The sequence below is a fragment of the Artemia sp. Qi Xiang Cuo genome, chromosome 13 (genome assembly GCF_049724085.1).
Source record: "Artemia sp. Qi Xiang Cuo chromosome 13, ASM4972408v1, whole genome shotgun sequence".
NCBI classification, from domain to species: Eukaryota; Metazoa; Arthropoda; class Branchiopoda; order Anostraca; family Artemiidae; genus Artemia; species Artemia sp. Qi Xiang Cuo.
Window position 1 is genome coordinate 18152701 of NC_142806.1, and position 144179 is coordinate 18296879.

Consider the following 144179-nt stretch of genomic DNA (forward strand, 5'->3'; position numbering starts at 1 on the left):
GTGCCCTTTCTTGTAATCGAAAATGATTGGAGGGCAACTAGCCCCCTCCCCCCGCGCGCCCATCATTCCCCCAAAAACATCCAATCAAAATTTTGAGATAGCCATTTTGTTCAGCTTAGTTGATTTCCAGCTAGAAAATATTATTTTGAGGAGGACACTCCCCCAAAACCCTTAGGGCAAGGGTTTTAAGTTATGCCCTTGGGGCAAATAAGGTTTTTATAGAAGGCGTTGTTAGAGTTATAGTTTAAAGTAAAAGTAAACGTATAGTCTAAAGTAAACAGTAACTAACTAAAACGCTAAGCTACGACTCTAAGCTAATACTCTAAACTCTAAACTAAAACTCTTTACTAAAACTAAACTACAGGTCTAAACTAAAACTCTTAACTAAAACCAAACTAAACTCTAACTAAGACTCTAAGCTAACACTCTAAATTAAGACTCTAGATTCTAAACTAAAACTAAACTAAACTATAACTGTAACTAAAACTCTAAAATGTAAACTGAAACTAAATACAACTCTAAACTAAAATTCTTAACTAAAATTAAACTAAACTATAACTCTAACTAAAACTCTTGGCTAAGACTCGAAACTAAAACTCCAATATCTAAACTAAAACTATTAACTAAAACTAAACTAAATTTATAACTTTGACTAAAACTCTAAACTAAAACTCTAAACTAAAACTATAAACTCTAGACTAAAGCTCTTAATTAAAACTAAACTATAGATCTAAACTAAAGCTCCTAACTAAACTAGACTATAACTCTAACTAAAACTCTAAGCTAAGACTCTAAACTAAAACTCTAAATTCTCAACTAAAACTAAACTATAACTATAACTAAAACTCTAAGCTAAGACTCTAAACTCAAACTCTAAACTCTAAACTAAAACTCTTAACTAAAACTAAACTAAACTATAACTCTAACTAAAACTCTAAGCTAAGAATCTAAACTAAAACTCTAAGCTATTACTCTAAACTGAAACTCTAAGCTGTAAACTCTTAACTAAAACTCTAAACTAAAACTCTTAACTAAAACTCTAAAACTCTTAACTAAAACTAAACTACAACTCTAAAGTAAACTATAACTAAACTAAACTATAACTCTAACTAAAACTCTAAATTAAAACTAAACTAAAACTCTAAACTCTAAAGTAAAACTCTAAGCTAAGACACAAAACTAAAACTCTAAACTAAACTAAAAATATAACTCTAACTAAAACTCTAAGTTAAGACGCTAAACTAAAACTCTAAACTCTAAACTAAAGCTCTTAACTAAACTAAACTAAGAGTCTAAGCTATGACTCTAAGATAAAAATATAAACTAAAACTATTAACTAGACTAAAATATAACTCTAACTAAAACTCTAAGCTATGACTATAAACTAAAACTCTAAACTCTAAAACTCTTAATTATAAATAAACTACAACTTTAAACTAAAACTCTAACTAAAACTGTAAGCCAAGACTCAAAACTAAAAGACTAAACTCTAAACTCATAACTAAAACTAAACTGCAACTCTAAACTAAAACTCTTAAATAAAACTAAACTAAACTATAACTCTATTTAAAATTCTAAGCTAAGACTCTAAGCTAAAACTCGGATATCTAAAAATCTTAACTAAACTAAAACTTTAAACTAAAACTTTAGGTTAAAACACTTATCTAAAACTCTAAATTAAAATTAAACTAAAATATAACTCTAACTAAAACTCTAAACTAAAACTCTTAGCTAAAACTAAACCAAAGTATAATTCTAACTAAAACTCTAAGCTAAGACTCTAGACTAAAATTCTTAACCAAACTAAAACTATAACTCTAACTAAAACTGTAAACTAAAACTCTAAACTAAAACTATAAACTATAAACTAAAACTTTTAACTAAAACTAAACTACAGCTCTAAACTAAAACTCTTAACTAAAACTCTAAGCTAAAACCCTAAACTAAAACTCTTAACTAAAAGTAAGCTACAACTCTAACTCTAACTAAAACTCTAAGCAATGACTCTAAGCTAATACTTTAAACTCTAAACTAAAACTCTAAACTCTAAACTAAAACTCTTAACTAAAACTAAACTAAACTATAACTCTAACTAAAACTCTAAACTAAGAATCTAAACTAAAACTCTAAGCTATTACTCTCAACTGAAACTCTAAGCTCTAAACTAAAACTCTTAACTAAAACTATACTACAACTCTAAAGTAAACTATAACTAAACTAAACTATAACTCTAACTAAAACTCTGAATTAAAACTAAACTAAAACTCTAAACTCTAAAGTAAAACTCTAAGCTAAGACACAAAACTAAAAGTCTAAACTAAACTAAAAATATAACTCTAACTAAAATTCTAAGTTAAGACGCTAAACTAAAACTCTAAACTCTAAACTAAAGCTCTTAACTAAACTAAACTAAGAGTCTAAGCTATGACTCTAAGCTAAAACTCTAAACTAAACACATCAACTAGACTAAACTATAACTCTAACTACAACTCTAATCTATGACTCTAAACTACAACTCTATACTCTAAAACTCTTAATTATAAATAAACTACAACTTTAAACTAAAACTCTAACTAAAACTGTAAGCCAAGACTCAAAACTAAAAGACTAAACTCTAAACTCTTAACTAAAACTAAACTGCAACTCTAAACTAAAACTCTTAAATAAAACTAAACTAAACTATAATTCTAACTAAAATTCTAAGCTAAGACTCTAAGCTAAAACTCGGATATCTAAAAATTTTAACTAAACTAAAACTTTAAACCAAAACTTTAGTTTAAAAAACTAAACTAAAACTCTAAACTAAACTAAACTAAACTATAACTCTAACTAAAACTCTAAACTAAAGCTCTTAACTAAAACTAAACCAAACTATAACTCTAACTAAAACTCTAACCTAAGACTCGAAACTAAAACTCTTAACCATAACTAAACTGAAACTATAACTCTAACTAAAACTCTAAACTAAAATTATAAACTAAAACTATAAACTAAAACTTTTAACTAAAACTAAACTACAGCTCTAAACTAAAACTCTTAACTAAAACTCTAAGCTAAAACCCTATACTAAAACTCTTAACTAAAAGTAAGCTACAACTCTAACTCTAACTAAAACCCTAAGCAATGACTCTAAGCTATCACTTTAAACTCTAAACTAAAACTCAATCTAAAAATAAACAACAAATCTAAACTAAAACTCTTAACTAAAACTAAACTAAACTATAACTCTAACTAAACTCTTAACTAAAACTAAACTAATCTATAACCAACTAAAACTCTAAGCTAAGACTCTAAACCAAAACTCTAAACTCTAAACAACAACTCTTAACTAAAACTCTTATCTAAAACTAAACTATAACTCTAAGCTAAGACTCTAAACTAAACTAATCTGAAAACTAAAGCTCTAAGCTAAGAGTCTAAACTACAACTCTAAGCTAAAACTCCCAACCAAAACTAAACTACAACTCTAAGCTAAAACTCTAAACTAAGACTCTAACTAGATCTCTAAGCTAAGAATCTAAACTAAAGCTCTATACTCTAAACTAAAACTCTTAACTAAAACTAAACTACAACTCTAAACTAAAACTCTTAACTAAAACTAAACTAAACTATAACTCTGACTAAAACTCTAAACTCTAACATAAGCCAAGACTCTAAACTATAACTCTAAACTCTAAACTAAAACTCTTAACTACAGCTAAACAATAACTCTAAACTAAAATCAACTAAACTATAGCTCTAACTAAAACTCTAAGCTAAAACCCTAAACTAAAACTCTAAACTCTAAACCAAAACTCTTAACTAAAACTAAACTAAACTATAAATCTAACTAAAACTCTAAGATAAGACTAAGCTAAAACTGAAAAGTCTAAACTAAAACTCTGAACTATGACTAAACTACAACTCTAAACTAAAACTCTTAACAAATACTAAACTAAACTATAAATTTAACTAAAAACTCTAAGCTAAGACTCTAGGTTAAAACTCTAAAGTAAAACTCTTAAGAAAACTAAACTACAAGTCCAAAAAACTCTTAACTGAAACTAAAATAAAATGTAACTCTAACTAAAACTTTGAGAGCTGAGACTCTAACTTAAAACTCTAGACTCTAAACTACAACTAAACTAAACTATAACTCTAACTAAAACTGTAAGTTAATACCAAACTAAAACTCTAAACTAAAACTCTTATCTAAAACTAAACAACAACTCTAAACTAAACCTCTTAACTAAAACTAAACTAAACTATAACTCTAACTAAAACTCTAATCTAAGACTCTAAGCTAAAACTCTAAATTCTAGAACTCTTAACTATAACCAAAGTACAACTTTAAACTAAAACTTTATGTTGAAACCCTAAATTAAAACTTTAAACTAATACTCTGAACTAGCACTCTAACTAAAACTCTAAGCTAAGAATATGAACTAAATCTCTGAACTAAAACCAGAGTAAATTATAACTCTAACTAAAACTCTCAGCTAAGACTCGAAACTAAAACTCTAAACTAAAACTCTTAACTATAACTAAACTACAACTCTAAACTAAAACTCTAAGCTATGACTCTAAACCAAAACCCTTAGCTAAGACTCGAAACTAAAACTCTTAACTATAACTAAACTAAAACTATAACTCTAAATAAAACTCAAAAATAAAACTCTAAACTAGAACTATAAAATATAAACTAAAACTTTTAACTAAAACTAAACTACAGCTCTAAACTAAAACTCCTAACTAAAACTAAACTAAACTAGAACTCTAACTAAGACTCTAAAGTAAAACACTAAACTTTAAACTCTTAACTAAAACTAAACTACAACTCTAAACTAAGACTCTTTATTAAAACTAAACTAAACCATAACTCTAACTAAAACTCAAAGCTAACACTCTAAGCCAAAACTCTGAATTCTTAAAATCTTAACTAAACTAAAACTTTAGATTAAAACACTAAACTAAAACTCTAAACTAAAACTAAACTAATCTATAACTCTAACTAAGACTCTTAACTAAAACTACAAACTAAAACTAAAGTAAACTCTAAACTAAAACTCTAAGCTAGGACTCTTAACTAAAACTATACCTCTAGCTAAAACTCTAAGCTAAGACTCTAAACTAAACCTCTAAGCTAAAACCCTAAACTAAAACTCTTAACTAAAACTAAATTAAACTATACCTCTAACTAAAACTCTAAGACTCAAAACTAAACTCTAAACTCTTAACTAAAACTAAACTACATCTCTAAATTAAAACTCTTAATTAAAACTAAACTAAACCATTACTCTAACTAAAACTCTAAGCTAAGACTCTAAGCTAAAACTCTGAACTCTAAAAATCTTAACTAAACTAAAACTTTAAACCAAAACTTTAGGTTAAAACACTAAACTAAAACTATAAACCAAACTAAACTAAACCATAACTATAACTAAAACACTAAAATAAAACTCTGAAATAAAACTAAACCAAACTATAACTCTAACTAAAACTCTAAGCTAAGACTCGAAACTAAAACTCTTAAACATAACTAAATTATAGTTATGACTGTAACTAAAACTCTAAACTAAAACTCTAAACTAAAACTAGAAAATATAAACTAAAACTTTAAGCTAAAACTAGACCACAGCTCTAAACTAAAATTCCTAACTAAAACTCTAAGCTAAAACCCTAAACTAAAACTCTTAACTAAAAGTAAACTACAACTCTAAGTCTAACTACAACTCTAAGCATTGACTCTAAGCTAATACTTTAAACTCTAAACTAAAAGTCTAATCTAAAAATAAACAACAACTCTAAACTAAAACTATTAACTAAAACTAAACTAAACTATAACTCTAACTAAACTCTTAACTAAAACTAAACTAATCTATAACCAACTAAAACTCTAAGCTAAGACACTAAACTAAAACTCTAAACAACAACTCTTAACAAAAACTCTTATCTAAAACTAAACTAAACTATAACTCTAAGCTAAGACTCTAAACTAAACTAATCTGAAAACTAAAGCTCTAAGCTAAGAGTCTAAACTACAACTCTAAGCTAAAACTCCCAACAAAAACTAAACTACAACTCTAAGCTAAAACTCTAAACTAAGACTCTAACTAAAACTCTAAGCTAAGAATCTAAACTAAAACTAAACTCTAAACTAAAACTCTTAACTAAAACTAAACTACAACTCTAAGCTAAAACTCTTAACTAAAACTAAACTAAACTATAACTCTGACTAAAACTCTAAGCCAAGACTCTAAACTATAACTCTAAACTCTAAACTAAAACTCTTAACTAAAGCTAAACAATAACTCTAAACTAAAATCAACTAAACTATAGCTCTAACTAAAGCTCTAAGCTAAAACCCTAAACTAAAACTCTAAACTCTAAACCAAAACTCTTAACTAAAACTAAACTACAACTTTAAACTAAAACTAAACTAAAGTATAACTCTAACCAAAACTCTAAGATAAGACTCTAAGCTAAAACTGAAAAGTCTAAATTAAAACTTTTAACTATAACTAAACTACAACTCTAGACTAAGACTCTTAACAAATACTAAACTAAACTATAAATGTAACTAAAAACTCTAAGCTAAGACTCTAGGTTAAAACTCTAAAGTAAAACTCTTAAGAAAACTAAACTACACGTCTAAAAAACTCTTAACTGAAACTAAAATAAAATGTAACTCTAACTAAAACTCTGAGAGCTGAGACTCTAACTTAAAACTCTAGACTCTAAACTACAACTAAACTAAACTATAACTCTAACTAAAACTGTAAGTTAATACCAAACTAAAACTCTAAACTATAACTCTTATCTAAAACTAAACAACAACTCTAAACTAAACCTCTTAACTAAACTAAACTATAACCCTAACTAAAACTCTAAGCTAAGACTCTAAGCTAAAACTCTGAACTATAAAAATCTTAGCTAAACTAAAACTTTAGGTTAAAACACTAAACTAAAACTCTAAACCAAAATTAAACTAAACTATAACTCTAACTAAAACTCTAAACTAAAACTCTTAATTAAAACTAAACAAAACTATAACTCTAACTAAAAATCTAAGCTAAGACTCGAGACTAAAATTCTTAACCAAACTAAAACTATAACTCTAACTAAAACTGTAAACTAAAATTCTAAACTAAAACTATAAACTATAAACTAAAACTTTTAACTAAAACTAAACTACAGCTCTAAACTAAAACTCTTAACTAAAACTCTAAGCTAAAACCCTAAACTAAAACTCTTAACTAAAAGTAAACTACAACTCTAACTACAACTCTAAGCAATGACTCTAAGCTAATACTTTAAACTCTAAACTAAAACTCTAATCTAAAAATAAACAACAACTCTAAACTAAAACTCTTAACTAAACCTAAACTAAGCTATAACTCTAACTAAACTCTTAACTAAAACTAAACTAATCTATAACCAACTAAAACTCTAAGCTAAGACACTAAACTAAAACTCTAAACAACAACTCTTAACTAAAACTCTTATCTAAAACTAAACTAAACTATAACTCTAAGCTAAGACTCTAAACTAAACTAATCTGAAAACTAAAGCTCTAAGCTAAGAGTCTAAACTACAACTCTAAGCTAAAACTCCCAACAAAAACTAAACTACAACTCTAAGCTAAAACTCTAAACTAAGACTCTAACTAAAACTCTAAGCTAAGACTCTAAACTAAAACTAAACTCTAAACTAAAACTCTTAAATAAAACTAAACTACAACTCTAAGCTAAAACTTTTAACTAAAACTAAACTAAACTATATCTCTGACTAAAACTCTAAGCCAAGACTCTAAACTAAAACTCTAAACTCTAAGCTATAACTCTTAACTAAAACTAAACTATAACTCTAAACTAAAATTAACTAAACTATAGCTCTAACTTAAACTCTAAGCTAAAACCCTAAACTAAAACTCTAAACTCTAAACTAAAACTCTTAACTAAAACTAAACTACAACTTTAAACTAAACTAAACTATAACTCTAACTAAAACTCTAAGATAAGACTCTAAGCTAAAACTGAAAAGTCTAAACTAAAACTCTTAACTATAACTAAACTACAACTCTAGACTAAAACTCTTAACAAATACTAAACTAAACAATAAATGTAACTAAAAACTCTAAGCTAAGACTCTAGGTTAAAACTCTAAAGTAAAACTCTTAAGAAAACTAAACTACAAGTCTAAAAAACTCTTAACTGAAACTAAAATAAAATGTAACTCTAACTAAAACTCTGAGAGCTGAGACTCTAACTTAAAACTCTAGACTCTAAACTACAACTAAACTAAACTATAACTCTAACTAAAACTGTAAGTTAATACCAAACTAAAACTCTAAACTAAAACTCTTATCTAAAACTAAACAACAACTCTAAACTAAACCTCTTAACTAAAACTAAACTAAACTATAACTCTAACTAAAACTCTAAGCTAAGACTCTAAGGAAAAACTCTAAACGCTAAAACTCTTAACTATAACTAAACTACAACTCTAAGCTAAAACTCTTAAATAAAACTAAAGTAAACTGTAACTCTAACTAAAACTCTAAGCTAAGACTCTAACTATAACTAAACTATAACTATAACTCTAAATAAAACTCTAAACTAAAACTCTAAACTAAAACTATAAACTATAAACTAAAACTTTAAACTAAAACTAGACTACAGCTCTAAACTAAAACTCCTAACTAAAACTAAACTAAACTAGAACTCTAACTAAAACTCTAAACTAAAACGCTTAACTTATGATTTGATATTTTTACTTATGCTGGTTCATGATTTTACTTGTGTGAAAGTCTGTTGTTTCTTGCTTCCTTTGCTAGGTTTCTTCTCATGTCGTGTGTGTGTTGTTGGAAAAGTTTTAAACTTGTTCCCTGCTTTAGCTGAAAAACCTTTTCTGTTTGCTAATTGCTAGTTCTCAAGCACGCAAAAAGTATCAAAAAATATGGGAGGGGGCCAAAAAGTTGGGAGGAGCCCCTGCTGTGTCTCAAGCACGCAAAAAAAATATTAAAAAATTTGGGGAGGGGCCCAAAAAGTAGGGGGGAGTTGGGGGCCTTCTGTGTCTCAAGTGCGCAAAAAAAAGTATTAAAAAAGGGGGGCAAAAAATTGGGGGAGGAGCCTTAGGGGGCCCTTCTGTGTCTCAAGTGCGCAAAAAAGTGTAAAAAACGGGGGCAAAAAAGTTGGGGGGTCTCTGAGGGTTTGGGTAGGGATCTTGCAATACTGTTCAAATGGAACTTGTGTATTATAATGACCACAAAGTTTCACCCCACTGCATCCTCTAAAATGTCTCCAACTGTTTCGCCCAAATAATCCCTAAAATGTTGATTAATTTGTTTCGCCCAAATAATTCCTAAACGTAAATTCAGAATTTTCCTTTTGTTTTGGCATCTTTTTTCGATGTCACATTTAAAATTCCCAGGAAACCATTTTCCGCGTTAAATATATTCAATCTATCTTGATCTCGTTTTAATTTCTGAAAAAATCTAAGGTGTTCCTAGTTACACTATTAAGGTTTCTAAAGAATATTAATTTATCTCTGACACTAAAGACCAGAGAAGCCATATTTAAAAATGGAATCCCCTCATGATACATTAGAATTCCCCGTCAGATTATGCGAATCAATTTCCTAGAAATCTAGTCACCTCTGTCTGTATCCAGCAATTGTTGTTGAACTTCTGTCCCCCATAACCATGAATAAATTATGTTAGCCCAGTACCTTCTGACCCTTCCTACTAACATGAATGGCTACGACTTTTATCCATTACCACGGTAGAACCTTGTAAATCGGCAAATAGCAGCCATTTATAATTTAATTCTGACATGCAGCACCAGGATGAAAACTGGGCTCGGATCAGCCACATAGGCATGAATAAGTGCCAAGCCACTCGGAAAAGTTGAGGGCTCCGTTGGGAAGACTGAATCCAAGCAGGGACGTTATTTACTATAGAGCAGAAGACAACATATCCCAACGACCCTAGTTTGCCCCCCTCCTTCCAGCTGAAATTTAACGTCTTTAAAATGTTTTCAAATCCAAGACAGGCCAACGTAATTCAAAATTCTGTGTGGAAGACTGAACCCGAGCATAATTCTTATGCTCGGCAGGATAATTTGTTATAGTGCAGGCAAGGGAGAATGCTTCCCAAAGACCCGAGTTTGCCCCTCCCTTCAGCTTACATTTTCAGTTTTGAGCATTTCAACTTATATATTTTTGAATTTGCATAGCCTGTATCCATTCTCGTGGTGTTTCAAATCCTCCTGTAGAAATTTGTGTGTTTCAAAACGAAAAACACAAATATACACTTGCTCTTCATGTTTGCACCGGTACCTGTTTGCAACCTAGTAAAGGGCCGTATTATGCCGTTCACTCCATAAAGAGCATAAAACAAACTTAGAAATAAAAATAAACTAGATCGTAATTGTCATCATATTAGGATAAAAAAATAAAATGTTAAATATATACCAAGGATCCTTTGAGTCTCGAAACAAATTTTGCCGCAACATACAAATAACACTTATACTTATTGCGCCATGTCTGTGGCAAGGCTACTAGACGATCCTAAAGAGGTGAGAAGTAAATATTTTTCAAGGACCCTTTTTAAGTTGCGAAATACATTTTGTCCCATCTTTAAAATAAAGCCCTCTTGTGCTTGAAGTCATTGCTTCACCACGGTAATTAGTTGGCGTGTTGGCGGTATTCATGCCTGGATGGAAATTCCTTTTTTTTTGTCTTAAAATTTTACAATTGTGATTTTTTTTTTTTAGCACTTACATTGCATAATCCTGCAAGGATGGGCAAGTATCTCCAGTAAATTTATTTACGCTGTTCTTAAAAATATACCTACATGTTCCATTGGTGGAGAGACGATAATTTGCAGTCGTTTAAAACTTCAATATCGCTCTTCAAAATAGGTAAATTAAACAGAAAAATAACATCATAGAAAAACTATAACAACCAATTTTATAGAGCGGAAGAGCTACGTAAATTTATGGACACAACTTTTACACAACTGCACAAAAACTATCACCCATGAAACTACTTACAAGGATCCAGGGCCGCATCCAGGATTTTTTCGGGGGAAAGGTTGTTAACAAAGATAATATTTTTTTGGGGGGGGAGAGCGTACAAAAACAAACTTAAAAAAAACATAAAATAGTTTGTTTATATTCATTTTGTTAGGTTTTCACGACTCAAACAAAATTTCGGGGGGGGGGTCAACCCCCACCCCTGAACGTGGTCTTACAGGGATATCAGGGCAGTTATTTCCCGGGTAAAGCGCAAGAATTTTAAAATGCCCAAAAAACGGCAAATATTTTTACGAAATATTGCATGGTTTGCAGGCAAAAAAATGTGAAAAGTAGAACAAAATGAACCGAACTTGCAAAGAATGCAGGATTTTTTTAAATATCAGTAAATATTTCGGATCTATCCTGGTGTTACAAAATAAAGATAATATTAGAAGAGATAGAATATAAAGAGTAAATAAGTAGAAAAATCAACATTAATAAGGTAAATGAAGTAACTATTGAAAGAAAATAAAATATACATTTCAGGCAAATTTCTTTTAAATGTATTTTATAGAGATATATAATTTATGTAATATGTAATTTATATATAACTGACATAAAATATAAGCAAGAATGTACAAAGAACGGAGGAAAATAGGGGAAAACGTATAAAGTAAATAGATTCTCAACAATATCAGCGTTGCGCCCTTAAAGGTTGCATATGAGATTTTCCTGATTTTGAGATGCGTACCAGAAACCGTTTGCTAAGTTGTTCTCAAGGGAAAGTTCAGCAGAGTAGTGTATTTTCAATCACATTTTGGTATTCCCGACCCACATTAGCCTACTCATCCTTCCTTTGACAACTGTTTAGCAGACGGTCTTAGGCACTTATCTGAGAAATGTAAAAATGTCAGATACGACTTTTTAACATGAAAGGGACGACATAAATTATATTATGTAAATATATTAGGTAAGTATATATGTTTATACGACTATATTATGTAAACATAGTGAAGATTCTGGATTAAGTCACAGTCAATTCTGGATAAGAATACAGCTTAAAAGTTCATAAGCGAACAAATCTTTCTCTAATTAGTGATTTTGACGACAACCTGATTTTTATTAGGTCGAAATGCCAACCCTTTTTGAAGCATTATTATAGTTTGTATTAGATTTTGTATTCTATGGCATCAAACAGTGATAAAAATAGGCTTCTTTCAAAGAATTGCTTTGAATTTATTTTCAGTAGTTTATATCCGGTTTATATGTTAAAAGTGTAAACATTTAAATAACTTGTTGTTTATAATGTGAATATACCGATTATATTTGTTTTCGTTATGTCAAACAATTATGCTTATCAGTTTTGATTTTTTTTTCTTCTGATATTGGTTTTTTTTTAATATGTTGGATTTTTTTTTCTTCCGAGTACAGTTTTGCTGACACAACTGCTTTTTTCACTTTGTTTCAAAATTATATATTTTTTTTTTGTTTACGGTCGAGACTCGTTCTTTTGGGGAAGGGGTGGGAGAAAGAGGTCACTAGATCCTTTTCATTCATTCTTGTACCACCTGAGCTTTGTGGGAAGTAAGTTAGGCTCTTAATTGTGTATTTTTAGGGGTGCACCTGTTATCATCTCTGTTGGGAGGGGGGAGGGTCGTTTACTCTTGCGAAATTATCCTGAAAGCTGACGGAATTCAACCAAACCCGGCTAAATGGTACAATTATGGTTTCAGGTGTCCATGTTGCATTTGATTCCTATGAGTTAGGTTCAACTTTCTCGATAGCGGTAAACCAGCACAGTTTCTATGCTGCCCAAGGTTGAAATCTTGGTACCCTTAGTTCTGGTATAATTAGTTGTAGCACCAATAGCTACAGTAAAAGCAGTAGTAGTAGTAGCAGTAGAATTAATAGTAGTAGTCTTAGTTTTGGTAGCAGTAGTAGAAGTGGCAGTGATATTAATAGCGGCAGTATTTTTAGTTGTAGGAGTAGAAGCAGTAGTATTACTTACTTACTTGTACTTGTGGCAGAAATCATGCGTTTTCACCTCGCCCGGCATCGATGATCTTGGAGACCAGTAGAGAGGGGGGTGTTACTCCCACGCCCACACCAAATAAGGGCATAGACTCCCACGCCCACACCATATATGGGCATAGAGTCATTAGGGAGAACACGTGGTTAATGGGGTCAATGACCTAAATTTCCAATGTGTCAACAACAACAACATTGACCTTGACATTCGCTGAGAGCGTGCACTTACAACAACAACAACAACATCGACCTTGGAACACCTGTGCTGTCGACCTTAATTCACCTATCGTGAATCAATAATTCCCCTTAGAAACAACAAATTAATTTCCCCTTTCTTGACAGATCAATCAATCAATGACATCATCTGTCAGACTTTAAAAATTTTCACATAGAAACGATTCTCCAGGAATAGATCCAAGTCATTAATGTCGGTGTTATGGAAACAACTCTTTTGGTCGAACTCCAAAGGATCTTAATAGCCAATGGCCATGGAAACAATTCTCAAAAAAAAATCTTAGCGATGAATTGTTTTAGCGCGGGAATCAGGGTTCTTATTAATTTAAAATGCATTAGCGCAGAGATGCCAAAAACAAAAGGAACACGCTGAATTACGTTTAGGGATTATTTGGGCGAAACTGTTTTAGACAGGTTATGGAACTATTTCGGCGAAACAGTTAGAGATATTTAAAAGATGATTTTGAAGAGATTTTAGAAGAGAATTTAATGGTGAAACTCTGTGGTCGTTATAATACACAAGTTTCATTTGAACAGTGTTGTGAGGTCCTCTAACCCAACCCCGAAGGGTTCCAATCCTCCTACCCAACCCCGAAGGAAGCCCCCGGTCCCCAAAGGCCCCCGAATCCCCAAACGCCCTCCCTGGGCCCCAAAGGCCCTCCCCTGGTCCCCATACATGCAAACAAAAAATTACACACACACAAAAACTTACACACACACACGAAAACAAACACACACACATAAAAACTAACACACACACACGAAAACAAACACACACACCCAAAAACTAAAACACACAAAAAAAAAATAACACACACACACACACACAAAACTTACACATGCACACAAAAACTTACATGCAGACAAAAACTTACATGCACACAAAAACTTACACACACACACACGCAAAATTTACACACACACACCAATGAAAGCTCACACACACACCCCAAAACTTACACCCACACACAAAAACTTACACACACACACACACACACACAAAAACTTAAACATTAAAACAAAAAAAACAAACACAACAGCAAGCAAAAATACAAAAAAACAAAAACACACAAAAAAAAAATAAACGAACACAAACTAATAATTAAACACACACGCAATAAATTAAACCCCATGAATAATACACACACACACACACACACACACACAAACTAATACACACACACACACACAAAAAACATACACACACAACAAAAAACCCACACACACCCACAACAACACAAACTTACACACACACACAAAAAACATACCAAACCACAAAATAGAGTAGACACAAAAAAAATTACACACACACACACAAATAATAACACAAAAACTAAGAAAAAAAAATTCTAACGAAATAATACATTCAATCAAAAAATTACACAAACACAAAATATTACACACATACACAAAAACTTACACACACACACACAAACTTACACACACACGCAAAAACTTACATGCACACAAAAACTTACATGCACACAAAAACTTACACACACGCAAAAAATTAAAAACACCTACTAAAAAAAACACACACACAAAAAAACAAACAAACACAAACAAATGAAAACTTAAACACACACTAAAAAAATTACTCACACACAAAAAAACTTACACACACACACACAAAAATTAACACACACACACACACACACAAAAACTTACACATCCACACGAAAACTTACAAGCACACAAAAACTAACATGCACACAAAAACTTACACACACACACACACACCAGGGATGCGCCGCAAAAAAAAGTAAACTAAAAAGTAAAAATTTCGAAATGTTATCCCCCAGACGCCCTCCTCAGACCCCCAAAGGCCCTCCCCTGGTCCTCAAAGGTCCCCCGGGCTCCCAAAGGTCCAACCGGCCCCCAACGGTCCCCCGCAGCCCCCAAGGCCCTCCCAGTGCCCCCAAGGCCCACCGTGTGCCCCCAAAACCCACCCCCGGCACCCAAAGGTCCATTTTCAACTAGCTAAGGGTAAGTGTTTTAAATATGAGCCATTCTGTTGCGAAAACACACAAAAGTTAGAAAAAATACAAAATGTTCACAAACTTACACACACACACAAAAAACTTACATCCACAAACAAAAGCTTAGACATACAAAAACTTACACACACACACAAAAACTTAGACCCACACGCAAAAACTTACATGCACACAAAAACTTACATGCACACAAAAACTTACACACACACAAAAACTTACACACACGCACAAAAACTTATAGACACACACAAAAACATACACACACACACACAATAAAAAATACACAAAAACGAAAAAACTGACACACACACTCCAAAACATACACACACACACACACACAAACTTACACACACACACACACACAAAAACATACACATGCAAACTAAAACTGACATTCACACAAAAACTTATACACACACAAAAACTTACACAAACACACAAAACCTTACACAAACACACAAAAACTTACACACACACACACAATGAAAACTAACAAACACACGCAAAAACAAACAAACACACGAACAAACATACACACACACACAAAAACACTTACACACACACACACACACACAAAAACTTACACATGCACACGAAAACTTACATGCACACAAAAACTTACATGCACACAAAAACTTACACACACACACACACCAGGGATGCGCCGCAAAAAAAAAGTAAACTAAAAAGTAAAAATTTCGAAATGTTATCCCCCAAACACCCTCCTCAGACCCCCCACGGCCCTCCCCTGGGCCTCCAAGGGCCCCCGGGCTCCACAAGTTCCAACCGGCCCCCCAGGGTCCCCCCCCTCCCCCAACGCCCTCCCTGTGCCCCCAACGCCCACCCTGTGCCCCCAAGGCCCTCTCCCGGCACCCAAAGGTCCATTTTCAACTAGCTAAGGGTAAGTGTTTTAAATATGAGCCATTCTGTTGCTACAAAACACACCCGAGATAAATAATACGTCATAGTTCTTTATTACCTCTTCAAATCTGCTAAAAATGATGAATTCATACACATTTTCAACTAGCTAAGGGTAAGTGTTTTAAATATGAGACATTCTGTTGCAAAAACACACAAAAGTTAGAAAAAATACAAAATATTCCTTTATTACCTCTGCAAAACGGCTAAAAATGAAGAATTCATACACATTTTCAACTAGCTAAGGGTAAGTGTTTTAAATATGAGCCATTCTGTTGCGAAAACACACAAAAGTTAGAAAAAAATACAAAATATTCCTTTATTACCTCTGCAAAACGGCTAAAAATGAAGAATTCATACACATTTTCCACTAGCTAAGGGTAAATGTTCTAATTATGAGCATTTATATAGCGAAAACACACAACCCTTAGGAAAAATAACAAAAGTTCCCTGTTTACATATCCAATACGGCAAAAAATTTCTAATAACAAAAAAAATAAAACTAGCTAAAGGGTCAATGTATTATAATAGATACATAATATTGACTCCCCAAACAAAATTAAGAATAAAAGAACCATATGAAATTTTTACATATGAAAATTGGCTAAAAATGTAGAATTCATACACATTTTCAACTAGCTAAAGGGTAAATGTTTTAAATATGTACCATTCTGTTGCGAAAACACACAAAAGTTAGAAAAAATACAAAATATTCCTTTATTACCTCTACAAAACGGCTAAAAATTAAGAATTCATACACCTTGTCAACTAGCTAAGGGTAAATGTTTTAAATATGAGCCATTCTGTTGTGAAAACACACAAAAGTTAGAAAAAATACAAAATATTCCTTTATTACCTCTGCAATACGGGTAAAAATGAAGAATTCATACACATTTTCAACTAGCTAAGGGTAAGTGTTCTAAATATGAGCCATTCTGTTGCAAAAACACACAAAAGTTAGAAAAAATACAAAATATTCCTTTATTACCTCTGCAATACGAGTAAAAATGAATAATTCATACACATTTTCAACTAGCTAAGGTTGAGTGTTTTAAATATGAGCCATTCTGTTGCAAAAACACACAAAAGTTAGAAAAAATACAAAAAATTCCTTTATTACCTCTGCAATACGGGTAAAAATGAATAATTCATACACATTTTCAACTAGCTAAGGGTAAGTGTTTTAAATATGAGTCATTCTGTTGCGAAAACACACAAAAGTTAGAAAAAATACAAAATATTCCTTTATTACCTCTGCAATACGGGTAAAAATAAAGAATTCATACACATTTTCAACTAGCTAAGGATGAGTGTTTTAAATATGAGCCATTCTGTTGCGAAAACACATAAAAGTTAGAAAAAATACAAAATATTCCTTTATTACCTCTGCAAAACGGCTAAAAATGAAGAATTCATACTAATTTTCAACTAGCTAAGGGTAATTTTTTTAAATATGAGACATTCTGTTGCGAAAACACACAAAAGTTAGAAAAAATACAAAATATTTCTTTATTACCTCTGCAAAACGGCTAAAAATGAAGAATTCATACACATTTTCAACTAGCTAAGCGTGAGTGTTTTAAACGTGAGCCATTCTGTTGCGAAAACACACATAAGTTAGAAAAAAATGCAAAATGTTCCTTTATTACCTCTGCAATACGGCTAAAAATGAAGAATTCATACACATTTTAAACTAGCTAAAGGGTAAATGTTTTAAATATTAGCCATTATATTGCAAAAACACACAAAAGTTAGAAAAAATGTAAAATGTTCCTTTATTACCTCTGCAATACGGGTAAAAATGAAGAATTCATACACATTTTCATACACATTAGCTAAGGGTAAGTGTTTTAAATATGAACCATTCTGTTGTGAAAACACACAAAAGTTAGAAAAAATACAAAATATTCCTTTATTACCTCTGCAAAACGGCTAAAAATGAAGAATTCATACAAATTTTCAACTAGCTACGGGTAAGTCTTTTAAATATGAGCCATTCTATTGCGAAAACACACAAAAGTTAGAAAAAATTCAAAATGTTCCTTTATTACCTATGCAATACGGCTAAAAATGAAGAATTCATACAAATTTTCAACTAGCTAAAGGGTGAATGTTTTAAATATGAGCCATTCTATTGCGAAAACACACAAAAGTTAGAAAAAATACAACCTGACCCCCTAATTGAAGGATATGAATTAGAACCATGGGAAACGTAATTTCATTGTATTTTGCATTTCCTACAAGAGGTCACTTTTCGAGTGAAAGTAAAGAGCTACCAGAGTAAACCACAGATATATTGAAATATTAGCTAATAATTGTTCAAACTCAAATTTTCTGTATTACGGGGGAAGTTTATTTTCTAACCATTATATCTACCAAAGGTTCAATACAAAAGTTAAACTAGGAGGTTTCAGTTTTAGGAAAAAATTACATTTTAACAGCATTTTACAATTTACCAAATTTAAAGTTTTGTTTAGATTCAAAATGTTTTCTGTCACTCATCTTCTATTAACCATTCACAAAAAATACTAAAGAAAACCACTTCCCGCGGTTTATTGATTTTAAATTATTAAGAAGACTATTATTTCATTGAAATATACACTTTACATTTTAAATTTTCATGCTTTTGATATGTATCTTGTCCTTTTTTTGTAAATTTCAGATGAAGGTTTATCGCAAAATCAATGTTTCAAGTTTTTTCATAATTAAAGGATACGAATTAGAACCAGGGGAACATAATTTCATAATATTTTGCTTATTTTCATTGGAAAACACACTGAAAAAAATTATTATTGAACTCACATCAACCATTGTCGGGCTTGCATTTTAAGAACCTTCCATTATTTTCTATCTTGACCTCTACTTCAGCATATACTGACTTTTAAAGCTTTTCAAAGCTCTTAAATATACTAAACTAGCTGTTATTTATTTACGGAATCGTGCAAACTGTTGATTTTAGAACAATTAATACCTTTCTATATATCAATTAACAGTCACTAGAGTTGCCACTTTTCACACGCGGAGAATGATTTCAAAACAATACTTCTTACATTGCACAGACTAATTATGTCAAAAGAGACATCTTCAATGCAGATTAATTAATTGTTACGTTCGTTTTTGTTTTGGACATAGGAGAGCATCAATTGGAAGTGAGAATTTCTGTAAAACTATCAAACATTGATCAACTCAGGGTAGACTAGCTTAGCCTAAGTACGAGAAAGAAAAGTTCTTAGGTGTGAAGCTCCCCCACCGCCTCAACCATCGCTCTTGAAATCCCTTGAATTATGTTAGAGACAGACAAAAAGTTAGGTGTATGGTTAGGTTAGGTTAGATTATGCTAGTTTAGGTTAATTTAGGTTAGACTAGATTATCCTACTTAGCCCCCCCTCCCCCACCGCCTCAACCAACGCTCTTGAAATACAATGAATTTTGTTAGAGACATACACAAAGTTAGGTGTATTGTTTGGTTTGGTTAGATTATGGTAGCCTTGGTTAATGAACGGCAGCCTCTTTTGTTATGGTTTTTTATTTTGGGGGGGGGGGCGCCCCCCCCCCACCAACAAAAGTTATGGGTATGGTTAGGTTTGGTTGGATTATTTTAGGTTAGGTTAATTTATGTTAGACTAGCTTAGCCTACGTACGGCCCCCCCCACTCCCGGGGGCCACGGGGACTGAAAGCCTACCACGGTCCCCCCCCAACCCCAGGGCCACGGAGTCGAAAGCCTGACACGGGTAGGACCCTCACCACCAAGGTCAGGTTAGGTTAGATTAGGTTAGGTTACCAAACATTTCTAGGTTAACTTACATCAGGTTAAGTGGCGCGCGCACTTCACCTGATGTAAGTTAACCTAGAAATGTTAGGTAATGTAAGCCTTCAGCTGCAATTTACATCAAAAGAACAAGATACTTATAAAAAGCATGAAAATTAAAAATGTAAAATGTATATTTCAATGAAATAATAGCCTTCTTAATAATTTAAAATCAATAAACCGTGGGAAGTGGTTTCTTTAGTATTGTTTGTGAATGATTAAAAGATGATGAGTGACAGAAAACATTTTGAAACTAAACAAAACTTTAAATTTGGTAAATTGTCAAATGTTGTCAAAATGTAACTTTTTCCTAAGATTGAAACCTCCTAGTTTAATTTTGTTATTGGACATTTGGTAGATATAATGGTTCAAAAATAAACTACCCCCGTAATACAGAAAATTTGAGTTGGAACAATTATTAATTAATATTTCAATATATCTATGGTTTAGTCTGGTAGCTCTTTATTTTTACTCGAAAATTGTCCTCTGGTGGGACATACAAAATACACTGAAATTACGTTTCCCATGTATTTAATGCACATCCGACAATTAGGGGGTTTGGTTGTATTTTTTCTAACGTTTGTGTGTTTTTGCAGCAGAATTGCTCATATTTAAAACACTTACACTTATCTATTTGATTTTGTTTTTTTAGTAGTCAATTATTTGCGAAGTTTATATTTTATTCATGTATATTTTGTATTTTTTCTAACTTTTGTGTGTTTTTGCAACGGAATGGCACATATTTAAAACAGTTACTCATAGCTAGTTGATAATGTGTCTGAATTCTTCATTTTTCTACGTATTGCCGAGGAAATAAAGGAATATTTTGTATTTTTTCTAACATTTGTGTGTTTTTGCAATATAATGGTTCATACTTAAAAGACATACCGTTCACCAGTTGAAAATGTTTATAAATTCGTAATTTTTACCTGTATTCTGGAGATAATCATGGTACATTTTGCATTTTTTCTAACTGTTATGGGTTTTTACAGTAGACTGGTCCATACTTAAAATATATACCCTTTAGCTAGTAGAAGATCTTTATGAATCCTACATTTTTACCCGTTAAGTAGAGGTAAAAAAGGGACATTTTGCATTTTTTCAAACATGTTTATGTTGACGCAATAGTCTGTCTCAAAAATAAAACACACAACCTTTAGCTTGAAGATATATTGTATTTGTAATAAATTTTAACCATATTTGAAGAGGTATAAAAGGAACATTCTGTATTTTTTCTAACTTTTGTGTGTTTACTCGGTAGAATGGCCCATATTAAATACATTTTCCCTTTAGCTAGTTGACGATCTTTATGACGACTAAAGGGTGACCAGTTTTTCAGCGATCATCCAGGAACATTTTGCATTTTTTCTACCTTTTGTGTTTACTATATATGCGGTCTAATCATTGAATTATTCTACCTTTAGATTGATTAAAATCTTTATGAATTTTTCATTTTTAGCTATTATGCAGTGGTAATAAAGGAGCAGTTTGCATTTTTTCTAACTTTTGTGTGTTTTCGCAATAGAATGGCTCATATTTAAAACACTTACCCTTTAGCTCGTTGAAAATGTGTTTGAATTCTTCATTTTTAGCCATTATTGCAGAGGTAATAAAGGAATATTTTGTATTTTTTCTAACTTTTGTGTGTTTTCGCAACAGAATGGCTCATATTTAAAACACTTACCCTTAGCTAGTTGAAAATGTGTATGAATTCTTCATTTTTAGCCGTTTTGCAGAGGTAATAAAGGAATATTTTGTATTTTTTCTAACTTTTGTGTGTTTTCGCAACAGAATGGCTCATATTTAAAACACTTACCCTTAGCTAGTTGAAAATGTGTATGAATTCTTCATTTTTAGCCGTTTTGCAGAGGTAATAAAGGAACATTTTGCATTTTTTCTAACCTGGCTTGTTTTATGATATATCATGTCAAATATTTACAACTTTTAACCTTTATAGTTTATAAGTTGTGTAGTTACTCGAAATTTTTATCTGTATAGAATTGGTCAAACCTTTTCTAATGACATTTTTCTTACTTTTTTGTGTTTATAAAATAGAATTCTTCCTAAATTAAAAATTTAACCTTAGAACTTTTTAAATTTACCTTTGGGGGCGGGGGGAGGGTCTTTGGGGCACCCGGAGGGCCTTTGGGGGTGCGGGGGACCCTTGGGGGCCGGTTGGACCTTTGGGAGCCCGGGGGACCTTTGAGGACCAGGGGAGGGCCTTTGGGGGTCTGAGGAGGGCGTCTGGGGGATAATATTTCGAAATTTTTACTTTTTAGTTTACTTATTTTTGCAGCGCATCCCTGGTGTATGTGTGTGTGTAAGTTTTTGTGTGCATTTATGTTTGTGTTTGCAGGTATTTGTTATTGTTGATTTTCTTTGGTGTTGGTGGGTGTTGTTTTGTTAGTTTTTGTGTGTGTGGGCTTTTGTTTTTGCGTGTGTGTGTATGTTTTGGCGTGTGTGTGTATGTGTTCATGTGTGTGTGTGTGTAAGTTTTTGTGTGTGTGTGTAAGTTTTTGTGTGTGTGTGTAAGTTTTTGTGTGTGTGTAAGTTTTTGTGTGCATGTAAGTTTTTGTGTGTGTGTAAGTTTTTGTGTGTGTGTGTGTGTGTGTAAGTTTGTGTGTGTGTGTGTGTGTAAGTTTTTGTGTGTCTAAGCTTTTGTTTGTGGATGTAAGTTTTTTGTGTGTGTGTGTAAGTTTGTGAACATTTTGTATTTTTTCTAACTTTTGTGTGTTTTCGCAACAGAATGGCTCATATTTAAAACACTTACCCTTAGCTAGTTGAAAATGGACCTTTGGGTGCCGGGGGAGGGCCTTTGGGCACGGGAGGCTTTGGGGCACAGGGAGGGCCTTGGGGGGGGGGGGGGACCCTTGGGGGCCGGTTGGAAATTTGGGAGCCCGGGGGACCTTTGAGGACCAGGGGAGGGCCTTTGGGGGTCTGAGGAGGGCGTTTGGGGGATAACATTTCGAAATTTTTACTTTTTAGTTTACTTTTTTTTGGCGGTGCATCCCGTGTGTGTGTGTGTGTGTGTAAGTTTTTGTGTGCATGTAAGTTTTGGCGTGTGATGTAAGTTTTTGTGTGCATGTGTGTGTGTGTGTGTGTGTGTGTGTAAGTTTTTGTGTGTGTGTGTGTAAGTTTTGTGTGTGTGTGTGTAAGTTTGTGGCGTGTGTGTGTATGTTTTCTATGTGTGTGTGTGTGTAAGTGTTTGTGTGTGTGTGTAATGTTTTTGTGCGTGTGTGTAAGTGTCTTTGTGTGTGTGTGAGTGTTTTGTGTGCATGTGAGTGTTTTGTGTGCATGTGAGTGTTTGTGCGTGTGGGTGTGAGTTTTTGTGTGTGTGTGTGTGAGTCTTGTGTGTGTGTCTTTGAGCTTGTGTGTTTGTGGATGTGAGTGTTTTTGTGTGTGTGTGTATGTTTTTGTGTGTGTGTAATTGTTAGTTTGTCTAAGTTTTTGTGTGTGTGTTATTTTTTTTTTGTTTGTGTGTTTTTTTGTGTGTGTTTGTGTAAGTTTTTGTGTGTGTAATTTTTGATGTGTGTGTTTATGTTTTCGTGTCTGTGTGTGTGTGTAAGTTTTGTGTGTGTGTGTATGTGTGTGTGTAAGATTTTGTGTGTGTGTGTGTGAGTTTTTTTGTATTCATGTGTAAGTTTTTGTGTGTGTGTAATTGTTTGTGTGTGTGTAAGTTTTGGCGTGTGTGTGTATGTGTTCGTGTGTGTGTGTGTGTAAGTTTTCGTGTGTGTGTGTGTAAGTTTTTTTTTGCATTTTAGTTTTTGTGATATTTTATTTGGTCTTGTTCAGTTTTAAGTTTTTGTGTGTGTGTGTGTGTGTAAGTTTTTGTGTGTGTGTGTGTAAGTTGGTGCGCGTTTGTTTATTTTTTCGTGTGTGTGTGTATTTGTTCGTTTGTTTTTGTAAGTTTTTGTGTGTGTGTGTAAGTTTTTGTGCGTGTGTGTAAGTTTGTGTGTGCATGTATGGGGACCAGGGGAGGACCTTTGGGGCCAAGGGAGGGCGTTTGGGGATCCGGGGGCCTTTGAGGACCGGGGGCTTCTTTCGGGGTTGGGTAGGAGGATTGGAACCCTTCGGGGTTGGGTTAGAGGACCTCACAACACTGTTCAAATGAAACTTGTGTATTATAACGACCACAGAGTTTCACCATTAAATTCTCTTCTAAAATCTCTTCAAAATCATCTTTTAAATGTCTCTAACTGTTTCGCCGAAATAGTTCCATAACCTGTCTAAAACAGTTTCGCCCAAATAATCCCTAAACGTAATTCAGCGTGTTCCTTTTGTTTTTGGCATCTCTGCGCTAATGCATTTCAAATTAATAAGAAACCTGATTCCCGCGCTAAAACAATTCATCGCTAAGATGTTTCTTGGAGAATTGTTTCCATGGCCATGGGCTATTAATATCCTTTGGAGTTCGACCAAAAGAGTTGTTTCCGAGACAAAGACATTAATGACTTGGATCTATTCCTGGAGAATCGTTTCTAGGTGAAAATTTTTAAAGTCTGACAGATGATGTCATTGGTTGATTGATCTGTCAAGAAAGGCGAAATTAATTTGTTGTTTTCTAAGGGAAATTATTGATTCACGATAGGTGAATTGTGGTCGACAGCACAGGTGTTCCAAGGTCGATGTTGTTGTTGTTGTTGTAAGTGTACGCTCTCAGCGAATGTCAAGGTCGATGTTGTTGTTGTTTGGAAATTTAGGTCATTGACCCCATTAACCACGTGTTCTCCCTAATGACTCTATGCCCATATTTGGTGTGGGCGTGAGAGTCTATGCCCTTCTTTGGTGTGGACGTGGGAGTAGAACCCCCCTCTCTACTGAGACCTTCTTGAACCATCTTGAGCGATCTTCTGCCAGCTGCTCTGCAAAAGCGTGCCACTGTGATGACCATCTGTGTTCGAACTTTCTGAATCCCCCGATAGGTTCAAGGTCTGACTTGGCCAGGTTCCACCAGTTCTTCCTCTGTCCTCCTTGGCGTCTCTTCCAGGAGCTATTAGGCTCGACTAGAAGTATTTGGCGAGGCAGGTATTCTGGCGGCTTCCGTAATACATGGCCCAACCATTTCAAACGGTGTTCTTTAATAGTGAGCGCAACATCTCTCTGAATATTGCACATTCGACGTAGATCCGCGTTGGAGATACGGTCACGCAGCTGTATTCTGAGAATTCTTCGCAGACAGGTATGCTCAAACACCTTCAGTGTATTCTCATGCTGTAGTTTTACCGACAATTTTTCACATCCGTAAAAGAGAACGGTGCGGACTAGTGCCATGTAGATTCAAACTTTCATTTGGACACTGACTTCGCGGCGATTCCATAAGGGTTTCCGAAGGGAGGCAAAGACTGTCTGCGCTTTCTGTATTCTCTGTTGGATATCAGTATCGAAAGATCCGTCAATACATATCTGGGAGCCTAGGTATGTGAAACGGTTGACTTTTTCCAGCTGAACTTGATTGACAGTTAGTGTGAATGGTCCTGTGTCGTGGTTAATAGTCATGAATTTCGTTTTCTCTGTGCTGGCTTTCAAGTCGATCAGGTCTGCCCAGGCCACCACGTTATCAAGCATGTTTTGAGCTTCTACGGGGTCTGATAGGAGGCCAACATCATCCGCATAATCGAGGTCAGTCAGTGAAAGATTATGTCTGATCTGAACTCCTGGATAGGACGAAAGTGCATTTTCAAGCACCCAATCGACGGAATAATTGAACAAAGTCGGAGAGAGGACGCACCCTTGTTTTACTCCGAACTCAACCAGGAATTCTTCAGTTTCTTCGCCATAGACTTGAACTCGGCTCACTGACGCGTCATAGTGTGCCTTCATCAGTTCAACAAACTTCAGCGGCATTCCGTCATTCTCTAGGATCTTCCAAAGTTTCTGGCGAGTGACAGAGTCGAAGGCGGCAATGAAGTCCAGGAACATCAAGATCAGGGGTAGATTGTACCTTTCAAACTGCTGGATAATGAGGCGAAAAACGAAGATAGTATCAGTACAGCCTCTACCTGGCCGAAAGCCGGTTTGATTTCCTCGGGTTCTTTCCTCCCTTGCCCCTTTGAAGCGGTTCAAGAGTATGATCCCGAATATTTTGACCGCAATGTCTATAAGACTTAATCCGCGGTAATTTTTGCATTCGGTTTTATCTCCTTTCTTATAGAAAGGGAGAATGACTGATGTCTTCCAATTTTTTGGGAAAGAATTGGTCCTCCATTCTTCTTCGAGAATGCCATGGAGCTGTTCAGCAGTGACCTCAGGGCATTGTTTGTACACTTCCGGGGAAAGGCAGTCTTCACCTGGGGCTTTGTGTTTCTTCAGGGTCTTGATCGCTTTTAGTATTTTGGCTCTGGTCGGTGTATCCAGCTCGACATCGTAGGGTTCTTTAGAAACGGCAGGTGGGAAAGCATCAGGAGCAGATGATGGGGATGGGTTTAGGAAGATCTGAAAGTGATCCTTCCATCTTGATAAGCGCTCCTTCTGACAACGGATGATTTTTCCTGATCTGTCTTTGACTATATCTGAGACAGAAGCTTTCTTACCAACGGATTCTTTCAGGATCTGGTAAAGCCTGCGGGTATCATGTGAGCGTGCTGCTTTCTCTAACGACACGGCAGCATCTTTCCACATTTGGCGGCGGTCCAGACGAACAGAGCGTTTTACCTGTCTTCGCAGCTCTTTTGTTTCTTCTCTAGGGCCGCTCACCTTTTGTCTTCGCTCACCGACTATTGACAGGGTCCTAGTGGTAATCCAGTGCTGTCGTTTGTTTTTTTCTCGGCCTAGGATTTCATCGGCAGTCTCTGTCATCACTGTTTTAAAGGCTCCCATCTCTTATCGGGGGTTGGGTTTTCATCAGAACTGAGGGCGTCAAATTGGTTAGTCAGTTCCAAATTGAGGGCCTGCCGAACTTCTTTATCTTGGAGCTTACCAATGTTGAATCTGGCCTTGGGCTTGTTTTTTCTCCGAGTTGCAAGACGTAGCAAAATTTTTGCAGCAGCAAGCCTGGGGTCAGACCCAGACTGCGAGCCTGTGTCCGCACCGTTGTAAGAGCGAGAGTCCTGTACGGAGCTTCTTCTTCGCTGGCGTACGAGAATGAAGTCTATTTGAGCCTTAGTGACACCGTCATTTGAATGCAAATTGCAAATTTTCACCCTTTTTGATTTTATTTTTCATTTTGTTACTTTCTCTCTTCTCTGAGTTTCGTTTGTCATTTGAATGCCAAGTTAAAAGGTGGCTAGGTTTGTGCTGAAGTATGGTATTGGTGACAACAAGGTCGTTCATCAAGGCGTAGTTTACTAACCTTTGCCCATTCTCTCATCTGTGATCTTGTCCAAATTTTCCCAGGACTTGTCTTGTGGTTTGGTCAGATGGACCAACTCTTGCGTTGAAGTCTCCAGCAACAATCAAGTAGTCATGTGCGGCATCAGAAGAAGACAGCTGCTGCAGCTCGCCGTAGAAATCATCCTTGGTCATATCAGCAGCGTCACGGGTGGGGGTATAGGTAGAAATTATCGACACATTTACAGGGTTTCCTTTTAGTCTGATTCTGGCAAGTGTACAGGAGACTGGTTCCCATTCTAGGAGAGCATTTCTGGTTCTTTGCTTCATGATGAAACCAACTCCGTGGAGTCCCGAATTATCCTCTACTCCGGAGTAGAAAAAAGGAATTGATGCAGCGTTTCAGGAGCTGTAATAACTATGGAGCCAGAACCGAAAATTCTGGTCTCGGATATGCAAAGTATGTCTATGTTGTACTTCTCCAATTCATGGACAAGAAAAACTTGCGTGGTTTCTTGTTTGACGGATCTTATATTCCAGCATCCCAAATTTATTCTAGATTTTGCCTGTTTAATGACTGTAGTAGGTTTTCCTACATTTATGGCATGAAAAGAATTTTTCGACTTCGCCGCCATATTAGAAGTCGCTTTTCCTGCCGGGAACGCCATAGTATGGTTGGCTTGTTTACTTTTCGACATCCACGCCAATACGGGGGCCACGTCGCTTGCCGGGGACGCCGTAGCCGTTACAACTTTTCTTCTAGGTCTCAGATCCATCGATATTTCTTGGGAATAGAGTTGACCGCAAGGTCCCCGGTCTTGCGGGTCATCCGGAGTGCGTTGGCCACCAAATCGCTCGGTGTGGAGCTCAGTGGTGTTTCAACCCTTCTACCACTTTGAGGGGCGCTGACGGATTTACTCTGCTGCCCAGGGACGGAAGATCGAGCCTCATTGCCTGTAACTACCATTACTGCCATGGAGGTATACAAGCTTAGCTTGAACTTTAATTCCTACCCAACATTGTTTCGAAGATTTTGCTGATATGCCCTTTTAACAACCTGCATACGGATGGCATGTTGTAATTCAGTTTTCTAAACCCCCCCCCTGAAAATTCTCTGAAAATTTCAGCTTCATTATTTTGGACGCTAAGGTCTGACTTCTTGTCTCAATTCTTAAAAAAATACTGCTCCTTCCTAAGAACCGTTGATATGGAATCCAAAGTATTTTTAAACCAACTGTAGGGTAACCGATTATATAGTAAACCTCCGATTAAATAAATAGAATTCGTTTCCACTGGCAGGAAGGATAGGGTACATAGACAGGGAGAAGGGCTCATGGTGAATAAGGAAACTGCTAAGTCTTGTTTAGGCTAGGAAGGTTTTAAAAATAGAATACTAATCGGTCATTTTACGACTAAAAAGTATCAGGGTATATATACCGCTGTAGAACCGACTGACGGAGATACTAGTGACTCAGATGAATTTTACTTACAGTTACAGGACAAAAAGACAGGGTCCCTGGTAGAAATGAGCCCTAATCCCAGTCTATATACCCCATCGTTCCTGCCTGAGTAAATGAATTCTCTGTTACCTTATTTCATTCTTTCTACCCCTGAGATATGAGTTTATGAAACCAGTTCGAATTTATGAATCCAGTTCGAATCATCTGAATTCGTCAGTCAAAATGTCGATACTATAGTTAAATTTAAGGCAAAGACGACTAAAATTGATAATAGCTCCCCATTTTTTTTATTGAACTTTAAAAAGCCACATTAGTAGAGTGCTATATTCCATTTGGGGGCATTATGTTCCTTACCATGCTAATTGAGGGCATATTTTTCCTTGGTACCTTTCTAAGCAAAGCGATCAAACACGTTTTGGAACTAGGAGTGAGATTGCATAATGCAATCAGACTAGTTTAGAGGATATGTAGAGTGCTAGGATTGATACAACTTTAGCCAACTTGGTAACGATGATCATAGATAGGTATGATCAAGGGCTTTTGAAAGTTTGGCTTCCCATTCTTTGCCGAATCTCCTTTTGAAAATTTTGCATAAGTTACACCTTGTGTTTTGATGTAAATGCTCATTTTTGACTTTTGCCGGCAGCTTCATTTTCCATTGATGTTCTTATGGCTCAAATAGCCTTTTTTTAAGGCTCAAAAGGCCTATTTGAAATAGATTTGTTCAGGCTAAGTCAAATTTGGTGAGCAGAAAGCTCTTTTTATTTGGCTGACTTTCCTGAATAAGCCATAATGTTAACAGGGGCTTACTTGATAAAATAAAATAGAACTTAATTCGTTTTGTCCGTATCAACACTAGAAAGCTTAAAGCAGTTAACACACCTGAGCAAGAAATTTAGGCCTTGGCCTATCTCACAAGGCTAAAATGAATTTCTTTTCAATTAATGTATCTTGTAGTCGCTGGTGTAAATGCCCTGTCTTCCAGTGCTTTAAGAAAGGGTATCTGGGCGACATTGGGCTATATATGAAGACTTTACTGCATATTAGAAGCCTGAGAAACTGAGAATAGATAAGCACAAGCATCAAATCAATTGGTACCAAAATATATTTAAGTTGGACCTCTCTATTACATACATTTAGTCTGTGATCTTATATTTTGTTTAAAATGGATAGATTCGACATCTATCTTTATTGTTTTACATCCATATCCAGACAAAAATCTTTAATTAGAAGAAACAAAGGAAATATGCTATAAATAAACACTTGAGATTAAGACTTCTTCTTGATTAAGAACTGAGATTAAGAAGAAGAAAGAAGAAGATTAAGACACTTGTTTTGTTTAAAATAGGTGGGTTATTGTTTTTTGCTTATTAATGGGATATTAATTTGATGTATATTAACTTATACTTTTTATTTTTATCAATTTTTACATAGGATTTGCCTAGGGTAAAAACCCAGTAGCCTAGGCTATGGGATTGAGAAAATTATATAAAGCTAAAATCCTCACACCTTGTTACAAAAAGGGATTGAGAAGAATGGTATATATAAAAAATATCTAAAAATCTAAGCTATGTGTCAATAGGCCTATGGTTTTTATTAAAATTATTTAAGATCATAGCCTAGGCCTAGTATGTTTACTTTATTCATAAGTCAATAATATGAACTGCAAAAAATTTACCATAATTTCAAGTGTAGGCTACTGGATGCTTTTTTTATGCTCTCTCCAAATATAACAATCATAGGCCTATATGTACCAATTCAGGGTGAATATTTGCACATTAAAGGGGTGGGGGTAAAGTTTATGGTCAATATCTACCAAATCATATTAGGCTATTGAGTTAAGAATAAAGTGAATACACCATTCAATGCCTTTTTTATGCTGATTATGAATATAATAGCCTAAGAATTTCTATTGTAAATGAATTTCAGCCCCCCCCCCCGCCTATATAGGCTAAACTTAACCTAACCTAACCCTGAATTGGCATATATAGAGGGGGGGGAGCTGAAATTCATTTCCAATAGAAATGCTTATTATATTTGTAATCAGCATAAAAAAAGGCGTCAAATGGTGTATTCACTTTAATCCTAACTCAATAATATGATTTGGTAGATAATGACCAAATTTATTTCTGATGCAAATGAGAGGTAAGCTTAAACTTTAGGTAAAGTTCTACGAAATTATATTATTGAGTTAGGACAAAAGTGAATACACCATTCAATGCCTTTTTTTTATGCTGATTACAAATATAATAATCATTTCTATTGGAAATGAATTTCAGCCCCCCCCTATATAGGCCAATTCAGGGTTAGGTTAGGTATAGCCTATATAGGGGGGGGGCTGAAATTAATTTCCAATAGAAATGCTTATTATATTCATAATCAGCATAAAAAAAGCATCAAACAGTGTATTCACTTTATTCCTAACTCAATAATATGATTTCATAGAACTTTACCAAACTTTACCCCCCCCCAATGTGCAAATAGGCTATATACCCTGAATTTAGGCCTAGGGGGGTAAAATTCATTTCCAACAAAAATGATTATTATAGGCCTATTCATAAAGAGCATAAAAAAGGCATTGAGTTGTAGGCTATATTCACCTTATTTGTAAGTCAATAATATGAACTGCCAAAAATTTACCAAAATTATTAGTTTATTGACTTATAGCCTATATCCTTTCAGTGTTTCAGTTTTATTTACATATTGATAGAAAGCTGATTTTCTTCTTGTTCAAAAAATGTAACTTTTATTCCTTGATATTTATTCTATAAATCACTAGTATTAAATATATTTTTTTCTTTTCAATTGCTTGTCAAAACAGAGACCAGTAAATGTTTTGGTAAATATCTACCAAATCATATTATTGACTTATGCATAAAGTGAATATACCACTTGATGCCTTTTTTTATGCTGATTACAAATATAATAACCATTTCTATCAGAAATGAATTTCAGCCCCCTATATATGCCAATTCAGGGTATATATTTCTACATTATTGGGTGGGGGTGGGGGGTGGGAGTAAAGTTTAAACTTACCTTCCATTTACATTGGAAACAAAATAAAGTGAATACACCATTTGATGCCTTTTTTTATGCTGATTACAAATATAATAAGCATTTCTATCAGAAATTAATTTCAGCCCCCCCCCCTATATATACCTAACCTAACCCTGAATTGGCATATATAGGGGGGGGGGGCTGAAATTCATTTCCAATAAAAATGCTTATTATATTCATAATCAACATAAAAAAGGCATCAAATGGTGTATTCACTTTAGTCCTAACTCAATAATATGATTTGGTAGATATTTACCAATGTTTTACTAATAATAATCACTTGCTGCAAATGAATTGTACCCCACCCCTATGTATACCAATTCAGCATACATATATTTGCACATTAGAGGGGAAGGGGTAAAGTTTAAACTTACCTCTCATCAGCATCAGAAATTGGTGGGGATAAAATTAGTTTGCATCAAAAGTGATTATTATATTTAGAAAGAGCATAAAAAAAGGCATCAAGTACTATGTTTGCTTTATTTGTAAGTCAATAATATGAACAGTAAAATATTTACCCAGAGACTACATTTTTAATTTATGCTGGCAAATTATTGGTGAAAATTTCACCAAGAAGACATGGCTCTTGTATTTTCTAGTAAAATAGGTATGGTCCAAAAACCCATCTCTATTTTTATGGAACACCAAAGAAAAGTGGTCTCTCCAAAAAAGAGGTCTTTTACCATATGTAAAATTAAATATATTTTTCAGTTCACAGATTATTGAGTTAAATAAGAAATAAAATTACCCTTAGGATCAAATTCTATCCTGAATTTAAGTATAACATATAAAAGGAAGCTACTTTGCTTAAAAAGGGTATTAGTAGAAATACTGTCTTTTATTTAGAATAGATGGGCTATTGTTCTTTGCTTATTAATTGTATATTATTTGAATATACAATAATTTTTATGTTTGGTTTATATCAATTTTTAAAAAAAAGATTAGGCCTAGGACTAGCCTAGGAAATTAATAAAATTTTCAATTCACAGATTATTGAGATAAATAAGAAATAAAATTAGCCTACCCTTTCCAGGTAGGAAGGATTATTTTTACACAATAGCCTATACTTGGAATCAGGGTAAAATTTTTGATTCTAATGGTAGGTTACTAGCCTAAGCATGGAAATGCTGACTTTCATTTAGAATAGGTTGTCATATATTTTTTTTGCTTATTAGTCAAATATAGGTCTATTATGTTAGCTCCTATACTTGGTTCATATAAATTTTAACAATAGATTAAGTGAGAATAAGACCCAGGCCTATGAAAGATTAGATGAATGGTTTTATCCACAGACTATTGATATAGGCTATGCTAGTTAAGAAATAAATTGGTCAGATTTTCTTCTTGAATCCTAATGTAGCCTCATTTTTGTCACAAATATTTTGGGGGTTGTGGGATAGGTAGTCTAGACATCAAATCCCTTCAGCTTCCTCAGAACTAAACTGTAGTAAAATTCTAGACAAGCTACTTTATGCTATCTTGGAAGGGGGTGAATCTACAGACTGAATTATGTCCTGGGAAAGTATTTTGAAGTACCTACCTCTACTCCTTCTCTCTCTAGAGGTCACTGATCATTGGTGACCTTAAAAAATATTTCCATTACAAAAATGAAACCTTGCATAACAGATATTCTGGTTAAATGAAGACAAGAAAGGTATTTTTAGCTTCATAACTTTGCTCAATCCCAATTTATGAGGTTTCAAAGATCTGAAAGTAAATTTCTTAAATTAAGAAAAAAAACAACATTGGCTTAAAATTTTACTCAAATAAAAAGAATTGCATTTTCAGAACAAAAACCAGAAAAAAACTGAAACTGAAAACTAAGGTATAATGTTGTTTTGTCAAAATTCCCATTGGTATAATTCCATAGATCAAGTAGAAAATTTTCTAAGGCTTAAAAATCAGAAGAAGGTTAACATAGTTACTCAGTAATACCTTTTCAGAGTATGTTTTTGGGTGTAGATTCATTATTGAAAGTTTCGTTTTTCTAATCTAACCACTTTCCAAAATACCAAAAAGCATTTTGTCTAGAATTTTACCCAAAACAATCTTCTTTTTTTTGTATTTTGGGTCTACTATCTTTGCTCAATTCTTATTTATAAAGTTTTTAAAGATTTGTAAAACAATTCCTTAAATCTGTAAAAAGGCATTGATATAGCTTAAAATCCTGTTATGATTATAAGAGTTTTTTTTTATCAAACTAAATGCAAAGAGAAAGAGACTTAAGACCCAAAATCAAGGTTGAACATTTACTTTTTGTAAAGACTTAGAAAGGTAATAGACCTATTATGTAATCTTATGAGCCCTAAAAATAATCAACAGGTGTGTAAGGTTGTCTAATAACACTTTCTCTGGGTATATTTAATGACCTAGATTCACTCCTAAAAGTTCAATTTACCAAGCTTATACAGGACTTTGCTATCAGAATTTATCAAAATGCTCAAATAGGGTTATTTTTCAATTACTTTGTTTCTGCTAATAGTCTACCTTTTGCAGCTAAATTTTACAATCAAGGGAAAGGTTTATGGAGGAAGAAGATCAATAAGATAGTTGAGTCAATCATAGCCAGCTGAATTCTTTGAACTGTTGTATTTGTGTTTCAGTTTGTGAAGAAAGAGCTACTGCATTGATGGGAAATATGCAGAAGAAGCAACACTCCAAAGTTTGTCCTTGATAGACAGGGCTCCTAATAGTTTTCCCTTAAAAGTCTTGGTTTATTTGTCATTTTTAAGAAATTCTTAGGAAATTTGAATTAAAATTGAATTTTAATTACCTTGTAGGCCTATTCTGTTAAAGAAATTCTCTTTTTTTTTCTTTTGATGAATAACAATTCAAAGCATTAAATTATATTTACCTTAATAACCTTAATTCTCGCACTTTGGAGCAAAATAAGATACATCTTGATCTGTTAATTGCTCCATACTTGATGACACTGGCAGATCCAGGTGGGGGTACAGGGGGCGTGCGTTCCTCCCTAACAAAGTGGTGAATTTGGGGCTATTAAATATAATATTTTTTTTGTAGAGGGTGAACAGCTTTTTAATATTTTTATGGCAGGGTGTTCTTTTTTTACTTACTATTTTGTGTACTAATATTTTTAGATCATTTTAATTTCAATGGATTTAGTAGAACTTTAACCTTTACCTGATTTTAGATTAGATTTACAACTATTTCCACTGCCTACCTACAATGTATAATATTAGAGTTTTCTTTTAAATTGCTGGTGTTTTGTTTTGCAAGTTTATCAGAGCAACCTATTATGCACCCCCCCCCCCATTAAAAAAATCCTGGATCCACCCTTGCTTGATGATGTGAATGATCAAACATGAAATGAATCCCACAGGTACTTCTAGGGAACACCATTCCATTGGACATCCAATAACTTCTTGATAGCTTCATTTTTGGGTGCTGAGATTGTTGTATCCAAGAAACTATTCCAGTTGTTTACTGCACAGCAGGAGAAAAACTGTTGTCAGTGTTGAGTTTTGACAGATGGCTTGAACAGCTTCTTTGAATATCCACTCCTGTCAGTGCCATTATTTTGGGAAATTGACAAATGAATTGGGGGGAAGGGTGGGGGTCTTGTGAAGTAAGCTTATATGTCATAAGCATAACAGCTCTCTGATGTCAGTAAACTAGTGTTGGGCAATGATTTGATTTTAAAATATATTGATATTTTTACTTTTGATATTTGATAATTGATTTCAGTATTTCTGATCAGTTTCTTTGCTCAGATTAACTTAAGTTTTTAGCAAAATTCAATGACAAAATTTGCAAGTAAAGAGTATTTTGCTCAATTTTTTTCCAAATTTGGAATAGAATATAAAAACAATCTTCTATTGCTTTAACAAATATTAAAAAAAAACTGTGATTTGGAATTACTCAGACTCAGGGAAAATAAAAAAAAAAGCTACTGGCCTCTCCTGAGAATTGGTTCAGTCGTTCAATGATTAAATTAAAAAAAAAAAATTTTCATCTGAAAGTAAAGAGTAACACTAAAACTTAAACAAACAGAAATTATTCCATATAAGAGGTGGATAGCCCTTCCTCAATACCTTGCTCTTCATGCCAAAGCTTCTTTTTGTATTTTAACACTCTCCTTAGTCTAATTAGATAGCTCTTGTGTTTCAGGAGTTGTTCTTAAATAATTCAGACAAAAAGCTAAAATTAGCATAAAGAGTAAGGTATTGAGGAGAGAGATTTGCCCTCATATATGGATAATTTATGTTTGTTTTAAGTTTTAATATTGCTCCTTACTTTTAGTTGAAAAAACTAGTTTATCATTTAATGTCTGATTGTTTCTAAAACAATGCTAGAAAACTCGCCTTTTCACTCCATGGAAAATCCCCCCAAGAAAATTTCTCCTTTGGGAAGTTCCTTCCACCTAAGACATCCCATCCCCAGACAATTCCATCCCTGCTGAAAATTCCCCCCAAAAAACTTCTTGCAGACAATTCTGCCTGGAAAATTATTTTTAAGCATACTCTTGTTTGAAAAAGACTTGTTTTTCTTTCTTTTTTTAAAACAATTTCTAATTGTTTTTCAAATCATGCTGGAAATCCTTCCTCTATGGAAATTTTTCTCAAAATTCTCACCTTCCAATGTCTCAATGAAAATTTTCTCCCACATGAAATTTCTGACATGGAGAATATCTCCTTCAGGAAATCCCCCAGCAGAAAGATCTGCCAGACAATTTCAACTCCTTTGAAAGTTTTCCCAGAATTTCTCCACATGTAAAATTGAATTGAAGAAGAGAAAGTAACTCAAATAAAAAGAATTTTGTATAAGAATTCTGGTAAATTCCCCTGTCCCCGTGTATAGTTTCCCTTTTAAAGTTCTTCTCCAGAAACTTCTCTTGCCGTGCAAAATTCTTTTCTTGGAAAATCCCCCCCCACCCATAAAATTTACTCTCCCTTAAAAATGTCTGATTACTTCCCAATAAAAAATACTATATACAAACAATAGACAAATTCCATAACTTACAACTCCTTTCTCCATGGAAAAAGCTTTTCAAAAAAAGCTTTTTTTCAATAAAAATACCAAAAATTGTTTTTTTTTTTTTTTATGTAGAGAGGTGAGGACAGGTTAAAAAAATCTAAGGGTTGCCATTCGGCTTTATTTGTTGTTTCCAGATTGGCATGCATGATTTTATTAAATAAAAAATGTAACTTATTTTAAAATTAGAACATTCGTGTTCCTGCTTTTATAGCACACTCAAACAAAGACACACTGTTGCAGCTACCAAATTAATGCTATTTAAGCACCCTAGGGTATAGGTCCTGATGATTTGACATTTTTTGTAAAAAAAAAGACACTTTTTTTACTCCAGAATGCTTAATTTAAAGACTTTTGGTTTGAAATGGGTTTCAGTGTGTAGGGAAAATATCTACAAATCTAAGTTTTTGATTAAAAGTTTGAAGTTTTATCAGAAAAGGGTACAAAACTCTGATTTTCTTAAATTGGAGTGTTTTCTGCTACAAATTTGACAGAACAAAAAAGTAACCTGTTTTTGACGTAAGTCAGAACCCAATTCAACATGTGTCAAAATATTTGGGGGATACTTGTGGGCAGATCCTAGTGGATTCAACATGCCTATTCTTTTTACTCTTTTCTTTGTTTCTCATTAAATTCTGTTAATGTATAAGTGTATACAAATCATATGGAGCATAATTTGTGACCTAGGTCTCTATAATATAATGTATGATATAATAGTGTAATATAGATCTCTTTATAAACGCTATCTGGAATGGCTCACTTGCTCTCAGCTTTAATGGTCCAACAAAAATTTCTTTGTTGTTCACAGCTAAAGTGTTTATCTATATTTGGCCATTTCAAAGTTAATCTACCAGTTCAATCCACTTTAATAAATTTTAGTTTTGACTACCATTTGTGTGGAAAGTCTAGAGTTCTTGAAATATGCATGTCCTACTTAAGATTAATAATAGTTTGGGACACCAAGACGTTTAACATGTTTCATTAGCATTTTGGGTGAGATAGGAATTCCACGCTAATTAGGGAGGGGTTAACAGAGAATATTTGTATTTTACAGCTTGGGATCTATTTGAAAAAAAAAACATGTATAAAATTTAATAAGAGTGGGTGCATTTCAAATTTATTCAGTCATAAATGAATAAGGGTGTTGTGATCAACCAAGTCAAATTCTGAATAATATCAACATAGCATGAGGCCAAGAGACAGTTCCTATGATAATGGAAAAATCTAGCATCAAATCAGTAAAACTACGATAAATTTTTTTTTTTTATCTGAAATATTGATACAAATAATAATCATCAAAATCTCTTGTTGTTGAGAAAGTACCCATAAATTCGACAACAATGTTTTTGTCAGAGGACCCTTGAATTTTAACATCAATTGTTTCTTGTCTGTTGTACATGTTCAGTGAAGTTTCAACAGTCACCTATATTTTGACAGGGCCTGTTGCTGTCTGTCGAAAATTTTGACAAAGTTGTTACAAGATATTCTCAAAAGAAATGAATCTCATAATAGAAGCTAATATCTACATTTGGCTGAAGGGACAGTTTTAGTTGGCCTGGTTTTACACTACATCAGACAAGAGTTTTTGACACTTGGAACATAGTTTTGTCAGTATAATATTACCTGCGATTTTAAGCTTAACTTTATCAAGAAAAAGCCAATATGGCTACATTTTAGAGAAGATCAGATGTATCTTGATGCATTGGTGGTGATCACAACTTTTTTGCCCAAAAATAAAAAAGTAATGACAGTTTGAACATTACATAGCTAAAGAATTGTTGGGAACTCATTTTGTGTTGAAAACAGGAAACTGATTGAATTGAATATTCGTTTCTTACCTGGGTGTATTGGATATCGTGTCCACATTTTGCATTGTTAAAATAGAATGAAGGCTTCAAGAGATGGTGTTCCAAGTCACAACTAGGCAGCGTTATCCTGTTTGGGAGTAAAATTCTGACAGTGGTTCCAAAATTGCACTGTCAAATTATTGGCGCCTTTACCCTAGTTAACCCACTATGCTCATCATACTATTAGTTAAAATTTATTTTGAAAATACTAATAAATGAGCCGTAGCCTAAATGAAGGCTATAGGTAAACATGTTCAAAGATTCCTCATTTGTAACAAGTAAATGAAAATTAATGAAAGAGATAATAGACAAAATAAGTCTGAACTTGCTGGAACCAATTCTTCCATTATTTATTTACTTGTGGTAGTCACTTCTTTCCTCCAGCTCCTATTCAATGTTTCATCTTTATGATTAGGCTAGTTAATACACTATTAACTAGGCTAGTTATTTTGAAATGGATATTGTGCTGTTAATTCTAAGGAGAAAAACCAAGCTGTTGCTAACTCCAAGCCAGGTATATTGAATAATTTTTCATTTATTGACTGTGCTTTTCCATACTCATTGAGTATGGAAGCCTGCGGATATTTTGATATTGATTCTGCCTCAATGTTTCAATTCCACCATTTAAGTATTTCTTAAAACTCAAAAAGTATATTCCTTTTTGTGGATGCCCCCCATCCTGTATTAAGGTTATGTTTTGTATTATACAGCCAGCAATAAAGTTGGAATTTGTTTGTAGACAATGGAAAAAACTTTCAGTTTCTCCACCAGTTGCTCCTCCGCGGATTTCTTCGTTGCAATTTTGGCAATAATTAATATCGCCCGGGGCTGAATCTTCATGTTCTTTATGAAATATGTCGCAAACCCAGAAAAAGAAACATTTTGTGGACAACGGAGACAACGGCATCCCGAGGGAAATAAAACGTCATCTTAAATATGCCAGGAGAGAAAATGAGAACTATTCCTACTGAAAACCTGGAAAAATTTTCTGCTGCCGCTTTTCTGCGGCTTCCATACTCAGAAATCCGCAGAAATCCGCAGAAATCCTAATTCGCTTTTCATACTCATTGAGCCAAGGACATATCAGTTTAATAAGATTATCATTGGCACGTAATTTAGAGAGGATGAGCATATTGCTGCGGATGAGCATAAAAACAATATTTTCGTCTTGCGCAATTTTCTGCGGATTTCATCGGCAGTCTCTGTCATCACTGTTTTAAAGGCTCCCATCTCTTCTCGGGGGTTGGGTTTTCATCAGAACTGAGGGCGTCAAATTGGTTAGTCAGTTCCAAATTGAGGGCCTGCCGAACTTCTTTATCTTGGAGCTTACCAATGTTGAATCTGGCCTTGGGCTTGTTTTTTCTCCGAGTTGCAAGGCGTAGCAAAATTTTTGCAGCAGCAAGCCTGGGGTCAGACCCAGACTGCGAGCCTGTGTCCGCACCGTTGTAAGAGCGAGAGTCCTGTACGGAGCTTCTTCTTCGCTGGCGTACGAGAATGAAGTCTATTTGAGCCTTAGTGACACCGTCATTTGAATGCAAATTGCAAATTTTCACCCTTTTTGATTTTATTTTTCATTTTGTTACTTTCTCTCTTCTCTGAGTTTCGTTTGTCATTTGAATGCCAAGTTAAAAGGTGGCTAGGTTTGTGAGTTCAAGAGTATGATCCCGAATATTTTGACCGCAATGTCTATAAGACTTAATCCGCGGTAATTTTTGCATTCGGTTTTATCTCCTTTCTTATAGAAAGGGAGAATGACTGATGTCTTCCAATCTTTTGGGAAAGAATTGGTCCTCCATTCTTCTTCGAGAATGCCATAGGTGAATATTGTTGGTAATTGAAACTTCCTGAGTATTCTTTTTTCTTTCTTTCTTCCTCTTCTTCCATAGCTGTACCTATATATATGCCTTAGGTTTCAACTTAAAAGTTCACCGGGCCCTTTTAATATGACTTGTAAATATTATTTTTCGACAGGTTGGCATAAGATGCACTTAACTCGGCCTAAACAGTTTTTGAACTGCCTCTTCAAAAATTAAAATTCCTCCTCTAGCATTGCAGCCCACCCTGGTAATCAGAAGATTTCTGAAGGAATTTTTGGAAAATCTGTCTCACTCCTGTTATGACAAGCATTGCGTAATACCAGAACTTTTCGCTAAGGTTTCGTGATTGCACAGTCAAACTGAAATTTTCCGTACCCTAACAATCTCTTACTGGAGAGTAGAAGAATTCATGCTTTCAGTTAGCAATGTCTAATTAAATAACCGTAGTTTATTGATTTTAGTTGATTAATCAACTAAAACTAATGGTCTTAAAGAATCTAATAAATGAGAATATAGATGCTTTGAAGTCAACGTTTCGCTAATTTTGGGACCCTTAGGCATGAAAGGTATATCTCCATTTTATTAGTAAAGACAAAACTAAGAAAAAATCAAATGACGCAATTGTTGCATGGATTAATTTTCTTGTGAATATTGGTGCCGTCAATTTATTTTCCAAAAATAAATCAAGTTCACTTCTAAAAAAAAGTGCTTGGTACTCAATGAAAATTTATTATTTTTAAGTTATTAAGTTTCAATTTATAGAAATTTTCATGGGAACAGTGAAAAGTTTGGAATCAACTGATTAATTTGATGCTAAATTTAAGGAAAAAAATTTTTAAGTGAAATTCATTTAGATTGACAGTTATTATGTCTGCATAACTAGCTTTAAGTTAACTTTACATAGTTAAATATCGCATAATTATGTCTTTTAATGGTCTTCATCGTGATTTTTTTTTTTTTTTTGCATCATTATGATGCATAGTCCCAAAATTGTATTACATTTAGCCCAATTCTTGCAGTAACAGTAGAACAAGACAAAATTGCCAATTTGAATGAAGGCCTTATAAGTTTTTGTGTGCATGTAATTTTTTATGTGCATTTTAGTTTTGGTTTGGTTATTTTAGTTTTTGTGTGTGTGTGTGTGTAAGTTTTTGTGTGTGTGTGTGTAATTTTTTTCGTGTGTGTGTAAGTTATCGTGTGTGTGTGTAATTGTTCGTGTGTGTGTGTAAGTTTTTGTGTGTGTGTGTAAGTTTTTTTACGTGTATAAGTTTTTGTGTGAATGTATGTGGAGCGGGGGAGGACCTTTTGGTCCCAGGGAGGGCGTTTGGGGATCCGGGGGCCTTTGAGGACCGGGGGCTTCCTTCGGGGTTGGGGTAGGAGGATTAGAACCCTTTGGGGTTGGGTTAGAGGACCTCACAACACTGTTCAAATGAAACTTGTGTATTATAACGACCACAGAGTTTCACCATTAAATTCTCTTCTAAAATCTCTTCAAAATCATCTTTTAAATGTCTCTAACTGTTTCGCTGAAATAGTTCCATAACCTGTCTAAAACAGTTTCGCCCAAATAATCCCTAAACGTAATTCAGCGTGTTCCTTTTGTTTTTGGCATCTCTGCGCTAATGCATTTCAAATTAATAAAAAACATGATTCCCGCGCTAAAACAATTCATCGCTAAGATGTTTCTTGGAGAATTGTTTCCATGGCCATTGGCTATTAATATCCTTTGGAGTTCGACCAAAAGAGTTGTTTCCGAGACAAAGACATTAATGACTTGGATCTATTCCTGGAGAATCGTTTCTAGGTGAAAATTTTTAAAGTCTGACAGATGATGTCATTGGTTGATTGATCTGTCAAGAAAGGGGAAATTAATTTGTTGTTTCTAAGGGGAATTATTGATTCACGATAGGTGAATTGAGGTCGACAGCACAGGTGTTCCAAGGTCGATGTTGTTGTTGTTGTTGTAAGTGCACGCTCTCAGCGAATGTCAAGGTCGATGTTGTTGTTGTTTGGAAATTTAGGTCATTGACCCCATTAACCACGTGTTCTCCCTAATGACTCTATGCCCATATTTGGTGTGGGCGTGGGAGTCTATGCCCTTATTTGGTGTGGACGTGGGAGTAGCACCCCCCTCTCTACTGAGACCTTCTTGAACCATCTTGAGCGATCTTCTGCCAGCTGCTCTGCAAAAGCGTGCCACTGTGATGACCATCTGTGTTCGAACTTTCTGAATCCCCCGATAGGTTCAAGGTCTGACTTGGCCAGGTTCCACCAGTTCTTCCTCTGTCCTCCTTGGCGTCTCTTCCAGGAGCTATTAGGCTCGACTAGAAGTATTTGGCGAGGCATGTATTCTGGCGGCCTCCGTAATACATGTCCCAACCATTTCAAAGGGCGTTCTTTAATAGTGAGCGCAACATCTCTCTGAATACTGCACATTCGACGTAGATCCGCGTTGGAGATACGGTCACGCAGCTGTATTCTGAGAATTATTCGCAGACAGGTATGCTCAAACACCTTCAGTGTATTCTCATGCTGTAGTTTTACCGACAATTTTTCACATCCGTAAAAGAGAACGGTGCGGACTAGTGCCATGTAGATTCGAACTTTCGTTTGGACGCTGACTTCGCGGCGATTCCATAATGGTTTCCGAAGGGAGGCAAAGACTGTCTGCGCTTTCTGTATTTTCAGTTGGATATCAGCGTCGGAAGATCCGTCAATACATATCTGGGAGCCTAGGTATGTGAAACGGTTGACTTTTTCCAGCTGAACTTGATTGACAGTTAGTGTGAATGGTCCTGTGTCGTGGTTAATAGCCATGAATTTCGTTTTCTCTGTGCTGACTTTCAAGCCGATCAGGTCTCCCCAGGCCACCACGTTATCAAGCATGTTTTGAGCTTCTACGGGGTCTGATAGGAGGCCAACATCATCCGCATAATCGAGGTCAGTCAGTGAAAGATTATGTCTGATCTGAACTCCTGGATAGGACGAAAGTGCATTTTCAAGCACCCAATCGACGGAATAATTGAACAAAGTCGGAGAGAGGACGCACCCTTGTTTTACTCCGAACTCAACCAGGAATTCTTCAGTTTCTTCGCCATAGACTTGAACTCGGCTCACTGACGCGTCATAGTGTGCCTTCATCAGTTCAACAAACTTCAGCGGCATTCCGTCATTCTCTAGGATCTTCCAAAGTTTCTGGCGAGTGACAGAGTCGAAGGCGGCAATGAAGTCCAGGAACATCAAGATCAGGGGTAGATTGTACCTTTCAAACTGCTGGATAATGAGGCGAAAAACGAAGATAGTATCAGTACAGCCTCTACCTGGCCGAAAGCCGGTTTGATTTCCTCGGGTTCTTTCCTCCCTTGCCCCTTTGAAGCGGTTCAAGAGTATGATCCCGAATATTTTGACCGCAATGTCTATAAGACTTAATCCGCGGTAATTTTTGCATTCGGTTTTATCTCCTTTCTTATAGAAAGGGAGAATGACTGATGTCTTCCAATCTTTTGGGAAAGAATTGGTCCTCCATTCTTCTTCGAGAATGCCATGGAGCTGTTCAGCAGTGACCTCAGGGCATTGTTTGTACACTTCCGGGGAAAGGCAGTCTTCACCTGGGGCTTTGTGTTTCTTCAGGGTCTTGATCGCTTTTAGTATTTTGGCTCTGGTCGGTGTATCCAGCTCGACATCGTAGGGTTCTTTAGAAACGGCAGGTGGGAAAGCATCAGGAGCAGATGATGGGGATGGGTTTAGGAAGATCTGAAAGTGATCCTTCCATCTTGATAAGCGCTCCTTCTGACAACGGATGATTTTTCCTGATCTGTCTTTGACTATATCTGAGACAGAAGCTTTCTTACCAACGGATTCTTTCAGGATCTGGTAAAGCCTGCGGGTATCATGTGAGCGTGCTGCTTTCTCTAACGACACGGCAGCATCTTTCCACATTTGGCGGCGGTCCAGACGAACAGAGCGTTTTACCTGTCTTCGCAGCTCTTTTGTTTCTTCTCTAGGGCCGCTCACCTTTTGTCTTCGCTCACCGACTATTGACAGGGTCCTAGTGGTAATCCAGTGCTGTCGTTTGATTTTTGCTCGGCCTAGGATTTCATCGGCAGTCTCTGTCATCACTGTTTTAAAGGCTCCCATCTCTTCTCGGGGGTTGGGTTTTCATCAGAACTGAGGGCGTCAAATTGGTTAGTCAGTTCCAAATTGAGGGCCTGCCGAACTTCTTTATCTTGGAGCTTACCAATGTTGAATCTGGCCTTGGGCTTGTTTTTTCTCCGAGTTGCAAGACGTAGCAAAATTTTTGCAGCAGCAAGCCTGGGGTCAGACCCAGACTGCGAGCCTGTGTCCGCACCGTTGTAAGAGCGAGAGTCCTGTACGGAGCTTCTTCTTCGCTGGCGTACGAGAATGAAGTCTATTTGAGCCTTAGTGACACCGTCATTTGAATGCAAATTGCAAATTTTCACCCTTTTTGATTTTATTTTTCATTTTGTTACTTTCTCTCTTCTCTGAGTTTCGTTTGTCATTTGAATGCCAAGTTAAAAGGTGGCTAGGTTTGTGCTGAAGTATGGTATTGGTGACAACAAGGTCGTTCATCAAGGCGTAGTTTACTAACCTTTGCCCATTCTCTCATCTGTGATCTTGTCCAAATTTTCCCAGGACTTGTCTTGTGGTTTGGTCAGATGGACCAACTCTTGCGTTGAAGTCTCCAGCAACAATCAAGTAGTCATGTGCGGCATCAGAAGAAGACAGCTGCTGCAGCTCGCCGTAGAAATCATCCTTGGTCATATCAGCAGCGTCACGGGTGGGGGTATAGGTAGAAATTATCGACACATTTACAGGGTTTCCTTTTAGTCTGATTCTGGCAAGTGTACAGGAGACTGGTTCCCATTCTAGGAGAGCATTTCTGGTTCTTTGCTTCATGATGAAACCAACTCCGTGGAGTCCCGAATTATCCTCTACTCCGGAGTAGAAAAAAGGAATTGATGCAGCGTTTCAGGAGCTGTAATAACTATGGAGCCAGAACCGAAAATTCTGGTCTCGGATATGCAAAGTATGTCTATGTTGTACTTCTCCAATTCATGGACAAGAAAAACTTGCGTGGTTTCTTGTTTGACGGATCTTATATTCCAGCATCCCAAATTTATTCTAGATTTTGCCTGTTTAATGACTGTAGTAGGTTTTCCTACATTTATGGCATGAAAAGAATTTTTCGACTTCGCCGCCATATTAGAAGTCGCTTTTCCTGCCGGGAACGCCATAGTATGGTTGGCTTGTTTACTTTTCGACATCCACGCCAATACGGGGGCCACGTCGCTTGCCGGGGACGCCGTAGCCGTTACAACTTTTCTTCTAGGTCTCAGATCCATCGATGTTTCTTGGGAATAGAATTGACCGCAAGGTCCCCGGTCTTGCGGGTCATCCGGAGTGCGTTGGCCACCAAATCGCTCGGTGTGGAGCTCAGTGGTGTTTCAACCCTTCTACCACTTTGAGGGGCGCTGACGGATTTACTCTGCTGCCCAGGGACGGAAGATCGAGCCTCATTGCCTGTAACTACCATTACTGCCATGGAGGTATACAAGCTTAGCTTGAACTTTAATTCCTACCCAACAGTGTTTCGAAGATTTTGCTGATATGCCCTTTTAACAACCTGCATACGGATGGCATGTTGTAATTCAGTTTTCTAAACCCCCCCCTGAAAATTCTCTGAAAATTTCAGCTTCATTATTTTGGACGCTAAGGTCTGACTTCATGTCTCAATTCTTAAAAAAATACTGCTCCTTCCTAAGAACCGTTGATATGGAATCCAAAGTATTTTTAAACCAACTGTAGGGTAACCGATTATATAGTAAACCTCCGATTAAATAAATAGAATTCGTTTCCACTGGCAGGAAGGATAGGGTACATAGACAGGGAGAAGGGCTCATGGTGAATAAGGAAACTGCTAAGTCTTGTTTAGGCTAGGAAGGTTTTAAAAATAGAATACTAATCGGTCATTTTACGACTAAAAAGTATCAGGGTATATATACCGCTGTAGAACCGACTGACGGAGATACTAGTGACTCAGATGAATTTTACTTACAGTTACAGGACAAAAAGACAGGGTCCCTGGTAGAAATGAGCCCTAATCCCAGTCTATATACCCCATCGTTCCTGCCTGAGTAAATGAATTCTCTGTTACCTTATTTCATTCTTTCTACCCCTGAGATATGAGTTTATGAAACCAGTTCGAATTTATGAATCCAGTTCGAATCATCTGAATTCGTCAGTCAAAATGTCGATACTATAGTTAAATTTAAGGCAAAGACGACTAAAATTGATAATAGCTCCCCATTTTTTTTATTGAACTTTAAAAAGCCACATTAGTAGAGTGCTATATTCCATTTGGGGGCATTATGTTCCTTACCATGCTAATTGAGGGCATATTTTTCCTTGGTACCTTTCTAAGCAAAGCGATCAAACACGTTTTGGAACTAGGAGTGAGATTGCATAATGCAATCAGACTAGTTTAGAGGATATGTAGAGTGCTAGGATTGATACAACTTTAGCCAACTTGGTAACGATGATCATAGATAGGTATGATCAAGGGCTTTTGAAAGTTTGGCTTCCCATTCTTTGCCGAATCTCCTTTTGAAAATTTTGCATAAGTTACACCTTGTGTTTTGATGTAAATGCTCATTTTTGACTTTTGCCGGCAGCTTCATTTTCCATTGATGTTCTTATGGCTCAAATAGCCTTTTTTAAGGCTCAAAAGGCCTATTTGAAATAGATTTGTTCAGGCTAAGTCAAATTTGGTGAGCAGAAAGCTCTTTTTATTTGGCTGACTTTCCTGAATAAGCCATAATGTTAACAGGGGCTTACTTGATAAAATAAAATAGAACTTAATTCGTTTTGTCCGTATCAACACTAGAAAGCTTAAAGCAGTTAACACACCTGAGCAAGAAATTTAGGCCTTGGCCTATCTCACAAGGCTAAAATGAATTTCTTTTCAATTAATGTATCTTGTAGTCGCTGGTGTAAATGCCCTGTCTTCCAGTGCTTTAAGAAAGGGTATCTGGGCGACATTGGGCTATATATGAAGACTTTACTGCATATTAGAAGCCTGAGAAACTGAGAATAGATAAGCACAAGCATCAAATCAATTGGTACCAAAATATATTTAAGTTGGACCTCTCTATTACATACATTTAGTCTGTGATCTTATATTTTGTTTAAAATGGATAGATTCGACATCTATCTTTATTGTTTTACATCCATATCCAGACAAAAATCTTTAATTAGAAGAAACAAAGGAAATATGCTATAAATAAACACTTGAGATTAAGACACTTGTTTTGTTTAAAATAGGTGGGTTATTGTTTTTTGCTTATTAATGGGATATTAATTTGATGTATATTAACTTATACTTTTTATTTTTATCAATTTTTACATAGGATTTGCCTAGGGTAAAAACCCAGTAGCCTAGGCTATGGGATTGAGAAAATTATATAAAGCTAAAATCCTCACACCTTGTTACAAAAAGGGATTGAGAAGAATGGTATATATAAAAAATATCTAAAAATCTAAGCTATGTGTCAATAGGCCTATGGTTTTTATTAAAATTATTTAAGATCATAGCCTAGGCCTAGTATGTTTACTTTATTCATAAGTCAATAATATGAACTGCAAAAAATTTACCATAATTTCAAGTGTAGGCTACTGGATGCTTTTTTTATGCTCTTTCCAAATATAACAATCATAGGCCTATATGTACCAATTCAGGGTGAATATTTGCACATTAAAGGGGTGGGGGTAAAGTTTATGGTCAATATCTACCAAATCATATTAGGCTATTGAGTTAAGAATAAAGTGAATACACCATTCAATGCCTTTTTTATGCTGATTATGAATATAATAGCCTAAGCATTTCTATTGGAAATGAATTTCAGCCCCCCCCCGCCTATATAGGCTATACTTAACCTAACCTAACCCTGAATTGGCATATATAGAGGGGGGAGCTGAAATTCATTTCCAATAGAAATGCTTATTATATTTGTAATCAGCATAAAAAAAGGCGTCAAATGGTGTATTCACTTTAATCCTAACTCAATAATATGATTTGGTAGATAATGACCAAATTTATTTCTGATGCAAATGAGAGGTAAGCTTAAACTTTAGGTAAAGTTCTACGAAATTATATTATTGAGTTAGGACAAAAGTGAATACACCATCCAATGCCTTTTTTTTATGCTGATTACAAATATAATAAGCATTTCTATTGAAAATGAATTTCAGCCCCCCCCCCCCAAAATATCCCAATTCAGGGTTAGGTTAGGTATAGCATATATAGGGGGGGGGCTGCAATTTATTTCCAATAGAAATGCTCATTATATTCATAATCAGCATAAAAAAAAGCATAAAACAGTGTATTCACTTTATTCCTAACTCAATAATATGATTTCATAGAACTTTACCAAACTTTACCCCCCCCCCCCCCAATGTGCAAATAGGCTATATACCCTGAATTTAGGCCTAGGGGGGTAAAATTTATTTCCAACAAAAATGATTATTATAGGCCTATTCATAAAGAGCATAAAAAAGGCATTGAGTTGTAGGCTATATTCACCTTATTTGTAAGTCAATAATATGAACTGCCAAAAATTTACCAAAATTATTAGTTTATTGACTTATAGCCTATATCCTTTCAGTGTTTCAGTTTTATTTACATATTGATAGAAAGCTGATTTTCTTCTTGTTCAAAAAATGTAACTTTTATTCCTTGATATTTATTCTATAAATCACTAGTATTAAATATATTTTTTTCTTTTCAATTGCTTGTCAAAACAGAGACCAGTAAATGTTTTGGTAAATATCTACCAAATCATATTATTGACTTATGCATAAAGTGAATATACCACTTGATACCTTTTTTTTATGGTGATTGCAAATATAATAATCATTTGTATCAAAAATGAATTTCAGCCCCCTATATATGCCAATTCAGGATATATATTTTTACATTATTGGGTGGGGGTGGGGGGTGGGAGTAAAGTTTAAACTTACCTTCCATTTACATTGGAAACAAAATAAAGTGAATACACCATTTGATGCCTTTTTTTATGCTGATTACAAATATAATAAGCATTTCTATCCGAAATGAATTTCAGCCCCCCCCCCTATATATACCTAACCTAACCCTGAATTGGCATATATAGAGGGGGCTGAAATTTATTTCCAATAGAAATGCTTATTATATTCATAATCAACATAAAAAAGGCATCAAATGGTGTATTCACTTTAGTCCTAACTCAATAATATGATTTGGTAGATATTTACCAATGTTTTACTAATAATAATCACTTGCTGCAAATGAATTGTACCCCACCCCTATGTATACCAATTCAGCATACATATATTTGCACATTAGAGGGGAAGGGGTAAAGTTTAAACTTACCTCTCATCAGCATCAGAAATTGGTGGGGATAAAATTAGTTTGCATCAAAAGTGATTATTATATTTAGAAAGAGCATAAAAAAGGCATCAAGTACTATGTTTGCTTTATTTGTAAGTCAATAATATGAACAGTAAAATATTTACCCAGAGACTACATTTTTAATTTATGCTGGCAAATTATTGGTGAAAATTTCACCAAGAAGACATGGCTCTTGTATTTTCTAGTAAAATAAGTATGGTCCAAAAACCCATCTCTATTTTTATGGAACACCAAAGAAAAGTGGTCTCTCCAAAAAAGAGGTCTTTTACCATATGTAAAATTAAATATATTTTTCAGTTCACAGATTATTGAGTTAAATAAGAAATAAAATTACCCTTAGGATCAAATTCTATCCTGAATTTAAGTATAACATATAAAAGGAAGCTACTTTGCTTAAAAAGGGTATTAGTAGAAATACTGTCTTTTATTTAGAATAGATGGGCTATTGTTCTTTGCTTATTAATTGTATATTATTTGAATATACAATAATTTTTATGTTTGGTTTATATCAATTTTTAAAAAAAAGATTAGGCCTAGGACTAGCCTAGGAAATTAATAAAATTTTCAATTCACAGATTATTGAGATAAATAAGAAATAAAATTAGCCTACCCTTTCCAGGTAGGAAGGATTATTTTTACACAATAGCCTATACTTGGAATCAGGGTAAAATTTTTGATTCTAATGGTAGGTTACTAGCCTAAGCATGGAAATGCTGACTTTCATTTAGAATAGGTTGTCATATATTTTTTTTGCTTATTAGTCAAATATAGGTCTATTATGTTAGCTCCTATACTTGGTTCATATAAATTTTAACAATAGATTAAGTGAGAATAAGACCCAGGCCTATGAAAGATTAGATGAATGGTTTTATCCACAGACTATTGATATAGGCTATGCTAGTTAAGAAATAAATTGGTCAGATTTTCTTCTTGAATCCTAATGTAGCCTCATTTTTGTCACAAATATTTTGGGGGTTGTGGGATAGGTAGTCTAGACATCAAATCCCTTCAGCTTCCTCAGAACTAAACTGTAGTAAAATTCTAGACAAGCTACTTTATGCTATCTTGGAAGGGGGTGAATCTACAGACTGAATTATGTCCTGGGAAAGTATTTTGAAGTACCTACCTCTACTCCTTCTCTCTCTAGAGGTCACTGATCATTGGTGACCTTAAAAAATATTTCCATTACAAAAATGAAACCTTGCATAACAGATATTCTGGTTAAATGAAGACAAGAAAGGTATTTTTAGCTTCATAACTTTGCTCAATCCCAATTTATGAGGTTTCAAAGATCTGAAAGTAAATTTCTTAAATTAAGAAAAAAAACAACATTGGCTTAAAATTTTACTCAAATAAAAAGAATTGCATTTTCAGAACAAAAACCAGAAAAAAACTGAAACTGAAAACTAAGGTATAATGTTGTTTTGTCAAAATTCCCATTGGTATAATTCCATAGATCAAGTAGAAAATTTTCTAAGGCTTAAAAATCAGAAGAAGGTTAACATAGTTACTCAGTAATACCTTTTCAGAGTATGTTTTTGGGTGTAGATTCATTATTGAAAGTTTCGTTTTTCTAATCTAACCACTTTCCAAAATACCAAAAAGCATTTTGTCTAGAATTTTACCCAAAACAATCTTCTTTTTTTTGTATTTTGGGTCTACTATATTTGCTCAATTCTTATTTATAAAGTTTTTAAAGATTTGTAAAACAATTCCTTAAATCTGTAAAAAGGCATTGATATAGCTTAAAATCCTGTTATGATTATAAGAGTTTTTTTTTCTCAAACTAAATGCAAAGAGAAAGAGACTTAAGACCCAAAATCAAGGTTGAACATTTACTTTTTGTAAAGACTTAGAAAGGTAATAGACCTATTATGTAATCTTATGAGCCCTAAAAATAATCAACAGGTGTGTAAGGTTGTCTAATAACACTTTCTCTGGGTATATTTAATGACCTAGATTCACTCCTAAAAGTTCAATTTACCAAGCTTATACAGGACTTTGCTATCAGAATTTATCAAAATGCTCAAATAGGGTTATTTTTCAATTACTTTGTTTCTGCTAATAGTCTACCTTTTGCAGCTAAATTTTACAATCAAGGGAAAGGTTTATGGAGGAAGAAGATCAATAAGATAGTTGAGTCAATCATAGCCAGCTGAATTCTTTGAACTGTTGTATTTGTGTTTCAGTTTGTGAAGAAAGAGCTACTGCATTGATGGGAAATATGCAGAAGAAGCAACACTCCAAAGTTTGTCCTTGATAGACAGGGCTCCTAATAGTTTTCCCTTAAAAGTCTTGGTTTATTTGTCATTTTTAAGAAATTCTTAGGAAATTTGAATTAAAATTGAATTTTAATTACCTTGTAGGCCTATTCTGTTAAAGAAATTCTCTTTTTTTTTCTTTTGATGAATAACAATTCAAAGCATTAAATTATATTTACCTTAATAACCTTAATTCCCTTAATTCTCGCACTTTGGAGCAAAATAAGATACATCTTGATCTGTTAATTGCTCCATACTTGATGACACTGGCAGATCCAGGTGGGGGTACAGGGGGCGTGCGTTCCTCCCTAACAAAGTGGTGAATTTGGGGCTATTAAATATAATATTTTTTTTGTAGAGGGTGAACAGCTTTTTAATATTTTTATGGCAGGGTGTTCTTTTTTTACTTACTATTTTGTGTACTAATATTTTTAGATCATTTTAATTTCAATGGATTTAGTAGAACTTTAACCTTTACCTGATTTTAGATTAGATTTACAACTATTTCCACTGCCTACCTACAATGTATAATATTAGAGTTTTCTTTTAAATTGCTGGTGTTTTGTTTTGCAAGTTTATCAGAGCAACCTCTTATGCACCCCCCCCCCCCCATTAAAAAAATCCTGGATCCACCCTTGCTTGATGATGTGAATGATCAAACATGAAATACATCCCACTGGTACTTCTAGGGAACACCATTCCATTGGACATCCAATAACTTCTTGATAGCTTCATTTTTGGGTGCTGAGATTGTTGTATCCAAGAAACTATTCCAGTTGTTTACTGCACAGCAGGAGAAAAACTGTTGTCAGTGTTGAGTTTTGACAGATGGCTTGAACAGCTTCTTTGAATATCCACGCCTGTCAGTGCCAGTATTTTGGGAAATTGACAAATGAATTGGGGGGACGGGTGGGGGTCTTGTGAAGTAAGCTTATATGTCATAAGCATAACAGCTCTCTGATGTCAGTAAACTAGTGTTGGGCAATGATTTGATTTTAAAATATATTGATATTTTTACTTTTGATATTTGATAATTGATTTCAGTATTTCTGATCAGTTTCTTTGCTCAGATTAACTTAAGTTTTTAGCAAAATTCAATGACAAAATTTGCAAGTAAAGAGTATTTTGCTCAATTTTTTTCAAAATTTGGAATAGAATATAAAAACAATCTTCTATTGCTTGAACAAATATTAAAAAAAAACTGTGATTTGGAATTACTCAGACTCAGGGAAAAGAAAAAAAAAAGCTACTGGCCTCTCCTGAGAATTGGTTCAGTCGTTCAATGATTAAATTAAAAAAAAAAAATTTTCATCTGAAAGTAAAGAGTAACACTAAAACTTAAACAAACAGAAATTATTCCATATAAGAGGTGGATAGCCCTTCCTCAATACCTTGCTCTTCATGCCAAAGCTTCTTTTTGTATTTTAACACTCTCCTTAGTCTAATTAGATAGCTCTTGTGTTTCAGGAGTTGTTCTTAAATAATTCAGACAAAAAGCTAAAATTAGCATAAAGAGTAAGGTATTGAGGAGAGAGATTTGCCCTCATATATGGATAATTTATGTTTGTTTTAAGTTTTAATATTGCTCCTTACTTTTAGTTGAAAAAACTAGTTTATCATTTAATGTCTGATTGTTTCTAAAACAATGCTAGAAAACTCGCCTTTTCACTCCATGGAAAATCCCCCCAAGAAAATTTCTCCTTTGGGAAGTTCCTTCCACCTAAGACATCCCATCCCCAGACAATTCCATCCCTGCTGAAAATTCCCCCCAAAAAACTTCTTGCAGACAATTCTGCCTGGAAAATTATTTTTAAGCATACTCTTGTTTGAAAAAGACTTGTTTTTCTTTCTTTTTTTAAAACAATTTCTAATTGTTTTTCAAATCATGCTGGAAATCCTTCCTCTATGGAAATTTTTCTCAAAATTCTCACCTTCCAATGTCTCAATGAAAATTTTCTCCCACATGAAATTTCTGACATGGAGAATATCTCCTTCAGGAAATCCCCCAGCAGAAAGATCTGCCAGACAATTTCAACTCCTTTGAAAGTTTTCCCAGAATTTCTCCACATGTAAAATTGAATTGAAGAAGAGAAAGTAACTCAAATAAAAAGAATTTTGTATAAGAATTCTGGTAAATTCCCCTGTCCCCGTGTATAGTTTCCCTTTTAAAGTTCTTCTCCAGAAACTTCTCTTGCCGTGCAAAATTCTTTTCTTGGAAAATCCCCCCCACCCATAAAATTTACTCTCCCTTAAAAATGTCTGATTACTTCCCAATAAAAAATACTATATACAAACAATAGACAAATTCCATAACTTACAACTCCTTTCTCCATGGAAAAAGCTTTTCAAAAAAAGCTTTTTTTAAATAAAAATACCAAAAATTGTTTTTTTTTTTTTTTAATCTAGAGAGGAGAGGACAGGTTAAACAAATCTAAGGGTTGCCATTCGGCATTATTTGTTGTTTCCAGATTGGCATGCATGATTTTATTAAATAAAAAATGTAACTTATTTTAAAATTAGAACATTCGTGTTCCTGCTTTTATAGCACACTCAAACAAAGACACACTGTTGCAGCTACCAAATTAATGCTATTTAAGCACCCTAGGGTATAGGTCCTGATGATTTGACATTTTTTGTAAAAAAAAAGACACTTTTTTTACTCCAGAATGCTTAATTTAAAGACTTTTGGTTTGAAAAGGGTTTCAGTATGTAGAAAAATATCTACAAATCTAACTGTTTGATTACAAGTTTGAAGTTTTATTGGAAAAGGGTACAAAACTCTGATTTTCTTAAATTGGAGTGTTTTCTGCTACAAATTTGACAGAACAAAAAAGTAACCTGTTTTTGACGTAAGTCAGAACCCAATTCAAAACGTGTCAAAATACTTGGGGGATACTTGTGGGCAGATCCTGGTGGATTCAACATGCCTATTCTTTTTACTCTTTTCTTTGTTTCTCATTAAATTCTGTTAATGTATAAGTGTATACAAATCATATGGAGCATAATTTGTGACCTAGGTCTCTATAATATAATGTATGATATAATAGTGTAATATAGATCTCTTTATAAACGCTATCTGGAATGGCTCACTTGCTCTCAGCTTTAATGGTCCAACAAAAATTTCTTTGTTGTTCACAGCTAAAGTGTTTATCTATATTTGGCCATTTCAAAGTTAATCTACCAGTTCAATCCACTTTAATAAATTTTAGTTTTGACTACCATTTGTGTGGAAAGTCTAGAGTTCTTGAAATATGCATGTCCTACTTAAGATTAATAATAGTTTGGGACACCAAGACGTTTAACATGTTTCATTAGCATTTTGGGTGAGATAGGAATTCCACGCTAATTAGGGTGGGGTTAACAGAGAATATTTGTATTTTACAGCTTGGGATCTATTTGAAAAAAAAAACATGTATAAAATTTACTAAGAGTGGGTGCATTTCAAATTTATTCAGTCATAAATGAATAAGGGTGTTGTGATCAACCAAGTCAAATTCTGAATAATATCAACATAGCATGAGGCCAAGAGACAGTTCCTATGATAATGGAAAAATCTAGCATCAAATCAGTAAAACTACGATAAAATTTTTTTTTTTATGTGAAATATTGATACAAATAATAATCATCAAAATCTCTTGTTGTTGAGAAAGTACCCATAAATTCGACAACTATGTTTTTTGTCAGAGGGCCCTTGAATTTTGACACCAATTGTTTCTCGTCTGTTTTACTTGTTCAGTGAATCACCTATATTTTAACAGGGCCTGTTGCTGTCTGTCGAAAATTTTGACAAGGTTGCTACAAGATATTCTCAAAAGAAATGAATCTCATAATAGAAGCCAATATCTACATTTGGCTGAAGGGACAGTTTTAGTTGGCCTGGTTTTACACTACATCAGACAAGAGTTTTTGACACTTGGAACATAGTTTTGTCAGTATAATATTACCTGCGATTTTAAGCTTAACTTTATCAAGAAAAAGCCAATATGGCTACATTTTAGAGAAGGTCAGATGTATCTTGATGCATTGGTGGTGATCACAACTTTTTTGCCAAAAAATAAAAAAGTAATGACAGTTTGAACATTACATAGCTAAAGAATTGTTGGGAACTCATTTTGTGTTGAAAACAGGAAACTGATTGAATTGAATATTCGTTTCTTACCTGGGTGTATTGGATATCGTGTCCACATTTTGCATTGTTAAAATAGAATGAAGGCTTCAAGAGATGGTGTTCCAAGTCACAACTAGGCAGCGTTATCCTGTTTGGGAGTAAAATTCTGACAGTGGTTCCAAAATTGCACTGTCAAATTATTGGCGCCTTTACCCTAGTTAACCCACTATGCTCATCATACTATTAGTTAAAATTTATTTTGAAAATACTAATAAATGAGCCGTAGCCTAAATGAAGGCTATAGGTAAACATGTTCAAAGATTCCTCATTTGTAACAAGTAAATGAAAATTAATGAAAGAGATAATTGACAAAATAAGTCTGAACTTGCTGGAACCAATTCTTCCATTATTTATTTACTTGTGGTAGTCACTTCTTTCCTCCAGCTCCTATTCAATGTTTCATCTTTATGATTAGGCTAGTTAATACACTATTAACTAGGCTAGTTATTTTGAAATGGATATTGTGCTGTTAATTCTAAGGAGAAAAACCAAGCTGTTGCTAACTCCAAGCCAGGTATATTGAATAATTTTTCATTTATTGACTGTGCTTTTCCATACTCATTGAGCTTAGTGTGCTGTGTATTGGGAATGTTTTTAAATTTTTTACCCCACTATAAATGTGTTTTCATTAATGACATTTTTTATATCAATACATGAAGATTTTGTTCTGTAATTGGTAAGGAGTACCACTAGGAGCCCCCCCCCCCCATGGTCAGAACATTACATCCCTCCGCCTTTTTCATTACATAGCTCTTATAATACTGCACATCTAAGTTCTTGAATTGTCCTTTCAGACCCTCTAAAGGCATGGACAGTCCCAGTAAGTAACTCCAACCCTTGAATAAATTTCTTTGGCTTTAATACCTTTATTTCCTGTAGTTTAAGAAATGGCAGCTACATGTTATTGTCAGAATCACTGTCCAGATGGTCAGCTGAATGGAACATGTAATCTTCAACCTTTTAGTCAATGCTATGCAGCTGCTGAAGAAGTCTTAAACCCAGACACTGGCCAGCTAGAGCCAGAATGGTCATATGGATGTATGCCCCCTGGAGAACGGGGTTTCATGCAGGTAGGCCAACTGGGAACTATTTTGTTGGGATCATGCCCAAAGGTTGTATCTGACGTTTTTTTTTTACTAAGAAGATAATTTCTATTTTATTGATTTTAAACAAAAAAACAGAGTGAGCCATAAGCTTGTCTTGTTACAAATAGACAATAGGTAAGAATTGGACCCCTGGGAATTGACAGATACCACAATTTCAAATACATTCCTTAGACTAAACATATTATGAAAATAAGTAAAAAAATCAGAATGCACAAAGAGACAATTTCATGACACTCTTCTTGGGGACACTGAGTAAGACATATCATATATATGTCATATATATTATGGTTCTACATACTGCCCTTCATAAAACAGAATCCAACCAAAGCTGTTTGGAAAACTGTAATATTATTTCTTGAAACTACATGGTCAGGTAACATGTTCCATGATTTAATGGACTGATTTACAAAAGAACCCTGTCAAACCTCCTTTCTTAAAACCCTTTTCTGATACAATTTTAATAAGTTCTGCAATGTGGGTGAACAATGGCTGAAATGAAAGAAATCATTAAAAGATAAATTATAAACACCTTTAACATTTCGAAATGTGTTACCTTAAATTACCTTAAATTGCAGCTTGGAGCAATCTAAGGATTTCTCCTTGTAGAGCTCCGGAATGATGACTAGTTGTATGCAGGTTCACTGGTGACTGCTGTTGCATCTTCGGTAGCATCCTAATTGAGTTTACACTCTCTGGAGGACCACTCAACATCTATCCTTCGTTTGAAAACATCAACAGATTCAGCAGTAACTGTTTCATTAGATAATTTGTTCTAATTATTAACAATATGTGTTGAGAAGAATTGAGTACTGACTCTAGAAGTTGTAGACTACTTGACAAGTTTCAGGTGATGCCCTCTAGTTCTTGAATTGGTACCAACAGCAGCCTAGGAAATAATGCTGAGAGAACATTAGTCATCGATGACTTGAAAGTTAAAATGACATCCCCTCTATTTCTCCTGTTAAAAACTTTATGGAGTTTCAGCTTTGATACTCTTACAGGGTAGGAAAGCTCTTGCATGCCAGATATCACTTTAGTAGCACGTCTCTGTACATCTTCAAGAATTTTTATTTCTTTTTTAAAATATGGAGAGGCAAGAGACATTCCAACTTCAAACTTGGGACGCAGAAGTCCCTTATAGAAAAGACTGATGACTTTAGCGGAACGAGAGGAAAATGTACACTTAATCAATCCCAAGGTCGAACTAGCCCCAGCAGCAGACCTCTTAGCATGAGTGATGAATATTAGTTCATTGTTAACAGTGACACCAAGATCTTGCTCATTATTTACAAAGAAGAGTGGGTGGACTAAGAAAAAATAAGAGCGGCAAGGATTCAGTTTGCCAAAGGGAATGGTATGGAACTTGACAACATTGAATTCAAGGAGCCAGGCCTCAGCCCATTGACCCAGCAGTTGAAGATTATCTTGTAGCAGGGAATAATCTTCACAGGAAAAATCAAGTATAGTCTATCCCTCTTGAATTGAAGACATGGTAGGCTTAAACAGCTTAGCCTAAACTCATAGGGTAATTGCCAAAAATGTCTATAGTATTTCTCAAAGCTAGGATGAGCAGGGCAGTGTAAATTGAGAGTATCAAAGGGTGATTGAACAAACAAGCGGTTTCTGTTAATTATTTCTTAAGTATGAACATGTCAAATATGACCTACAGGTATGATAATAATAATTTGCTCATAGATGCGTACAGTTTAAACCTTTAGGCGGCATCTTTGTTATTTTTGAAGTCGTAGATTGAAGACCCAATATTTTCAGACGGTAGGTAGGGGGGCTTCACTAAATTTTAAATAAATATGTCAAGGAAAAAAACAGCCTTAAAGTCACAACAATTACTCATATTAGATCCATAAAAACCCACTAGAGCCACATTTATATCTGTAAAATTTTATTTTATATTTTAATAATTCTTATTTAAAATACAAAAAGCTCTTGGGAGGAGGCTAATGTGTCAGCCCCCTATAACCATCCATGGTTTCTGATTTTTAAGGTCACAACAATACACAGACTAGATCCAAGGAAAAAAAAGAAATCAGGTTCACAATTACTGTAGTATTTAGAAGACGTTTTTTAAAATAAGAAAGCTCTTGGGAGGGGCTTATGTCATCCCCCTAACCTCACCCAGGGTTTTTCCATACAGCAGTTATAAATTTATAATCCATTAAAAATACAAGTCAAAGTAAAGGAATATAACAAAAAAACAAATGAAAAAGAAATCAATGAGCCAGGCGAAAACATAAGAAATAGTTTGAACTGATTCAAACTTTGAACTAGCAGGCTCATGTAGCAAGGCTAACTTTGCTGTTATACCCAGAAAACCAGATTCTGTGCCTTTTTTGTACTATGGTAGTAAATCAATAAAAATCTCAAATGCCAAAAAACATAGTGCATAGAGTGCTTGAAAAATCATTTTGACAAAGATTGGAAATAAACACACAGTGGTCATAATAGGTTAAGCACACTTTTGGCAAAGTTTTTATAGTTAGATTTACACCTATTAACGACTATTTTTGAGTGCCTAACCTGGAGTTTAAGCTTAGCATCAGAGATTGTATCCAACAGAAATGACTGAATTGTTGGTAATTGTAATTCCCAGTTGCAGCCGTTCCTAGGGGGTGAAAGGGGCAATCAGGTCCGTTGTCCCAGTGCTTCAGCTTGAGGGTGGCGTGGCTGTGGGATTACCCACTTTGATAAAAATTTTCACTTTGATTTGGCCCTTTTTGCCTATATTTGAGTTGGGAGGGGGCGCTGTAATTAATTTTCCCTTGTTGGATGCCAACAACTATAGGAACAGCTCTGTTCCTAGCCACCTGATAGATAAAATGAAATCTATAGAAAATTTTCAGAACATATTGGTGACTTAGAAGAATCCTCAACATGAAAAGAAATTAGGTAAAAATAAGAGAGATCTTTATAGATATTATAGAGATCTTTATAGAGAGATCTTTTTATATATTATAGAGATCTTTATAGATATATTGGAGAGAATAGAGGGAATAAAATAAGTGAAACAGAAATCCCCCTTAGTGTGCAATCAGTTACAAATAATCATGGTAAATTCATTACATGAAAATTAGATTTGATTAATTTACATATTTAATTATTTTAAATAAACTAATTACATTGTGATTAATTACAAAGAACTTAAAGAAGTAATTATAAGAATACAATCTGTTTAAGCTAGATTTGAGGGATTACAACTCCTTATTAGACACACATTTTTTAAAATAGAAGGAGCTTTACCTCCCTCCTTTTATCACACCTTTCTTTATGTGAACTGGAGAACTTGAACAAAGATTATCACTAATTTTGAGATGCAGAAAAGTATTCCCACATTAATATTTTGGGAGAGGAATTAAGAAAAATAATGTAATTGTAACAAGGTTGTATCCAGGGGGAGGGGAATCTGTTTTAGTCTAGAGAACATAATAAGAATTAGATAATGAGATAATGAGATGCCCTAGCCATCTCAACCTTTCTTTCATTATAGCCCTAGAAAGCGGGATTGAACCATATTTTTCGTAGAGCCTACTGTTTGAAATACAGTCAGGCAGCCAGGTACCCAGAACAATCCGTAGGCAATTTCTCTGGAAAACATCTAGCAAATCTTCATCCGCTTTTTGGAGCACTCATTCTTCAGAGCCATATCCAACAACTATCATCAATGTAGCTTCCAAAATTCTAATCTTGGTTTGCAGACCTATTTTCCTATTCTTCCAAACTTTTTTTAACTGTGAAAAAACACCTTGGCTATTCTACTTTTAACATCTTCACTGCTCCCACCGTCTTTACTAATAATACTACCAAGGTAAGTGAAGCTGCTCACCTGATTAATCTTTTCGTTACCCAACGTCAATTTTCATCTTCACTTATTTCCTTATATCTTCACTTATGGCTGTCCATGCTACACAAGAAGCTAGTTAGGATTGCCAAGTAACCAAGTGACTTTTGAAAAAGAATCTCCAAATGGAAAAAACAACAGACTAAGATAAATGCTAAAGAATTATTTTTAATCTAATGGGGGTTAAATTATAAATTATAACCCCATTTAAATTAGTAGACAGACAAAAATGGCTACACACACAACTTAGAAAGAAATAGGCGTAACCTCGTTTATCTTGAATAGTTCTTTGGCGAGCAATATAAGCTTGTATAGGGTTTGAAATCAGGATCATGTGTTGGTACCCTCTATCCTGGCAATACGTTGAGATTTGTATCTAAACATTGCTGTATGTTAACAGGTTGACTTACCTTGGTAGTATTATTAGTAAAGACGGTGGGAGTAGTGAAGATGTTAAAAGTTGAATAGCAAAGACTCAGGGTATTTTTTCACAGTTAAAAAAAGTTTGGAAGAACAGGAAGATAAGTCTGCAAATCAAGAATAGAATATTGGAAGCTACAGTGATGACAGCAGTCAAATATGGCTCTGAAGCATGGGCGCTCCAAAGAGCAGATGAAGATTTGCTAGATGTTTTTCAGAGAAATTACCTATGGATTGTTCTGGGTACCCGGCTGACTGACTGTATTTCAAACAGTAGGCTGTATGGAAACTGTGGTTCATTTCTACTTTATAGGACTATAATGAGAGAAAGGTTGAGATGGCTATGGCACATTCTGCGGATGAAGGATGACAGATTGCCAAAGATTGTCCTTTTCAGCCAATAGTCTAGGGCTAAATGGAAAGCAGGTCGTCCGCAGTTGTGGTGGGAGGATCTCATAAAGAAAGATTTAGGAGAGTTGGGAACTTCCCGTGAGCGTGTAAAGAAGGAGGCTTTGAACATATTGGGATGGAGGAGGAGGGTGCATAGCTATGTTGGCCTCAGGCGGCTTGGTGGGTTGTTAGTAGTAGTGGTAGTATTGATATGCGTTACGATTGAAATTTAGGAGTCCTATACTCTTGGCTCGATTAAAAAAATGCTTTAAGAAATTGTTCTGGAATTTAGGCTAAATTTAGGTACGGTAAATAAATTTGTTACATATTTTTATACTTTTATATTTATTTTTTATTATATTTACATTTTATATTTATTTTTTTGCTGTAGTTAATGCCAGTTTTAGTGTCAATAGGCACATTTTTTTATGATTTAATATGTTTTTTTTTTTCATTGAACATTCTGGGGCTTGCTTTGATATTTATCTATTCTATTAAAATAATAATTTATTTTTTATTCACAATATTCATGAACTTATTGAACACTTACTCTAGCTCCAAAAGGATAAACCCTTAGATTGTTTCAAGGTGCAATTTAATGTAGTAAACAGCAAGAAAAGGGGGAGTAATAAAATAAAATAAGAAGAAACTAAAGTGAAAATATCAACTAGATGAAAAAATTAGACCATGAAATTGCTAAACTTAGAATTAACAGACTTTGACAGCCCTTCATGTAGCAAAGCCAGTTTCGCTGTAATATTTGAAATTTTTGCTGTTATATTGATATTCTTTATAATTTTTCTGTTCTTATACTATGGTAGTGAATAGTAATATTTTTAAATACTGATAAATAGTGGAACAGAGAGCTGTTGCACTTTTTGGGGGGAGTATTTGGAAAAAGCCAAATAAAAAAATAGATTGGTCCCAGTTGGTCGATTACAGTTTCCCTAGCACCTTTTGGTTATATCTACTCTTGTTTGCAACAATTTTTAAATACCCAATATGGAGCTCAAACTTAGCCTGGAAACTGTACAGTGTACACGAACGAAATTACTGTAAATCATTTGTAATCAACATCAACAGTCATCTGATAGATTCAACAAAAGGTATGGAAAAATTTTGACAACCTAGTGGTGACCTAGAAGAAACCTTATCAGTAAAAGAGAGGAAAAAGGAAGAGGCAGGGTTGCCATCCCCTTGTGATTTATCGCTGTTTCTAGTTATTTTTTTATATTAGGCCCGTTTTTTAGCACTAAGATCTTACATCTTTCTGCAAAGATTATCGTTTTTAACTCATCTTTGTTCTAAGATCTTACAGCTCACTGATGTTAGCAAAAAGTGTGAAGACCGCCACTGTTCTGCCATATAGAACAATGATGAGAGAACTTTGATGATATACTCATCATTGTTCTCAGACTGCTGATCAGAGCAGAATGATGAAAGACGTTTGCACAAAAATGACCAAAGATGTAATATCTTTGTTCAAAGATTTCACTGTTAAGCGTTTTCTGACAAAAGATGTAAGACCTTAGCACATTGATCAATGAAAAAACGCCCCTATTGCCTAGAAAAATCACTAAATCAGCACATAAATCGCTAGATTATTGAAGAAAATCCCTAAATCAACCAAACATCACTAAAATCTAGTGATTTTTTCACCTGGTGGCAAACCCAGGAAGAGGCAACAACAAGAACAAAATCAGAAAGACAGTTTTATGCACAACTAATTCAGGGAGTGTCGTTGTGGTATGCTAGTTAGGAGACATTATAATTTTCTACAAACCAGGTACTTTAAAGACTATTAAATATATTAGACTCACCCAGCTTAGAAATATAGGGGCCCTCCCTCCCCCTTGTCTTGCACCTTGTCGTACCTGAATTAAAGAATTTATATACAGATTATCACTAGTTTTGAGATGGAGAAAATGATTCCCACACCAACTCTTTGGAAGCTTGATAATTAATTTATTGATAAATTAAAAATTGATACCATTTGAAGCCAGGCAATGAATAGTTTGAGCATGTACAACAGAGTCAAAGCTTTCTTTCACACCAACTCTTTGGAAGCTTGATAATTAATTTATTGATAAATTAAAAATTGATACCATTTAAAGCCAGGCAATGAATAGTTTGAGCATGTACAACAGAGTCAAAGCTTTCTTTTTCGAGATTTTGGCCTTTGTTTTCGAAGCTTTAAAATCTTTTTTCTTCAATTCGCGTTTGCCATTTTAAATACTGTAATTTTTATTTGGTTTCAATTTGTTTATTAACACTGAATGGATTTCGAGATTTAAAATTAAAGAGACGTTGGAATTAACCATGATTAAGTTCGATTATTTTTATCGTAGCTTTGAAATACTCGTTCTATGTACAACCCTTTCCTTTTTTTCCAGAATTTAAATAATGCTTGATATTATATTTTTTTTAAAAGTGTATTATTTGGTTATGTTTTTAAGCCTATTGTAAATCGTTGCTTTATTTTAGTTGTTGAAGAGTTTTTGTGATTTCATTTATGCATTTTTATGGGTTAATCCTCGATTTTGAGGAAAAAAAGCTTTTGAAAAATCAAGAGCACATATATACAGGCAATCACCTCTTTTGAAAGCTTGTATCGAAAGAGAAGACAGAAACTATTGGCGTGCTGACAACCGTGACCCTGGTTGTCAAACAACCAAAAGCAGTAAAATCTGAATGATTTGTTTCAAAATTAATATCAGAAACTACCATAGACAGCAAAGGATATTTAGGAACTTTGCTGAGATTACAAGAAACGGTTACAGGACGATGTGCTGAACAAGGAAATGGGTCCTTGCTCTGCTTTAAAGTGCAACTGCCTTCAGCACACAGGAAGCTATCTGGGACTACCGAGCAACAAAGTGGGATTTGAAAAAGGAATTACAAATAGACCAACATCATACTACCGATAACGCGTAATGGCTTTTATTAATCTCATCTAATGCACTTGATTTCAAATGAAAAATGGCTTCACGCACAACATCAAGGGAAATATGTATAGCTCATTGCTGAGAAAGACTCTGTGAGATAGCATGTGATAACAACTTTTGAAAATGATAATGAGCATTCCTGTTTAGGCGCGTAAAAATAGAAGCAAAGTGAGACATCCACATAGACTCATTGATCCAATCTCTGAAATAATTACTAAAATATTAGCTAATTTAGAAGAATTCATGACATTTGGCTAATCATATTGACTGCAAGAAAAGGGTTTGTCACATGAAACTTTGTGGCAGCTTAGAAAGCGGGAAATTTTTGAGCCACAACGCTGTTTACAAATATACTCTCTGTTTCTCCATATTTTTATATTATGACATTTTTGAGCCTCTGTGCTAAATGACTAACATGTGACAATCTATAGATGTCAAATACTTGACAAAACACGGCGCTTTAGGCTAGAAGAGACCTGACGATTTACACAATTAGTAGATTAACAATAATGGAATTATCTAGTTGAAATGTGGAGCCCCACTCAAATCATGGATTTGGGAGTAAAGGTCAAACAAGCTGACTTCATATGACTGGGAGACCTGCAGCTAAAGCAGTAACGTGAGGTCTTTGTGAACTCAAAAACATGAATAAGTTCATAGCCCCATTTTAGCCTTTTTACTATACTTTTTACTAGTCTTCACTGAAGTAGAACTTCTTAGTTTACTTGCGTGGCATATATTGGGATCCGCGAGGAGCTCTAAAGTTAACAAAAATTTCTTGAGCAAGATTAAAAAACGAATCTTTGGATTCTGTACACATTTTTCGTGCAGTGAATAGTTTTGCCAAGCACTTTCTATCAGAGGCAACGCTGTAGCGTTGCCTATAGTAAAGGCCATATGGCTCCTATGTTTTATTATTTATTTTTTTTTTCCCAGAGGCACTTCATATGGAAGGGGTCGTCGTATAAACTTCAAAGGGGGCTCATTCGATTGTAAATCGAGAATTCTAGTGCCCTTTTTAATAGTCAAAAATGATTGGAGGGCAACTAGCCCCCCCCACGCCCATCCTTGCCTCAAACACATCCCAACAAAATTTTGGGATAGCCATTTTTGTCGGCGGAATTTATTTGCAGTTAGAAAAAAAATTTTTGAGGACACTCCCCGAAAACCCTCAGGGCAAGGGTTTTAAGTTATGCCCTTGGGGTATATAAGGTTTTTATAGAAGGTGTTGTCGTAGAAACTTCAAAAAAGGCTCATTCGATTGGAGATTCAAAAAGCTAGTGCCCCTATTCATAGTCGAAAGTGATTGGAGGGCAACTAGCCCCCCACGCCCATCATTTCCCCAAACACATCCAATCAAAATTTTGCGATAGCGATTTTGTTCAGCGTAGTTGATTTTCGGATAGAAAATATATTTTTGTGGAGGACACTCCCCCACAACCCTCAGGGCAAGGGTTTTAAGTTATGCCCTGGGGGCATATATGGTTTTTATAGAAGTCGTTGTTGTAGAAACTTCAAAAAAGGCTCATTCGATTGGAAATTCAAAAAGCTAGTTGATTTCCAGATAGAAAATATGTTTTTGAGGAGGATACTCCCCCACAACCTTCAGGGCAAGGGTTTTGAGATATGCCCTGGGGGCATATAAGGTTTTTATAGAAGGCGTTGTCGTAGAAACTTCAAAAAAGGCTCATTCCTTTGGAAATTCAAAGGGTTAGTGCTCTTTTTAATAGTCGAAAATGATTGGAGGGCAACTAGCCCCCCCCCACGCCCATCATTCCCCCAACACATCCGATCAAAATTATGCGATAGCCATTTTTTTCAGAGTATTTGATTTCCACATAGGATCCATGTTTTTTTGGAAGACAATCCCCCACAACCCTCGGGGAAAGTGTTTTAAGATTTGTCCTGGGGGCAGATGAGGTTTTTTATAGAGGGCGTTGTCGTAGAAACTTCAAGAAAGGCTCATTCGGTTGGAAATTAAAGGGTTAGTGCCCTTTTTAATAGTATAAAGTGATTGGAGGGCAACTAGCCCCCAACCCACGCCCATCATTCCCCGAAACAAACCCAATAAAAATTTTGAAATATCCATTTTGTTCAGCGTAGTTGATTTTAAGATAGAAATAATATTTTTGAGGGGGACACTCCCTCACAGCCTTCAGGGCAAGGGTTTTAAGTTATGCGCTGAGGGTATATAAGGTTTTTGTAGAAGGTGTTGTGGCAGAAACTTCAAAAAAGGCTCATTCGATTGGAAATTCAAAGGGCTAGTTCCCTTTTTAATAGTCTAAAGTGATTTGAGTTCAACTAACCCCCTCTCACGCCCACCTATTCCCCAAACACATTCAATCAAAATTTTGAGACAGTCGTTTTATTAAACGTAGTTTTAAGGTCTGGAAATTAGGTCTTTGAATGTGACAACTGTCCCACAGCCCTCAGGGCAAGGGTTGTAATTTAAGGATTCTCCGAATCCTTCATATTATTTTTATGGAAGGGATACTCGTATAAACTTTAGATAGGGCTCATTTGATTGGAAATAGAAAGTTCTTGTTCACTTTTTTAGAGTCAAAAGAGATTGGAGGGCAACTAGCCCCCTCCCCTCCTCCACGCCCTAAATGCATCCGATAAAAATTTTGTTAAAAATAGTGGAAAGGATAAGTAACAAAACTCTGGCGTCGATAAAACCCCCCAGGGCCCGGGGGCAGGAAGGGATTCTCGTATAAACTTCAGAGAGGGCTCATTTAATTGGAAATAGGAAGTTCTAGTCCAGCTCTTACGATTCAAAATCGATCTAAGGGCAAATACCCTCCCCACACGCCCTTCTCCCCACCCCTCCCTTTGAACTAATTCTGTCTATACTAGAAGGCCCAATGAGAGTCAGAATGTTTTGGTATTAACACACACCTATTAGGCATCAGCTCTCCTCCCTAACAAGGAAAGAAACAGAGAATCTAAGGCAACGGCAGATCCAGGGGAGAGGTGAGGGGGCGCCTCCCCCTAGCGTAGTCGAAAGTAATGTAATTTACTTAATTAACGCAAGATTGCGTTAATTAAACTTGCTCCTAACGCAATTTTATCGGATCAACCTATCCCCCCCCCCTAAAAATCCTGGATCTGCCCCTGGTGTAAGTGCACTATAAATTTTAATTTGTAATTCAATGAACCCCGTTCCAAAGTTTATGTGACCACCTCTTCCACATAAAGTGCCCCGGGAAAAATAAATAAGTATTAATTCATTGAACCCTTATGGCTCTTTACTTAGGTAACGGTATAGCATTGCTTCTGACCTAAAAAATTGATTAAAAATTTCAGCTTCCATTTTTATGAATATCCGACATTATCTGAGGGGAATATGTCTGGGGGAGCATATTCCATGCCTGGGAAATTTCTTATGGGTGGAATTTATCGCGGGGGATTTATCAGCAGGAAAAGAAAATGTTATTTGAGGGGGGGAAGAATTTCCCAGGGGTGTGTTTTCCAAGTGTGAATTATTCAGGGAGGGGATGACTAAACTCATTCGATAATATTCTAAATTTTACATCTGAAAATAACGGGAATAAAGAATCAATGGAAATGTAAGAGATAGCACTTCAGGTTCCTTTAGACGATTTTGTTCGTGTCTTTTGAAAAAAAGACATTTTCAAAAGACATATTAATTTTATTTGTATTACTTTCTCTGTGGCTCCTCAATTATGCGTTTGAGGGGGGAGACTTCCCCCTACCAATGACCCTGCTAAGGTTTCAGTTTTTATCTCAAGCCTTAAAAATGAACGCAATGCGATAAAAGAACAACTCAAAATAACACATATAGAATAATATACGCACATAACACAGAACAATTAATCAAAATTGCATATTATGAATTGAGGTTCACCCAAATGATGGGCCAGGGGGCTCACCATTCCACAATCTATTAAATCAATCCTGCAATAACTGAAACTATAAAGTGTTTTGGATAATTTTAACGTCTTCCACAGCTCAAGCGGTCCAACATTTTATAACCCAATGGGTCTGTCTGATCTCCAAAATTGGGAACGGAGGAGATAAGTGAAGTTCCGCCCTGAATTGGATGAGCCTCCAACCTCACCCTCCCCCTCTTCTGCTGTCTACGCTAAAGTTTTCTTCCTTCTGCCAACTACGCCGCCCCCAACCTAAAGACTTTAATAAGGTAAAGTTTTGTATGGGAATAACACATAGTAAATCTATTATAATTATCCAGTTATAAGGTTAAAATACATACTCTGTGATAGATGCAAAATTGCTTTTGCACACAAAATCCTATTAAGGTCAATTCCAAACAGTCATGATCCCTTTGTGTCAGCAAGTGAAATAGTCAAAACACCCTTATTGGAGCTATTTTTTCAATCCATTCATTGTTGCCAATCGCTGTCCACAAGTTATGCAAGCTGTCTATTGTTCATATATAGCTGTCTTTGGTTTTTATCAAAGAGGTAATCGTATAGACTTTGAAAAAAGCCTCAATCAATTTATAAATTGAAAGTTCTAGATCCGTTTTTTAAAGTCAAGAATAATCGTACAGTAAGCACCCCCCCCCATGCCATAAAAACTTGAAACTTTTTGCAATCAAAAACTAATAAAAATTAATTTAAAAAAACTCCGAAAAATAATTTTTTAAAATAAAAGTAAAGGCAATTTTAAACTTAAGCTCAGGATATGCTAATGCATTTTAAACTACCACATCAAAACCACCAGGAAATGTTGCTAAAGAAATAATGAGGAAAAAACTAAACATAAATGAATTAAATAATCATAGCAAAAAGCAACCCAAAAGTAATAATAAAATTGAATGAATTTATCTTAAATCGAGTAATAATTAGGTTGAATATCAAAGTCAAGCTTAAAACGAAAAAGAATAGTTTGTTATTAAAGTATAAATGAAACTTAAAACGAACAGAAATTAAATAAACAATCAATGCGAACAAACATACAATATATATTAATGTAAATGAGTAAATAAATCTTAAAACGAGTGAAACTTAAATTGAATATGCAAATCAAGTTTGAATCGAATAAAAATAACTACAAACAATGACGCAGTAGGTTTTAGGCTTCTGCAGTGAGGCGATACCCAAACTCTTTTTTGTAGTTTTTTTTATTCGATTCAAACTTGATTTGCATATTCAATTTAAGTTTCACTCGTTTTAATATTTATTTACTCATTTACATTAATATATATTGTATGTTTGTTCGCATTGTTTATTTAATTTCTGTTCGTTCTAAGTTTCATTTATACTTTAATAGAAAACTATTCTTTTTCGTTTTAAGCTTGATTTTCATATTCAATCTAATCCTTACTCGCTTTAATATATATTTATTCATTTATATTATTACTTTTTTTATGTTTTTGTTATGATTGTTTATTTAATTTCTGTTAGTTTTGTGATTCATTTATTCTTTAATAGTAATTTCTGGTCGTTTTTAGTTTGAAGTTTAACATGTATTCATATCTCCTGATCTTAATTTTAAAATAGCCATTAATTTTCTTTGAAAAACTTATTTTTCGGAAAGTTTTTTTTTAATTAATTCCTCTAAAAGGTCATACAGCAAGCTAGGGGCAATGGAAATAATGATTCCAGTACATTTATTTCGGGCACGTGACTTCGGCAACTGTATAAAACCTAAATAATAATTTTTTTTCTAAGTAAATTCAAGACATTTGCTTTTTTGAAATTGTTTTCAGAACTTAATTATTTGTGGCGAATGATGTACTAAAGCCCTAACAGGGACGAGTGGAACCTCAGATGGAGATTTTATCACAAATGTAGGCATAGTCAGTTGCGATTTTGGGTCTCATAATATGGGGCAAGCTGCCTTAGTAGGTGTGTAAAAATATAATATGAAAGGAATCTAATGTTCGATATAAGAAAAACTGGAAAGGGATAGCTGCCCCCTGCCCAGGCCTAGAACCACCATTGGACATTGTCTTATAAGTGTCGTCAAATATCTGTATTCGATTTATGGAATCTCGAACAAGGCTTTGAGCAGGACTGGCTCCCGAGTGTTTTGGGGACAGTTCAGAAGGCTGTCTTTACCTGTGACACAGATGCAGGGTCAAAAAATTCAACCCCCCTATTCAAATAAGTTCTGAACAATTAACTCTGTTCACAAGGCTAAATTGCAAAAATCCAAGCACGATGAATAAAAGAGCCCAATTAATTCACGTAATAATCCTTCTTCAAAGCACAGATATAAAGCGGTCATTGCGAGTGAAGAGACGAAAAGAGACTGTTATTTATATTTATTTTTTTCCGTCAATTCAAACTCAAAGTATGTTTTGCTTCTAAACATATTTTTTCTTTGTTTGGTGTAATTTAATTTATATATGTAATTTAATTATATATTATGTAAGATGTAATTTTATTTTTTTATATTCCAGTGCAAAGGTCATTTAGTTCCACATTTGATTCCCAAATCGATAGCATGTTGCCACAGCAGTGACCTCTGCAATAAGGAATTACGTCCTATGTTTAGGCCAACACCATCTACCTGGTCCCAGCTAATTACTGCAGAAAATGTACATTTGCTCGCTTTTCTTATCTGTGCATCATTATGCTTTGCTGTGATATTGGTCTTGCTTATTGTATGCCATAGAAGGTACTATTTTTATCATTATTTAATATTCTTAATTATTTATCATTTTCATAACAAGCAGAACCATTCCTAGGGTTGGTGGTGCCTGAAACTAAATTCATCGTCAGACTTTGTTAGTGTTGCCACGTTGCACCGTGGACACAAATAAGTAAAACTAGTTGGTTAAATTGGATAACTCTTTTTGTCTGCAGCATCCAAACATTAAAACTTGGTTGACTCCTAAAGACTGCCACACTTTCTTCAAAGGAAAGCTTTATCTTCCTAAGCCCGTTGGTGCCACATATTTTTAGCTCGTTTTGTGCCATTTCTTTTGACTTAGATCCCGCCACCACCGAAACCTAGATAATTACATATAGAGGCCTTTTTCACTAAAAACTGATTTCCCGATTTTAACTTATATATTTTCTGCAAGTTTCTACTTGACCAGTCTAAACAGTCAAATTTCGCTGTCACTGTCCTTGGTACAACAGTGTTTATGTTGTTTATGGTGGTACATCCAACAGAAGGATGTACCCGTGTTACAAGGACCTATAATAAAAATATTTGTTGAAGAACTCTCCTTGAAATCTTAAAAAGGATGCCTCTAAAATTAATTTTGATATTTCAGACCCCATCCCCTCCTGAAAAATATTTGAAGGATTTCGCTTTCCAGGATGATTATCACTCTCGACGTATGGTTATGCGACCATTAAACTTGAATGTAAGAAAAAAGGAGTTGAAAATAGGTTTAGTTACCTCCCTCACGTTTAGGAGAGTCAAGTATTAAACAGTTTTTGATAAAAAAAACTGTCAACAAAGAGTGGCCCTTGAAACCAAAAATCTTGAAACGGAATTTTGATCGTAATTTATTCAACAACAAAATCTTTCATTGAAGCTGCTTCTAAATATACAAAATTCTATTTTTGTAAAAAAAATTATATACTTTTAGAATGAAAGGGGCTATTTGAATGAAAATTTAAAGATTGAATGCCTTTTTCAACAAAAGAGATCATGCCACAGGGAAGTACCATATTCTTACATTTGAACCCGTAAGGCATTTATTGTGGACGAAATAGAGCCGAAATGCTAGCGAGAGAATATTTTGACTATTATTGAGATGGTATTTGTGAAGCTGTTTCTAAATTGACAAAATTCTATGTTTGTAGACATTTGTATAATTTTTGAATCGGAGGGGTATTCGAATGAAATTTTAAAGATCGAGTGGTGTTTTTTTTTTAATTTTTGTAACAAAAAAGATCATGCCACAGAGAAGTACCGAATTCTAACATTTATACCTGCAAAGCATGTATTCTAGACCAAACAGGGCCAAAATGCTACCGAAAGAAAATTTGGACAATTATTCGGTTGGAAATTGTGAAATTTACAAAATTTTATTTGGAAATAAAATGTTTTTATAATTTTAGAAAAAGGGAATAAACTCCCCCAAAAAAGGAGTATGTATTCCAAGTGTTTATATTATGCTGCATGTTCTTAGTATGTTTAGGGGGACATGCGAGAGACGACATGGTTTCTCAACTTTTTTTTATTTCAAATCATAATGATAAACTCAGCTGGCAAGGCCATATGCCAAACTAAAAATATTAATTTCATATTTAGTTGAGATACCTATTTGGGCAAGGGCAATAATCTTCTTTTTCTATCTTCAATGACAGGGGTCATGAAAAATCAAGTTAGCTTCAGCAAATATTTGACATTAATATTAAGTTAGAACTTACTTTTTAATTACTTAAACCTAAGATGAAAAAGTAGAGACTCACAGGGTCACTAATAGTCAGGAAGGAACAATGTTTATTTTTTCTTAACTTGCTCTGACTCACTTCAGTCAAATCCCGCCTTAAGGGATGGTCAGAAAGAGGTAATCAGACGTCCTCTATCTGACGAAATGTCTAACTGGGAATCTGAGAATAAAAAAAATATGACTTTTTTTTTAGATATTTGTTGCTTTTTCTTAGGTGGTTGCACATTGAATTCTTCAAATCAGTATAATTTTAAAAGCGAATCGTATTGAAAAATTGCATATTTGGGGCATTTTGGTAAAAAAAAAAAAACTGTGCTTTTGGCGCTGTTTTGCTTGTGTGGGTTCACTATCTTATTCTGAGGATCTGATAATACTACTGCTTCATCTATAAAAATCTCTAATTGATTTACAAGATCTTTACTTAATCTTTTGGAACAAAAAATGCTTAATAAAGTTAAATAATTTTACCAATAAACACAGAAATACTACTTGTACTAGCATTATCAAAAAAGACTACTTTGATCAGATAGCACAGAAAGTGGTCCTTTCATACTGTTCTTGCTTACAGTGTATGCGATTTTCGGCAGTAATTTTTGAACTTGGTGTTAAGTTTTATGGCGGAATTTTTTTTTATTTATTGTTCCTGCTCATTTTTTTGTGGAATTTGCCTCCGTTTCCAAAAAATTAGTGCTGCATACAGCAGTAGTTCTGTGCTAAAGTTGAATAGGAATAGCGCTTATTTGAAATCAATATGAGCTAGTGTAATGAAATCACAATATTTCACATTAAGAAGGCCCTAAGAGGCAGGGTTGAAAGGTTTTTTTTTTATTCATTGAATTTTCTTTGTCGTTAAAGTAGTTACAGCTTGGCTAAATAGGCGCATCGCATTGATTTACGTAAGGTCTGTTATAATATAAATCTGTTCCTGATTAGTGAATTGTTTTTGACTGACCTATTATAAACTGCTACAAACGTACTTTACAGAATGACTCTGTAAAACTTAGTCGCATTTTTTGTCATAATACCTGTTTGTCACTAATATCTTCGATCATGTCAAACCAGCATAATCTCAAAAATTAATTTCATTTTTATCTAGATGGCGTTGCAACCTTCTTTCCATTTTACTCTTTCAAGAAAGAAAGCTTTGTTGATAAGAACGCGTAGCCAGAAAGAAAGATTTGAAGGAAGATGACTATGCGTTCATGTCGACTAAGCTTTCTCATAAGCCCATAGGTCTTAAGTAGGCAGACTTCCTCCTAATCTTAGGAATATTTTGAACAAAAAAAAAAAGAAAGCTAGAATGCAGGAAAATCCTGCAGGAAAAATGCAAGAAATTTTTTTGGTGTTTTTGTTGAAACGTTGAAAAAGACTCATGGAGGGGGCTGGAGTTCGTGCTATGAACTCACTATATTTGTTATTGGAAGTGACTTTAATTCATGATTTTCCTGGCTCTTACACAACATAAAGTGAGGCCTTGGACTGAACCTATTCCCTTTGTTAGTACACATTGTTATAAAGCAAGAGTCAGACCCAAATAAATCCAAAACAAAGGAAATATACATTGGTGATGGTGGGGGGCAAATGAAAGGGGGAAGAAGATAGAAGAAGAAGAAGAACAGTGCTGGAATGGCAGCTAGTGGAAACTCCAAAAAAAAGGGAACATTGAAGTGGTTACAAGTTGACCAAATAGGCGCATTACGCAGATTTACATAAAGTCTGAGAGTGTATACTTGGTCCTGATAGGGAAATTATTTTCAACTAATCAGTCATTGACTATTTTACACATTTACGGTACAGCCAATGTAACACCAATATTTTTTTTAATAGTACTTGCTTATCACTAATATTCTCAATTATGTCAAATCACCATGATCTTAAAAGTTATTTTCGTTTTTATCTTGATGAGTTGTAACCTTTTTCCTCCCTTTTGTTCTTTCTTGAAGGTGTAAACAACTTACTACTTTGAATTTTCTTGTAACTACGACTTTCAACTTTCTGTAAACGGTCTTTCTTTCTGACTACGTGTCATATCAACTATGTTCGATAAAATTCTGTCATTTTTATCTGCACGGTTGAATGGCCTTAGCGGTAATTTTCTGAAGATGAACGGAAATTTAAAAATGTGGTCGATATTAATGCACAGGGGTAATTTTCTGTGTGGAAGGGGGGATTCTCGGAGGGGGGGTGAGAATTTTCGGGAGGAGAATGTCTGTGCGGGCAATTTCCCCGGAGACATTTTTCAAATACTTTAAGTTTAAAAATGCGATCGTTATTGATACACAAGAGGATTTTTCCAGGAGAATTTTTCTTGGAGGGGGACTTTTCTGCAATGGGGAATTTTCCAGTCGGATTTTCCTTAGATGTCCTTACTTTAAAGGTCACAGCAACGCGCCAAGGGTAAGCTAGTGAAGAATAAATAAGAAATTGTAAATGTCTTGGCATGCAAATTTTCCTTATTGCCGCCAAAAAAACGGAAAAAGAGAATACATCGGGAAACTATGAACATAAAAAAAAATCTTTCCTTCAGTTAAAAAACAGGTTTAAAAAAAATTGAATTCATAAAATAAACATTATGAAACAAAATGCCATTGAAAAAAGCAAATGATACAAGAGCAGAAGAAGAAGACTTGTTTTTTAATCAAGCCTTATAAATAGGATATAATCTGTTATAGAAAATTAATCTGCACAGCTGAAGCTTTTTTTGGTTTGGTTTTTCGAAATTTCATAATCTTCATCAATAAAATTATACAAGGCTATGGCTTGTCCTTTAACTAAACTGTTAAAAATAGGAAATAGTCTATGCTCTTCCTCATCCCTGTTTACACTAATCCTTGTATATAATTTTTGAAATTTTTATAATTTCTTTTTATAGTTTGTGACAACCTAACGCAATTTTCATTTATTTTTGTCTGATCAAACAAAATTACCGAAGATCAAATAAATGCTGATTCAGGCTTTTATTAGTATATTTCTTTTACTGCCTTTATTTTCAGTATTCGTGTATATATATATATATATATATATATATATATATATATATATATATATATATATATATATATATATATATATATGTTTTTTTTTTTACTGCCTCAATTAGAAGTTTTACCCCTTATTATATATTTTTATGTCATCTTAATTATATTGAATTCCATCGGCATTACTAACGGAGTTGTTCCTTCATAGACATAGACATAGGTTTATTAAGATCGAACAGCGTAGCCATGGCTAATTTATGTCGTCTTTACTACAATATGGAAAAAAAAAATAATAAAAACACTTTAATGACCCTACCAAGCGAAGACACAGAATAATAAGACTTGTTGTACGTTATTACGAAAAAGTGAGCAAATGTGTTTTTGTAGCACATGGTCTAGAAGACCAGGGGTTGTAGTTTTGACTGGTATTTGCTTATTTAATTAACAGGAGTATTAGGTAGGAGGATCAGTCTGTGATGGGGTAGAGATAGCACTAACTTGCCGAGGGACATCATCAGTGATAATCGTCTATCGCTGAGAGATTAAAGGTTCAGTTCTTGCAAGAGTTTGTTGTAGTCGTCACTTCTGTTACCAACGATTATGTTAACAGCTCGTTTCTGCAAAGATTCAAGGTCATCGCAAAGGTAGTGGGTGCTCTGGACAAAAGGTCCCCAGACAGCGACGGTGTATTCGAGTAGAGGTCTCACATACGTAATATAGGCATTTTTTAGGCTTTGAGTACAGGTAAGTTTAGACCAGTATGAGATCAAGTCATCTTCAAACAATGGAAATACACACTGCATTCTGTCCTGAAGGAAGCTCATCACTAATGCAAGAGACCGCTTCTGTGCGCCCATTGCTTGCATATTTTTTGCTGCCATAAGATGACAAATCAGGTCAAATGCCTTCCTGAAATCGGCGAGAGCTAGGTCAATGAAGGTACTGCCCTTGTCAAGCCACTTAAAGATAATGTCAACTAGGCGCACGAGGTATATCGAGGTATTGCAACCTTTTAGGCCGTCATACTGGTAACGGTCTATGTTTTCCCGCGTTTGCTTGAGCAATTCACGCAGGATGAATGACTTGGTGACTTTTGCAAAGGTAGATGTGATTGATATCGGTCGTAACTCGTTGCAAGATTTGGGTGTTATAGTCTTCGGTATAACACGCACAAATGCGTGGTTCTAGCACGACGGAAAAGTTGACTAATTAAAAAAGTCTCTGATGATGTCTCCAAGTGGCTTGGCCAGGAAATGAGAGAACTCTCGTATTAACCTTACAGGGAGCTCTTTAGGGAAAGAGCAACTAAATGGACTCAACTTGTTCAGCTCTTTGGAAACTTGATACTCAACTATTTCGATTTCACCTTTGTCAGGGCATATTGACAGTAGATTCTCTATTTCAGTGTTAGGTGGGGCAGGAAAGGATGTACAAATGTCAGTAAAGTAATTGTTGACGTCATTTGCACTCACGAGTGACCCATCATCGTTCAGAATACGGATACTGGATGATACTATTTTCCCAGCAATCTGCCTTACTAGACGGTGCCATTTACGGGGATCCTTTTTTATTTCAGGGTCCGAAAGGGATTTTCCAAAGGACTTTCTTACCTCGCGACAAAGGCTAACGATTTTGTTTCTTAATAATCGTAACGACGTTGCGTCACCACTTGACTGCCTTACAGTGGTTTTTTCGCGAATCAGCTGTTTTATTTTTGGAGTGATCCAGGGCTTGTCAGATTCGCTCACGACAAATTGCTTTTCTGGGAAAACTTCTAAGTATTTGTCATAGAGTAGGGACTGAAATATTTCTGCTTTCCTGTTGACATCGCTTTCGTTGTATACTTCGCTGAAGCAGTGAGTACCGACCCACATTCCGTACGTATTAATAGCAGACTTCGTGATAGGTCTCCGGAGTACTTTTATTTTCTTAAGCTTCCTGATTTCACTTTTTGCCTTCATCAGCAGAGTGTGATGGTCCGATTTGCCCAATGGCCCGTTCGAAGACACGTCCTTGTAATATGGAGCGAGGTTTGTAAGAATAAGGTCAAGGGTGCTCCCGGTCACATCGGTGGGTATCTTGACCACTTGTGACATACCCAGCGTATTAGCAAGCCATTGTTTCTTTGTTTGGTTGAAGTCACCAGCTATTATGAAGCCCGGGCGGCTATACCGCTGACGTAATGTGTCTAACGCAGACCGAAGGTAGGATACCAACAGCCGTCTGTTCTTGGTGCTTTCAGGATAGTAGATACTTGCGATAATGATGCAAGAGACATCTCGTGGTAAATGTTTTGGCTTGCATAATGCCCAGATCGCTTCATGGTTAGGGTCATTGAAGTTATCTAAATATTTGCAGGGGAAATATTTGCGTGCATACATGGCTGAGCTTGCAGATTCACCACTGACCCCAGGGACGTATTCGAAATTTTTTTAGGGAGGGGAGAATTGTTAAAAAATATACTTAATAAAATGTATCAAAAATTCGTTCACATGCGTTTCTGTTACGTTTTTAAGAGTCGGGAAAAATTCCGGGGGGGGGGGATGTACCGAACCTTGTCCTTCCCTCTGGATATAGTCTTGACCGGCCACCATCCCCATCCAATGGACTACTGCACCAATATTTGAACCCTCGTCCCGAAGGGTAAGGTATTACAAGTTCAGTGTGCCATCCACATGGCTAGGGTGACCTGAGCCAATAACAGAGCCAAAAACAAGAAAAGTTTGATATAAACTGTTTTGTATTCTCCTGGCCTAAGGGAGGACCTGAAATTATGAACCAGACTCTCCCTTGGCAGAATGCCAAAATGGAAGCTTCAAACAGGGTAGGATGGAGGAGGATTTCTTGACACTTTATTGGCCTCGTGGGATGTCACAAGAAGGGTTGGACTTAGCCAATTCATGTATAAATGGCTAATTACTGACTAGGAAGTAACTGTGAAATTTTGCCTATGGATTTAGTTAGTAGAATTAATATTTTGATTCCCTTTTCTATAAAAATCATCGTATAAAAACAAGGTGTTTGAAGTTGTCTTGAAATTATGCACATGAGCCTAAAAAAATATTTATTCTATCAGTCGAAACCATAATTATAACATTGAAACACGTTACAATCAATCAGGTTAGTTAGTAGGTTTTGTACTCAACGGTAGTTTTTGTCTCAATTCAATTTTTTGCCAATTTGGGAAGAAGCAATAAAAGGAAGTAGTTGGTTCTTATGTTAAGTTTCGTATTATGGTATGTTATCTAAGTTAAGGTCTTTCGCTCTCTTTTTTATGTTTGGGCAGGGTTTTACTACTCTCAGATGTTAATTGTGTCAAGTGTATACCGATTTTCTCTCGATCGTTTCTATTTTTCTGGCTCTTGTGTTTTTAATATTTCATTTTCTGTTTAGACTAAAACAGCGAGAAAAGAACTGTGAACATTATTATTCAAGCAGAAAGCATTCGTGGTTTGGTGGAAGCGATACTTTAGACTATACAACCGAGGACAGCTCTGGTTCAGGCTCAGGTCTTCCTTTGTTGGTAAGCCTTCGATTTTACTGCTACTAATACTCAACTCATTACAGCACCAGGCCTTTTGAGGCCAGCACAAATGCATGCGCTTCTTCTCCACCCCAATCCAATCACCCCTCCCAAAAAGTTCCAGTGTCCTTTAAGTTCTTCCTTATAACTATGCCTCCCTCTATTCAAGAGTCACCTGCTTTTCGTGTGGTCCCTGATAAATGGCCTAGAAGCGCAATATTTGGCAATCTGTCAACCGTAACCGTGGTTTTTTTAAACTGTGGCATTATCCTTGTTAACCATGGCATTATCACCCTAGAAAGTCGGAATACGGTTTTGGTGCTATACAAAGTCCATGTATTGAGAACTCTGTATTCATTAACCGTTTCTGACTTTCTATTAAGCAAACAAATAATAATAATAATAAATCTCACACAAAACATAATTTGGTACTGTTGTATTATCTGTAACACTCGCACGATGTTTTACATTGAACATGCTAAAGAAACTAGTCAAAGAGGTTTTTTCAACGGAGAATTACTATGCTGAGGATTGCAAACAGTGATTTATCACTGCGTTCACAATATTGAAACTTTTGTTTTTTGGGGCTTAGGGGCAAAAAAAGGTACCCAAGTTAGGTTACGTATTTAATATATGCTATGCTTTATCCCCCACCCCCCTGATGTACAAATATATAGCCAAAATTTGTTTCAAACTATTATACTTGTTTTTCCTATTTTGTTTTATTTCATTGTCATTAACCAAACTTCACTTCTCGCGTGTGTTACTGATAACGCAACAGTACCCATAATTTTTCAGCAAAAAGTAAACACCATGGAATTTTAAAAGGAGCCAAAATAGTTTTGCTGCCATACAAAGGCCATGTATCGACTGATCTGCGTTTAGTCACCCATTGCTTTTTTTGTGGAATTTCAAAAATGAAGGTAAAACTAAAGGCTTAGTTTTATCTGATCGATACTGAGCAGCTTTTCGAGCAGACTTAATTCGCAACCAGTTAGCTGTTCTGGGGCTTTGCCTTATCATACTGTAGTGTGTAGTTACTATCTTTATGATAATATTTGGAAATTTTAATCATACTGCTGAGAAGTCCTCATTGACGACTATGTATCGCTTGACCCAATAAAGACTAGGAGTGGTTCCTAGTGAGCCACCCTGTGATACGTACTTCTGTGGCAAAAAACACATGCAAGGGTAATTCGTTTAGCCTGTTAAAAGACAATACAAATTTCGTTTATAGTATCCTGGGATTTTTATTAGTAATTTTTATGTTATTATCGTGCACTGAGGACGGTCAAGCGGGAGCTCTTGACCGAAATATTTGCATTTTAGTCCACATTTTTCACTGGCTTGTATAATCCTCGTTTTTCTCTTCTTAACTATTTTTTTCGCTTTAATACAAATTTGAGTTTAAAATTAAATATAAAACTAAAACCTTTGTTTGATATTACCAGCTGAAACAATTCTCTAAACTATTAAAACATTCTAATCTAAAAAAAGAGGATGTTCTCAATGATGTCCTGTTTGTAGGGGTAGGGGTAGAAATCTTCTTCAGAAAATTCTCACAGGCATTGTTAATCTTTCATTTACAGGTCACTTCCACTTGTTTTGACTGGGTCAGGGTTCATTTACTCTGACAAAACCAAGGAAATGATCCTCGTCATTCACCACTTTGACAAAATCCTTTGCGCATGATCTTCTCGTCCTAGGTGATGAGAAGAGTCATCACTGTCATAATTCGGTGGAAAATTCCCATCAATCTCCTTGTCGTATTGCAAAATCTCTTTTGAAACTACTCGCTTTACTCCTTTGGACCTTGCAGCTTTCTTCTTCCCCATTATAGCTTTCTCCTCTGCTTCAGCTGTTGTTGAATCGGATTATCTGTTAGCAATTTTAGTGAGCCAGTGAGCCGTACACTCGTTATCTTGGCGTCCTATTTCCATTGTTACTTCTAGCTGGTTGCTTTCTAAAGGAACTTTGGCAAAAGAGCTGACCTGGTTTTGAGTGGTAACGAGAATAGAAGATTGTAAATGGATCCTGATTCTTGAGGTTCGTCCTTATAACCAACAGTTGCTATAGGATCAGGTAACATGCCGAGTCTGTAACTTGCGTCTGACACGAAAAATCAAAATCATTAAAGATGTCTGGATTGAACGGCCAAATGCTTGATTTTGTAAACCCATTATGGATTTGGAAGGCCTGCATACACGTGAAAAGGATACAACAACTAATCTAGCTATAAAGTCGGTAGTAACTGGTTGTGGATTTTACAACAATCTATCACCCTGTTGAAGTGGCGTAGTCTGGCTGTTTTAGTTTGGGGCTAATATGAGGGAGAATTGTAAAAGAACAGTTCTATTTTCTTTGCTTGTGTTCACAACGATTAGCGAAATGCATCCAGGATTTGGATTTTTTTTCGCTCATACGAGACAATTGAATGTTCCACAAAATACTACAAGTTCTCCGTGGAAAATTCTTGAGATACCTACTAAGGGAGTTTCATTCCAACAGCCGACCTCTCAGGGCGTTTTTATTGGAAAAGCAAAGTTAAGTAGTAAGAAATTTCTACTTTCTAGGGCATTTCTTTCTGCTGTAGTGACTTTGCCCACTATTTCCTTAGCTTTCTCTGTGAGGACTTTAGAGGACTTTTGAACTGTTGTATGTTTGAACTCTTGGACTGTTTGGACCGTTAATGTCTGTGTCATATATGTCAGATACAGTGAAGTTGTTTGACACGGCTTGAAACTACTTTCTTGACTGAGGCACGTTATACCTGGTTTCCACACCTTTAACGTCGAGGTATCATGACGATTGGAATCGATACCGATACTCGATACTCGATACCTCGCCTTTTCATCGTCTTTCTATTTCCGAGGTGTTTTTTTTTTGGTCGTTTTTCAAGGTATAAACTTCTAATTCAGTCAGGTGATAGTATAGTACATGTTGAAAGGTATAATCTCGTAAATTGTCAAAGTGGGTTTTTTATTATGAGGGAAAAGTTTTCTGGTCATCGCACTTATTCTTGTTGCTATCATAACGCCACTGCAATGTTGTTCCTGGAAGGCCAAACATGGCAGCAGCCTTTTGGACAGCAACCTAAGGTCCTGCATGCGATTTACTAAAAGCTTGTTGGGTAGTTCCCTCCGATTCAGCTCTCTGCTCTGATGCATCCTTTCTATGCGCTTCTGTCTTTCTGTGTGTTTTGACTCCTAAGGATTATCGGCATTTTGAGATACTTCTAATTCGATGAATTTTCCTGTAAAAAAGGAGACACTTAAACTGGGGAGGGAATCTTTTATAATGAGATTATGCCCTCTTTTCTATACTAACCTTCAGCCCTCTTGAATAGACTCGGACCTTCCATCCTCGGTAATAATTGACTTGGGCCATCAGCTCTCACCAATCTCTCTGCTTGCTACGGTCAGGGTCCTCGCGCGCTCGTTATCGTTACCTCCTATTTCCATTGTTTTCGTCATCTTGTGTTTTCAATAATTTATATTCATATTTTTGAAGACACATTTATAAATTTTATTTATATTAAATTTTTCTGAGTTTTAAAGCATGTGTTTGTTCTCATGGCTCCAAAGTTATTCTGCATAAAAACAATTTTTAGCTTGATTACTTTGGCTTATTTTTCATAAGTATTTTTATATTCATATTTTATTTTTGTATTTTTTATATTATATTTTATATTTATTTTTATAAATATTTTAAAATTTTAGATATAAATTTTTCATTTGCAAAAGTGCATACATGGACAAACACTTGGTTTTATTTATATAGGTAATAGAACAAATACAACAAAACTAGAGTAAGGTTTTGATGCATCGAGCTCCTCATTTAATGTCCACCATTATGAAAAAAAGGAAGAAATAGAAAAATATGTGATGTGTCACTTTTTAGATTTTAATTAGATCTTGTTCTTTCTGTAGACAAAATCTAAAATTCCTTTTTAATATTGAAATAACTTGAGAGTTAAAGGGGGAGCAGATGGCTGGGGGGGGGGGGGGGTAAAGGTGCTTTCTGTAGTTTAGGCAGAAGACTTTCTCATGAAGAGATGATTCAGCTTAGCTTTTATATGCAAAAGACTATTTGTTCGGCTTTATATTTCATTTTGTCAATTCTCGTTCGCAGGTCCAACGAACAATTGCCAAACAGCTAGTGATGATTCACACAATCGGTAAAGGGAGGTATGGAGAAGTTTGGCTAGCAAAGTGGCGAGGGGAGAAGGTTGCTGTCAAGATATTTTTTACACTTGATGAGCAGTCTTGGTTTCGTGAAACTGAAATTTACCAGACCATATTGATGAGGCATGAAAACATATTAGGTATGTCCATTTTTTCTTAATGCTAATTTTTGCTGATAATGTTGATTTTCGTGAAACTGAATTTTATCAGATCTTATTGATTAGGCATGAAATCATACTAGGCATGTCTGTTTTTTAATGCTCATTTTCGCTGATTTTGCGGATAATGCTATTTTTCGTGAAACTGAAATTTACCAGAACATATTGATGAGACATGAAAACATGTTATGCATGTCTGTGTATTCTTAATGGTAATTTTCGCTGATTTTGTGAAGCTGAAATTTACCAGACCATATTGATGAGACATAAAAACATATTATATATTCCTTTTTTTTCTTAATGCTAACGTTTGTTTATTTAAATCCGTCTAGCTGCATTAGCAGATTTATTTTAATAGTAGATAAGTTGCTTTATGTATTGTACTTTCTGAATTTTACTTTGAAAATTTTTAACGTAGTAGAAAGCAAATATTTTTAGCAATACCTTACGTATTGTAGTTTCTGCATCTGCCTTTGAAAATTTTTAGTATATAGGAAGGAACCCAGAAAAAATTGATTCAACCATTAGTCAAGGGTTTAATAAAGTACTTTTTGAAAGCATAGGAAAAGCTTCTGAGGGGTTTAAAAGCTTCAATTTAGATAATTAAGTTGTAAGCCCATACCGGATAGGAATAGCGATAAAATAAAATTAGAGACCTCTGCCCCAAAAGACCTCTACCATGGTCGTCTTCTGTTCATCCTATGTACTATTACTACTACTACTACTAGCAACTCACCACAGCACCAAGCCGCCTGAGGCCAACACCTCCATCCCAATCTATTCAAAGCCTCCCTCTTTACACCCTCCCAGGAAGTTTCCATTTCCCTTAAATCTTTCTTCCCAACTGCACATGACCTGCTTTCCGTCTAGCCTTAGAGGGTTGGCCGAGAAGGACAATCTTCGGCAATCTTTCGTCCTTCACCCGCAGAACGTGCCCTAGCCATCTCAACCTTTCTCTCATTATAGTCCTAGAAAACAGGATTGAACCACCCTTTTTGTATAGCCTAGTGTTTGAAATACGGTCAGTCAGCTGGGTATCTAGAACAATCCGTAGGCAATTTCTCTGGAAAACATCTAGCAAATCTTCATCCGCTTTTCGGTTCAGCTTATGTGAAAATGAAAAAAATCGTTATTTCTTCCCATGGGAGTGTTGCTTCAATCCTTGCCACCTTGATATCTATCTCTGTATTTGAGAGACAATATTCATCAAACGAGGGCATTTTATTTTTCACTTAATTTACGATCAAGCGCTTAGTACAAGATCAAAACTGTGAAAATTCTTAGAATTTTGTCTCCTTTAAGTTTATATTTTGTTGTTTTTCTGAAAATTTCGGCTTGCATCATAGGGATGATGTGCCAAACGATGTTTATGAAGTGGTTTTACCCCACTCAATGCACTTTTTTTCAAAAGAGTGGTTAAGGTGGCCTGGGTACGCTTTTGTGATGAACAATTCCCATTTACCATGAATAGTTCTACTAAAATCCTGTAAGGTTAAGAGAGTGAGTGAGCGCTCTAGATTAAATTTAGCTGAAACTAAAGAATGTTCTTAAGCCTTTGGGCAGTTCTTGAGAGGTTTTTAATGCAGAAGCTTCTAGATAGCAGTTACAAAGTGCATATTCTAAACAGCACTACATGCAATTTATTTAAAATATGCACTTTTTTATTGAAACATTATTTTATTGTTTTATGTTGAAATAATGTTTTTCCTGGACTCAATTTTCTTTGTTTTCAATTTATTCAAAATAAAGAAAATAAACTGAAAGAGACAAACGGGTCTATGGCCAATAAAGGAAAGCGAAGAGAACAAAAATGAAACGAATATTCCGCCCGTATAAAACAAGGCCTCTTCAGTGTAGAATTGAAAAAAGGATCTAAAACTAAAATAATATAAATAAAAAGTGTATATAAAACTAAAATAGACCAGCTACCCAATCGTATATGTGAGTAATTGTATATATATATGTATAATGTATATATTGTATATATAATTGTATATGTATATATGTATATATATATATATATATATATATATATATATATATATATATATATATATATATATATATATATAGTTTTATGTATATTTTTAGTTATATTATTTTAGTTTTATATCCTTTTTTTTCAATTCTACGCTGAAGACGCCTTGTTTTATACGGGCGGAATGTTCGTTTCATTTTTGTTCTCTTCGTTTTCCTTTATTGGCCATAGACCCATGTTTTCTTTTTCAGATTCTTTTCTTTGTTTTGTCATGGCTGGCCAGTTCGGCTTTAGATCTTTTATTTTATTATACGATAAACAAACAAACCGATATTTCCATCGATATTTCCGTAAAATCTTAAAAAATAAATAAATACGTCCATTCTCATACGTCCACTGCTCGAGAAGCTGCTATGGTAAAAAGAATGCAGTACAATAGACTCTTAGGACAGCACCGACAAGGCAGTCTTTATCAGCTCCTTGACTATCAAGTTAATCTGTATAGCGGTGTTTAGCTTTTTCCATGAGCTTCCAAGGATGTCTGACTTATGGTTTCTTTCATGTTAACCGGAAGGTCACGACGGTTACTGTTCTTTGGTTTGCTAACCTGGTTACTGAAATGCCGTCCCAATCTGGTCCCTAATTGATCCCTATTTCGGTCTTTGGAAGGTCCCTAAGTCCCTAATTTTGGATGTTGCTGACTGTACGACCCCTGTCTTAGCAGGTTGAGATAGAAGAAGTGTATATGACATATTTGTTTATAGGACTTTTAACAAGGTGGGATGAAAGAGGAGTGTTCGCTGGTTAGGTAACTGAATCTAGGTTCTTATATGGGGTGAATTTCACGTTTGCAACCGAATTTTACATCTATCCAATGGCAAAAATTTTGTCAGAATTACGCGTATCGGTAACAGAGAGCATGGGACCCTGGTGTGTTGGCCTAACAAGACTGAAGCTAGGCTCTAACAGGAATCAAACTTTCACGCACACGCGGCAAAAACAAAATGTCTTCATGTGGGTGGAGTTGCGGATATCCCAGGGCAGAGAGCAAGGGAGCAGAGTGTTTGCTGGTGTGTTAGATTTAAGCAACTGAAGCCTTTGACTAGAGTCATTTTTTTTCAGCTGTCAAACTTCACATCCATGTGACGAAAAAGACGTCATTATATTGGTGGAATTATAGGTATATGATCGCAGGGAGCGAAAAGGAGTGTTGGCTAGTTTCTTGACCTTACTTGAATGAACCTAAGTTCTGACACGAATTGAATTTGCTCTGGCAGTGGGATTACTCCTCCACCAACGAAAAAACAGCTCTATCATAGGGGCGGATATTGGGTCGGAGGGAGCATGGAGAATTATTCCCTGGTGTGTTGGCCTTAGGTGGCTGAAGTAGGTTCTGATAGGAGCCGAGTTTCGTTTTGGCAGCCAAGTTTTATGCCCGCCCAATTAAAGAATTGATATTACATTGGTGGAATTACATTGATGAAAAAAGGACAAGTGTTTGCTGGTGGGTTTGACTTAACTGACTGAAGCTAGGTTGTGTCGAATTCACTCCAACTGCTGGATTTCACGTCCTTCTGACGAAAAAACGGTGTTGTCATGCGGGTGGAATTATGTATATCTGGTTGCAGAGAAGCAGGAGTTATTTCGACCTTAGGCCGCATAACTTGAATTTTCTTCGGACGACTGATTTCACGTCCATCCGATGAAATAAGTATCGTCGTATTGTGGAAATTCGGCTTCTTTCCTATAGAGGTTTATTTGCTTGTCTGATGTTGGGGATATATATCGCCTCATATAATATTCGCCTCATTACAATGAGGCGAATATTACATTATAATATTCGCCTCATTACAAAATTTGAGTAATCGGTCGTAGGGATGGAGGAGGAGTGTTCGTGGGCGTGCCAAGTTCTGGTGAGTTAACACAGTGACGAGGTTTAAGAGTTGCAAGCTACATGTTTAATTACTTATTTTATTATATAATAATAACATATTAATGATATAATATATGATAATAAGAATAATAGTAATATTTTTTTTTCTTTTGTTAAGTTTTTGATGTATTATTTTTTCTTTTTATTTTTATCACTCAATTTCTCAAGCTTTTCTTTTCTTCCAGTTCTTTTTTTGGTATGTATCTTCTTTTTATGTAAACAATGAGTGTTAATACTGACTTGACATAGGTTTTTTCTTTATAATACGTGTATGAATATTTGAAAGTCATTTTCATTAACTTGAGGGTTCTCTACTGTAATTATTCCACCATTAGTCTGATGTATGTGAAGTAATTGAAGAAAAAGTCTGATAAATGCGATGTCATGTTGTTAATGTACTAGTTATAAGATAAAAAAAACGCTATAATAATTAAAATACGGCCAACGCAAGAAAATTTGTCAACAAACATAAAAGTTATCAAAAGGCACAAGCTACGACTTGTTTAAAGCACGAACACAACGTGGCACAAAGTTTTGCGAATAATGTTGTGTCCTGGAGTAAACCGGTGTCAGTTTTGAAACTTCCACGGCCACTTCTCTGGGGAGTCAGGATCTAAGAGGGGCAACGGGAAGCGGGAGGAAGTTCTTGTAGATGGAATGTAGGGGATGTTTGAGCCAAATTTCATGAACAGTTTCCAGGGTCGTGTCCAGGATTTTTTTGAGGAGGGGTGGGGGTGGTGGTGGTTTACAAAAGTTGTTTTGGGGGGGGGGTACAAAAATGTATGAAAAATGTATCAAGAATTTGTTTCTATTCATTTTGTTACGTTTTTACTAGTCGGACAAACCCCCTAACCCTCTCCGCCCCTGGATATGGCCTTGACAGTTTCTCATGACTGACGAAAAAGTTTTTAGAAAAAAGAGTAAGGCAATGGGCAAGTAAGGAAGTTACAGTTGTGACACAAGAAAATAAAATTGTTCACGATAGACATGTCCTTCTCACGTCGTAAAAAGAGTGATGTAACAGGCAAGTAAGCCCGATTCAGATCTGACACTGAAAAGCAAAATTGACGCATAAAAATGAGAGGACGCATCGTGCATTTTGCCTTTTTAATTAATGTCTCAGCACTAAAATAGCACTAATCAGCGCTAAAATAGACCTGACCGGTGGTTGTTACATCGCGAATTATGGCCGAAGATGCATATGGGTCTTCGGACAAAAGGGGAAAAATTGTTGATCAAAAAGAAAATTTGTGTAATATGCTGTTAATAGCAAAATCTGTGTAACCTGTGATTGTGATAAGGAAAAGGGACCTCATTGGATTTTTTTGCTACTTAAATAAAGGGTTTCATGGCATCGTCATCTGACGATATGCCGCTAGTCCTTGGATCTTTGGTTGTTGTCTTTTTAGATAATAATTATTATACCTTTTCTTACATGAGAAGTTTTTTGCTGAAACCTCCTTTATCTCCCTTTTTTTGCTCTTTGTTTCTTTCGCAATTGTTTTCTTCTCTTTTCATTTTTCTATTTTTATTTTCCCTTTGTTTGCAATTTTTTTGTGTTTATTTTTAGATAACTATTATACTTCTCTTAAAGCAGCTTTGAGGGTTTTTTGAGGGAATCTCCTTACGTTTTTGTTCTTTTTTTCCTCTTGCAATCATTTTTTCGCAATTGTTTTATCTTTTTTCTCTTTTGTTAATTTAGGTAATTATTAAACCTATTCTTAAAGCAGCTAAGAGAAGGATCTTTTGGATGTCCTCTCATGAGAGGTCATTTCATATGGTGGGACTATTTAGAACAAAGATCTCTTCCAGGCACTCCCGGTGGGTGATTGCTTTATTTTTTTTTTTTTTTTTTGTAGTTATAGTTTTTGTTTATTTTAGGTAACTATTATACCTTCTCTCAAGCAGCTGTGAGGATTATTTTGGGAACCCCTTTAATCTTTTTTTTTGTTCTTTTGTTTCTCTTGCATTTTTTTTTTCATTTTTTCTCTTTTTCTTTTTTTTCTTTCTCTTTTTATTTTTGTCCGTTTCTTTTTTTTGTTCATTTTAGATAATTGTTACATCTTCTCTCAGAGTAGCTACAAGAAGCTTCTTTCGGGATAAACTTGGAGGTTGTTTAACATGGTGAAAATATGTCAAATAATGATCCCCCTTTCAGCCCCCTAACGGGGCGCTTTCTGCTTTAAATAGTCCTGAGGCTCAGCAGATTGGGGGGGAGATCCCTATGACATTGTTGGGTCCTCATGAATTTGGTTACTTAAAACACACTTACTTTCAGGTTTCATCGCAGCGGATATTAAAGGAACCGGCTCTTGGACTCAAATGCTTCTCGTTACTGACTACTTGGAATATGGCTCACTGTATGATTATTTGAACTCAATGGTTCTTGAGCCGAGGGCAGCACTGCAGTTAGCGTATTCTGCTGCAAGCGGGATCTGTCACCTCCACACAGAAATACATGGAACGAAGGGGAAACCAGCGATTGCTCATCGGGATATCAAGTCAAAAAATATCCTTGTTAAAAGGAATGGAGACTGTGTTATTGCGGATTTTGGGCTGGCTGTTCGGTATCTTAGGTGAGTTTAGTGCTAGTATGTTTTTTCGTGATTGAGTTACGGCTTTTTTTATGGGTTCTGAGTGTATTTCGTCCATGTCAAGTCTGTTTTTTTTTTTACTTGAATGAATTTCGCCAAAGTAGAAAAACTAAGCATCAAAGAGAAAATTTAGCTTGAAATTCAAATTGAGCATAATAAGTTCGATCAGATGGGTCGATTTTACTCAACTAAATCTCTAGGAATTTCAAGTTTTAAAAAGATTTGATTGATGGTGTTGAAGCCGATGTTTTGTTTTATTCCATTTGAATGAACTGTCTTTTTTCACTTCGTTTTAATGTACCAGTCCTGGTTGAACTTCCTTGAAGTAATGATGCTAGGGCTGTTTTGAAAATATTTTCAGTTTTAATGATTGTATTTTAATGTGAGTTCTTTTATATTCGTTTTTTCTACATTTGTTTTGCTGAGGACCCTAGGATATAGGGTCGAAATATTCATTTAAAGTTGCGTTCCAATGTCTTATATAAAAAAAAAAAAATCCCTGTTGTTCTACTTATTGTCTATGATGGAAAGGCAGTGTGGTCTTTGTCGCTATTTAAGAAAACTGTTGAAACTAATCAAGGACTTTCCCCTGAATCCGCATATGCTAGTCATTTATTTTTAACGTCATAAATTAATTAAAGTCATTTGTTAATTAAATGACTTTTATTAATTAATTATGCCATTTAACTATGCCATTTTTTTAGTCATTTATTGATTATACTAGTCGTTTACTAATTAATTAGTTTCGTTGAAGTCATTTATTTTTATAGGTCTCCACTCAAAAAGAAGCTTGTACTCTGGTTAAGCGTTCCAGGTTTTAATAATTCTAGAGCTTTTTCCAAGATAGAAGCCATAGGCAACAAGTCATTTGCAGCAAGCTAAAGATTTTTCTTTACTTGTTGCACATTGCTAAACAGCATTCAAAATTTGTCATCTTATTTTCTCTTTCAGCTTAAATTTTTGCCATTCTATATTTTGTCTATTTTAAAAACGTTTACTGCTGTTTGCTATTAAAATGCTTTAAAACAAAATGGACCTGTTCTGTCATCTATTACTTATTAAGTGTTAAAAATAGAATAGTATTTTATATCTTACAGCTTTTTGTCTTTATCCCGTTCAGTTATTTGAAAGCATGGTGTATAATTTACACAATCAAACTGGCTGCTGACCTTAAAAACAGTCACTGGAAGAAACTTCTAAAATTTTTGGAAGTTTGAACCTACTAAATTTTGTGTAAAAATGTTTTTTTTTTATTTAGTTTTTTATTGAGCTTTATTTATAAAAATTACCTTCATATTTTTATGCTATTAGAAAATTTTCACTGAAGAATCTAAAATTTTCCTTTTGAAATGTTTTTCTTAAAACTTTTTTTTGCTTTTTACTCACGGATCTAAAAGTACATATTAAAGACGATAATCATCCATCAAAAGCTGTTACGGGATAAAATCGCAGTGGGAGGGTAGTTACAGGCAACTAATAAACCCTCAAGGGGATCAACCCCATTGATAATTAACAAAATAAAAAATGTGTAAAAGTAATTGAGGGGAAATAGCCTTGACATTTAGTTATATTAGGGTATACCAATTAGAAAAGACATATGGTAAAGAGAGCATTTATAAAACTTTCTTAGAGTCCTAACTTTTATAACACCCCTTCTCGTCGATTTATAGTATCCCTCTCTTTATATCCCTCTAGCCATCCTCTTATTTGTTTCGTCTCATTATTTTATTTTTCAAACAAAAACGACATTTTTTCTTTCCTGATACCTATCTGTCTTTTTGTTTATCGTATCATTTAATTCTGATTTTTTACTAATTTTCTGTCACTGACTTTTCTGTTTATTTATTTGATCTATCGAAACTATTTAATCTAATTTCAAACTGATTATCATCATCTTCTTCTTCTGCTCTTAAATGTGAGCATCCGAGATCCCAAGATGAGTTATTGTTAGACGTAGGCAGCATTCCTCACCCTGTTAGTCATTTACTCGAAGAAGAAGAAGAAAATAATAATGCTGATAAAATCTATTTATTCTGTATTTGTCCTTAAAGTTACGTATAATAAGTTTTTTTTCTTCTGAATAATGTTCAATATGTATAAAAATTCAATAACGTAAGGCGAGATAGTGGGGGGGGGGGGCTAAGGGCTTCGTTCCTCCATTTTTATATTTTATTTCTTTTCAATTTGGTTTATTCAAGAAAATTAAGAAATAAAGTGTATACAAATTTTTTAGCTATTAAGCTCTAAAGTGCTTGTGTAGCTTAAATAATAGGAAAGTCAAGCATAAATAAACAACAAAAATAAGGTGAGAGAACACACACAGAGCTATTCAACTGAGTCTTATCTGTATATATTAGTTTCTACATCTTCAAAACGGAGATTCATAAACACATGTTCACGAAATATAACTGTTATAAAGTATAACAAAATAGAACACGTATACAAAATATAACATATAAATAAAAAGATCTGAAGAGCAACTAACAACCATAATTAGCATCGTACAACTCTTTTAGTGGCATTCACACTACGTAGGTAATTTTCTCTGCTAAGTGGGCAAGTTACATTAAGTATAACCTCTCACGCAAACAAGTTCTTTCACACTAGGCTAAACAACCATAAAACCATCATAATCATCATCCAAAACCATCACAAGCAGACCCAAATGAAAAATATTGACTGGAGTTTTAAGCTCTGGCCAAGCGGGAAAGGTTGTCTAAAAACGTTTAATGATTCATCTAGAACTTTATTAATTGGAATTATATTTTTATGCTGCTATATTAACTTTTCCATACCGTAGTATAAATTACTAAAATTATAGTAGAGCTCAATTCTGCTTGGCACTTACCAGCATTATGGAGAAAAATTTGCTTCGTAAGATGGCATAAATTATCAAGTTATTAGTAAATTATTAAGTTATGCTAGTGTGAAAGGTTCTATGGTATAGTTTGAAAGAACCATTAAAATGTTTTTTAAAGTATTAGGGTCATCCAAGACCGTATCCAGGGGGGGGGGGGGGTTTGACTCCCTTCCCCAAAAATTTTCTCCGACTCGTAAAAACATAACAAAAATGCATAAAAACGCACAAAAAACACACCCGCACAAAAATCCTGGATACGGCCCTGGGGCCACCAATACTTTGGCCTTCCAGTTTAAATGAAGTTCCTTCTGTTTTTTTTTTATAGTGATATAAATCAAGTTGACATAGCGCCAAACACAAGAGTGGGAACCCGACGATATATGGCCCCGGAAGTGTTGGATGAAACGCTGAACAAGAGATCATTTGAAGCTTTCAAACAAGCGGACATGTATTCATTTGGACTTGTACTCTGGGAAATAGCACGAAGAACTTATATATTGGACAAGTACATTTCTAAAGTTTTTCGTGTTAATTTCTTAAAGTGCCTACTGTTCAGTTCTGTAACACCTTTTCTAGTCTATGTCTTAGTCTGAAATGAGCTGACCCCCCTCCGAAACAAAATATAGAATACGAGCATACTAAATGTCGACTTAAGAGTCGATCCATCTCATTGCCATCATTGTCTCCTCAAGCTTGTTCCGACATGAAGTGTATCTAACTTTTGACTTCTGATTTAGGAAGATCGTTGGTCAATACGCATTAATCCTCCATTTGTACAATAATACATACTGGTGTAGATCAAAACATAAAATTCTAGAAGTAACAAAATTATGTACACATTTTTCCTTTTCAAGCGAAGTCGGTCGTATGGTTTTGAAATGGAACCAGTCAGGGTGCACCCGAATAGGGGTTCTGGCGCAACGCACTTAAATACGCGCATCGTTACCATCAGTTGTGACGGCTTAGAAAAATATGAAAAATTAGAAAAATATCTAAATTTTGACCAGTCAAATTTTGACTTGTCAAATTAAAAATTTTTTTTTTAAACTAAAATTAGAAAAATATCTAAATTTTGACTTGTCAACAATAGCAGTGATAACAAAGTTCCAACGAGATGGATGTTCGCAAGGGGCATGTGCTTTGCTCTTTCTCACGGGAATTGTCATTATTACATTTAAAATATATACAATTACTTTATGATTACAAAAAATTACTTTGTTTTAAACGCATTGAGTGTCATAGTTCAAAAATAACCAAATATCATTCCTGCATATTGGGTGGGGGGGGGGTAATGCACCTACAAAAATTTAGGATTAGGAGACAATCCCTATGATGAATGGTTTTGGATCTGCCTGAATTACGAAGTGGAGGATAGTAAAACATGCTCCCTAAAGTAGGAGGTGTTATTTATTCCAACTTCATTGAACTGGCTTATGCTCTTAGCTCAATATTCATCGAACTGGAGGTGCTACAATTTCAGATATCTTCAGTTAATTTTTTTTCTATAATCATGTTTTTAGAATGTTCACATCTCCTCAAATTAATACTTTTTTCCAGATTTTTTTTTCTGAATTTTCTGGAATTCTTTTTCAGAATTTTCCAGATTTTATTTTCTTCAGTGTTTTCCTGTTTTGTTTTTTTTTTCGCAGAATTGTCCCAAGTTTAATTCTTCCACCTCCAGATTAATTTGTAAGAAAAACGGGCTAAAAGGTGCAAAACATTGAACGTTTAGATGCGTCTTCTAGGAGTCTGATTCATCTACTGACTTGAATAGCTAAAACTTTGTGGCGGGGGAGAGGGAGGTTAACTTGCCCTTTTCCATCGGGAGAATTTGACGTAATAAACAGTACGCTTTAAGCCCAAATATTTCTACTTTTTGGAAATTTTTTCAGATATGGTTGGGGGAGGGGGGCTCTTTGACCTATCTTAAAGGAGGATCCTCATGGCTGTTTTCTCCTTTGTGAAGGCGTATCCTCCTTTGAAATATTCACTGATACCCCTAACAATGTTGGCTATGTACAAATTTGCCAAAAACCGTTTCAAAATAAAAATCATTATCTTTAATAACAAAAAGCTTGAATGATTTGGATTTGTTTATTGAACCGAATATCAAGTTTAGAAGCTCAGCTCAAACAATTTTTGCTGCAATTTTTAAACCGAACCGTGCCATCGACAAAACGACTTGGCCGCACTATGAAATTCACTTCGAGTTGACTGGTAGTTTTCAGATTTGAATTTTACCTCTTAAGTTTGGATCTACAAAGAGTTATATTCCACAACTGTGTTATTGGGGGGGGGGGCTCACTTTTCAAATTAGCAACATGGTGTTAATGAAGGAAGTACGATTAATCGAAAAAGAGAAAAAAGTCTAGTGGCAAAAGCGATCTTCATTCATTATTACTCCTCTGTAACGCCTGCTTTGGCCATCTCATGAGACCTTGAAATACTATAGACGGAATATAATGTTAATTTAAGTGATCTTCATTTGTCAATACTTCTCCGTAACGCCTGCTTTTGCCATCTCATGAGACCTTGAAATACTATAGACGCCAGATAATGTTAATTTAATGATATTTGTCATTACTTCTCTACATCTAAAATGTCTTTTTTGGCCCCCTCCCAAGGCTTTCGAACACTGTTGACACCAGTTAGCACTACTTAGGGGTTCTTCGTTAGTTTTGTGCAGCCCGACCGATCAGAAAAGCAAGAAGAGTCCGTACGGGGCTTTAGGTCCTTAAACTAAATCCTTAAGAGTCTTTAAGGGGCTGTAGTTTAAGAGGAGTAGGGAAAGCCTCGCCCGTCTTGGATTTTTTAAGATGTAATTTATCCGTTTTGGAGCCCACTTTTTATAAGGTCTTTGGCAACCTCCCATAAGATTTCATAGGATTGGAAGACACTTTGTATAGTCTCGTTCTGGGCCCTTTGTATAATTCTCTAAAAATTAGGATTTTCATGTTCTTCTTGTTTTAAAAATAAATGCTAAAAACAGTATTATAGGTTTTAATTCTCAACCTTTTGTGTAATGATGTAGTAAACGAGACTATAAAATTACTCTATAAATCGTGTAATGTAATGATAGTGAAAACGATAGATCATCTGATGTCAATATTCTAATAATCCAATTTACTGCAGCTAATCTGGCTGTAGTTGCGATGGCAGATTGTGCTACTCTATCAGATCTAGATATACTAAGATTAGTAGACTAGATTTACTAATCTGGTTACTCTTGAAGCACATTCAGCAGTAACCTCCATGGCTACGGTGTCAGATGCATCCTTTTCTCGTCCCCGCTAGTGGGGCACTGAAATACCATAGTGAGATGTTTAACCCCTTAACGCTTATTTGAAAATAATTTTTCTGTCCCTAAAAAATCATAATTTTTTTTAGGATAATCAATATCTAGGTTATTTGGCAAGTGATTAATTCTGATATTCTGCTATATACTTACTTAAAGTGCATGTTAACCGCCCTGAGGAATATGCCAACTTCCCGCTACCTGGTGTATATCTCGGAATGGAACGCTTGCCGCACAGTTCCGCCACACTTGGCACAGTCCCCAAAATGCTTGGGACAATTCCGCCATGCTTGACGTGCGTCACCTGGTGCACTTGATATCTGAGAGCGGTTAATCCATAGAGTTTTTCCATCTTTGCAAGTAGAAGTATTCAAAACTGAAGACAGAACATGCAACAGGTTTTGAAATTTACTACAATGATTTCAGTAACAAAAGAAAAGAATATAACAAGGTTCAACTGGTGGTGGCTATTGTATTGCATAACACGTATTGCATAACAAGAAGATATAACACGTATCTTTGGACCAGAGATGACATAGCACCAGTGTCTTTTGAAAAGCTGCTTTTCTGGGGTACAATGTCTTATTTGAGTAACTTGCAACTGATTCACTGGGGTTCGTTCTTTACTAGGTTCCAGCAGATGGGTTTTTCCTGTGTTTGATACAACCAATAAATACCTTGCATTATCCTAAGAAATCTCAGCTACTACTTTGACATTTATTGCTCAAAACACTAATAATTTAGACTGGGTTCTATTAACGCAAGTGTCTTGCTTCGTTGAAAAAGCCTTCCCTTAACCTATCAATGAAGATAGAATATTGTCTTTTTTTAAATTTGTGGTAATGTCTTTATTCTCAAAAGGAAGAGTTCCTTGGTATTGAGAGCTAATCGTCTCGCAGGTGTGCAATAGCGTAGATGTCTTCCCACCTTTGGGTTTCACTTGCACGAGTTACATGTCTTTCTCTTTTTTATGTTTTTCGAAGCTTGTTTTTCGGTCATTCCTAACGTCTTGTGCCCCTATCGTCTTGTGACTACCACTGAATAACCATGACTGGTGGTCTGGACACTGCGTGTGAGTTACATGACCAAAATATTCTTTACATGGGCCACCGTTGACTTCAAATGGTGATCCTGGGATTTCTCTACCACCGCAAAGAATAGCCATAGTGGAACGGGTTACTTTATTAGGCTGATATGCAGCTTCATATGTGATGAATGTGGTGATATGCAGCTTCATATATAGTTTTCCTATAGGAAAATTGTAGAGTTCTTATGTAGATTTTGTGGTTTTTGGTGTTTGATTTTTATGATTTTAGGGTTGTGGTTTGTGGTGTCCCTGAATAGGTAATATCTTTCACCCTTAAAAGGAAGATTTCCTTGATAAATGAGGCAGTGAGAGCAACTCAATGAATGACTCAGCAGATGTTACTCTTATTTCTGTAATCCAATGTACTGCACAGCAGGAACGGCCTTCTGCTGTGCAGTCACTCAACACTTTGTTTTCTTTAAAACTCTTTTGCTTTTTAGAAAAACTAGAGGGTTTTAAAATAAATTTTATGGCTTATATTCCTCCTCCTTTTATGTTTTTATCTACTTCTTATTCTCAAATTGAATTGGCCCTATTCTAATTTGATTTTAGCGCCACCCTGGCGACGAACTCATTTATTCTTTTTCTTCCAAAAACTGTCACAAACAAAACTCATATTTATTTAAAGGTCAAACTTTCAAAGAAGAAAAAAGGAATTTTAAAGAGTTATAAGCTCTAACTGCAAATAAACTGGATGTCTGAAAACTGGACAATGAAACTTTCTCTAAAAGTTTGTGAAATATTTTTGGCCAAAATTGTTTTGCGAAAAAAAAATTTGCGATAGCTTTTTGGCAAATCAAGTATAGGTGTTCGACCCTAAGACGGTGCTAAAAATTGAATTCAAGTATTCCTAATTGATTGTGGTTAGAAGTCCTTTCTGTAATTAAATTTGATGTTTGAAAATGAACCTTGAACCTCTCCCCCCCCAAAAAAAAAAAATTGCGGAATCTTTTTGGCAGATCAAATATAGCTGTTTGACTCTAGGACGGGGCTAAAAATTGAATTCAAATGTCACTTATTGATTCTAGTTTTAAGTCCTTAAATGTCATTCATTTTGAGGTTAGGAAACGACCCATGCAACTCTCAAAAAAAAATTAAAAAAAAATGCGAAAGCTTTTTGGCAAATCAAATAAATGTGTATGACCCTAGGACGGTACTTAAAAATCGAATTCAAGTGTCAATAATTGATTCTAGTTATAAGTCTTTCTTCCTAATTAATTCATTACTTTTTTAGTCCTTACTCTAATTAATTTGATGTTTCTAAGTAAACATTTAAAAGCTCGAAAAATTTTGCAATTTTTTCTGTGAAAATAATATAGGTGTTTGACACCAATCGAATTCAAACATCAGTAATTGATTCTTAGCTATATGTCTTTACTGTTCTGTCATTAAATTTGGTATCTCAAATGAACGATGAAACGAAAAAAATAAAATCGAAAATAGTATAGGTATCTAAAAATAGAATTGAATTATCACTAATTGATTTTTAGAATTATTTCTGAATTAATGTCAATTTTACTTTATTTTTAGGAGAGAAGTGTGTAGAAGCAGTGATGACAGTGACACTCCTCTTTGTTCAAGTGTTGAACCTTATCAGTTGCCTTATTATGATTGTGTCCCAAAGGACCCATCTTTTGAAGATATGCACGCAGTTGTGGTGGTCAAAAAAATTCGACCTGATATACCTCAGAATTGGTATAAGCTAGAGGTAGTTTTCTTTAGTTTATTGTTTCTCTTTTAATAATACCAATAGTAAAAAGTAAGTTGTAAGTATGAGGGCACTAAATCCTTAAGGTCCAAATCAGCGGTGCTGACCTCCGTTTCATGGCCCTTCAGCCGAGGAAGTGCACTGGGGGGTCGGGGGCCACCTGTCCTGTGCATTTGCACACCGTTCCTGCAGTCCTTCCCCAGATTTTTCCAGGTACCCATTTAGAGCTGGGTAGTAATATGTATTTAATTAACATAATGAACATAGCATAAACATACTCTGTTGTTTTAATAATAAAAATAAATTCTGAGCTTGATAAACCCACCTGAGATGTTTAAAAAATGTATAGGACTGTGTATAAATCGCGCCATATTTAAATTAAAAATAAGTTCCTCCTAGGCCATATGTGTGGCATAGGGTATCTATAGATATTTCCTTGAAAAATTTTTATCGAAAGATATCCCTACTCGTCGGCGCTGGTGCTGCTTGGATCGAACCCGGGTACCGTATTGCCAATCAGAGATCAATTCGCTGCGTTATTAGAGGTTGTATTTTCGACGTAAAAGCTTAAATTGGGTATTTTTTTTTTCGTCATCAGCAGAAATACTAAAGCATTCAAATTAAAACTAACATATTTATACAGAACCTCCTCATATATAGCCTATTACGTCGATAATACGTCGTATTATACGAGGGGATGTTACCAATCAAGTATATAAAAAATTCCTTTTGCAATTAGAAGAAGAAGCTTTTGCTCCCCTTAGTAGAAATTCAACTTTTATTTAGGCAACATTAAAGAAGAAATGTACATCTCAAGACTTTGGATTAACCCAGTTATTGAACTCTCAGACAAATCTAATCAATGAACCAGAAGTTATTATTTTGTTCTGTATAATTTGTTCTGGGTAACCCTTCAATCACTTTTGACTTACATTACGTTGAAAATACGTCGTATATACGAGGAGATGTTACTCCCTTCAGTCACAAAAACTAACCCTTCACATCACTTTTTACTTTTAAAAGGGCATTAGGACTTTCAATCGCCAATCGAATAATTCTCTTCCAAAGTTTCTACGATAGGTCATTCCATACGAAGTGCCACTAAAAACACTTTTTGCTCACTTCACGCTTTACTGAGGTATCTCTATTGCACTGAATTCAGTCCATTGGGTTGTCAAGTTGCAGAGATACTGCCCAGTAGAAGCAGGATACAAAAAAACACACTTTTTATTGTATATCCTCGTTCAATTGGCAGGGTCTCTCCACCCTGCACTCAGGGTTTATTATGTCGAAAGCTGAATGGAATGTTATATTTTTTTTTTTGTTTTGGTTACATTAACTAGGACCTTTTCTAGACATTTACCATTTAGCCTATAATTGATGAAAAAAAATACAGATTTAATGAAGATCCTCTGGAATTTGCCCTTTAGTAATTTTCAGCAACATATATATTTTTCAGCAAAATTGTTCGTGCTGTGACAACTTGCATGCCTGAACTTTTTTACATTTTTATAAAATATAATGGAATGATAAATGTTATTTGTGATGGATGTGCCACCATTATTTTGTTGAAAATTCTTTTTGAAAAAAATATTTTGTGTAAAGAGTTATTTTAATTAACCACATAAAGTACCATGTTATTGTGCACCATGATAGCATGAAAGTAGCAATTTAGAAAATAATTCTAAGATCAAGTGAATTTTTGAAAATAAGTTATACTTTGGTCATAAAAAGCAAATTAAACACTATTTTGAACTGTCTACAAACTTTCAGCAAGAAACTGTATAAATACTAAGAGTTGTCAAATTTTTTCAAGAGAAATTTTTTTTTTCAAATATGTTAATTTTAATTTTAGTGCTTTAGTATTATCGCTGATAACGATCACTGTATATGTGGTCAAAATATGCAGACTTTTGTATCGGTTTTGACTGTCTAACAAATGGACATATCCTAATTTGAACTTTTACTTGTTCGTTATTAGAGGTTGCTGTGTCTACAGAACAAGCTAATTGAAAAGCAACATGCCATATCAATTGCAAAAAACGACCCATTTATCTATAATATAATACGCGAAAGCTAACCCTGTTATCTCAATCATGTGTATAGAGTCTAAGCTTGACTACGTCGTTTCAAACATTTGAGAAATTTGTAAGGATGTGTAAAGGACGTGCCTAAAGGACCTAAATAATAAAATAATAGTAAAAAAATCTTCGTTGGCCATCTGTGGCGCATAGGGCATTCATTGATATTTCATGAGTTCTTTTTAAGCAATGGATCTCCCTACTGTTTAGTCCTCCTGCAGCTGGGTCGAAACATGGGTACCGTAGTGTCAAGCAGAGATCAATCTGCTGCGCTACCAGAGCTTGCTATATCTTCTACGTTACGAGCTAATTATAAAGCAACTTGCTCTACCAATTCTAGGGAACGACCCAGTTGTCTATTGGGCCGTTATAAACTCAGAAAATCTGTTATCTCAGTCATGGGTATAGACCCTGAGCTTGACTACCTCGCTTTAAAGATTTGAAAAAATTATAGGCTTGTATAAAGAACCGCTGATCCTAAATTTAAAAAAAAAATATAGTCCCTCAAGGGCATCTGTGGCACATAGAGCAATCGTAATTGTTCGTGGGTTCTTATTTAATTGATGACTGCCCTTTCCCGTCAGTATCCACAAATTTGTTTCTAAAGTATTATATTTTTATCATACTTAGGTATATCTCATTAGGATTGAGCGGCAGAGAAACAGGTTCTAGTTAGAGGAGGAATATTCGGTAGTGGGTATATCATACTAGTACCGTGGTATCTATCTGAATGTTTTATAGAATATCCCCTTCATCTCCCCTGTGCCCACAAAATAACTACTTTAATAAAATACATCAAATCCACCACCTTTAGGCCAAAAGTCATTAGATGACAAGGGTGTTCATTTGTTTTGGGGAGGGGGGGATTGAAAAATATACAAAAGGGGAGTTGAATTCAACTACCAGATTACCAGCACTGTATGTCAAGATTCAGTTGTCAACTGGATGAAGTTTGAGAAATAGTTGTCAATCTTATTTCTGGTTGGCTTATAACTTATGTAGATAAACGGTTTTTGTTGGCGCATTTGTTTTCTCTGTGTTTTACGGCCCTTCCAAATTTGACAAATATTGCCTTTCGTTGCAAAGAGAATGGGAAACTTATAAAAGCTGGATCTTTGATGATTTAACACAGGAGCATAGTAGGGCCAAAAAACTGGTAGGGCCACTCACAGTGTAGCGTTTGGCGACTTCACTGGGCAATTAAAAGGTTTCAAAGAAGATTGGGTAGTGTTTATGACTAGCCTAATATGAGTAAAACTTAAACGTTTCTCTTTGTGATATTCAACCATTATTTTGTAGTTTTAGAGTTTTTGGTATTTAATAATTTTCATTAAGTTTTACTTTTTTTTCAGCCACACAGTACTTTTGCCCAAACTATGTCTGAATGCTGGGCAATGAATCCAACTGCCAGACTGCCAGCGTTGCGGGTGAAGAAGACCTTCTCCAAATTACTTGACTGGTGACTGAAATTTTGATTTTTACCTCATTCGAAAGCTGCACTTACCTAAGTAAATTTCTAAAAAAAAAAAAAAAAATGATGTCAAGAAAGAAATACTACGCACAAAATTTTCATTTTAGATGCCGTTTTTAAAAGAAGCAGTAAAACGGCAAATTACATATTCGAGAAAAAATAAAAGACTAAATTCTCATCTTGATTGACATCATTCATCCTGGTAGCAGCATTTTCTGTAGGTGGATCATTTTTGGAGAGCCGGCTATGATTGGCTGTCCATCGAAGCCGACCCTGCTGCTCGCAGGGTGAATGATGTCAATCAAGAAGAGGCTTAAGTGGACTATTCCTTCTTGGTAATATTTTGCCGAATTCTGTCATCATAAATATTCTTTTTGACATTATTTGTTATTGCTAAGAACTTGAAATTTGCACATTAAGGCTTAAAGTGGCTGAACATTACTAATTTTGTTCTTATTGTGTTGCATCTTTGTTAGTGTGATATAATCTTGATATTAACAGTGATACTGAAATGGAACAGTGATACTGAAATAATAGCGCTAAGACAGGACTGCTGAGAGGAAGTAGTTTGACGTTTGAGACATTTGTCTCTAGTTTAGGATAAAAAGAGACCCCAACCCTAAAAATATTTTAGCTTTTATATGAATGGTCATCAGTTGGGTATCAACAGGTCGTATCTTGATTTTTGCAAAGGTCTACAAGAGACCGAAAATTTTTTAAATTTCTTGAACCTTGATATTTGTTCACCGAAAACTGACCGAAAAAAAAATCTATTTAATCAGTAGAAAGCAACTCAAAGTAAATTGGAATTTTTTTAAAATTAGAAATAATTTTTATCATTCCCTGATAAGTTTCGTGTATGACTTAAAAAATATACCTAAAGTCAAATACCAGTACCTAGGGACTAGGTCTCATGAACCTATATCTGAATACATGTGGGCCCACTGATCAGGGGTTCAGATTTAGCAGAACAAATATTCAGTCAGGAGAAAGCCACTCAAAGTGAATATGATTTTTTTTTTTTACTTAAAATTCAGTATCTTACAAAATTTTCATTGATTGAAGATGTGACTTTTTGGTGCCCCCTGACATTTTTTTATTTTAATATATTTTTATTTTATTTTTTTTTGTTAAAAGAAGCGATATGTATTTGTCAAGTGAGGCCTTTGACCACAGATTTGTTAGAGGCCTGAAACACTCTTGGTGGCCAGGCCTGAATCATGTTTTGCACAGAAAGTTAATAACAGTTTATTACCTGACCTAACTGTCTCATGTAAGTGTTGTATTGTTTAACTGATACAGTAAGAGGATGTACAAAATTAACGTTGTATCTATTTAATGAAGTTGTTTGGTCAGTATGTAGTTTATGTAGTTACAATTTTAAAATGATGTTGTATTATATTGCAAGGGCGGATCCAGGAACTTTTTTTTTGGGGGGGGGGTTACTAATTTTTGACTCAGTTTTTGACTAATTTTACTGATTTTCACCCAGGTTTTACTAATTTTCGACTTATTTTCGACTCGGTCAAAAATTTCGGGGGGGGGGGGTTCAAACCGGGTAATCCCCCCCCCCTGGATACGGCCTTGTTATATGGTGAAGTAGGCTAACGTAAATATCACGAGAAGAAAGGAAATAAAAGTGATGCAATTTTAATAAATTTCTATGAAATATGTTCAATACAAGAAGTTAAACTGCGGTATTATTTGAGCAGCTTTTTTCAGTTCTTTTTTTTTTAACCTACGCGAACACAGTGGATATCTATGACTCTATATCTTCAAAAAACTATCTTTGTTGTGTAATTTTTGTTCTTTTTTTTTTGTTGATTCTCAAAGGGGGGGGGGTATACTTTCTTATTTTTTATGCCTATGTTCACGGCGCCAGGTACTTAAAAATATTTGAAAGATCGCTATTAATTTACCTCGTGTCAAAACCTCGAGGATCTAAATGTGTGTTGAACCTTCTTATGAAGGAGTCAACATGGCGATTTGCAGGAATAATATCCCAAGGAAGATCGTCCCAAATAGAAGTGCAACGCCGGATGAAGCTCTTTCTCAAGTACTCGGTTCTTGGCGTGTTTTCCTTTAGATAATTGGACCAAGTATATGGTAATATAAAATTATAACAAGACTCATTAAACTATATGGTTTCCTCATATTTGCACCTAAAAATATGCTCCGTAAATGTCAGTCTCCCAAAAAAAAAAGACAGCTTTTCATATAGATTATGATTTTATATCTAGTAAGCCGGCGATAAAACCGTGAGTAGGGATTTAGCTAGGCATATTAATGATGATAAGAGTTTGTTTTCCTGTACTCTACGTTGTTTTTAGAAGCCATCTACGTATTTATGCGTGTTCTTCAATTAACAGTAAATAGACGAGAACATGTTTAAACAATGCTCAACTTCGAATGGATAATAAAAATGAATAAATCTAACTTTCAGTCCAATTAATCTATTCAGCTCTCAGTAAAGTGCAAGGTGACACTTTGTGGGAACTTAAACTGGGAGCCGACATCAGTCATAAAGACTTTTTTGTAGAATATAAAATTTCCTTTATTTAGTAGTGAGGTAAATGCTACACAATACCCGGCACAAAAACTTTTATTTCGCTGGAAAAGGAGTTTTTTTTTTCAATCACAGGCATTTCTGGCCTTTGGTGCAGAACTCAATAGTTTAAAAACTCAAATAGTTTAAAACCCTCAACCAATCATGGGAAATAGGTGAGGGTGTTAGCTTTTATACTGACTTGAAATGCACCCCTCAACACACACTAAGGAAAAAAGCAAGCCTGAGGAAGAAAGGATTTTTTTATGCAGGAAAATTGTGGCACCATCAATTGCTTTATGATAACTTGATGAATAGGCAGTTGGGCGTATTCACAATTTAGTTGTATAGCTCTGTTATATTTTTAATGTGAGTTTTGTCTTATTTTATTTTATGAATCTCTTTGTTTTTTGTATTTTTCTTTTGTTTTTTGTTTTAAGGGCTTTATTTATCGTATTATCATAGTTTAATGGTTGATTTTACAGTTTTTCCGTATTACATTTACGTCAAACTAATTTTTGGTTACCATCACATTTAATAATTATATACTATAGACAAACTGATTAGTTTAGTGAGGTTAAACGATCAGTATGATATTTCGAATCGGGCAGTTGTGTTTGTGACCTTTTTTGCACTTTTCTTCGTTCCAAGAGAGGATGTGACTATTGTGTGATTATAACATGATTCCATTTCGTATACATGCTCGACATTTTTCTGAATTTTTATTAAATGAAAAAACAGGTTTTTTCAACTGAAAGAAGGAGCAATATTAAAACTTAAAATGAACTGAAATTATTCGGTCTTTGAGGGGGCTTAAACTTAAATAAAGAGTCAAACTTTAGCATAAAGAGCGGGGGGTTGAGGTGGGGGCGAGCACCCTCATAAACGGAATGATTTCCGTCCGTTTTAAGTTTTAATGTGGCTCCTTACTTGAAGCTGAAAAAACTTGTTTTTTCTGTTAGATTTTAGAATGTTTTTTAGAAGAGGCCGAAAAATTCCTCTTAACTGTCTGTGGAAAATTACCCCTCAGAAAGTATCCCCCGCAGAAATTCCTCCTCCCCTCCCCGAAAAATTTTCGCATGTTCCCCAATGCCAAACAATCTATGTAAACAATGGGCAAATTCCATAACTTACACCCCTTTCCCCAGGGGCTTTTGGGGTCATGTAATCCTCAGAGGACCATTCAACTATGCTGAATAAAATGGCTATCTCATAATTTTGATCGAATGTCTATTGGCAAAAGGGGGCGTGGGAGGGGGGTTAGTTCTCCGCTAAATTTTTTTTCACTTAAGAAGTATACTAGAACTTCTAATTGCAGTTTAAATGCGTCCTCTCCAGATCTTCTAGGTCCATTGGTCTTCTAGGCCCTGGTCTTTTAGAAACAGCAAATAAACACGCAACCATGATCTTTCTTCTGGCAAAATACAAAATTTCACATTTCTGTAGATATGAGCTTGAAACCTCTACGGTTGGAATCTCTGATATGCTCAATCTGATGGTGTGATTTTCACTATGATTTCTTGACTTTTGGGGGTTTGTAACCAATTTCTCTTAAATCACACGAAGTTTCTCAGGCTCGTAGATTTCTATAGGTAGCATTAAACATGATGAATTTATATTTTATGAGTATTCATATATTATGCAGTATAAAACTTTAATTCTTTTGACGAACTAATTATTGTCAAAATTTATATTTTAGAGTTTCGGCTGCTACTGGGACGAGTCAAAAAACAATAGCTTGTTGGAAAGAAATAAATAATTAAAAAAAATCTTTAGTTTTTGTTGTGATAGCTAGTAAAGAAACACGCAATATGTTTTCAGAAGTTGGACTTATATTTTAATATAAACGATTTTTTATTCTGATATAAATGTTTTGCGGTTTTAGAATAAGAGCTCTGTGTTTATGGCTAAGAAATAAATAATAATAAAAAAATTGTTTTCTCGGGTACAACTTGTAAAGAAATACGCAAAATACTTTCAGAAGTTAGCATTATATTTTAATATTGACGATTTTGAGGTTTCAGGATAGAGCTCTAGGTCTATCTTTCCTTGATCTCAGTTATTTAATAGAATAATTAAGTAATTAAAATAAAGATGAAAATCAAGAATAATTTACGACAGCTTTTTAAATTCAGAGCTATTTTAAATGAATATTGTAGATTACTGGATGTGGTGAGATCGAGTCAAAGGGAGCAGAATTTTTTTTTGGGGGGGGGAGGAGTTGGCCAACGAAATTTGGACTTCTCCATCATCAATTTTCACCACCACCACCCCCCGCCTCTCATTTAGTTGATGCAGCTTTTGACCTTCTGTAGGATATGAACCCCTAAGACCACCCCTGAATCCACCCCTGTACTCATTATTATCAGAAAGAGAAAAAGAGAGATTATTGTTTTGTGATTCCAAAAGTGGGCTTTAATTCTATTGGCATTGTTTGGTGTCTTATTTTCGCAAGCCAGTCAAATTATTCTTTGTGGTACTGTTCTAAATATGGGAAACAAGCGAGAATGCGACTCGAGAAAAGTAATGATCAGATAGCCATTACCCGGTAATTACCTTTCTGATGCTGTATAAACAAGGGTTTCTTACTCCGGGAACTATATTTAAACTTTGGTTTTTGGGGTTTAGGGGGAAAAGATGTACCTAGGTTAGGTTAAATCAGGTTCCGTATTTAAATTATGCTATGCTTTACCCCCACCCCCTGTAATGTGCAAATATATAGCCCAAATTTGTTTGTAAACTATTATGTTTTCATCCTATTTTGTTTTATTTCATTAGCATTAACCAAACTTTACTTTTCGCGTGTTTGCCAGATTTTAGAAGAGTACCTTCTTTATTTCTGGAGAGAGAATAATGCCTCGAATTTTTCCAATTGCAAGCCAATCACATTATTCCTCATCTCTGGAGAGAAAAATAGCCCCGCCTTTTGGGTAATTAGTTCTTCGAGTCAATTATGGCTGAAAAAGAAATTCATACAGATAACGAAAGGCAATTTCTGGAGAGAGAAATAACTCTGCCTTCATAGAATTCGGTTGGTTCTTTTTGAGGAATGTTAGCCAGTAAAAAGAACGGAAGTTTTTCTAGATGCAACATTTTTTACATGTAATCTTTCTGTGTTTTTATCTTGTATTTGACAACTGCGTTTTTACATAGAGTAATTGTGAGTTTTTATACACAAACTGCGTTATTTTTGGGTTTGAAATAATGCTCGTGCCAAATAAATTTTATTACTTGAATAAATTAGTGCCTCAAATGGTCTATTTTGTTTTTTTAGATCATCCTTTCAGAGACGATTAATTAATGGTCAATATTTACCGATATTAATTATCAATCATTTAGTGATTATTATTAACCACCTTAATTATTATTTCTTAATTATTGGTTAATTATTAATTAGTTAAATAACTTTTAATCACCACCGTCTCCATTAATCTATGAAGCAGAATCTACAGAAGTGTTGCATTTCCAATTTTAATACATTTATTGGCAAACCCTTATACAATATTTTTTGGATGGGGCTTTGAGAGGTCGTCAACAAAAAATAAAATCGGGCGAGTTTGAAAATAGGTGAAAATATCAAAATAGTCAAATAATTTTTGAAATTCATGTAGTATTGAAGAGTGTCAGCCTCTGAGGCATGCTTTCGTTGTGCACGTGCTTGTACCCAAAAGAGTATGGGTGGCTTAAAACCGGCGCTACTGTCGATAGAACCGGCGCTACTTTCGACAGAACCGGCGCTACTGTCGACAAAAAAAAAAAAACTCAAAAATATTTTCTCAAGCTTTGTAATCATTTTTTCTGTCAGGAAGGAACTGAGATCCGACGCTTATTTCTGCACTGATTTTACCAACTAGGCTACACAAATTAAATAAATTATCCTTATCATTACTCTAAAAAAATGTCAAGTGTCGCCAAACGCTAGATGGCGTTGATGCTATTTTTGCTGACACTGGTGCCAGTTCCCGCTCTTATAAGTTACCGAAACTCTCTGCATTGTGCCCATAAGCCATTGCAGCAGAAACAAGTTGTAGTATCACTATGTATCATCATTTTTATTGATTAAATTGAAAAAAAAGTTTTTGTGACAGTTAAAAGGTGAGATTAAACCTTAAAATAAGTAGAACATAGCTAGCAAAAAAATTGACTAAGTCAAGCTGAAATTTCTATGATTGTAAAAAGAAACCTAAAATAACAAAATTTATAATGAGTCATAACTTAAAATAAACAGACATTACCACTAATAACTGTGGTGTATCCACTCTTTTGACATCCCCCTACCTCAAGAGGCTGGAATGTCATTCGAGTTATTGAAGGCTAAATAAGCTATTGAAGTAAAATTTAAGTTTTGCGTTACCAATTTTTCAAAGGCATGGACTTTAGTGGAAGAAAATGGCGATAAAAAAATTAGTTTATTCTTAAAGATAGTTAAAATAAATTGACACAGGTCTCCAAAGGATAGTTTTTTTTTTTTCCTACCTCAAATATCTGCAGTGTTGCTATCTCTTAAAAATTTTGTTTTGCTGATGAAGAAGTTGAAAACGAAGCACTTCCCTTGTCGCGTTAAAATTTAGTTAAAAAAAAAAAAAAAAAGATATGTCCCAGCCCTACCTTTTACAGAAATCTTTTTTCCGTCTTAACAACCATCTCCTGGTTTGTTTATGGAAAGACAAATAAAAAAATTAAGTTCTGTTATGGATCACACCTAAAACTGTTTTATTCAATTCCTTTGTACAAAGTTCTGGCATTTTTTCTTAAATTTAGTAGCACCCAGATTTCAGAAACGTCTTTGTTGGGACGCCAATTATCTTTAGATGCCACGAGGCACCTAAATGGACCTTACTTATTTCTTTTTTTTCTGGGCTTTACTTTCCTTTTAGTTATTTTATTATTTAATTTTTTACATGTACAGTTTCGCCCAACACTTAATTTCCTGAACAATGTATTTCAACACTTTAATTCAGAACGATTTCCTTTAGAATATGTATTTTTTGTCTGGAACTTTACTTAAAGCAGTATTAAAAAATTCAAGAACAGTTAGTGAACTTTTTAAGTCAATGGACCGGTAACTTGCTTTGACCCGGAAGTGATTATTTTTTTTAGTATAAAAGCAGTTTGTTTTAATTTTGATAAGTTAGTAACTCTACTGATGATGATGACCGACTGTGTCATCGAAATATTTAGAGTCTTTGTTTTATATTTTCGTTTTACTGTCTAATAAAAGGACCTGTCCCTATTTGGAATTCTTATTGATTTCGTCCTAGAAAAGGCAGTGTGGTCATGGAGAATAATAGTAACGTCGTATATATGGGGATGAAAGACCAACTTCAGAATCAGCAACATTTGTTTTGCTATTAGAAGAATAAAATGATAAATTTAGCACCTGTAAATTCAGCATTATTTCATTTTTAATTAGAAGAATATTCAACGCAGTATTACAAGATTCAAGAACAGTTAGTGAACTTTCTAAGTTAATGGACCGGTAACCTGCTTTGACCTGCAATTTCGAAGAAACTTGTACCACCTTTACTTAACGCAGTATTAAAAAATTCAAGAACAGTTAGTGAACTTTTTAAGTCAATGGACCGGTAACTTGCTTTGACCCGGAAGTGATTATTTTTTATAGTATTAAAGCAGTTTGTTTTAATTTTGATATGTTAGTAACTCTACTGATGGTGAAGACTGACTGTGTCATCGAAATATTTAGAGTCTTTGTTTAATATTTTCGTTTCACTGTCTAATAAAAGGACCTATCACTATTTGGAATTCTTATTGATTTCGTCGTAGAAAAGGCAGTGTGGTCATGGAGAATAATAGTAACGTCGTATATATGGGGATGACAGACCAACTTCAGAATCAGCAACATTTGTTTTGCTATTAGAAGAATAAAATGATAAATTTAGCACCTGTAAATTCAGTATTATTTCATTTTTAATTCGAAGAATATTCAACGCAGTATTACAAAATTCAAGAACAGTTAGTGAACTTTCTAAGTCAATGGACCGGTAACCTGCTTTGACCTGCAATTTCGAAGAAACTTGTACCACCTTTACTCAAAGCAGTATTAAAAAATTCAAGAACAGTTAGTGAACTTTTTAAGTCAATGGACCGGTAACTTGCTTTGACCCGGAAGTGATTATTTTTTTTAGTATAAAAGCAGTTTGTTTTAATTTTGATATGTTAGTAACTCTACTGATGATGATGACCGACTGTGTCATCGAAATATTTAGAGTCTTTGTTTTATATTTTCGTTTCACTGTCTAATAAAAGGACCTATCCCTATTTGGAATTCTTATTGATAAAACGCATCCAAAATTTGGTTTTATGCATTTTTGTTACGTTTGAATGAATCGGATGGGTGGGTTCACGCCTCCCGCACCCTGGATATGTCCCTCCTTGACATTTTGGAAATTTCATATATATTTTTTTCCTGATTAGCCCTATTGTCTTGTTTTTTTTCGGCCTGTCTGGGCTTGTGATAAAAAAATAATCAGAAATAAATCTTATTTTACCTTTTGTCCTTAGCCCTTCTCTATATCATTATCCTTAGCCTCTTGGCCCTCTGAAGGAAATTAAAGACGTATTTTCTTATAAAACAAAATGGTTTCTGGCTAAAACAGCTTTTTGTAAAGTGGTTGAAAATGGATGGCCTGGCCTTTGATAAAGTGGTTGGAAGGTGAAAATTACTTTGACTTACTTGACTTGACGCTCTTGCTCAGCAGAGTCGCCAGCGTAGAGGGAACTGGTTGACTGCGCTGTCAGTCTTCTCCAAGCAACCTTGACCAGGGCTTGCCCTGAGGGTTGTGGGGGAGTGTCCTCCTCAAAAACATATTTTCTATCTGGAAATCAACTACCCTGAACAAAATGGCTGTCTCAAAATTTTGATTGGATGTAGCGCGCTGCCTATGAAAAGGTGGGCGTGAGAGGGGGGTTAGTTACAGTCCAATCACTTTCAACTATTAAAAAGGGCACTAGCCCTTTGAAGTTCCTTTCAAATGAGCCTTTTTTGAAGTTTCTATGACAATGCCTTCTATAAAAACCTTATATGCCCCCAGGGCATAACTTAAAACCCTTGACCCGAGGGTTGTAGGGGAGTGTCCTCCTCAAAAATATATTTTCTATCCAGAAATCAACTCCGCTGAACAAAATGGCTATCTCAAAATTTTATGGGATGTGTTTGGGAGAATGATGGGCGCGGGGGGGGCGGCGCTAGTTGCCCTCTAATCACTTTAGAATATTAAAAAGGGCACGAGCCCTTTGAATTTACATTCGAATGAGCCATTTTTGAAGTTTCTACGACAACGCCTTCTATAAAAATCTTATATGCCTCTAGGGCAGAACTTAAAACCCAAGCCCCGAGGGTTGCGGGGGAGTGTCCTCCTCAAAAAGATATTTTCTATCAGGAAATCAACTACGCTGAACAAAATGGCTATCTCAAAATTTTTATTGGACGTGTTTGGGGGAATGATGGGCGTGGGGGAGGGGCTAGTTTCCCTCTAATCACTTTGGACTATTATAAAGGGCACTAGCCCTTTGAATTTTCAATCTAATGAGTTTTTTTTTGAAGTTTCTACGACAACGCCTTCTATAAAAACCTTATATGCCCCCAGGGCATAACTTAAAACCCTTGCCCCGAAGGTTGTGGGGGAGTGTCCTCCTCAAAAAGATATTTTCTAACTGGAAATCAACTACGCTGAACAAAATGGCTAACCCACAATTTTGATTGGATGTGTTTGGGGGAAAGATGGGCGTGGGGGGGGGCTAGTTGCCCTCCAATCACTTTCGACTATTATAAAGTGCTCTAGCCATATGAGTTTAAAGTCGAATTAGCCATTTTTGAAGTTTCTACGTCAACGCATTATATATAAACCTTATATACCCCCAGGGCATAACTTACAACCCTTGCCCCGAGGGTTGTGGGGGACTGTCCTCCTCAAAAAGATATTTTCTATCTGGAAATCAACTACGCTGAACAAAATGGCTAACCCAAAATTTTGATTGGATGTGTTTGGGGGAATGATGGGCGTGGGGGGGGGGGGGCGAGTTGCCCTCCAATCACTTTAGACTATTAAAAAGGGCACTAGCCCATTGAATTTCCTATCGAATGAGCCTTTTTTGAAGTTTCTACGACAACGGCTTCTATAAAAACCTTATATGCCCCCAGGGCATAACTTAAAACCCTTGCCCCGAGGGTTGTGGGGGAGTGTCCTCCTCAAAAAGATATTTTCTATCTGGAAATCAACTACGCTGAACAAAATGGCTATCCCAAAATTTTGATTGGATGTGTATGGGGGAATGATGGGCGTGGGGGGGGGCTAGTTGCCCTCCCATCACTTTAGACTGTTAAAAAGGGCACTAGCCCTTTGAATTTCCAATCGAATGAGCCTTTTTTGAAGTTTTTACGACAACGGCTTCTATAAAAACATTATAGGCCCCCATGGCATAACTTAAAACCCTTTCCTCGAGGGTTGTAGGGGAGTGTCCTCCTCAAAAAGATATTTTCTATTGGTAAATTAACTACACTGAACAAAGTGGCTAGCCCAAACTTTTGATGGGAGAGGTTGGGGGCACTGATGGGTGTGGGGAGGCTAGGTTCCCACCAATCACGTTAAACTATTAAAATGGGAACTAGCCCTTTCAATATCCAATTGAATGAGCCTTTTTTTAAGTTTCTACGACAACGCCTTCTATAAAAACCTTATATGCCCCCAGGGCATAACTTAAAACCCTTGCCCCGAGGGTTGCGGGGGAGTGACCTTCTCAAAAAGATATTTTCCATCAGGAAATCAACTACGCTGAACAAAATGGCTATCTCAAAATTTTTATTGGATGTGTTTGGGGGAATGATGGGCGTGGGGGAGGGGCTAGTTGCCCTTGAATAACTTTTGACTATTAAAAAGGGCACTAGCCCTTTGAATTTCCAATCGAATGAGTTTTTTTTTGAAGTTTCTACGACGACGCCTTCTATAAAAACATTATATGCCCCCAGGGCATAACTTAAAACCCTTTCCCTGAAGGTTGTGAGGGAGTGTCCTCCTCAAAAAGATATTTTCTATGTGGAAATCAACTACGCTGAACAAAATGGCTAACCCAAAATTTTGATTGGATGTGTTTGGGGGAAAGATTGGCGTGGGGGGGGGGGGCTAGTTGCCCTCCAATCACTTTAGACTATTAAAAAGGGCACTAGCCCTTTGAATTTCCAATCGAATGAGCCTTTTTTGAAGTTTATACGACAACGCCTTCTATAAAAACCTTATATGCCCCCAAGGCAAAATTTTAAACCCTTGCCCCGAGGGTTGTGGGGGAGTATCCTCCTCAAAAATAAATTTTGTATCCGGAAATCAACTCCGCTGAACAAATTGCCTAACTCAAACTTGTGTTGGTATGTGTTTGGGGGAAGGATGGGCGTGGGGGGGGGGCGAGTTTCCCTCCAATCACTTTCGACTATTAAAAAGTGCACTAGCCATTTGAATTTCCAATCGAATGAGCCTTTCTTGAAGTTTCTACGACAACTCCTTCTGTAAAAACCTTATATGCCCCCAGGGTATAACTTAAAACCTTGTCCCGAGGATTGTGGGGGAGTGTCCTCCTCAAAAAGATATTTTCTATCTGGAAATCAACTACGCTGAACAAAATGGCTATCCCAAAATTTTGATTGGATGTGTTTGGGGGAATGATGGGCGTGGGGGGGCTAGTTGCTCTCCCATCACTTTAGACTATTATCCAGTGAATTAGACCTTTGAATCTTCAGTTAAATGAACCTTTTTTGACGTTTCTACGGCAACACATTATATAAAAACATTATATGCTCCCAAGGATTAGCTTACATCCCTAGCTTTACGGTTTTTGGGGAAGTATCCTGGTCAAAAAGATATTTTCTGTTTGAGAATAACCTACGCTGAACAAAATGGCTATCTCAAAATTTTGATTGGATGTGTTTGGGGGAATTATGGGTGTGGGGGGGGGCTAGTTGACCTCCAATCACCTTTGACTGTTATAAAGGGCACTAGCCCTTTGAATTTCCTATCGAATGAGCCTTTTTTGAAGTTTCTACGACAACAGCTTCTATAAAAACCTTATATGCCCCCAGGGTATAACTTAAAACCCTTGCCCCGAGGGTTGTGGGGGAGTGTCCTCCTCAAAAAGATATTTTCTATCTGGAAATCAACTACGCTGAACAAATGGCTATCTCAAAATTTTGATTTGGATGTGTTTGGGGGAATGATGGGCATGGGGGGGGCTAGTTGCCCTCCAATCACTTTCGACTATTAAAAAGGACACTAGCCCTTTGAATTTTCAATCGAATGAGCCCTTTTCAAACTTTCTACGACAACTCCTTCGATACGAAGTGCCCGGGTATGGAGAAAAAAAAAACACATTGTGCCCACATCGTTCTTTACTTAGGCAGCGCTAGCGCGCTGCCTATGATATATGAAAAACACATCATTTGCAGACTAGTTTGCACGAGTCTTCTTACTTCCTTAGTTTGATCAATAATTGAAATCATAATTACTAGTTGTAATGCTACATTTTTTCTTCCGTTAGAAAAAGATATTTATTTTATGACGTTTTTGGTAATAGCCGTATTCCATAAAAAACCTATATTAATATATCAAGTTTCAAACACATCATTTGCAGACTAGTTTGCACGAGTCTTCTTACTTCCTCAGTTTGATCAATAATTGAAATCATAATTACTAGTTGTAATGCTACATTTTTTCTTCCGTTAGAAAATGATATTTATTTTATGACGTTTTTGGTAATAGCCGTATTCGATAAAAAAACTATATTAATATATCAAGTTTCAAAATATCAAATTTATAGACTAGAACTTAAAAAAAAAGAGGTTTCAGCTAAATACTATTAACACGTCAATTCTCAGATATTACGGATGCGCGCTTTTGACAACCAGGATGCACAAAGTTGTATTTTGATTATGTTCAACATCTCAACTCTGGAAGTCGCAACTTAATATCCTTACCTATTCCTGAGATATTACAGATATGTCATTTTGACAACCAAAATATTAGTCACAGTCACAAGTAATCGCATTCGCTAGCATTTGCAGTCACAAGTAGTTACAATCACTTACAAGTGGTCCTAAGTAGTCATAGGCACAGTTGCAGTCACAGTAGTAGTAGCAATAATGGTACTGAAAGTGTTAAGTTAATCCGTTTAGGCGCTCCTAAGATATTGCAGGTATTTGCATTCCCTGAAGTTTTACCTTAATTCCTTAGTTTTTTTTTACACACTTACTTGACTTAACGCTCTTGCTCAAGAAATTCACCAGCGTAGAGGGAACCGGACCTCAGTGCGGTTAGTCATCTCCAGAGTTTTCTGTCCCCGGCAATGGTTGAAGCTTTATTGGGGTCGATACCCAGGGCCGTATCAAGGATTTTTTTTTGGGGGGGGGGCCTACAAAAAATTTGAATAACGCATCAACAGTTTGTTTATATTCAATTTTATTACGCTTTTTTTTCGAGTCGGACAATTATTTTTTTTTGGGGGGGGGGGAATCAAACCCACTATCCCCCCCATAGATACGGCCTTGTCGATACCTGATAGTGAGTTGACCGCGGATGACGTCTGCCTATCTTTTGCGTGGTCTAAATTTGGGATGTTTCCATCCATTTGCAGTTGGATCGAAATTGAGGATGAGTTGGCTGAGCGTTTGAGTAGGCAAAAGAAGTAGATGACCGTACCAACGCAGTGAGCGAGACTCGAGCTGCTCATACAGGGACAGCAATTTAAAAGTCCGGAGGATCTCCGAGTTGTGTACCCTTTTAAACCATCTAACACGTTTGATTTTGCGGAGGTGTTTCGTCTGGACAGCATTTACCTTGATCGTCTAAGTGATGGGCCAAGTCTATGACGAGTACAGCGTAACGCCAACCACTTAGGCAGAGTAGATTCATGCTTTTGCGAGGCGGCTAATCTGGGGTCTGTGAAATATTGTTCTCAGAAGACGGTATTTGCCTTTGCCACCCTTGCTGATATATCTACATCTAGATTTACATTTGAGCAGACAATTTAACCAAGATAGGTGAACAGTCTGACTATCTCAACATTCTGTCCACACACTTCTATAGATATCGGAGGGTTGGATCATGCCTTGTCCACAGGAATTATTTTGGTCTCAGACCGGTTAACTTTTAGACCATGTTTTTCTGAGACAGACGCTAGCGTTTCTAATGCAGACCTGAGCTCACCGAGACTTTCGCCTACTAGTGCCAAATTGTCAGCAAAGTCAACATCCGGCAGAACTGTTCCAGCAAAATTGATGTCAAATGGCTGCGCCAGCAGTTTTTTGCTTAGAACATGGTCTATGACGCAGTTGAAGAGTTCGGGTGCAGTGGTAAAGGTAAAAAGGTAAAGGATGCGGCACTAGACCCTTAAGGTCCAAACCGGCGGTGCTGATCTCCGTTTCGTGGCCCTTCAGCCAGGAAGTGCAATGGGGGGGCTGGGGGCCAGCCAACCTATGCTTTCGCAAACCCTTCCTGTTTTACCTTCCCCAGATTTCTCCAGGTACCCATTTAGAGCTGGGTTGACTCTGGCTAAGCTTACAGGGTCACACCACTGACCCGCGTCCCAAACTAAGAAACTGACCACACCAGGGATCGAACCCGAATTCTCGGATTCTCAGCCCAGCGCGCGTCCACTTAGCCAGAACGGCTTTGCAGTGGTGCAGTGGTGCAGCCATAGCAAACACCGTCCCCAATTTTATAACGTGAGGAGGGCTGACCATTTACAATGACAGCACTTTCGGTGTTATTGTAGAGCTCCTTGGACAGATTGATAATTTTTGTCGGCTTACCAGCAGATTAAAGGATCAGTCAGAATGACTGTCTGTCGACAGTGTTGAAGGCATACCGGAAATCAACGAAGGAAAATTACGCTCTTCTTTAATATTTAAGAGTTTTTCAGATGTCTAGTTGTATGAATTCATTCGGTATTGGACCGCCCCGGCATAAGCCCAGCCTGTTGGGGTGACGGGGGAGGATAATGGTATCTTGTTACTCGTTTGAGGAGGAGCATGGCGAAGAGTTTTCCAGGCACCGAGAGCAGAGTTATGTTACGATAGTTGCTACATTCCGCCTTGCCTGCTTTTCTCTTGCAGACTGGCACAAGTAAGCCTGTCTTGCAGTCTGATGGGATCATCTCAGAGCGCCAAACAATATTAAACAATTTTTTTAGCCAGAGAATTATGCATGGACCGCCATTCTTTAGGATTTCTAATGTCAGGTAACACATTCCTGGCGCTTTGTTGTTCTTCAGATTTCGGGTTGCACCTTTAATTTCTTATGCCGTGAATTCGGTCCCATTTGGGCAGGTGTACCATTGGCTGCAGTAGTAGTAAGCTGGTCGTCGATTTGATCAAGTGGTTCTGAGTTTAGTAGTTTCTCGAAGTGATCTTTCCACTGGAGGAGGCACTGTGATTAGTCGTAAATCTTCTCACCGCTGGTGTTTTAAAGATACGTCGTAATCTGATTTTGTTGACATAGATGGATTGATAAATAAATAGATCGTGTATTTCAAAAGCCTAAGAGCCATATACACACAAAAATTTATGAAAAATAAAGAAATCACAACAGAACAGAATGAGCTCACGATTGTTGACATATGATTTTGTGACATGATATAAAAATAAATGAAACAATAAAAAATATAATTAAATAATAATGATAATTAAGTTATATAATAATGATAATAGATAATATTAATAAGAAAATAAATCATGAATTAATCAATAAAATTAAATTCAAAAATAAAAAATAATTGAATAATAATAATTAAATGAACATGATAATAATTAAAGAGTAAATTATTAATTAGTTAAAATATTTAAAAAATGTTAATAAAAGAATTTTTTTTTAAATTTGGCCTGAAAATATTTTGGGGACAGGGGTAAGGTGCTAATCAAGATATATTTCTGGGGTGTAAGAAAGGCCAGAGCCCCCACTGAATACGCCCCATTTGACACCACAGACAAAAGTAAGAAGGGATATGAGTACTAAGCCGAGTTTTTGAGCAGTGAATTTTGTTATTCGGTTACTTTTTTCTTTTCTTTTTTTTACCGTCACACCTGAAAGTTGAAACTAAAATTTTGATCTTTCTGACACAATCGGTTGCTAGCAACTGGAAACCAGTTTTAAGTTGCTCTCAAAAAGAGGATAAGCAAGGACAGGCACGTCCAAACACAATTTGACCATCATAATGTGCATTTCCATGCTGATTCTCCCTTTGAAGACAGCTTAGCATCAATTCTTATCGAAATTATTAGAGATGTGAAAATCTCGGATCTGACCAATAGGCATAAAAGAACTGTTTAATTTCAGCCAAATTAATTAGCATTGCACAGAAGATGATTTTTTTTTCCATTTCTTTTAAATATTAAAAAAAAAAAGTTTTTTTTACTGAAAGTTGGGAGCGACATTAAAACTTAAAACGAACAGAAATTATTTCGTATATGAAAGGGGCTGTCCCCTCAGTAGAAGGCTATCTTATACTCCCACGAGAACACCGTGCTGTTACCTACAACTTTTTTACATAATTTATGCATGTTTTTATGTCTGTTCGTTGTCAATGAGAAGGGAAAAACAGGTTTTTTCTCACATTGATGGATGTTTTTTTGGACGCTTATGTGTGTTGATCAATTTGTTTGATGTTTTTCATGGATTTCAACATTAATTTATGTCTGTTTTATGGTTTTTGTCAGTGAGAATGAAAAAACAGGAACTTTATCAAATTTATGGATGTAAACATCAATTGATTTCTTTTTTATGGTTTCTGTCAGTGAGAATGAAAAAAAAGAAAATTTCTCACAGTTATGGATGTCAACAGCAATTTATGTCTGTTTTATAATTCGTTGTCAGTGAGACTGAAAAACAGGAACTTTTTCACATTTATGGATGTTAACAGCAATTTATGTCTGTTTTATGGTTTTGTCAGTGAGAATGAAAAAACAGGAACTTTCTCACGTTTATGGATGTCAACAGCAATTTATGTCTGTTTTATGGTTTTTGTCAGTGAGAATGGAAAAACAGGAACTTTCTCACATTTATGGATGTCAACAGCAATTTATGTTGTTTGGCTAGCCTAACCTGAGAAATTGATTTACATAATCGGAGGGGGAATTATTGGTTCACGAAAGGGGAATTAAGAAACAAACATGGATTCATTGTTGTTTGGCTAACCTAACCTGCGAAATTGATTTACATAATCGGCGGGGGAATGTATTTATTCACGAAGGGGGAATTAAGAAACAAACATGGTTTCTTTGATCTTTAGGAAAACCTAAGCTGAGAAATAGATTTACATAATCTGCAGGGAACTTATTGATTCACGAAAAGGGAATTAAGAAACAAACATTATGGCTTCTTTAATCTTAGGTCTGAGGGATAAACGTTCTTTAGAACAGCGAGAAAAATTAATATTCTATTTTTAAATAGGGCTTCATTGATCTTTAGTGTCAGGAATTGGAAATGACATCACTTGTTATCTTGGAATTATGCGGGAGTCTAAAGAGATAGAAATTCTATTTTTAAATACGGCTTCACTGAGCTTTAACTCGGAGAGATAAATTGATATTCTAACGAAACCTTAATAGTGTAGCTAGGAACATTTATGAGATGAAGAGATTAACGTAGGAAAGGGTTTCCTAGAAATTTGAAATGTGACAGCGCAGGGATGCCAAAACCAAAATGAACACACAGAAATTACTTTTAAGGGATTATTTGGTTGAAACGGTTTTAAACATTTTAGGGAATTATTTCGGCGAAACAGTTAGAGACATTTTAAAAGATGATTTTAGAAAAGGTTTTAGAAGAGGTTTTGAGTGTGGTCGTTATAGTAAACAAGTTCTATTTGAACAGTGTCGTGAGGTCCTCTACCCCAACCCTAAAGGGTCCCGATCGCCCTACTCCGACCCAAAGGGCTCCGATCCCCATATCCCCAATCCCGAAGGAACCCCCCGGTCCCCAAAGGCCCCCCAGACCCTCAAAGGCCCTCCCCGGGCCCCGTCTTTCGTTGATGTATGTTGTCTGAAACCTATGATTTGGGGTGTATGGGTTGCTATTTTTGACTTTTCTGAGTTGGATTTCTTAGTCTTTCATAGGTATGTGTTGTCTGAAACCTATGATTTGGGATGGATGGTTTGCTATTTTTGACTTTTCTGAGCTGGATTTCTTAGCCTTTCATTGGTGTGTGTTGTCAGAAAATTATGATTTGGGATGTGTAGTTTGCTATTTGGACTTTTCGGAGCTAGGATTCTTAGTCTCTCTTAGGTGTTTGTTGTCTGAAACTTATAGTTTGGGATGAGTAGTTTGCTATTTCAGACTTTTATGAGCTAGTCTTTCCTAGTATATCGTAGGTGAATGTTGTCAGAAAATTATGATTTGGGATATGTAAATTACTATTTCTGGCTTTCCTGAGCTTGATGTCTTAGTCACTCTTATGTGTTTGTTGTCTCAAACCTATAGTTTGGGATGAGTAGTTTGCTATTTTTGAATTTTCAGAGCTAGGTTTCTTAGCCTTTCATAGGTGTGTGTTGTCAGAAACTTATGATTTGGGATATGTAAATTACTATTTTTGACTTTTCTGAGCTAGATTTCTTAGCCTTTCATAGGTGTTTGTTGTCTGAAACCTATAGTTTGGGATGAGTAGTTTGCTTTTGGACTTTTCAGAGCTGGATTTCTTAGCCTTTCGTAGGTATGTGTTGACTGAAACTTATGATTTGGGATATGTAAATTACTATTTCGGGCTTTACTAAGCTAGATTTCTTAGTCTTTCTTTGCTGTGTGTTGTCTGAAACCTATGATTTGGGATTTTTAGTTTTGCTTTTTGGACTTTTCAGAGCTAGGATTCTTAGTTCCTCATATGTGTTTTTTGTCTGAAACCTATAGTTTGGGAAGAGTAGTTTGCTATTTCAGACTTTTCTGAGCTAAGTTTTCTTAGTATTTCGTAGGTGTGTGTTGTCTGAAACTTATGACTTGAGATGTCTAATTTGCTATTTCAGGCCTTTCTGAGCTAAGGTTTCATAGTATTTCGTAGGTGAATGTTGTCTGAAACTTATGATTTGAGATATGTAAATTACTATTTCGGGCTTTTCTAAGCTAGATTTCTTAGTCTTTCGTTGGTGTGTGTTGACTGAAAACTATGATTTGGGATATAAGGTTCTTAGTCTTTCGTTGGTGTGTGTTGTCTGAAATCTATGATTTGGGATTTGTAGTTTGCTTTTTGGACTTTTCAGAGCTAGGATTCATAGTCCCTCATAGGTGTTTGTTGTCTGAAACCTATAGTTTGGGATAAGTAGTTTTCGATTTCAGGATTTTCTGAACTAAGTTTTCTTAGTATATTGTTGGTGTGAGTTGTCTGAAAATTATGATTTGAGATGCGTAAGTTTCTATTTCAGGCTTTTCTGAACTAAGGTTTCATAGTATTTCATAGGTGATTGTTGTCTGAAACTTATGATTTGGGATATGTAAATTACTATTTCGGGCTTTTCTAAGCTAGGTTTCTTATTCATTCGTTCGTATCTGTTGAATAAAATCTATTTTTTAGGGTAAGTGTGTTGCTATTCCTGACTTGTTCGAGACGGATTTCATATATACTTAAAAGTATGTAGTGTGTGAAAACGATGACTTGTGGTTATTAATGTTCAATTTTTTAATTTCCAGGGCTATGTATCTTTGACCCTCATTGGTGCGTCATTTCATAAAATTTTGAGTTGGGATGTGCAGTTTGCTTTATGGACTTTTCAGAGCTAGGATTCTTAGTCCCTCATAGGTGTTTGTTGTCTGAAACCTATAGTTTGGGATGAGTAGTTTGCTATTTCAGGCCTTTCTGAGCTAAGGTTTCTTAGTAGTTCATAGGTGTGTGTTGTCTGAAACTTTTGGTTTGGGGTATACAATTTGCTATTTCCAACTTTTCATAACCAGATTTCTTAGTCTTTCGTAGGTGTGCGGTGTCTGAAACCTATGATTTGGGATGTGTGGATCGCTATTTTTTTACTTTTCTGAGCTGGATTTCTTAGCCTTTCGTAGGTGTGTGTTGACTGAAACCTATGATTTGGGAAGTGGTTTGCTATTTTTGACTTTTCTGAGCTAGATTTCTTAGCATTTCATAGGTATGTTCTTTCAGAAAATTATGATTTGGGAGGTGTAGTTTGCATTTTGGACTTTTCAGAGCTAGGATTCTTAGTCCCTCATAGGTGTTTGTTGTCTGAAACTTCTAGTTTGGGATGAGTAGTTGGCTATTTCAGGCTTTTCTGAGCTAAGGTTTCTTAGTATTTCGTAGGTGAAGCTTCCACGTCAGTTTTAAGTTCACCAAGAAATAAAAAAATTTAAGTGTCAGAACTAAATTTTTCATAGTAGGTTAGAATATTTATAAAACAATGGTAGATATATTCCAGGAAAATAGAAAGTTTCATTACAATTCTAAATTTGTTTAAATCAAGTTTCGACATCTTTCAAATGAATGAAAAATTTTAATTTCGGATCCAATTATTTTCCACGTCAGTTTTAAGTTCACCAAGACATAAAAAATTTAAAGTTCACTTCTAAATTTCTCCACAGAAGATAGGAAAAGTTTTACTATGATTATGATTATTTTCCATGATGATGAAAAGTTTTACTTTAATTCTAAATTTTATTAAATCTTAAAATGATATGTAATATGCTTAAGGCTCTAGCAATTTTACTCTGTGCTTGTTCAGAGACACGACGCGACTTTTCCACTCATACTCTATGGCAGGTTATCGACACTACCGAGTTTATTGCATGCATTAAATTAGTATTTTTTACGCAGTGGAAGGATCAACACACAATTCAGATCTGTAAAAAGTGAAGATGAATTATTCGACGAAAGTATGTGCGCATGAAAAAACCATCGTCGTGTTGAATGCTGACAAGGAGAAATACCTGAACTATGAAACGAGTGCAAGTGGAGATCTTATTGGGAATGTATGCATACGTTGTCATGACAGTGAGGAGTTAAATTCCTTTGGTGTACCCAAGAATTTCCATCATGCAAGTGGTGGGTATGCGAGAGTAACATTACCAGAGAAATTAGTTGTCAAAAAGAATGCCAACTTTAAAACAATTGTTGATGAAGAGGGACAACTTCGAGCTATCGGTTCTGGTAGTATGTTAACTGTTGATAGATCTTATTGCAATCATTCCGGTGATAGCATTTTAATGAAAGCAAAAGCTAAAAGAAGACATGCATACAGCTGCATCAACATCATAAATCATATCATGTCAATGTGCCAAAACTGCTATCTCTGTAAAAATACTGTGAGAAGAGACAGTAAAATTGCAAGCGGAATAAATAAGAACTTGTTTTACCTGACCATTAAAGAATATTTCGAGGTAGAGCCGTAAAGTGAAGCGCAATGTTAACGCTAAATTATAAAAATGCCTTGAGCATATTTTTATATCAAAGTTCAATAGTCCGTTATTTCATTAAAATATCGTCTACATCATTTTCTTAAGTGTTCATTATTTTTTATGATATACAAGAACGTCAAACGTTTTGAATATATATTAAAAAGGTAAGAGATGTAAGAAAAAGAATTTTAGAGATAATGATACTACTAGCAGGCTCAATTTTTAATAGAATATAGAAAAGTTCAAGTTCTCTTCTGAATTTTACCAAAGAACACAATTCAATTCTAATTTCACCAGAGAAAATAAAAAGCTTACACTCCAGTTTTAAGTTTGCCAAGACATAAAAAATTTAAAGTTCACTTCTAAATTTTTCCGTAGAAGATAGGAAAAGTTATACTATGATAGTGATTATTTTCCATGAAGATAAAAAGTTTCACTTTAATTCTAAATTTTCTTAAATTCAATTCCGACCTTTCTCAAAGAGTTAAATTTAAAGTTCTATTCCAAATATTTTCCCGGAACCAGAAAAGTCCCAAGACATAAAAAATTTAAAGTTCACTTCTAAATTTTTCCGTAGAAGATAGGAAAAGTTATGCTATGATTATGATAATTTCACTTTAATTCTAAATTTTCTTAAATTCAGTTCTGACCATTCTCAAAGAGATGAAAAAATTTTCAGTTCTGTTCCAAATATTTGCACGAAAGATAAAAAAGTTCAATTTCGATTCTGAATTTTCTCAATGAAAATGAAATAAGTTATTGATCAATTCTATTTTCCCAAAATAATAGAAAATTTTCCACTTCAATTCAGATTTTTCTCAAAGAGATGAAAAAATTTAAAATGTTGTTCCAAATTTTTCTTAGAAAATGGAAAAGTTCAAGTTCTAATCCGAATTTTACCGAAGAACACAATTCAATTCTAATTTCTCCAGAGAAAATAAAAAGCTTCCACTTCAGTTTTAAGTTCATCAAGTCATTAAAAAATTAGAATTTAGCTCTAAATTTTTCCTTGCAAAGTATGAAAAGTTAAACTTTGATTGTGATTATTATGTATTAAGCATCAAATCTTCACTTTGATTCTAAATTTTACTTAATTCAGTTCTTACCTTTCTCAAAGAGATGAAATAATTTAAATTTCCGTTCAATATATTTCCTCGGAAGAAGAAAAGTTCAACTTCGATTCTGAATTTTCTCATTGAAAATGAAATGAGTTATTGATCAATTCTATTTCTCCAAAATAATATAAAAATTTTCTACTTCAGTTCAGATTTTTCTCAAAGAGATGAAAAAATTTAAAATACTATTCCAAATTTGTCACAGAAAATAGAAAAGTTCAAGTTCTCTTCTGAATTTTACCAACAAACACAATTCAATTCTAATTTCTCCTGAGAAAATAAAAAGCTTACACTTCAGTTTTAAGTTCACCAAGACATAAAATATTTGAATTTCTTCTCTAAATTTTTCCAGTGAAGATATGAAAAGTTTTACTATGATAGCTATTATTTTACATGAGGATAAAAAAGGTTCACTTTAATTCTAAATTTTCTTAAATTCAGTTCCGACTTTTAACATAGAGATGAAAAAAATTTAAAGTTCTGTTCCAAATTTTTTCATAGAATATTGGAAAAGTTATACTTTGATCGTGAATATTCAAGTTCTCTTCTGAATTTTACCAAAGAACATAATTCAATTCTAATTTCTCCATAGAAAATAAAAAGCTGCCACTTCAGTTTTAAGTTCGCAAAGACATAAAAAATTTAAAGTTCAATTCTAAACTTCTACATAAAAGATAGGAAAAGTTATACTATGATTGTGATTATTTTCTATGAAGGTTTAAAGTTTCACTTCAGTTTTAAATTTTCTCAAAGAAGTGAAGAAAAGTTCAACTTCGATTCTGAATTTTCTCAATGAAAATGAAACAAGTTATTGATCATTTCTATTTTCCCAAAATAATATAAAAATTTTCCACTTCAGTTCAGATTTTCTCAAACAGATGAAAAAATTTTAAATACTGTTCCAAATTTTCCATAGAAGATAGAAATGTTCTTGTTCTCTTCTGAATTTTACCAAAGAACATAATTCATTTCTAATTTCTCCGGAGAAAATAAAAAGTTTCCATATCACTTTTAAGTTCACTAAGACATAAAAATTTAAAGTTCAATTCTAAATTTTTCCATACAAGATAGGAAAAGTTATACTATGATTGTGATTATTTTCCATGAAGATAAAAAGTTTCACTTTAATTCTAAATTTTCTTAAATTCAATTCCGACCTTTCTCAAAGAGATGAAAAAATTTGAAGTTCCGTTCCAAATATTTTCCCGGAAAAAGAAAAGTTCAACTTCGATTCTGAATTTTCACAATGAAAAGTAAATAAACTACTCCTCAATATCGTTTTCCTAAAATAATATAAAATTTTCCACTTCAATTCAGATACTTCTCAAAGAGATAACAACTTTTTATATATTGTTATAACTTTCTCATATACAATAGTCAAGGCTTTAATTTGTCTATGAAGATTTTTCATTAAGATATGGAGCTCCACTTTAATTCTGAGTTTTCTCGAAGAAGTTCAAAATTTACAAGTTCTCTTCTGAATTTTCTTAGAGAAGAGAAAAAAAATTCAGCTCAATTCTGAAATTTACCATTGAAAATGAAAAAGCTTCTATTTCAGTTCATAATTTCTCAGTCATAAAAAATTTAAAATTCAATTCTAAATTTTTCCATAGAAGATAAGAATGACTATACTGTGATTGTGATCTTTTACCATGAAGATAAAAAGTTTCACTTTATTTCTAATTTTTCTTAAATTCAGTTCATTCATCTAACCACCAAAAACAATAGGTTAGGTTAGGTATAAATAAATATTAATAAATAATTAGAAACATCTCTACATGTTTAAGTTAGGTTAGGTTAACTTATCATGAGCACTCATGATAAGCTAACCTAACATAACTTAAACATGGTAAAAAGATTAAATTAGGTTAGGTTTGGCTAGATTAAGTTAGTTTTGTTTACGCGTTACGTTAGGTTAGGTTAGCCTACGTACGCGTGCGTACGTAGGCTAACCTAACCTAACTTAACCTAACCTAACTTAAGCTAGCCTAACCTAACCTAATTTAATCTTTTTACCATGTTTAAGTTATGTTAGGTTAGCTTATCATGAGCGCTCATGACAAGTTAACCTAACCTAACTTAAACATGTAGAGATGTTTCTAATTATTTATTAATATTTATTTAGACCTAACCTAACCTATTGTTTTTTGTGGTTAGATGAATAACCTGAATTTAAGAATCATTAGAAATAAAGTGGAGTTGTTTATCTTCATGTAAATAGTCCCAATCATCGTATTAGTATTAATATCGTCTATCTAAAAATTGAGAGTTGGACTTAAAACTTCTCACGTGTTTGAGAAACTTGTACCCGAAATAGTATCCTTTTCATTTTTATTGAGAAATTTCAAACTTGCGAAGACTTTTTTTTATCTTCTCCAATTAAATTCTGAACAGAGATTTTAAATTTTGCACTTTTTCGAGACAAGTCAGAATTAAATTGGAGCTCCTATAAAGAAATATATCTTCATGAAGAATGTCCATAAGCAAAGTAAAACCTTTCCTATTTTCTATGAATAATTTAGATAAATATTTAAAAAGTTGTTATCGCTTTGAGAAAAATCAAACTTGAAGTGGGAAACTTTATTTTATTTTTTAAAAATGAAATTGATCAGAAGCTTATTTCATTTTCAACGTGAAAAATCGGAATCGAGGCTGGAATTTTCTTTTTCAATAAAAATATTTGGAAAAGAATTTCAAGTTTTTTCATCTCTCTGAGAAAGGTCATAATTAACTTTAAGAAAATTTAGAATGATAGTATAACTTTTTATCTTCATGAAAAATAATCACACTCATAGCATAGCCTTTCCTATCTTGAGTTGAAAAACTTAGAATTGATCTTTAAATTTTTATGTCTTGGTGAACTTAAAAGAGATATGAAACTTTTTATTTTTTCTCGAGAGATTAGAAATGAATTATGTTCTTTGGTAAAATTCAGAAGAGAACAAGAACTTTTCTATCTTCAATAAAAAATTTGGAACAGTATTTTAAATTTTTTCATCTGTTTGAGAAAAATCTGAACTGAAGTGGAAAATTTTTATATTATTTTGGGAAAATAGAAATGATCAATAACTTATTTCATTTCCGTTGACAAAATTCAGAATCAAAGTTGAAATTTTCTTCACTTCTTTGATAAAATTTAAAATTAAATTGAAACATTTTATCTTCATAAAAAATAATCACAATCATAGTATAACTTTTCCTATCTTTTATGTTGAAATTTAGAATTGAATTTTAAATTTTTTATGTCACTTTAAATTTAACAATGAAGTGTCAGCTTTTTATTTTATCTGTAAAAGTTAGAATTTGCATATGTACAATGATAAAGTTCAGAAAAGAACCTCTACAGTTATGCTCAATGCATAACATACCAATTGTTTAAATAAGACATTTGTAAAAGAAATTAAATTTTGTTTCATTTATATTCGAAAATTCTGAACTGAATTTAAGAAAATTTAGAATTAAAGTAAAACTTTTTTATCTTCATGGAAAATAATGACTATCATAGTAAAGCTTTTCCTATCTTCTATGGAAACATTCAGAAAAGAACTTTAAATTTTTTTATGTCTTGGTTATATTAAAACTAAAGTGTAAGCTTTTTATTTTCTCTGCAGAAATTAGAATTGAATTGTGTTTGTTGGTAAAATTAAGAAGAGAACTTGAACTTTCCTATCTTCTATGTAAAATTTGGAATAGTATTTAAAATTTTTTCATGTCGTTGAGAAAAATCTCAACTGAAGTGGAAAATTTTTATATTATTTTGGGGAAATAGAATTGATCAATAACTCATTTCATTTTCAATGAAAAAATTCAGAATTGAAGTTGAACTTTTCTTCTTCCGAGAAAATATATTGAACGGAACTTTAAATTTTTTCATCTCTTTGAGAAAGGTCAGAACTGAATTTAAGACAATTTAGAATTAAAGTGAAACTTTTTATCTTCATAGATAATAATCGCAATAATAGTTCAAATTATCCTATTGTCTAAGGAAAAATCTAAAACTAAACTTTAAATTTTTTAAAACGAGATTACATTATCACTGTAACGTTAACTATTTATATTCTCGGGTTAAGTTCGAATAGACTTTTATTCTTCGGTAAAATTCGGATTAGAAAATGATATTATCTATTTTCTCTGAAATATTTGTAACAATATTTAAAATTGCTTTATCTCTTTGAGAAAAATCCGAATTGAATTGGAAAATTTTCTATTATTTTGGGGAAATAGAATGGATCAATAACTTATTTAATTGTCATTGAAAAAATTCAGAAACGAAATTGAAATTGTAGTCTCCCAGGGAAATATTTGGAACATAAATTTAAATCTTTTCATATATTTTAGAATGTTCAGAACTTAATTTAATAGAATTTACAATTAAAGTAAAACTTTTTATCTTCACAGAAAATAATCATAATCATAGTATAACTTTTCCTATCTTCTACGGAAAAATTTAGAAGTGAACTTTAAATTTCTTATGTCTTGGAACTTTTCTTGTTCCGGGAAAATATTTGGAATAGAACTTTAAATTTAACTCTTTGAGAAAGGTCGGAATGGAATATAAGAAAATTTAGAATTAAAGTGAAACTTTTTATGTTTATTGACAATAATCACTAGCAGAGTATAGCTTGTTCGATCCTCTACGTAAAAATTTAGCAATGACATTTAAATTTTTTATGTCTTGGCGAACTTAAAAAAAGATTGTCAGATTTTTATCTAATCTTCTGACGTAATACTGGAATTGTATAACGTGTTGAAGATCAGAAAAGAACTGGAACTTTTCTATCTTCTAAGAAAAATAGAGCCTGCTAGTATTATCATTATCTATAAAATTATTTTCCTTACATTTCTGACCTTTTTAATATATATTCTGAACGTTTGACTCTCTAGCATACCCTAAAAATAATGAACACTTAACAAAATAATATATTAGATATTTTTAATGAAATAAATACATGTAGAATATTAATATAAAAATATGTTAAATACATTATTATACATTATTAGTACACTTGCGCTTCATTTTCCGTCAATTCATCTTTATATTCATTGATAATATTGTCTGCTAATGTCCTTTTTATTCTGCCTGCGATTTCACTGTCTATTGTCACATTATTTTTACATAGATAGCAGTTTTGGCACATTGACATGATATGATTTATGATGATGATACAGCTATATGCATTTCTTCTTTAACCCTTTGCTTTTATTCAAATGGTAACACCAAAATGACTCCAATAAGATCTATTAACGGCTAAGATGCTAACAGAACCGTTAGTTAGAACTTGTCCCTCTTCATCAACTATTATTTTTAAGTTGGCATTCTCTTTGACTACTAATTTCTCTGGTAATGTTACTCTCGCATATCCACCACTTGCATGATGGAAATTCTTGGGTACACCAAAGGAATTTAAACCGGGGGGTTCCTTCGGGATTGGGGATATGGGGATCGGAGCCCTTTGGGTCGGGGTAGGGCTTTCGGGGCCCTTTGGGTTTGGGGTAGAGGACCTCAAGACACTTTTCAAATTTATCTTGTTTACTATAAGGACCACACTCAAAACCTCTTCTAAAACCTTTTCTAAAATCATCTTTTAAAATGTCTCTAACTGTTTCGCCGAAATAATTCCCTAAAATGTTTAAAACGGTTTCGCCCAAATAATCCCCTAAAAGTAATTTCTGTGTGTTCCTTTTGTTTTTCGGCATCCCTGCACTGACACATTTCAAATTTCTAGGAAACCCTTTCCTACGTTAATCTCTTCATCTCATAAATGTTCCTAGCTACAATATTAAGGTTTCGTTAGAATATCAATTTATCTCTCCGACTTAAAGCTCAGTGAAGCCGTATTTAAAAATATAATTTCTATCTCTTTAGACTCCCGAATAATTCCAAGATAACAAGTGATGTCATTTCTAATTCCTGACACTAAAGATCAATGAAGCACTATTTAAAAATAGAATATTAATTTTTCTCTCTGACCTAAAGAACGTTTATACATCAGACCTAAGATTAAAGAAGCCATAATGTTTGTTTCTTAATTCCCCTTTCGTGAATCAATAATCCCCCTTCAGATTATGTAAATCAATTTTTCAGGTTAGGATTGCCTAAAGATCAAAGAAACCATGTTTGTTTCTTAATTCCCCCTTCGTGAATCAATAAATACCCTCGCCGATTATGTAAATCAATTTCTCAGGTTAGGCTATAGAAACAACAATGAATCAATGTTTGTTTCTTAATCCCCCTTTCGTGAACCAAAAAGTCCCCCTCTGATTATGTAGATCAATTTCTCAGGTTAGTCTAGCCAAACAGCATAAATTGATGCTGACATCCATAATTTTGAGAAAGTTCCTGTTTTTCCATTATCACTGACAAAAACCATAAAACAGACATAAATTGCTTTTGACATCCATAAACGTGATAAAGTTCCTGTTTTTTCATTCTCACTGACAAAAACCATAAAACAGACATAAATTGCTGTTGACATCCATAAATGTGAGAAAGTTCCTGTTTTTTCATTCTCACTGACAACGAACCATAAAACAGACATAAATTGCTGTTGACATCCATAAATGTGAGAAAGTTCCTGTTTTTTCATTCTAACTGACAAAAACCATAAAACAGACATAAATTGCTGTTGACATCCATAAATGGGAGAAAGTTCCTGTTTTTTCATTCTCACTGACAAAAACCATAAAACAGACATAAATTGATGTTGACATCCATGAAAAACATCAAATAAATTGACCAACACACATAACCGTCCCAAAAAACATCCATCAAAGTGAGAAAAATCCTGTTTTTTCATTCTCACTGACAACGAACATACATAAAAACATGCATAAACTATGTAAAAAAGTTGTAGGTAACAGCACGTTGTTTTCGTGGGAGTATAAGATAGTCTTCTACTCCCTCCTTAGCGCCTCGTTCTTTACGCTAAAGTATGAATCTGTCTCACAACTCTATTTTTCAAAACAATAAAAAACTTTAGTGTAAAGAGCGAGGAGTTGAGGAGGAGACAGTCCCTTTCATATACGGAATAATTACTGTTCGGTTTAAGTTTTAATGTCGCTCCTTGCTTTCAGTTAAAAAACTTGTTTTTTTAAATTTAAATTCTGAACATTTTAGTCAATACCTCGCTCTTTACGCTAAAGCTCGAATTTTGTTCAATCACAAACCCCTGAATCACAAAGGCCGGTTTATTAGAATAGATAGCTCTTTTGAAAGTACTAAAACAATCTTTAGCATAGAGAGCGAGGTATTGACTAGGGGGCGAACCCCCCTCATATAAATAATTTCTGTTTGTTTTAAGTTTAGTTGAAAAAACTTGTTTTTTTTTATTTAATTTCTGATCGTTTTTTAAATAATGCTGGGAAGTCCCGCGCCATCTTCATAGAAATGTTGGTTCCCCCAATTAAACATCCTCCATGGAGAGACCCTCCCCCGTAACCCCCTCTTCCGACCCCCCCCCCCCACCGGAAAAAAAATCCCTCTTGAAAACGTCTATATAGTTCCCATTAACCAATACTTAACTGTATGTGAACAATAGGCAAAGTTCATAACTTGCAGCCCCCCCCCGGGAGGTGTGGCAGATTAAGTCATCCTCAAAGACATATTTATTAAATTTTCGACTATGCTGAACAAAATGGCTATCTCAAAATTTTGATTGGGTGACTTCGGGAGAAAGAAAAATGAGCGTGGGAGGGGGCCAAGTTGCCCTCCAATTTTTTGGTCACTGAAAAAGGGCACTAGAACTTTTAATTTCCATTCGAATGAGTCCTCTTACGATATTCTAGAACTACTTGATCGGTACGATCACCCCTGGAAAGAAAAACAAACAAACAAACAAATAAACACGCATCCGTGATCTTTCTTCTGGTCACATTTTTTTCAGAGAGGAGCTTGAAACTTCTATAGTAGGGTTCTCTGATACCCTGAATCTGATGATGTGATTTTCATTAAAGTTCTTCGACTTTTAGGGGTTGTTTCCCCCTTTTTTTCGAAAATAAGGCAAATTTTCTCAGGCACTTAACTTTTGATGGGTAAGATTAAACTTGATGAAAATAATATATTTGAAATCAGCATAAAAATTTTATTCTTATGATGTATCTATTGGTATCAAAATTCCGTTTTTTAGAGTTTCGGTTACTATTGAGCCGGGTTGCTCCTTACTAACAGTTCGTTACGTTAATTTTTATTACCCTCATCGTACATGCAGATCCACATGTCGAATGTTCATTATAGGCAAAAGGGGCTAAAATTTTAGTATTTCTGTCCTTAAAACACCAAAAATTGTATCACTTTTACTATTTATCAATATCTGGTGATATGGAATGCAAATAATAAATAACATAATTATTAGAATGTTCAAAGATGTCCAAAAATTTAAGAGCAATAGGAACTTCTTGGGAGAGTGCAAAGAGGGGGGCATTGAAAAGATTAAGACGGAGTAGGAGCGTGCGTAGCTGTGCTGGCGTCAGGTGGCTTGGTACTACATTGAGTTGTTAGTAGTAGTAGTAATGGTAATGATATATTTCTTTCGAACACACCCTTGAATCCAGTCCAATCAACAAAGTTTGGTCGATGGCATTGTTAGTTTATTTGTCTTATCAACTAGACATTTGTTCCGTTTCGCCATCACGGCTCAAGGTCTTGGAAATAGTTTCCTCCTAATCCGGTTTCAGCATTCAATCATTAAAATTTTCTCATAGTTTCTAATCATGTTGGCTACTCCTTGAAATGATCAAATGCTCACATATAATTAGATGACGAGGTTTGGTTGTTTTCCAAAAGCAGCTTCAAATGAGAAATTAATCATTCACTTTGAAATCTTGTGAACATCTTGATTTAGTTATCCTCAATCACTGGAACCGGGAGATAACAAACCGGGAGACACTGAAACCGGGTGATTCGAAGCATTGCAACCTCCCCCTAAATTCTCTATAATTTTAGCTGTCAATTTTATAATTTTCCTATCTTTTTAATAAAACTTGCCCCCCTCCCTAAATAAAGTTCTCTGGATGTGTCCGAGTCCTATAGTCTATTTGCACATTGTCAAGACTTAAGTGGGGGATTATTTGATGTTACTGGGAAAGGGGCTCAATGCTTGGACTGAAATATTCTTTTAGGCCCATTTTCAAATGTTTTTAGTTTTAAAAATAAAATCTCTGTAATTTTAGCTGTCAAATTTAATAATTACCAATCTTTTTAATAAAAGTTGCTCCCCTCCCTAAATAAAGTTCTCTGGATGTGCCCGAGTCCTACAGTCTATTTGCACATTGTCAAGACTGAAGTGGGGGATTACGTGATGTTACTGGGAAAGGGGCTCAATCCTTGGACTGAAATATTCTTTTAGGCCCATTTTCAAATGTTTTTAGTTTTAAAAGTATCCCTCCATCCTTTTTTTTTTCTTATTTAAGGTGGAATTTGAATAAGACAGGTCTCCAATGTTTCCACACTTGAGTCTTGCTAGGAGAGACATAGGGGGGCCTCTACTTGAGCTATCGTCTACATAAGAAATTCTCAAAAGCAAGTGTGAGGTTAAGCCAAATAGGAGGGAAACTTATATAAGTGTGAACTGGCGCTAGTGTCATTAAGAAAAAACTATCAACACCATTTAATGTTTGGTGAGTTTTCTCCTTCTTTAGTCTACTCTAAATTGCTGCATACTTGTGGTTTCAGAAATTATAAAATGTAAGAAAAACCTGGTTTTTGTCACCAGTTGGCCAACAAGTTTAAAGTCAACGAGCTTATTTAACCTGCTGATATTTGAAGAAGCTAGCATAGTCCTAATTTGCTTTTTGTAGACTGGATTTTGACGTAAAACAATTCTCGAAAGTAGTGGGGGCTGAGGCAAGGAAACATTATTTCTCCTTGGATTTTCAATATTACTGTTTCGGGGCTATTTGATAAATTCAGTTGACTTTTATTTATGTTAAAGGTTATGTTCTGTCGTGGATTGCTTACGCAGATGATTTACTCCTTTTGAGTCGATCACTTCAGTCACTTCAACAAAATGTAGATTTTTTGGCAAAGGTTTTTAGTGAGCATGGACTTCGTTTTCGCCCTGAACAGTGTCAGTTTTTAATTCTTGGTCCTAAGGCTAATGATCTCGTTAATTCAGAAATTTCTGTTCGTATTTTGGAAACTTTTGGAATCTTTTTTATATTTTGGTGTGCCTTATGGACCAGCTTTAGCTCTATGCCATGCTTCTATTTCTAAAGCAGTTAAAAGTAGAATAGCGTCTAGTTTCGGGGCAGTAATTTTTCTTTGCGATCTTCTTTCTCGAAAATTAATTTAAAAAATTTCCGCAAAATAAATTATTCAAAGAAAAGTAAAGGCCATTTTAAACTTAAGCTCAGCAGATACAAATACCTTTAAAAATTCAAACTCAAAACGACCAGAAATCACTATATGAAACCCAAAACGAACAGAAATTAAATAAACAATCATAGTGAAAACATACAACAAGTGATGATATAAATGAATAAATAAATCTTAAAACGGGTAATACTTAGATTGAATATGAAAATCTAGCTTAAGACAAAAAAAAATATTTTCCGATTGAAGGACAAATGAAACTTAAAACGAACAGAAATTAAATAAACAATGAATGCAAACAAGCATACAATAGATATTACTGTAAATTAATAAATAAATCTTAAAGCGAGTGAAACTTAAATTGAATTTGCAAATCAAGCTTGAAAAGAACAAAAATCACTACAAACAAGAGTTTGAGTATGATCTCCTTCTCTCGCTGTAAAAGTCTAAAACCTACTGCGTCATTGGCGCTTTACTGAAAACCAATTTTATTACGAATATTTTCTTTTGTGCTTAATATTGAAAATAAACATTAAAATTATACTAACATTTTGAACTGAAGAGCTTTCAGCAATTAATATCATTATACATCAAATATTCAGTTTAATTTATTAGCTCTTTTTAAAGTTATTAAAGACGAATATAGTTTCACTACTTGGATACTGCCTCCTTTCCTAACTGTAAATAAAAACCAAAAGCCTACTGCGTCATTGGCGCTTAAGTTAAAACGGATTGTTATACAAATATTTTCTTTTCCAGTTCTTAAAGCATTGAAAATAAAAATACAATTGCAGTGAAATAAATTCTGGAACTGATGGATCTTTCATAAATTAATATCATTATACATCAAATATCCAATTTGATGTTGTTTATGCTTTCCAAGACTGTTCAAGACACATATAGTTTTCAGTTAAGCGCCAATGACGCAGTAGGTTCTAGACTTTTACCGCGAGAGAAGGAGGTCATACCCAAACTCTTGTTTGTGGTGGTTTTTGCTCGTTTCAAGCTTGATTTGCATATTAAATTTAAGTTTCTCTCGTTTTAAGATTTATTTATTAATTTACATTGATATCTATTGGATGTTTGTTTGCATTGATTGTTTATTTAATTTCTGTTCTTTTTAAGTTTCATTTGTACTTCAATAGAAAATATTTTTTTGTCTTAAGCTTGATTTTCACACTTAATCTAAGCATTACTAGCTTTAAGATCTATTAATTCATTTACATCATTACTTCTTGTGTGTTTTTGCTATGATTGTTTATTTAATTCCTGTTCGTTTTGGGTTTCATTTATTCTTTAATATTCATTTCTGGTCGTTTTGATTTTGAATTTTAACAGGTATTTGTTTAAGATTAGCTTAAGTTTAAAAATGCCTTTACATTTCTTTGAAAAACTTAATTTTCGGAAATTTTTTTTAATTTAATTTTTGTTCGTTTTTTATTGTAAAAAATTTTAATTTTTTAAAAATTCCTTATTTCAAAATGAAACTTAAAAAAAAAAAAAAAAATAAAATATTCGTCTAAGTATCAAAACTGATATCAAAGTAACAATATCAAAGTGAAAAAATGGGTTCGTGTCTACCTCGGAGTTTTTATTATCTGATGTTTGAACTATTTTTAACAAAATTGCTATCTCGAAATTTTTATCGGATGGGTTTGTGGAAAAAAGGCGTGGGGGGACTAGATTAAGTTTCGGTCTCTTTTGACTCTTTAAAAGTGAACTACAACTTTCTATTTTCAATCAAATGAGCGCTCCCTGAAGTTTATACGAGCATCCCTTCTATAAGAATCATATATATCCCCAGAGTATAACTTACAACGCCTGTCCCTGGGCCCTGGGGGGTTGTAACGACCCTGGAGTTTAAACATTTGATGGTTGAACTATTTTGTAATAAAATGGTCACCTGAAATTTTTATTTGATGGGTTTATTCATCCGATACACCCAAAGGTGTGGAGGGCGGGAGGGGCTAGTTGCCCTCCGATTTCTTTCACTCTGAGAAAATGAACTACAACTTTCAATTTCCATTCAAATGAACCCTCTCTGAAGTTTATACGAGCATACCTTCCATAAGAACCATATATGCTCCCAAAGCAATACTTACAACGCCTGCCCTGGCTCTTGGGGGGGGGGAGTTGTGTCGACACAGAAATTTTTTGTATCTTATCTTTGAACTATTTTTACCGAAATGACCATACGTAAAGGAGTTTTCGTTATATGATCTTTGAACTATTTTTAACAAAATGGCTACCTCAAATTTTTTATCATATGTATTTGGGGAAAAAGGGCTTGGGGGTCAGTTGCCCTCCAATCACTTTTGACTATTAAAAATGAATTTCAACTTTCAATTTCCAATCAAATGAGCCCTCTAGTAAGTTTATACGAGCATTCCTTCCATAACAACCATATATGCCCCCAGGGCATAACTTACAACGTCTGCCCCCGGACCCTGGGGGGCTGTGTCGACCCGGAAGTTTTTATTATTAGAACTTTGAACTATTTTTAACAAAATGTCTATCTCAAAATTTTTATCTGATGCATTAGGGCGTGGAGGAGGAGAAGGCTGGGGGGGGGGGGTGTAGTTGCCCTCCGATCTCTTTTGATTCCTCAAAAGTGAACAAGAACTTTCAATTTCCAATCAAATGAGCCCTCTCCGAAGTTTATACGAGCATCCCTTCTATAAGAACTATATATGCCCCTAGAGCATTACTCATAACGCCTGTCTCCGGGCCCTGGCGGGTTCCGTTGACACAGGAATTTTTCTTATCTAACCTTTGAACTATTTTTAATGAACTGGGTGGATTCAAATTTGCCGCGGATTGGCTTAGGGGAAAAAGGGCGTGTGGGGGGGGGGGGCTAGGCACTCTTAGATACCTTTTGAAACTTAAACAGGTAGAAGAAACTTTAAAATTCAAATCACATGAGCCTCTGCTGAAGTTTATACTAGCATCTCTTTCCTAAGAACCATATACACCCCACGGACAACACTTACAACGTCTATCCCCCGGGCTGGGGGTGGGGAGTTTTTGTAATCTAATTTTTGAACAATTTCCAAAACACTGGCTATTTCAAAATTTGTAGCGAACGGGCTTGGGGAAAAAAGATCTTGGGGGGGGGGCTAGTTTAACTCTCTTGACTCTTAAAAAGTGAACTAGAACTTTCAATTTCTAATCAAATGTGCCCTCTATGAAGTATATACAAGCATTACTTTCATAAAAACCATACATGCCCTTACGGCATGACTTAGAACGCCTTCCCCTGTGCCCTGGGGGGTTTTATTGACACCGGATTTTTTCTTATCTGACCTTTGAACTATTTTTAACAAAATGTCTATCCAAAATTTTCATCAGATGGGTTTTGAAAAAGAAGGCGTGGGGGGGGAGGCTAGCTACCCTGGGATCTCTTTTGACTATTAAAAAGTGAGCTCGAACTTTCAATATTCCATAACGTTGTAAGTTATGCCCAGGGCATAACTTACAACGACTGCCCCCGAGCCCTGGGGGGTTGTGACGACACCTGAGTTTTTTTATATGACTTTTGAGCACTTTTTAACTTAATGGCTATTTTAAAATTTTTACTGGATGCATTTGGGGAAAAAGGGGCATGGGGGGCTAGTTACCCTCCAATCACTTTTGACTCTAAAAACTGAACTAGAACTTTCAATTTCCAATCAAATGAGCCATCTCTAATTTTTTTACGATCATCCCTTCAATAAGAACCATATATTCCCCCAGGGCATAACTTACAACACCTGCCCTCGGGCCCTGGGGGGATGAGTTAACCCCTGAGTTTTCGTTATATGATCTTTGAACTATTTTAAAAAAGAGCTATCTCAAAGTTCTTATTGGATGGGTTTTTCGGAAAAAAGGGTGTGTAGGGGGGGGGCTAGGTGCCCTCTGATCTATTTTGAGTCTTAAAAAGTTAAGTACAACTTCCAATTTACAGTCAAATGAGTCCTCTTTGAATTTTATATGAGCATCCATTCTAAAATACCCAGTTATGCCCCCGGGGCATAACTTACAACGCCTGCCCCCGGGCCCTGGGGGTTGTGTCGACATCGGATTTTTTGTTTTATGATCTTTGGACTATTTTTGACAAAATAGCTATCTTAAAATTTTTATTGGATGTATTTGGGAAAAAAGGGTTTGGGGGGGGGGGGGCCAGCTGGTTACCCTCCAATATTCTTTGATGAACTAGAACTTGAAAAAAGTGAACTAGAACTTTCAATTTCCAATCAAGTGAGCCCTCTCTGAAGCTTATACGAGCATTCCTTCCATAAGAACCATGTATGCCCCCAGGGCATAACTTATAATCCTTGTCCCTGAAGACTGTGGGGGGGGGGGTGTGCTGCTCAAACATAGAATTTCCAGAACTTTCAACTACGATGAACAAAATGGCTATATCAAAATTTTGATTTGATGTGTTTGGGGAAATGGTGGGCGTGGAAGGGGTGTCAGTGGCCTTATAATCACTTTCGACTATTAAAAAGGGAACTAGCCATTTAAATTTCAAATCAAATGAGCCCTTTCTGAAGTTTCTACGACAACGTTGACTATACAAAACCTTTTATGCCCCAAGGGCATAACTTACAACCCTTGCCTTGAGGGCTGTGGGGGAGTTGTCATCCTCAAAGACCTAAGTTCTAGAACTTAAAACTACCTTAAATAAAATGGCTATCTCAAAATTTTTATTGGATGTGTTTGGGGAAAAGGTGGGCTTGGGAGGGGGCTGAGTTGCCCTCCAATCACTTCGACTATTAAAAAAGGGCACTAGCCCTTTGAATTTCCAGTCGAATGAGCCCTTTTTGAAGTTTCTACGACAACACCTACTATAAAAACCTTATATGGCCCCAGGGCATAACTTAAAACCCTTGCCCTGAGGGTTGTGAGGGAGATTCCTCCTCAAAAACATATTTTCTATCTGGAAATCAACTACGCTGAACAAAATGGCTATCTAAAAATTTTCATTCTATGTGGCGCGGGGGGGGGGGGGTTAGTTGCCGTCAAATCACTTTCGACTACTAAAAAGGGCACTAGCCCATTGAATTTCCAAACGAATGAGCCTCTTTGAAGTTTCTACGACAACGCCTTCTATAAAAACCTTATATGCCCCCAGGTAGTCCCCGAATCCGCACCACGCCGAAATGACGGCGGCGAATGTGTGATTCAGTGTCGGCGGCGGCGCGCCGCCAAGCACGCCGATATTTTTTTGGCGGCGCGCCGATTTTTCTGATTAAAAATAATAATAAAAATTTCACTTCACCAAGCACGTTCAACCTCGATTTTAGTTAGGATTTTTAAATGGTTGGCTAAAAACATACAAGAACAATATGACAAAACAGGAATTTGTAGGGCCGTGCGGAAAGTGTTTATGTTCACCGTCGATCAGACCAAGTAGAATTATCATTTTTAGCCACTAGACCCAGGGAAACCTATGTTGTGTTTATGATTAATATCGCATTGTTCCTATAAAATCCCGTGTTTAGTCATTTCCTTCTTGTTAATGATTTGGGCTAATGTGTATATAACTTTCAAAGTTTGAAGTTCAAACATCTCCTGTTAATCAAATATATACGAAAAGGAAGTGAAAAAAAAACAACAAAAAATAACGACTTCGAAAAAACACTGTATATAAATCAGATACCATGGCTTAACAACACCAATAATTTTAAATCAGCGGTTACATCACTTCAGTTACAATTGATGTAACAAAAGTGAGTTTGTTCACTCTGTCTGGAGCCATTGTTCTTTTTGCAGTCACTATCAGTCCTGTCGTGCTAAAAAGCCGTTTAGCTGGGGCACATGTGGCCGGTACAGCCAGAACTCGACGAGCGTAAACGGCCACTCGCGGGATCTGATACTAGTATTGGACCTTGGGGTCCCACAGAATGCCGCGAATGGGCTTCTTCTTTGTATTTGCTGAAATAAGTTGTTTTATAAGGGAGAACGAACCTGAACCTTCACCATAGGGCTCCTGCGCCCTACACTACAGGAGGAACTAAACTGCACCTTTACCCTCTTTTCTTATCAACACGGAAAAACCCTCCGAAATTCTTTTCTGAAAAAAGTGGTCAAGTTATAACGTTTCAATTCAAAGTTTAAGGCTACTTCAACTTCAGTATGCTCTGCTAACTGTGCAAAAAAAATGTAATTCATTTCTATAGATATATTTCTATACTAGCTCTAGATAATCTACCAAGCGGGAAACTACCACAAATCATCAAGGATAAATAAATGAAACCCGAAACGAACAAAAATTACAATAAATAACTGAGTCAAACTCAAAACGAGCAGAAATTAACAAAAGTTGGGCTCAAAACCCTTATGCCTTCCCAAGGCCAGAACATAATTTTCACTTCACTGAAAAAAATATAAATGTTTTTAGTTTTATAACTTTAATAAATCAAATAATATTAACATTTTGATTACTAAATATCAGTATATGTATATTAAACTGACAATGCATATTCATTTGTATTTTTGTCAGTAAAGTAAAAATTATGTTCTGGCCTTGGGAAGGCATAGGGGTTTTGAGCCCAGCTTATGTTAATTTCTGCTCGTTTGGAGTTTTACTCGGTTGTTTATTGTAATTTCTGTTCGTTTTGGGTTTCATTTATTTATCGATGCTGATTTGTGGTAGTTTCACGCTTGGTAGATTATTTGATTTGAATTTTGCTCATTTTTGGTTTAATGGAGTTCTTTACTTTTCTTTGAAAAAACTTATTTTTTGGAAACAGTTTTTTTTAATTAATTTCTGTTCGTTTTATATACAAATAGTTTTTTCAGGGAAAAAGAAAATCATACTTTAAATTTTTTCGTTATTTTAAGAACTTATAGTTTGGCCTGCTATTTGTATGCTGGAAAACAATTTTCAACAAAATTTAACAACATAGACCCTTATAAAAATATGGACACATATAGTAGTGTTTAATTTAGTTTCATACCTCTTCTAGTTGACCTGAAATGGAAAACTTGATAGCATTCGCAAAACAAATTGTTTATTTTCTTTGATAGCTTGGATACACTTACGCTATTTTGATTTGGTCAAATTTTAAGAGTAGAAGAAACCCTGAATGTTTGAACATAATACCCTCAGTCGTTCTTGGGATACTGCTGAGATGCCTTATTGGTAATTAGAATAAACACTGTGATTTTTTTTTAATTCTAATTGAAAATTTTACTTTTAACCAAAAAAGGAAATTGGTTGGTGGGGGTGGGTTGGGGGATTAGTTACATTCCAATCTGTTTCTAATATTAAAAAGAGCATCAGCTCTTTCCGTTTTCAATTGAAGTAGCCTTTTTTGAAGTTCCTTCAACAAGTTTTTTAATATGAAGTGCCCTGGTCTAAACAACAACAACAACAAAAAAATGATACATTATACCCACATCGATCTCTACTATAAAAATGTCAAGCCTTCCAATCACTTTCGATAATTAAAAAGGGCACTAGGCTTTTCGATTTGCAAACTAATGATCCCTTTTAGAGTTTCTACGACAACGCTTTCTATAAACACCGTATATGCCCCCAGGGTATGAATTACAACCCTTATTCTAAGGGCTGTGAGGGTGGTTGTCGTCCTCTAAGACCTAATTTCCAGAACTT

The 144179-nt window shown here is 34.9% G+C and overlaps 1 protein-coding gene across 2 annotated transcripts; it reads left to right on the top strand.

Annotated features, from left to right (window-relative positions):
* The first annotated feature begins 29982 nt into the window (after positions 1-29982).
* tkv (serine/threonine receptor kinase thickveins) lies at positions 29983-109021 on the top strand. 2 transcript variants are annotated; one of them, XM_089099357.1, is made up of 9 exons: positions 29983-30057; positions 57200-57390; positions 71426-71643; positions 79750-79879; positions 84011-84203; positions 90411-90708; positions 93912-94091; positions 99499-99676; positions 103110-109021. In XM_089099357.1, exons 2-9 carry the CDS (start codon positions 57208-57210, stop codon positions 103218-103220), a joined length of 1491 nt encoding a protein of 496 aa, XP_088955483.1. In that variant the 5' UTR covers positions 29983-30057; positions 57200-57207; the 3' UTR covers positions 103221-109021. The 2 variants fall into 2 exon arrangements, with proteins under 2 accessions (XP_088955483.1, XP_088955482.1); XM_089099356.1 differs by lacking the exon at positions 29983-30057 and adding an exon at positions 47713-47766.
* Positions 109022-144179: the final 35158 nt, after the last annotated feature.

Coding starts and splice junctions, on each gene's coding strand:
- tkv (XM_089099357.1), top strand. CDS start 57,208: ATGGCAGCTACATGTTATTGTCAGAATCACTGTCCAGATGGTCAGCTG. Junction 79,880..84,010: donor GCTCAGGTCTTCCTTTGTTG/GTAAGCCTTCGA, acceptor TCTCGTTCGCAG/GTCCAACGAACAATTGCCAA. Junction 84,204..90,410: donor GAGGCATGAAAACATATTAG/GTATGTCCATTT, acceptor ACTTACTTTCAG/GTTTCATCGCAGCGGATATT.